This window comes from Coffea arabica, chromosome 10c, assembly GCF_036785885.1.
Source record: "Coffea arabica cultivar ET-39 chromosome 10c, Coffea Arabica ET-39 HiFi, whole genome shotgun sequence".
NCBI classification, from domain to species: domain Eukaryota; kingdom Viridiplantae; phylum Streptophyta; class Magnoliopsida; order Gentianales; family Rubiaceae; genus Coffea; species Coffea arabica.
Window position 1 is genome coordinate 44,277,743 of NC_092329.1, and position 144,179 is coordinate 44,421,921.

The 144,179-nt window shown below is 37.8% G+C and overlaps 1 protein-coding gene across 1 annotated transcript; it reads right to left on the reverse strand.

The window, feature by feature from the left end:
- Window positions 1–108,511: 108,511 nt before the first annotated feature.
- Window positions 108,512–109,210, reverse strand: LOC140015943 (uncharacterized). The gene has a single exon (XM_072068776.1). The coding sequence runs from the start codon at window positions 109,208–109,210 to the stop codon at window positions 108,512–108,514; it is 699 nt and encodes a 232-aa protein (XP_071924877.1).
- Window positions 109,211–144,179: the final 34,969 nt, after the last annotated feature.

The window sequence follows — 144,179 nt, forward strand, 5'->3', positions numbered from 1 at the left end:
CTACAATTCGTACAAACCAAAAATAAAAAAAGTATAAACACAAAACCCTAATTTCCCTTACTCTGTACTTGGGACATCGACAAAACCTTCTTCCTGGGTTCATGGCAGTCCATGACGTCATCATCAATGTTTGTTTTCCACAATTACAAAATTGCCTCACCATCTCTCTTTGTTTGTTGAATGTTGCATTGGGTTCTTCTTTTCTTCTTCCTGCCTTGTGGATAGCAGAATGACAACTTGGGTCTCTATTTGCAGCATACCAAATTGAAGTGCCCTTTTATGATTTGGATCGGGTCTATGTTATCCATGTGAAGTGGGTTGCATGGAGGGAAACTTTCCCTCCATAGTTCACCACCTTTTTTTAATCCGTATATGTGGTTTTTCAATGAATTTTCATTGTTGCCCTTGGTCAAAGGCTGGTGTTTGCCACGCTCTTCGACCACCAACGGCATTCAGGATTCTATCAATAATTTTCCTTAATTGGGATGTATTTATAAGTTCAGGGATTTTAGTGTCCCATTTTGAAGTTTAGGGACTGAAGTGGGTTATCGTCCAAAGTTTGAGGGGATAAAGTGAAATTAACCCTTTAAACCTAGAGTTCTGACTTATGGAAAGCTTGTAAGTGAATTTAACTAGTCAAATAGTTTGGCTACACCAACTCAATTATGGTGGAAACTGGTGGAGATTTCTGAAGCACCAACAGATTTCGTTGATAGTTTGTTCACTATATATGGGGCTGGCAGTTCATATCTCCGACATGGTTATACTATTCACATGTAATTCACTCTCCCAACCTGATATGCTTTGTTAATTGGTTCAATTGGGCTCCAATAATTAGTATATCTTGGTGTGGCACATAAAAGTGGAACTATAGAATTCTGTCAAATTACTTATTTTAGGTATATGATATTATGTGCAATTTGCTCTCCAATAGTTTCTTTGGTATTCTTGTATTATAGGTATATTGCTAACAAATCTATGGAGAATTGTGCATTCTGCAGTGCTGACGGTGGCTTCTTGATTGTTCCTCAGAAAGGAAGGAAGTGACAATTTAATTCTCTCTCATGCATATTTCAATGTTCAATAGGTGTGCTATCTTTTAAGAAATTGCTTATATAATTGTTGGTGATTTATGATCATTTCATTTGCAATACATAAGTGCTAGTTTGACATGAATGCCAGTTGAAAGGTATCGCAGAATGCATCCTCTGCCATTAACTTAGTTATAGACCTGTCTGTTAACTAGAATAACAAGTAAGGGTAATTGTATTTCTCTACCAATTATCTGATAGATGATGATGTTTCTACATTTTGTATCAGTGAAGTTCTTCTTTTATCAGGGGAACATTTGTTCTTGGCTTATAATATTCTGGTTAGATATAATTGCTGATTGATGGATGGGTTAATTCCACTTTGTCCCCCTAAACTTTGGACGATTATCCACTTCAGTCCCTAAACTTCAAAATAGGACACTTAAGTCCCTAAACTTATAAATACCTCCCACTTAAGTCCCTAAACTTATAAAATGGGACACTTAAATCCCTAAACCCTTATAAAATGTGATACTTCGACCACCAACGACATTCAGGATTTGTTAACAATTTTCCTTAAGTGGAAGATATTTATATGTTTAGGAACTTAAGTGTCCCATTTTGAAGTTTAGGGACTGAAGTGAGTAATCGTCCAAAGTTTGGGGAGACAAAGTGGTATTAACCCTTGATGGATTGATTCTTAATATTTTTTTCATTCATACTGCAGGTTTTTATAAAAATAAAATTTTCACACATGCTAAAGATTGGGATAACTTCCTAAAAAGCAATGTATAGCTAAAAAAAGGTTGTATTCCTTGATAAAAAGTTACAAGAAAATCAGTTGAATTAAGCTTGCAAATTTCTCTTGCAATCTACGGATGGTTCTTCTGCAATAAGCATGAGGCCTCACAATAAATGTAGTGTTTTGCAAACAAGAGCCATGGGCCTCTCTTGATGCATGAAAATTTTGTTGCATATCTATTTCCTGATAAATATGCATAGATGCTAGTAGTTTCATTACCTAGGTAATTACCCAACACACTCTTGCTTAACCGTTTTGTGTGCAGTAATCAGCTAGGAAGGTGGTCCAAATGGACAGATCGTAATGGTTTCAGCAATTTTATCAAGTAGCATAGTTGAATCATGAAACCTCAATCATCCCTATTAATTCTGCCTCTTATATGCCCTTTAATGGGATTATAATCATTTTCACTTTCATATTTCCAGCTGATAAGCTTTTTTGTTGTAGATGCTATTCATTCATTTATATTGTACATGTTGTTTATGTAGAGTTATGGATCACAACTGAATGTGGTAGATTGCAAGTAGTTCCTGGTGAGATAGTTATTATACCTCAAGGGTTTCACTTTATTGTTGACTTGCCAGATGGGTCTTCACATGGTTATGTTGCCGAGATTTTTGGAACTCATTTTCAGCTTCTTGATCTTGGGCCAATAGGTGAGGCAAAAATTTTGAAAGTGATTATTTCCTGTGCAATCATTTGGTATTTGATTGATTACAGTCAATTGTTATTATGTGTAGGTGCCTATGGTCTTGTTGTTCCAAGGGATTTTCTTGCTCTAGTGGCCTGATATTGATATAGAATCTTCTATTCTTAATACATCATGAGTTCTAGTTGGAAGAATGTTTCCAAAGCACTATAAGTTTGATGTTTAGCAAGTTGTTGCAATTGTTTAGTGAGTCAAGCTTTCATAATAGATATCTAGCCACAAAATCGATGTTAAGCTATTGACTGTACTTATCCAGTTTTGATAGTGAATGTTGAAAGTGTTTCTTTGGTAACTTTGATGTCCTCTTTTGCTTTTTTTAATTAATAACTAGTCATTGCAATTTCTTTTACAAATGGTTTCCATATGCAAAACAAATTACTGAACTTAAGGATCCATCCCTTTTGAATTTTACTAATAATTGGCATACTTTTTTTTTTGCATAAATTACTATTTTTATTACTTCATATATTTTGCCTTTTGCTCCATACAAAATTGGGCAGGGCATTTCACATTTTCATCACGCGAAGTGAGTTTATGCCTCTTAGTAAGAGATTCAATCCCATGTGACCACTTTACCAATCAAACAATGATACTAACCAATCTATTAATGCCACATGGCAACATAATTAAATAGCCCAAGACTTGGTTTATATTTCTGTATTGCCTCTTTTAAACCAAGTTACACTAATTTTGACATGCCCAACATTTTCTTCAATTTGACAAAAATCTCAGTCTTCAATGCCTTGATAAAAATGTCAGCAACTTGCTCTTTAGTTTTGCAATAATTAACTTTAATCTCTCTCTCGAACCAACTTACATATGAAGTGGTATTTGATGTCAATATGTTTGCTACATCCATGGAGTATTGGGTTCTTGAACAACTTAATTGTTGACTTACTATCACAATAAATCTTCATAGGATCAACCTGCTTATGTTGTAGAACACCAAACATGCAACGTAACCACAAAGGTTGAGTAGCACTATTAGCCGCTACAATATACTTCGCCTCCGCTGTAGACAATGCAATCACCTGCTGTTTCTTCGAACTCCAAGAAAAAAAATCCTGAGCCAATGAAAAATGAGTAACCTGATGTAGTCTTACTCTCAATTGTATCACCTGCCCAATCACTATTTGTGTAGCCAAACAATTCAACAGGATCATTTCTTGAATTAAAAATGCCATCACTGTGAGTACCTTCAATATACCTCAAAATCTGCTTAGCCATCTATAAATTGGACTGGCATGGATTTTTCATGAACCTACTAATCAAGCCAACAGCAAAATTGATATCTAGCCTCGTAGATGTCAAATATCTCAAACTCTTTACCAAACTTTTAAAGTAGGTGGAATTCATATATCCACCAGCACCCTCCTTAGTCAATCTCAATTTTTCTTCAACTGGCGTCATAATCGATTTCGATGTATCCATTTTGAACTTCTTTAAAATATTACCTGCATATTTCTTTTGAGATATAAAAATTTCACTATCAGACTAAAAGACTTCAATTTCCTAGAAATATGACATGAGTTTCTTATCTGTCATCTCAAATTGCTTAATCATAACCTCCCTGAACTCTGCAATCATCTTTGGATTATGTTTTGTAAAAATTAAATCATTCAGAAGATTTAATATATAAAGTGTGCTTATACGGATACCTCTTAAAATCACGAGTCAGAAAATAGGAATCAATTTTGATATGCCACGTTTTAGTGCCTGTTTCATTCCATATAAGGCTCTCTTCAATTTATATACCTTATTATCCTGACATCTTCTGACAAATCTTGCAAGCTATTCCATATATATTTCTTTATTAAGAACTGCATTTAAGAAAGTTGACTGGACATTCATTTGATAAATTTTTAGTTATTTTGGATAGCTAGAGAAATTATCATATGAACTATATTAAGCCTGACAACGGATGCAAACACTTCAAAATAGTCAATTTTGAATTTCTGTTTGTATCCCTTCACTACTAATCTTACTTTCTATCTATCAACTTCTCCATTGGATTTAAATTTTGTCTTGTAAACCCACTTCACTCGAATAACTTTTTTACCAATTGGAAGAAAAGTAAGTTTTCAGGTGTTGTTCTTTTCTATTGCATGAATTTCTTCCTCCATTACTTTCACCCAACAATCATCATTAGTTGCCTCCTTATCCACTACTGAGTCACAATTTGAAAACAAAGCAAAATTAGCATTATCTTCTTCAAAAAAACATCATCAGGTGCAATAACATAATTTTGCAAACAAACTGGCATCTGTTACTGACACAGCGGACGTCCATTTAATTCAGTCTGTGGACCCTAAATAACTGGTGATGGCCAAACATCATCATTAGCTTCATCTTACTGATAATTTAGAGCCACCTCTACTATCTTAAGATTTTTAGTAGACTAGTTCCAAACACTTCTTCATTAAAAGTCACATCTCTACTCATTATAACTTTTTTTGTCACAAGATTATACAACCTGTAAGCTCGAAAAACTTCACAATAACTGATAAATACACACTCTCCCCTTTATCATCAAGTTTTTTTCTTTATTGATCGGAAGCATAGGAATAGATAATGCACCCAAAAACTCTGAGATGCCTAACAAATCGCCTTCTACCACTCCAAATTTCTTCAGGAGCTTTTTCAGGAACACTTCTAGTAGGACGCTTGTTCAACAAATAAATTGCACAGGAAATAGCCTCAGTTCAAAATGATTTTGACATATTTTTCAATTTCAACATACACTTTACCATATTCATAACTATCTTATTCTTTCTCACTGTCACTGGATTTTGTTATGGAATATACCTGGTAGTGAACTGATATTGTATCCCATTTTTTTATAAAAAAAAATTATCACAAACCAAATATTCCTGACCCCTATCTATTTTCAAAATTTTAATCGGACAGACACTTTGTCTCTCAACAAAAGTCTTAAATTTATGAAAGTGTCACAGACATCGAATTTTTGTTTCAAAAAAATACGCCCAAACTTTTCTACTAAAGTCATCAATAAAGGTAATAAAATATCTGCAACTACCATTAGAAAGAATCTCTACAGTGCATAAGTTTGAATGAATAATTATCAATGCTCATCTGGTCCTCCATGATTTGCCAGTTTGAAAAGCATCCCCGTGTTGTTTTCTTAAAACGTATATATCACAGAGTCTAGTAGAATTTCTAATACTAGATAACCCGTCAACTATTCTTTTACTGATAAAAAACTTCAAATTGTCAAAATTCAAATGGCCAAATCATATATGTCACAATCAATTATTGTTATTTATCACTGTATTCAAAAAAAAAAAATTGGTAGTATTCAAATTCAGTGAAAATAAACGATTTGAAATCATTGATACACTAGCAATCATTCCAATATTTTTTTTCAAAAATGATATAAGTACCATTTCTAATATGAATATCATATTTTTTTCTCAGACAACTGGTCCATACTTAACAAATTATGATGCAACCCAAGAATATAGAAAACACTAGAAATAAAATCAGTAGACCCATTTTTTAGGCTTTTTTTTGGCAAATCTCGTATACGAGGGAGGGATGCTAGCCCCAATTTATTGCATAGTCATAACATTACAAATGAATCCTCATACATACAACTCTAATGAGTTCTTGTGCGAAGACTAGGGTACCCTAGTCTATCAAGTCTAACATCACCATGCACCATCCCAGGAAGCATTGCAAAAGTATAAAAAATATAGGTCTCTTGTCGCTCAACCCCTATATTGGCAAGTCTATCCGCTGGCTTATTGGCCTCTCTGTAGTTATGTGATATAACTCGAACAAGATGCTTTAGCTTCAGCAATTCCTCCAACTCCTCTTGTAGCTCCGATGGACATGCATAAATTCCCTGAATCATATTAGCTAAAACCTGCGAGTCAGTTTCCACGTGCAAGTCGTGATAGCCCCGTCGCACACACTGCCGCACACTAAAGAGCGTAGCCTTAAACTCCGTATGTAAACTTGTCAAAGTGCCAAGAGAATAGGAATACCCAAAGATGACGTGACCTTGTCCATCCTGTACCAAACCGCCCCTTCCAGTTGGACCTAGGTTACCTCTAGAGCACCCATCCGTATTTAATTTATAACCCGCCATAGGAGCCAACCATTTAATTAGAAATACTGAAATCCTTCATGGTTGACCAACTAGGAAAGAGTGAAACTCCATCCAAGAGGAGAAATAAAACTTCAATTTTGGGTAACGCATGCAAAATATTTCACACAACTGCTGAAAAACCTAACCTATGACCTCCTGATATCCCAATCTCTTTGTCTCAAAAATCATGAAATTTGTTGCCTTCCACAACTCCAAACAAATGAATAAGGGGAGGATTTGATACACAAATGTCAAATATACGTTTCTTGCTGGATGTAACCACCACATCACTATCATGTGCTGCAGAGTCCCAACTGGAGAAAATTCACCTGTTTGTACCACGAACGGCCTCCAAACCCACCTCGCAATCTCACCGATACTAAAAACATGGTCCAAATCCTCTTCTTGAGGGGCATCATTACAGCAAACACACTTGGAAGGACCCTGTACCCTGAACCTTCTTAACTGCTGCATGACAGGGATTCTAAAACACAACAATCTTAGTATGAAGAAAGATACTTGAAGTGGAATATCCCGATTCCAGATACATGAAAAGACCCTGGAAGTAGGGGACACCCTATCCGAGTCATGTAGGGACGGGGGCAATGTGTTTAGAACCTGCTGAACTACTGCCGGATCCAAGAAATGCTAAAGTTCTCGAATGTTTCAGCCCCCTTCCAAAACAAAATCCACCACCTGATGTTCATGCAATACCTCCACCTGACGACATAATGCACCACTGCCCAACCAGTTATCATGCCAAAAATCCATCGATCCTTGTCGAACAATCCGGCCAATATTCTCATCCCCTAAACTTTGCACTGATTGTAACCTGTGCCACGTATAAGATTGGCCACGACCTTCGTTCGCAATACAAGGATGCATACCCCCCACAGCATTTTGCAGACATAAACTCTGCTCAAAGAGACCTTTTTTGCCTGAAGTTCCACCATAGTTTGATAGAAAATACGTGAAAGACATCTCTTAAACTCCGTAAACCTAGTTCCCTTTCATTGTAGGGCTGGCACAGATCTTCCCTTTTGATCCAATGAAATTTGGCTTCAAACTCAGATGACCCCTATAAGAACTGTGCAAAGATTTTCTCCAAATCCTTAAGGATTTCTTGTGAAGGGGACGCCATAGCCAAACATGAATCGGCATTGAAGTTAAAACACTTTTCAAAAGAACTATCCTATCTCCAGCTGATAATACCCATTGCTTCTAGGATAACACCCTACTAACCATGGAGCTACATATATCTGCAAAGTACTCCTTCTTCCTTCACCCAATATATAGTGGGCATCCAAGGTACCGGATTGGGAAAGCCTTTCTTTAAAATCCAGTTGCTTGGCATATCTTCACCTGATGTTGAGAGGATAATGTAGGATGAACCAAAAAACAGCTCTTTTGATGGTTCACCTTTTGTCTCGAAACCACACAGTACTCGTTCAATACACCCATGATTAATTGCACAGATGATTTAGATCCACTAGTAAAAATCACAACGTCATCAACATAAGACAAGTGAATAATCACCGGATATCCCACTGGTACTTTAAACGGATTAAACCTTCTCTGCAGCGCTAACTCATTCAAAAATCTAGATAAAACTTCTACCCCAATCATAAATAGCGTCGGGGAAGTAGGATCACCCTTGTCGCGCCCCACTTTTTGATAAATAAAAATAATGGTTTAAAAATGATGTTTTTAATTCAATTGTGATTGGAAAATGATTTTTGTGAGTTGAAAAGACATGGGTCTCAATGGAACTTGGAAAGCGACGATTTGACCCAAAAAATAGTTTTAAAAAGGGTTTGAAAAGAAAAGTTTGGAGTCGCCACTTGGTAATGATTTAAGGTGTACCAAGTCACCTAAAAATGAGATTTAAAGCCAAGTAGTAATAAACCCTTTTTAAAACGACTCCTAGTCCACGTAAACCAAAGAAAAAGGTTCGGGAGTCACGTTTGACAAAGGGGAAGGCAAGGATAGAATCCAAGGCACCCCTTTGACCTAGCCAAGGCTAGTTGCGCGACTTAACCTTACCTTTCCTAATTTTCTACCCAATGTATGTATCGCACGTTGGATATGACTATATGAATGCAAGACGGAAAGGAAAATGCAATCCTAAATTCTACGATGTCTCTTGTGAGGCTTTTGGTCCCAAACCACATGAATTGTGGCGGCCAACAAAGGAAAACCTCATAGAGGTCGATTAATGCAAATGAGAGTTCAAATTCAAGTGTACAAGTGTGAAAGTGTATGAAAGATGCAAGAAATGTAAGTGCAAGTGTGCGAATGTATAAAAAGGTGCATGTGTGAAATTGTATAAAATTCAAATGTTTTTTGTGTGCAAGTGTGTAAAAATAGAATAATAGATATATAAGGTAAGGTGGAATTCCATTTGTGAGGTGAAATTGAGCACGTGATGAGAAAAATGTAGTGAGAAAGTATGGTTTAAGAAATGTGAAAAAATGTGGTTAAAATAGTATGTAGGTGATAAAAATGAAAGTATGACCCTAGAGGAATGCAACAAGTCGGGTACGGGGGTTGACTCCTAACTTTTCGACTTCGATTTTCCCTTTAATTAGAAGGCGAAACTAGCGTGCTAAGGCTATCAAGTAGCCACACTCGCTCGTTTCCCTTATCGGAAGGGGATTTTCACGCAAATGAACCCTAACTAGCATGAGATGCAAGTCCTAAAGTGAAGGGGAAGGGGTTTGAGGATCATGCCAAATGATAAACTAAGGAAAAATGCGTGATATGTGGTGATCATGCACTTCATGAAAAAGGAAAAAAACCTATTGGGTCTAGCATTGGACTAGCCCCTCCTATGAATTCCGACTAGCGTTGGACTAGTGGAAACGATAAAAGAAGCCACAACTAGCGTTGGACTAGTGTGGTGACGTACATTCATTCATTCCATTCATCCACACTATAAAAAGCGAGTAGACATGCGAATCACTTATAAACACGTAGCACATAACACTTAGCATGCTTGACTAGATGCAAAATCCTAATAAAGCATTTAACATATAACACATAGGCATGCAACCATTACATTTGCTAACTAAAACAAAAGGGAAAGGGAAAATGGACCAAATTACTTGCTACGCCCTATCTATTACAAGCCAAGAGGTGTACACATACCCCATTAATAAAAATCAAAAGTAAATGAAATAACTGAAAGGAAATAAGGAGAGGCCAGGAAAGCAAGTAGACATGCAAATTTCAATTAGCACATTAGTCCACATAGGAGAGAAACAAAAGGGGTAAAAGAGATTATACCTCCCCGTTGGTGATACTAACGAAATGAATAAACTCAACTTGGCTAGAACCATCCAAGAAAAGACTAACTTAGGCTAAAATCACCAAAAACAAAAGATTAATGCACCAATTTATAGTAAACCAAATAGCACAAGTTATTCAAAACAAAAGTCAAGGAACCACTAATTGATATGAAATTGAACCATTGGAGCCTTTCGAATAATCAAACAAATCCATATTCATTAAATGGGAATCCCAATTGAAATGGAAAAGAAATTTGAAGGATCAATTCGATTACCATTTTCCATTGTTTGGGCCATAGTAAAATGAGAAGGGACTTGGGGGGTCAAAGTGCAAAATTTCAGAATTTATTTCATGCGTGCAAGCTTACGCAGAAAGGCAAATTCTGCAGCTGAGACTTTCTACAAACAACATGAATGTGCGCTGCACTTTCATTTATTCACAACCAGATTTTGAGTACAACATTTCTTATCCGCTTACTCTTGCCAACAAAAGATCAACAACAAATTGAATAGTCGCAACTTTGGTTGTAGGCTATTGAGGAACAGAAAACAGCAAGGACCCACGAATGAATGCAGCAGCTTTTTACTTTTTTTTACTTCAACTTAGATCTGCTTTCATGCCAATACTCAACAAATTCTACTACTCTAACATTCAAACCAAAATGCCAAGCTTCAAACCCAATGTCCTTCACATCACAAGCATAAATATCTAGCCCCTATAAGATCTAACCACTACAGCCAGGCATAAGATGCAGCAAGAGGAAACGCATCAGCCAATGGAAATGCAAACCAGATTTTGGACATGACCCTCATTTTATTGAACGAGCACCAACTTCCAGCCATCTCATCAGGCAAACAAATTCACCATAAACTCAGATCTTAATTACCAGCCGTCAACTAAATCAAACATCAGATTTTGTTACAAAGTTCAAACCAGGAAACTGAATTGACCGACCAATGAGAGAAAAACATAGTAAGGTTTCTCGGCAATTTTATCTTCCAAACCTCAAGGCCAAAACTTCCCACCCATTTTATTATCTAACATGCATATCCAGATGCCCAAACTCCAAGTAGACAATCAAAGCTTAGCATTTACTTAGTTTAAAATCGAAGCCCAAACACAAACAACCAGCAACGACAGAAACAACAAGTCATCAAAGCAGAGTCGTCTGTAAGCGTTGAACAGAAACTCATGGTTGGTACACAATCAAACGACAAGCAAACTCCGATTTAATACAGACACAAGCTTCAACAATCCAACAAGAAGAAAAATTCTGTTCGCATGGGCTGTGACTCCTACGCTCGAACAAAGAGCGAGCAGAAAACCAAACACCAAAAGCTTCCAAATCTGGAAGGAATCCTACAACTTCTTTTCGGCAATTTTAAAGTTGAACATCAACTATATGAAGCTAAGAATGACAACAACCCAAGGTCTGAACATAATGATGCAAAGCCAGTATCGGGATTGTCCATTTATGCAAAGGGAAGGGAATATCGCTTAACCGAAGGATGAACAGGTTGGGAGAAAGAAAAACCAAGTTTCCAGATTTATTACCTTTGTTGCCTTTAGAATGGAGCCGTACGAATCCAAAATTTGGGAGCTCAGCTTTTTGCCCAGCACTGGAAAAAACTGCAACCTTGGAGACCAGATTTTTCTGCCGTTCCCCTCTTCCTTGTCCGCAATTTTCTAGCCTCTCTCCCAATCTCCCCTAACTCTCAACCTCTCTGGTTTACTTTCTCAGCTGTCAACTCTTTCCCCCTTTCCTTTTAGCTCTCTGCTTACCCCCCCCAAGCTTCTCCTTTCGGTCGCCTCCTCTCAAACTCATCCGTCAACTTTCGTTCATCAACCCTCAGGACTGTTCTGGATTGTCAGCCGTCATCCTTCATCCACTGCCGTCCCTCACTTTTTCTTTCTTTTCCTCTCGGACTTCAGCCACCACCCAACCTTTCTCTCGTTTTTTCGTCCCTGCCCAGAACTCCCAGCAATCCTCTATTCTTTTCGTGTCTTTCTTTTTGCTCTTGATTTCTTTCTAGCAGATCCGACCCTCTCTCCTCAACCCCCTCAGTTTTTGCTTTTTTTTTCTGCTTAGCACAGCCGCCGACTAACTCCCATTTCTCCCTTGCGTTTTTTTTCTTTCTTTCTCCCTAGCTCTGCCCTTTTTCTCTCTTGCTCTCCATTCTACCCAGCCTTCTGATTTTTTATACGCCGCCCCTCCTCTAAAACCTCTCCTTTCTCTTTTGCCGTTTCACTCTTTTTCTCTCCCTTGCTCCCCGAAAAACTCCCCTGCGGCTGTGGTTTCTCCTTCTTATATATCAGAGCCCCCCAACCCTAAGAAACTCTGGTCCTTTTCCTGTATTTGCAGCTTCAGGAGCCGCTCCATTGTCCCTTTGCAAACTGCGCATATCCGCAGCTTTCATGCTGCGGCAACCTTTTTTTTTTTTTTTTTTTTTTTCAAAATAACAGAAATTGATAATAATAAAAATGAATAATAACAATAATAGAAATAACAATAAAATGCAATCAAAACACAAATGCTTGTAACCTGAAATATTAATATTTTTGGAATTTTTCTTTTCTTTAAAAAATAATTAAAATGTATCAAAAAGTAAATAAAACCTATTATACTAAAAAGCTCTTTTTTTTTTTTTAATTTTCAAACTTTTCATTTTTTCCTTTTTCAAAAATAGGCCAATATGCATTAAACCATTTTTCCCTTTTCTTTTCCCCCCTTTTTCATTTTTCACTTTTCCTCTTTTTTTCTTTTTTCTCTAAAAATTCTACGCTAAACTTACAAAATAAAAACTACAAAACAACTAAAAACTAAAAAGGGAATAAAACTAAAATAAAATAAAACCTAAAAAGGGCTAGACAACAAGTAATGAACTAAAACGCAAATCATCTAAACACAAAGCATTAATTCAAAATTTGGTGTCTACAACCCTGTCTCAAACCGTGCGTAGACTTGAAAAAATCTTGGGGGAGTCCATTGATTATCATCAAAAATCATACATTAGATATCAATCTCCAAATCATGTCAATCCAAATCTCATTAAACCCAAACCTACGCAGGACCTACAAAAGGAAACACCAGGAAACCCTATCATACGCTTTCATCATATCCAACTTGATCATCACGTTGCCCCCATGATTCCGCTTACGGATACCAGATAGCATCTCCTGTGCTAGTAGGAAATTATTAGAGATCTGTCTTCCCTTAACAAACTCGCTTTGTTGTGTAGAGATTATCCAAGGAAGGATCATAGCTAATCTATCTGATAAGATTTTTGATATCATCTTATTTATAAAATTGCATAAACTTATTGGTCGGTACTAGGTAAAATCCTACGGGCATTGGACCTTTGGAATAAGAACAATGGAAGTGGCAGAAATGCCTCTTGGTAGCTTAGCCCCACTAAAAAAACTAACTATCGCTGTATGAACATCTTTAGCAATCACATCCCATGCAAACGTGAGGCATCTCAAATGGTGTATCTTGCAATAAATCCAACCATAAACTTTCACATTCCTGGATTGTACACTTAGCATGGATAAAAGAGAAGCACATAGTCGTCGGGAAGAGAAGTGACTGCATATGCACTGTTAAATGTTGAACCGCACCAAACACTTGACATCTTAAAGGAGACTGATAAAAAATCCAAACCAACCCCCATTGATTCACCACACACCAATCCATCCCCAATCTTAGTTTAAAGCTATTGATTTTCCCAAATCAGCCTTTGGTTCACAAATTGCCACTAATTAAATAGAGTATAGTTTAATTAGTTTTCAAAACCTCTTTAAATTTGGTGCCGTAGAGACACCCCTTATATTCTAAAACAGCATCTTAATCATTTAGCAAAATAGAGAAAGAATTATTCAAAATCGTAGACCTGGACCGTAAAGTTCGGTCCGAAGGAAATTTAGCTCGAATGCTGCGTTGTTTAGACTAAGCAACCTCTTGAAAACCTTCTTCATCTGTGTCAAGTTTCCCCATCAATGACACCTTAAGAATCAAATCAAGATGCAGCATTTCAATCACCGTAACTGCACTCTTATCACATCGCAATGCTAAATCTCCATGGGGAGAGAGATTACCCACCCTCTCCTAAATCACACATAACTCATCAGGTAATGTTTCAGCACCTCTCTTATCTGAAGCTGTATCAACCTCTGCAGCAGCAGACGTGCACACCTTTCCACTAGCAGCAATAGCAGATGCTTCCACACCTGCGAACTTGCCCGTCTGCAATGTACCTGTAGGTAGAGACTGTCTCCCCTCCACCAGAGTAGATACAAAATTCTGAGTGAGCAACTCTGGAGCCTCCACCAACCTAAATAACAGCCTGATCATGCTGCACTTGCTGCGCTACTTCGGGAACCAGCACTGGAGTCTCCATCACGTTTTTGCCACCCACACTCAATTCGAATACACCCAAATGGTACCTTTGCTACCCATCAATAAAGGGGGGACCCTGTGTCAAAAGAATAAGCATGTCTGCAACTTGTCTACCTTCTACCGCTCCAATATCATGCACCAAACTAGGAGTTTCTGGCAACTTCTGCAACTCTATAGCCTCATTGAATATCCTCGATGTCCCAACCTTCTCGCCCTTCCTACTCTCCTTCGGCCTGAAGTTCCTACGCTTAACTTGAGCAACCTGGTGTTGCCCTTCCCCCTGAGGTATCCATAGTTCTGGATGTAAAACATGACAGTCAGATTCGTCATGCCCCTGTTTAAAGCAATGCACTCAGTATTTAGGCAGATTTTCTGCTATGAAGTTTTGCCAAAACCCGTCATGCTTTCTATTCCCAATCCAAACTCGTGAGAGTCTCGGCTTAAGTAAAACGATTTCGACACAAACCCTAGCCACACTTGGACGCACAGTAGTCAACATTGCCGAATCAACCAATAACGGTGCACCCAAAATCGATGCTAATTGGAAAAGCACTTCCTTATGAAAATAGTATAAAGGCAGCTTAGGCAATTGAAACTATACTGGCACCACAGACGACTCTCTGTCAACATGGAAAGCTGGGGACCATTTAAAAACTCTCATCGGAAGACCAAAGACATACCAAATGTTCCGTGACCAAATTCGATGAAAGTCTACCTCATTGCTCAGGTTTATAAGAACATGTCTCGAATCTAGGAAACCTGTCTAAGCTACCCCCTTTAAGTCCAATGAAAGGAAAAATTTCCTCAAGTCCTCCATCTTTGGCCTACCCCTAGAGAATTTACCAACCAAAGCAAACCTGTAGGGAGTCGACAAGGCGTCGAAGACATCCTACGAGAAGATGAAAGCCGGCTCCCTCTTATGAGTTGAAGCTGCAGCCTTAATGGACAATGCAGGCTATGAAGACTAAGAAGAGAAAAGTGCAGAGAAAGACTTCCGTTGAAAGATTGGGGAGGAGGGGCTTTGCCCCCCAGCAGGTGGCTGGAGGGCAGCCATTAGCGACCTATAGCTTGAATACCAGAAATTTTAGTTAACCCTAACTCAGAAGAGAGAAAATGAATGTTACTTAGCTGATTGACCCTTCTTTGCTATATCAATTGGACATTATCTAAACTCCATTGTGAGGTTTCTATGAAAAGTCAACCCATTTTTTAGACTAATAGAAATTTTTTCTTGCCAAACACTGGTAAACCAGTGTTATTCTCAAATTTAATTTCACCACAGATAGATTAATCAAATTTAACAAATAATTCTTTCTTACTAGACATATAGTTACTACAATCCGTATCCAAATATTAATTATTTTTATCAACCACAACAATAGTACTATAAGTTAATAATAAATTCTTAAAATTTTTATTATTATCCTGCACCTGATTGTCAGCGACATTAGTTTGAAAATTCCTATTTATATTTTCTCCAAATCTACATTCAAATTGTCTATGGCCTAATTTTTCACAATCATAATATTGAATTCACTGTCCAAAATTATTTTAAAAATTATTCTAATTAAAATTATTTTCTCTGCCAAAATTATCACATTTGCCTCTATTAGGATTACCTCTCAAATTAAAATTATTACCTTTACCGCATCACAGATTTGAATTATCTCTTCTACCTCTATTATTATTGTCACGACCATCTCTGTTATTATAACCACCTCTATTTCTTTAACTGGATTCACCTTGCTCCCTTGACATTATTATTGCCTCTCAAATTTAACTGTGTCTGCAGTGCCTTCTCTATTGTATCTTTCTTTGGGGTATCCTTTAACTTCCCATTAATTCTTTATTCATGCAGAATTAAAGACCTATACAAATCTTCAATACTCAAATCCTTCAAATCTTTTGTTTCCTGAATCACCACTACTACATGATCAATTTCATGAGTAGAGTATTGAGAACTTTTTCAATAAATGTTTTGTCGGGAAGATCATACTGATTGACTCTCATCTCATTTTTAATATCTGACAAATGAAAACAATATGATTCACTAGATTCAAATTTTTCCTTCGTCACAAGTTCAAATTTTCTCTTCAACATCATCAAATTTTTTTACTAGACCTTGTCGATCCCTTTGTATGTTTTCTCCAATATATCCCAAACATCTTTTACCATATCAGCCGTAACAATTTTTTCAAAAGTTGACATGTCAATTGCCTGATAAATTCGTGATAAAGTCAAGCTATCTTTCGCCTTATCATCCTTTCTAGCATCTTGAGTAAGTGCAGATTGAATATATTGATATAATTTACATGCCTTGAGTTGGGTTATCATTTGTTTCTACCAAAAATTGAAATTAGCCTTTATTTTAAATTTTTGGATAGAACAAACAATATTAGGGTTAGGGTTTGCCATATTTCAATCTACCATAACTCTGTGTACCACTTTGATGGACCCAAACAAATAAATACATATAAATCCACAGGAACAGTCAAGGAAAATGATATAGAGTCAAAGAAATTTCTTCAACTGTTGATCAAACGAGACTACTGCCTATTTGTTTATATACAGACGAAAAAAATAGCGTGGAGACTCTCACTCTTTTATATCCCAAAATATTCGAGACTAGTACTTACTCCTATTACTACTACTACTACTAGTCATAAGGGATTCAATCCCTTGTGACCACTCTACCAACGAAACAATAATACTAATCAATCTACTAATGCCACATGGCAACATGAATAAATAGTCCAAAATTTGGTTTATATTTCTACAGACGAGCACACTTGATCTCGATGAACACATTGATATAAAACAAAAACATTAATACGCATAGGGGGCAATAAAAACTACTTTACTGAACTTACTTAGCATACTTTAATCAGCAATAATATGTTTGAAAATATTAAAAAAAAAACACAAAAACCAAGTTTAAGACTACAAAATCTAGATGAAAGAACGTATAAAAAAGCCAATTACTGACCAAAAAAAGAAAAAACTGTCGCTATAAACCCAAGAAGAAACCAACTGCAATATTATATTTGAAAAAACCACAAAAATATACATTCTTAAAACCCCAAATTCAAGTGCCTTTTAATTTTAATTCTAATGGGCCACTTGGGTTCATCTATTTTTCAGAAGTTTCGCTTTCAAAACTCTAGGATCTTTAATTGTTCCATTTATTTTAAGTATTCTTTGTTATTCCATGTGATCTCATGTTTGACAAAGCTCTTGCTCATTTCCATTAAAGACCATATCGTTTATTTCATGATTTGTGACTCACAATTTGTTGTTACCTTCGTGTTTATGTGGTAATATTTTCTATCGATAATCTTCTATCTTCTCTATATATATTGGATTCATCACCACTTTTAACATCTTACAGTTCCTCGACTTTCTGCAAGTCAAAGCTAGAAAACTTAAGACAGGTCACCTCGATCAAATGATAACTCTAATGCTTGTTGGAATACCTAATGTAGGCAAGCTGCCCTTGCTAATGTATCGCATCAAATTGGAAGGATAAGCACTAATAGTCTTTTTGGTATAGTAATCGTAGCTTCAATGAATATTTCGTTTATCTCTTTCCTTTTTTAAAAAATTTTCTATAGATAATATTCATTTTTTTGTTACTTCTAACTGGATGCTATGTTGTTGATTTAAGAGAAAAGGAAGTTAAAACATGCCATTGTGAGTCCATAACCAAAAGAGACAAAATATATAAGCAACCTAAAGGTGCAAAAATATCTCTTTAATATGAGCTTCATTTCAACTTAGGAAGCTAGCAAAGTTGCACAGCTTTATGCATTGTTAGTCATCGTACTTGCATGCACAAGTTGAAATCAGAGTTTTCAAAATTTATAAGTGCTGGTGATATTTCATACAAAAACTTCATTGCATTGTCAGTTAAGCTGAGTAAGCTTAGGATATGTGTGGCATAATAACCTTTTTTTGGAGATCTTGATTGATCTATTGATACGATTCTTGTAAGGATCGAAGACAACCAAGTGGAAGAGATAAATAATGTAAAGATCACAAACGTAACAATAAGTAAATAAAAAGGAAAGAATTGCAAACCAATTAATTACCCAACTCCTTCTGAGCTTGTAGATTAAATCAAACAAACTTTTTCAAGTTGATAAATTACAATCACTCTTGTGTACAAAGGAAGGTTCACCTCCTCCTTGCCCCGAACTCCACTCGGTCAAGTTAGCAAGTTTTACTATCCCTCAGAACAACCCTCACAGAGCTACACTCATGAAGTATTCACTCACAAATGAAAAGCTTACAATGAACCTCACACCACTAAGACTACAAATCTTCTTTGGAGAGTATTTTCTCACTAAAATCACTCTAGATCTTTTGTATCTTCAGTGTGCAAAAGTTATTTGAAGATTCTGACCATACCCTATTTATAAGAGACCAACAAAGTGCATCATTAATGCTTCCAACGGATAGAAAGTAGCTGAACAGTCAACTAGCCGTTGGAGTATCGGACGTCCGGTACTCCTGTTTTTTGCTTCCAACAGCAGGTAGTGAATTTGATAAAATTTCTTCAATTCTCTCGGACGTCCGGTGCAAGCTCTTTGTACGTCCGATAGCAAATAAAGAGGTTTAAGAAATCATCTTGTTTCTATCGGACGTCCGGTGGAGACATATTCATCGTCCGATGGTTTCGTCGACTTTGAAGGATCCTATCGGACGTCCGACGCTTGCGTCCGATTGAGGTCAGTGAACCAGGGGAAATATCATATTTTCTTCAGACGTCCAGTGGTGGAGTTCTTCATGCGTCCGAAGTTGCGCAATGATTATTGGACGTCCGATCCAAGCGTCCGACAGCTTTCAACAGCCTTTGTCCCTTTCAATCGCACTTGATCTTTGAATCTGATTTGCTTCAAAATTGAAAATATTTCTTGAAGAGATATTAGTATTATCCATTGTTTTGTAAACATCAAAAGTTAGGGACCAAGGTCAACAATTCTCAATATGCTAAAGCGAATCAAGAACGTGAACCACAAGCCCAGAACCTAAATTAGGATCAGCATTTGGGGATGGATGTCTATGATTGATCTTGGACTGCTTAAGAAAGTCCAAAACGATAGAACAACATGACAATCAAGGTGAATACTTGATTGATAAGTTGACGAATCATTTTAGACCAACTCTAAGATTTTCAATGGAGGCTTTCTCAAGCAAAAAGAAGCTCTCTCTCTCACTAGAAAGAATATTGAAAATTTCTCAAGTATTATTCTACGTATGCAAAGTTTAAAAACTAAGTTCATTATAGTCTTTACAAGACTCACTACTTCTAACCATACTAGAACTCACTTAACCTGTGAAGACGTGAAAATTCGTTTATATTTTCTTATAATTCTTTTTTATTTTGAATAAGTTAATTTATAATTTCCTTAATACTGATTTACTTGCCTTAATAGTTGTAACAAATAATAGAGTCGAGAGTTTTACTTTTACTTCATAGTTTGGTACATGCTAGGTTTTATGGTGCATTGTGGTAGTGTGATCAATTGGAGAGATGTGTGCACTAAGTTTGGTGGATAAGAGCGGGTGTTAAGTAAGAGGAAGTATGTGATTAAAAGTGCTAAAAATAAATTAATGAATCATAACTTAAAAAAATACAAGGGAGACAAAGAAATAGGTTTGAACCGACTCGCGCCGCTTGTTACCGGTCAAAGACACCACTTGATCAAGATCTTCTTTCCCTAATCTTCTTATTTTTCTTTTATTTTCCTTCCCAATTTTTCTTTAGCATGCTGGCCAAAATCTTTGACAAAAAAGAGAGGAAAAGAAGAAAAAAAAAAGGAAATATGGTTGAGTGCCAAGTGTTGGCAATCAAGGTCATTTTTGACCAAAACCTTTCTTCTATCTTTATCTTTCTTATCACCAAAATTTCCTCCATTTCTCTTCCTTGTTGGTTGAACCTAGAGAGGAAAAAAAAAGAGAAGAGAGCTTCAAAACTTATCTTGATCTTGCCTTGATCTAGTGAGGAATCAACAAGAACCATTAATCTAAACCGAAAAAGTTGTAACAAGGAGACAAGAACGCTTGTAGTAGAGTGATTTGGAAAGGAAAGCTTTGGTTTCATTTTTCTTCTAGGGATATGAAAGCATTAAGTTGAGAAACTCTCTTTCTCTTTCTTATCTTGCATTTTATTGGATATATGCCTTGAATATGGAGGTTTTGAGAACGATTTCATGGATTTGTGAAGATTGGTAAAATTTTCAGTTTTGATTTATATTTTCCAGCCATGAGATGATGATATCTAGCTTTTCTATGGACTTGAGAGTTTTAATATGAAGATTTCTAGTTTTAGTATGAATTTTTAACTTCAAAATAGGAATTTTCAGCTTAGTTTATAAAATTTCAGCCTAGAGTTTAATTTTCCAGCTTGAGTATATGATGAATATATGCTATGTATATGCCTAAATTAGTTAGTTTGGTGGCCTATTATAAGAACTTATTTTACCGTATAACTTGTGGAGTTGATTTGGACTGTTTTGCCATGAAGCTTAGCTTGGAAAATTGGAGAAAAATTGAAGAAAAAACAGGGGAGGTGCTGCCCGTTTCTTTTCTTGTAGTATAAACGAGTGAAAATAAGAGTAGAAGGATGAGTTGTGGTTGATTCGGACTTAGTTTGCTTATGGATACTTGCTTCTACTTTGTTTATGAGTTATAAGTTGAAATTTTGCCAAAAGCTATATATTTTGTAACGAGAAAGTAATGACCATTTTAGAAATGAGTTCTAGTTGCATAAGTCAACTTTTAAACTTAAAGGTTTTAATTGTTTTCTTTCTAAAAACAAAGATGAGCGTGCATATATCTTGCATATGGTTTGCTAAGCCGTATAAGGTTCATTTACATGATCTTCCTTTGATATTAACAAGCGAGGGTTGTATATTTTGAAATCCTATTTGATTGCATTTCGCTATACGACATTTGATCGCAGATCTTAAATTTAGCTAGGGAGCTAGGCCTGAACCTGATTTTGATAAACAATAATCATTGGTGAGTGTTTCACCTGCATGACTTGGTCTATGTGGCTTGTTACTAGATATCTTAACTTGCTATTAGAAAGGCGAGTGTATACTTTATCGTACTTGACCTAACTTGTTTGAATTCATGTCAACTTGTTTATTTGTGAACCGATATATTTGTGCATGACTTGAAAGCCGGTTGGGGTTGTTATCTCACCGTCTATACTTGCTTTAGGATCCCATCCCTATCGACTAGTTGGTCAAATCGGGTTAGTAAGGGCTTGGTCGGATGACTAATGAATCATGGGACTTGTAACTTGTTATTGGCCTTGGAATACTTGAGTGTTACCCTACTTGTACTTGGTTGGCGTGTGGGCCCGGGTAAGGGGGATGATCAATAGCAAAGATGGCGTGAAGTGGTGATCTATTAGACTTGATAGTGCAATCTATGGTTGACGGAGTGTTAACGGTTAAAAGTTAAGCCGTCAATGCGAGGCAAATGTATCCTTTTATTTGAATGTGCCACTTGTTCTTGATTACCTGTTATTGATTTACTTGGTGACCACTTTCTTACTTGCTTTGAGATTGATTCTTTGTTTGCATGAATTGTTTTGGAACCTCACTAAACTATGGCTCATCCCATTAGTTTTGTTTTCCTTACAGGGGGTGCGAGCATGGGCGAATAACTGTGATCAGATAAATTTTATCCAGATCTTTTGGCCTTGTAATTGTAATAGTACTAGTGCTCATCTAGAGTTTGGATTTCAACTAGAGATTAAATCTTTTGCTGTATTTTGAGTATGTATGGATGTTTGAGATGACCGAGTGTGTATATATTTTAAGTTTGGAAACTGCTGCTACTCTTACTCTTGAAGTTAAAATTCATCTTTTAAATTATGTGAAAGAGTCCTGGCGAGAGTTAGGCAAGCTGTCCGCTAAATCCGGGGGTAAGCCCTTGGGGAGGTGAGATTGTCACTGGTGGTATCAGAGTCTAGATTTGAATTGGGTTGGGCGGATTAAGTGTTTTAAAGTAGTGATGAGTTACGTATGAATGTTTAACTATGAAACCCTAGGGCGCTACGTGGCTAACCTTGTTTTATCAGTCTAAGTTGCTTATTCTCTTGATGCTACTTGTACTCTAGGCAATGGAAGGAGACAGTGGGAATGGAAGTTCGGAACGATCTCGTCGAGTTTTTAGCTATCAGGAACGTCCAGGAGGGCCTGTATTTTGGTAGGTTTCGGGGTGTAGGGTCAGACATTGTGATTGTTGGCGGACCTACTCATATCTCGATAGAGTGGTCCTTGCCATAGGGAACGAGAGGAGAATGTTGGCTATTGCCAATCGTGGGGCCCAGACAGAGATCGAACGCCTGAGAGCAGTGCTAAGGATACAAGGGGATAGAATTCGAGAGCTTGAAACTTCTATTCTTGAGGAATAGGAGCAAACTAATGCTTTTCGAGAGCAAATACAGGAGGTTAATGGTTGTCTCGTTTAGATAGTGAGAGAAGTAAGGGACCGAATGAAAAACATCCTCGTAGAGGAAATGGTACAAGTGAACTTAGTCGAGGAAGGTCAAGGGAACGTGGTCCCTAATGAATTTGACCTTGAACCTGAGGGTGGTTAAGCTGAACCTGAAGGGGAGGTGGAATCGGTTGGGTCGGTGATGAACTAAGCGAGAGATTTAGGTTTTATGGGTTGTGCAAGGTAGCTAGGATGTGGTATAGGGTAGTTGGGATGACACGTCACTTTTTTTGTTTTGCTTTTGATATCGACATGTTAAGGTTGATGTATATAGCATTTGCTTTTGTTTTGTGTCCTTTGGTTTTGATATATGTACTTAATTTTATTAGGTTGATATGTAAAGTATTTTATGACTTGGTATTTGAGTTGTTATTTTATGCATATAAATAGAGTGTTTTATTTTAAGTGTGTTCCATTATTCACACTTTATGACTTGGAAATGCTTTTATTAAACTCTATAGCTATTTTATTTTGTTTATGCATATATAGTCTATTTTCAAAAAGAGGTATGGAAGGTAGATGAAATTAAGGACGCGGAGCTAGTCGAGGATGTGAGGTTGGACAAGTACAGGAACCAGGAAAAGAAGGAAGCACGGTGGCCGAACAACAACGTGAACCAAAGGTCGAAGTAGGACATTGGATAACAACGACAATCCAACAAATGACTAATATTTTAGCACGGTTGGTGGAGTAGCAGGGTCAACCCCTTGTTAACCAGTATAGGACCCTGAAATAGGAGAAGATAGGGCCCTAGAGCGCTTTTAAAAATTCTCTCCACCCAAGTTTCTTGGAGGGTTAGACCCAGAAATAGTTGAGAGATGGTTGGAGACAATAATAAATATTTTTGCTGCCTTGAATTACATAGAGGAAAGGCAGGTGAACTTTGCCGTATTCCAATTTAAAGAACCAGTCCGGGTTTGGTGGAATGTGATTAGGCCTAAGTGGGAGAGAGAGCGGACAACATAGATTTGGTTGAATTTTATATGAGAGTTTAACGAGAAATACCTTCCACCCATAGTTCAGGAGAAAAGGGAGGAAGATTTTATTAGGCTACATTAGCGAGTCTTAAATATGTCTGAGTATGAGACTCAATTCACTAAATTATCCAAATTTGCTTCGGAATTGGTAGCTAGGGAGCAAAGAAAAGTACGGCGATTTATACAAGGGTTAAATGTGAAAATTCAATAAACCTTAGTAGCAACATAAATTAATATATTCATGGAAGTTCTTGAGAAAACCTAGAGGATTGAGATTGCGATGGTACAGGTGAAGACTTTTCATGCAAGAAAGAGAGGTGCGCCTAGTAGAGGTCAATGGCAAGGACAAGATGAGCGTAGCATGCCACCCCCTAAAGTGGGACGAGGAGCTGGTGGTGTGAGAATTTCAGAGACACTTAGGGGAGTTACTCTGAAAGGAGCTTCAGGTGGGAGAGGACGACAAGTAGGTGTCTCACAAGGAGGCCAAGCATCGGTTTCATGTATAACCTGTGGTTACTGTGGGAAGCCAAACCACTCTGAGGCCGAGTGCTGGTGAAAGACACAGAAATGTCTACGTTGTGGGAGTACTGATCATTAAATTATTAATTGTCCACTTATGGATAGAGGCGATGCTTCACGGTCGGACAGGTCAAACCCTACCCAAACAAATGTAGGAGGAAATACGCCGAGGATGCCAGTCAGAGTGTATGCCTTGGACCAACAGCAAGTGCTTAACCCATCTGAAGTGGTAGAATGTATGATTCCTGTCTTTCATCACCTGGCTAAGATTTTAATAGATTTTGATGCCATTCATTCTTTTGTAAATTCTAATTTTACGTGTACCATTGATGTGAAAATTGAGAGACTACCGTATAATTTAGAAGTGAGAATACTTACAGGTGATCAATATTTGCTTGCTAATGAGGTGTATAGAAATTGTAAGATTTGGGTTAGTAAGCGAAAATTGATAGTAGACCTTATAAGTTTGGCCATTAAGGGGTTTGACATTATTATAGGATGGATTGGTTAGCTCGTTTGTGACACCCCCACTTCTCCTTAGGGCGAACCCAAGGGTATCCGCGGAATGCCTGCCTACCTCTCGCCAGGACTCGATACAAGTCTAATTCAAAGTTAAGGATAAACAACCAAATAATAAAGGTCGGAGTAGAGAAAAGTCGCTTCCTTACTAAAACATTCAAATCTTACATCATAAGTTACCAAAAGTACATTAACTTTCCCCAAAAATACAACCACTAGAAGTCGACTAATCAATTACATCCAAAAATTCTAATCAAAAGTAATCAGGTCGGCTTCTCCAAAATCTTTCCAATCTGAGCTCCTGTTAAGGAAAACAAACTAATGGGGTGAGCGAACGCTCAGTGAGGCCAAGAAAAACATATAATCACATAGTTCAAGTAACAATAACATTTGTACAAGAATTAAAGTTAGAAAATTAAAGTAATTCACAATTAATAATAAAACACAATTAATAAGAATACATGAGCTCTTAGGAGCTAGATTCCATTTGCTTTTCCGAGGCTCGCTCCAATATCTCCACGTGATGACATTCCATCAACCGGGTAGGTAATAAGTCCGTAGAACTCCACTTACTTTACAATCCTGATCACCGATACACCCCCTGTTCCGGGCCCGCACTTCAATTAGAAAAGATGATACTACTCGAGTATGCCAAACGAGATCTCTCAAATAGATCAAACTTACGATTTTCTCATGGCTCACCAAACTTTTCGACTAAACCCATGCCGGTTCGAGTCGCAAGATCTGCCAATGAGTTTGGGCGTCCCCCATGATTATGTGTATAAGTAGATGAGATTCACTCTAATCGATATTGGCTTGAACACAATTATAATTTACAATTGCAACAATTCATTGGATTCACTTAGCAATTCATTTCACACAATTCAATTATAATTCATTTAAAAGAGAACGAGTGTGATAAAGTACACACTCAACTCGACAATTCTAAATCACTTAATGAACAAGAAGCAATTCAAGTAATTGGCAACGATTCATGCATTTGACACTCACCAATTCAAAACAAATGAGTAAGCATAAATAAGGTCTTTAGTTGTCCGTTCCGAGATTCTCTTCAAGATCCTCTTGAGCGCCTGAAGAAATAACGACCAACCATCACTCACTTACATTCACAACCCCTTATCATTCAAGGAAGAAAGTGAAAAGTTCTTAAAACCTCATTTCCTAAGAAATCAAGAATTTTTAGCTTTACGTGATAAATTTGAAAAAATCAGATCTTGAGTTTGGTAAGTCCAAAAATGGAAACATTTATACCGTCGGAAACTAGAACCAAAGTAATAAAAGTTTCCAGAAGACACCCTTCCAAGATTCCAAACAGAAAGCATTCATTTTTTAGTTCAAAATTGCTGATTCATGAAAACAAAACAGAACCAGTCTTGGTTTTCAACGAAGTTTGGAAATTCGGAAAAATTCACAGGAAGTGAATTAGTCTCTAAAATTTATAACACAATAAGGGTCCCAAATAAAGTTTCAAACACAACAAGATGAACCGAATTCGGAGTTTTGAGCAACAAGATATAACAATTTGAAGTTGGTTGATTTTCGCGACCTGATCAGTGGATTTCCAGTTTTGAAGAGCTATTTTTGGGGCATTATTTGGGTATCGATGTAATAGCCCCACCTTCCCCTAAGGCGAACCAAAGGGGTTAGCGGACTGCCTGCCCAGCTCTCGCCAGGACTAACGGATCAGTTTACGTCGATCTAATACGTTCCGGAACTTACCGATGCGCGCAACCAAGTCAAAATCACAAAATAAAAATAAAAAAAAACGAAGAAAAATCGAAACCGATGATGAACAGTACCGGCCACGTCAGAATCCAGATATTAGGCCGAGAGTAGTCAAAATTTTTCTTTTGCCGTTTGAAATACGAGTTGATCCGAAATTCAACCAAATATCAACCAAACATACATACATTGAAATGTAACATTTTCAAGCCAAAGCGGCATATCAAACCATTCATTACGAATATACATGTTCGGTTTGCCAATCATAAGAAAGTGAACCCAATACACATTAGGGTTTCATTCGAAGAGCTATTCAAAAGATACATTTACATGAGCTCAACTTGCTAGTACAACCTTTCCAAAAGTGATCATTTTCCTGTAAGGAAAACAAATGGAACGGAATGAGCTTAAGCCCAGTGAGTTACTACCACATAAGCAACAAAGATCACATAAGCATAATCTTTCATTTCAAGTACACAATTAAGAAGTAAAACAAGTCGGTAAAAGGATACGGACGGCTCTCAAGAGCCCATTTCCACGCTTACATTCTTGATCCAATCTCATTGACTCTCCGTCAATGTTTATGAGTACCAACCGTAGACCTCACTTCACTCCATTCCTTCCACCAAACATACCCCAACCGGGCCCGCACTCCAATCAGTCATTTTGGTAATACTCGAGTATACCGGAACCAAGAGTCTCATTACTACAAGATTCCCCAGTACAGTCCCCGTGGCACGTCAATATTCACGACCAAGCTCTCGCCGGCTCGATCCAATTGACTACCTACGGGGTTGAGCTCAATAATACAGTAAGGCCGTTGGACATTCGTCCAAATGACACCAAATCAGTTTTCCATGAATGGAATTCAATATCTCATATAGCAAGTGCAGTATTTCAGTAAAACGGTAAACAGTCATGAATGGAATCACAAGGGGGTGAGGGCGGTCAAGTACACCCTCACCTCAATCATTTTCAATAGCCATATTAGCCGTCAAGGCATCAAATTCACATATACCAAAGCCACATTGTAACATTTAAGTGAGTAGTATACTCACCAATCAATTAAGTGCTATTTCATGCACTTCCGTCAGGGGAATGTCGTGAACCACCGTCACGCCCTAGAACACGTAAGCAAGTACAATGAAACTCGATAACGAGTCATAAAGCAATACCAATCACAACCCCAATAGGGTTTTGCAAACATATACAAGCATTATAGCAAACCAGAAAATCAGGAAATGTAACTCATTTGACCCAATAACAAAAACAGTTTTGGCCTCCTAATGCGGTAATGGCACAAAATGCGCTACGCTTATTGGATAAGGGTGTAAGACCCACCATCTCGAAGCTAAGAACCAGGGCTACAACAATGTAGAAGGCCACTCAGTCCAAATCTTAGCACAACTAGGTCAAAAATGCAGAATACCAAACCAGAACCGTAATTGCAGGTTCACAAATCACACAATGCTGTAATTGGTCTAACTCAGTCTATACAGGTCCAAATACCGAAATTCCAAAGGCATATGATAGCTAGGACATCAAGCTACATTTCATCAGAAGACACCAACAACAAAATCCAAACCAATCCCTGCCAAAACAGTCAATTACAAGTGCAGATTTCACATTCTGATCAACCCAGAACAGTAACAGTAAAATCGATATATCTCACTCTACACTACTCCAAATGACTTGAAATTTTACAGGCACCTCAAACTCATCAATACCTACAACTTTCATGTTTTGAGAAAATGCCAATTCGGCCTCTAACCCTATGATCCAAAACCGGACAGAAAAAGGGGTTATGAAACCCTAACTTTTCTCATTTCAATCCAAACCCAAAATTGGTTGCAATTATCACTAATTCACACCTACTAGAGTCATTACCCCTCATTATCAACCATCATAGATGACCACAACATCACATTCATATTAAACCAGAAAATTCCTCAAAAAAATAAAAACTTCACCAAATCACTTCAAACCAAGAAATAAATCACCAATATCATCACTTTAGCCACTACTAAGCATAACTTAAGCTTCATTAAGTGTAAGAGGAAGTTCCATAATCACTCACCTTGAACACAAGAGAGGGAGAGTTGTAGGACACCTTAGCTTCCACAAAAACTTCACCAAACTAACCACTAACACCAAATGGAAAGATTGTATGGAGTAGAAACACAATCAAGCAAATATTTTGGGTGATTTGCACTAATTGGTAGCTAAAACTTGAAGAGTTTTCCTTCCTTCTTGAGCTTAGGAGAGCCGGCCACCAAGGAGAAAGAAAATGGTGAATTTTGGTGATTTTTGGAGATATTTATTCAATGTGGTCAAAAGTCAAAAAGCATGAATAGTGTTCACCAAGTCCAACCAATGGCTATGTGACACTTGTCATTTCCATATGCGTTCCTATCTCTTCTTTTCCTCTCACATCAATCATTTCACATACTCTACTTATCTCTTAACACCCGATAAATTTCACACAGTATCCGGAATTTAACCTAATTGGCCGAATTTTTCCGAACTTTTCGCACTAGTGGGTCCCACGTCCATTATATATTCTTAATTTTCCAAAAACTCTCCAATACTAGAAAAATCATCTAAAAACTATAATTACTCATAAAAATTCCTCAGGAAAATTTCCTAAGCCAGGAAATGCAGAAAACATGCTATTAAAGGAAATAAAACCCTCGGAAAAGATTAGGGTTTTTTTTTTACGGGTTCTCACAATCGAAGTAGTATTGAAATTATGCCAAATTTGATACAATTAAACTTCCATATATGGAATACCTCTCTAACAAAATTTAGGCAAAAACTCACACGAGAAGGCAGTTAACGAAATGGCCAAAATTTGTGAAATTTCTCAAAGCTAATTTGCCAACCCTATCTCTCTTTCTTTTTCAAAAGTTTTGTCCAACGAAGTCAGCCCCAATTGGCTCCATTTTTGAAACCAAGGTTCCGGAACATTTAATGAGCAATTGATGGATAATTAACACTAAAAGTTTCGAAATAAAATGTGTGAGGACCCGAATTTTCTTATTTTTATTTTATTTTATTTTTCTGGTTTATTTAATTATTTACTCACCCATTTTCTCTGAATAATTTATTTCAATCATTTTAAACTTATTTACATGGAATAATGTCTCAATTATATTTTTAACACGTTTCGTTAGTAAAATTAATTTTTCTAGAGCTCGTTTAACGAGAAATAAGGAGTACATGTTTTTCGAGACTATGTTCGATCCGAGAGTACATTAGTCTTAAAATAGGTATTTTTATGTTTAAATACTCAAGTATTAGTTAGTTATACTATCGTTATAAGAATTTCTTGGAAGTTTCACTGTAACGCGTGCAAATCGAAAGTTCGCGTATATCCAACCGAAGCGGTTAATTGGAGATTTAAGAAATTATTCTAGACTATTAAGAGTGAATAATTATAATGTTTAAAAAAGTGTATTGGAGGTTTAGTGCACAAGTGAAGTGAACCCGAGAGGAATCGGGCACGAAACGCGCGCGAATGCGCACTATTCCTAGTTGACTTTTGGAGCACTTTTGGGCCACACACTTAAGCTTCCTCAAGAAGCTTTCTCATCAGCACACAACACTCTCTCTCTTGCTCTTGCTGACCGAACAACAAGGAGGAAGAATAAGACCAAATTCCTTCATCATCTTGCTTCATTTCTTCATCAAATCACTCCAAAATTTACACTCAACTTGCAAACCACTTGGTGATCAACCTAAGCTAGGAAAGGAGCTTCATCTCACGATTTTTCTTGAGCTTAAAGTGACAAAAAATTTCTGCTCTATCCATCTAAGGAGGTAAATGATGATCAACCTCTTGAATCTCGGTTTATATAAGTTGTATTGCACTTGTGAGCTCATAGATTCATATGGGTAGATTTATATTGTTGGAAATCTTGTGAGTGGACTCTATGAAATCCCACAATGGCTTGATGAACTGATTTGATGAGATTTGATGTTATTTATGTTGGATTAGTGCTTAATCTAGTGAAAATAAGTTGTGTTGTGAAAGAAAACTCAAAGGAAGTGAGATGAGCAAAAGTGATGGTTCTGCCCCTGTTTTGCTGTGACCATTAGTGCACTTTTTTTGTGGTTCAATTGACTTGATTTTGATGTAAATATGTTGTTTGTGTTGTGTGGAAAGTTTTCACCAAAAATCATCCAAATTGGTTGCCTAAAGTTGAGATTTCGAAAATGTAGCAAAACTGGAAACGTAACCAGAGCCTCTCTGGCAGTGATCTTGTTTCAGCCATAACTCTTTGCTCCGACGTCAAAATTGAGTACCATTTCTGGCATTAGAAATTAGACACGTCCTGTTTTCCAACGGTATAAAATGCATGCCCTGATTCCACTTGAGTGAGCCGTACCAACAGTGTAAAATTTCCTGTTCTGTTTCTCGTCTGTACTGGAAGCCCTGTTTTGAGCTGCGACTTGATGCTCAAATATGAGCTAGTTGTGGACAGAATTTTAAAATGATTCCTTCTGAGAAATTGTAACCTTATGAATGTAGTTTCCAACACCACAAACTAAACTCAATTCCGAGTTGAATTGAGTGAATTGCAGCCGGATTTCAGAGCTGTCTTCGTGAAAGAAAACCCTAATTCTGGACTGATTTAATCTTGATTTGGGACTTGTTATTCAAAATCCTTGGTGTTAATCACCTATAAAACACATATTGGATGCTTATTAGACCTTGTTTTCATAAATGAACCATGTTTGAGAAGATTTCATTGGCCAAATGTTTGAAAAAGGAAAACTGAAATACAAGGCAGATTTGCCTTGGAAATTCTTGGAACTTTAGTGGGTTTGTTAACTAACTTTCCGAACGAATTTTTATATGAAATTTAACAGAGGAATATCCCTTATATGGTAGAGTAATACTACCAAATTTGGTGCCATTCTGAGTCTATTTCAATGCCCAACTGAAGTCCCAAAGTTCATGTTTCAAATCTAGAAATTCTTGATCAATGAGGAATTTTTAGCCAACTTTGAGCTGCTATATCTTGGCGCTTAAAACTTCGATTCTTGTTTTGTTTGTTTTGTTTTAAACTTTGATTATAACTCTAATTTAGTTTCAAATTTGAGAGACTAGTTCACATTTTGTGAATTTTGTCAAATTTTTTAAGTTTGCCGAAAACCAACTCCAAAGCTGTCTTGGGAGTTCAAATTAGAAACTTGAATCCAAAATTTGAATGCCTTTAATTTGGAATCATGGAAAAGTACCTTCTAGGAACTTTTAGTACTTTGGAAGTAGTTTCCAAAGGTACCAAGTTTTTCAATTTTGGACTTACAAAAAATGAAATACGATTTTTTAAAGATTGCTTGTCAAAAATGAAATTTTCGAACTTAAAGGAAATTGAGTTTTGTGACGCCCCCACTTCTCCCTAAGGCGAACCAAAGGATATCCACAGGACGCCTGCCCAACTCTCGCCAGGACTCACTACAATCCATAGTTCAAAAGCTCGAAATATTTCAAATAACTTCAACATATAATTAAAGTACTCCAAAATATTGTATGCTTACAATTTGTTAGCTTTCAAGTTTAATACAATTCAAAAAAATATATACTACAACCATCCGTTATAATACAACTTAAGGTCTTCAAAAGAGAACAATCTAGTACTATTCACAAGCACCCTTGGTCTCGAACCCTATTAAGGAAAACAAAAACGTGGAATGAGTTACACAGCCCAGTGAGGTTCTAAGACACTCTAATAGTTCTAATAAATTAAGTAATTTGAGCATACCCAATGCATGATTTAAGGTTGCACATTGGCACATTAACATGAGACAATTATCATTGTACGAGTAATTTGAGCATATCACAGGTATGGCTCAAGGTCGCACGTTGGCACATTTGCATGAAACTGTTATCATTATGTAAAATAAACACATATTGAAGGATATAGTGTTCTAGTGGAACCATTTCGGTCAACTACACCTTATAACTTCAGAATTTCTCGGTTTGTCTGGCCATCACCTTATCCCTCCAGTGGTAGTACTCGAGTATACCGAAACGGTATTCCAGGGTTCCAACCTACCCTACCGAGCCCAGTTCTGGCTCGAATAGTTCAATAACCAAGGGTAGGGCCCAGTTCAGTTTAGAGCTTACAACATGCACAAGTAATCAAGTAAATTGGTAAACGGTAAATATTTATCAACTTTGTAGGTCGAGTGAGATGAACTACACACTCACCGTAAAACTGTGAAAAAGTTCATGTGAACACGTAATTTATGGTAATCATATAATCAAGTAGTCAAGTAATCAAGTAAGCAGGTAATCAAGTAAATTGATAAATAGTGAACGGTAAACGGTAAATGGTAGATGGTAAATAATCTCGGTTAACGGTAAGATTTATTATTTTAGTAGGTCGAGTGATATAAAATACACACTTGCCTTAAACAGTGAAAAAGTTCATAGGAGTAATTATCGGTAACACTTAACAGTTAAACACATAATGACAATGGAGTAAACATGTCGTAAAACTATTCAAGTAACGTACTCCTATATGGAACAATCACCAATTTGAAACAAGTGAGTAAGTGCTCAAACAAGTGTTTAGGCGTCCACTTCGAGTTCCTCTTGAAGGTCCCCTTGAGCGCCTGAGTAAATAACAATCAACTATTACACATTATCGCTTAAAATCCCTACTTATTGAGAAAGATTGCACCCGTGTACAATTTAAGAAAATATCACAAAAATGAGTCTCAATTACTCGTATATCGAAATTCAAAGGTAGGGTTTAAAATTCAAGTAAAAATCTGATTTTTATTTTTAAAGTCATTGTATGGAAAGAAGTAGGTTTGAAATCATGCAAATGAATTTCCAGATGAACGATCGAAGTCAGATGTGAAGATGCCACGTTACAATCCGGCCAGATTCGAGGCAGTGAAGAAACCCAATTTTTTTTCAAATCTCACCATCAATCTGGCCAACTAGCAGGCCAAGAACTGGTCGGATATACGGCCGGATTTTATGAAATTATTCCCGCGCGGATTCTTTTCAAAATGGCCAAAATTTATCAAGTTTAGGGTATTTTTTGGAAAATCATAACTCACTCTCTGAAAGTACAAAATTGGAAAATTTGATACCGTTGGAAAATACTTCCAAAGTGCTAAAAGTTTCAAGAAAACACTTTTTCATGATTCCAATTGGAAGACATTCAAATTTTGGGTCCAAAATGTTGTCTTGGAATACCACGACAAATTTGGGTTGATTTTCGGCAAAATTTGGAAATTCAGTAAAATTCATACAATGTGAACTAGCATCTAAAATTTGGAACTTAATTAGAGTTATAATCAAAGTTTAAAACACAACAAGCGGAACAAGATTCAGAATTTTGAGCACCGAGATATAGCGGTTCAAAGTTGCTGAAAAGTGAAACTGTTAGGCTAAATTCCAGGTGTAAATCACGAAATTAGGACTTTGGTTGGGCATCGAAATGGAGTCGGAATCGCACCAAATTTGGTAGTATTACACTATCATATAAGGGCTATTTCATAAAAAATCTATTCTGGAAGTGGGTTAACAAAATCACTAAAGTTCCAATTTTCCAAGGCAAAGCTGCCTTGTACTTCCATTTCCCATTTTTTAAAACATTTAGCCAACGAATCTTTTCAAATATGGTCCATTTATGAATACAAATGTCTAAGAAATATCCAAGATATATTTGGTAGGTGATTAACACCAAGAATTTCAAGATCACTAGTTCCAATTCCAAAAGAGTCATTCAACTAGCCAAAAAGAGGGTTTTTCATCACTGAGTCAGTTTCGAAATTCAGCCACAACTCACTCAATTCAACTTGGAATTGAGCGTGATCAATGGAGTTGAAAACTACATTCATAAGGCTACAATTTCTCATAAGGAATTGTTTTAAAATTCTGTCCACAACTACCTCATAATTGAACATTAAGTCGCAGCTCAAAACAGGACTCCAGTACAGACGAGAAACAGAACAGGCAACTTTACAAGGTTGGTACGGCTCACTCAGGTGGAATCAAGGCATGCATTTTATACCATTGAAAAACTGGAATTGGACCACAAAAAATTGCACCAAAGTGCACGGCAATGGTAGGGACAAAAACGGTAAAATTTTCCTTTTCACTTCCTTTGAGCTATCTTTCACAACACCACTTATTTTCACTAGATTAAGCACTAATCCAACATAAATAGCATCAAATCTCATCAAATCAGTTCATCAAGCCATTGTGGGATTTCATAGAGCCCACTCATAAGATTTCCAACCATATAAAGCTATCCATATGAATCTATGAGTTCACAAGTGTAATACAACTTCCATAAACTAAGATTCAAGACGTTGATCGTTGATTACCTTCTTAGATGACTAAAACAGAAAATTTCGGTCCTTTGAAACTCAAGAAAATCGTGCAAATGAAGCCTCTTTCCTAGCTTGAGTTGATCTCCAAGTGGTTTGCAAGATGTGTGTAAATTTTGAGGTGATTTGAGTGAAATTTGAGTGGTGAAATGAAGAGGAAATTTTTGGTTCTTCTTCTCCTTGGATGGCCGGCCAACAAGAGCTAAGAGAGAGTTTGGGTTTGCTGAAAAATGAAACTTCCTTGATAAGTTTAATTGTGTGGCTCAAAATACTCTAAAAGTCAACTCTCCCTCCGTGTGCGCACGCGCATGCGTGCGTTTCGTGCTCGATTTCTCTCGAGTTTGTTTCACTTGTGCACTAAACCTCTAATGCACTTCCATTCATACTATTATCATTCATTCTTAATAGCTCCAAAATAAAGGTCTTAAGTCCCTCAATTACTCATGCGCATGAAAACGCGTACTTCCGATTTGTACGCGATAAAGTAGAAATTCCAATAAATTCTTATAACGATAGTATCACTAGCTAATACTTGAACACTTAAACATAAAAATACCTATTTCAAGACTAATGTACAAGTCTCCAATTTTTCAATTTTATTGTATTCTCGAATCGATTATTGTCTCCAAACGCGCATCCACTATGCACTCTAAATGAGTTTTCAGAAATAAATTTTTAAATCAAGGCACTTTTAAAATACTTGTAGGTCAAAGTTCCATGTAATTGATTATAAAGAGGTTGGAATAAAATATTTAGAGAAAATGGGTAAGTAAATAATTAATTAAGCAAGTAAAATAAAATAAAATAAGAAAAATTCGCGTCCTCACAAGTTTTTAGAACTCACCTTTTTCCTTCAAGATTGCTTGACCGTTTTACACTTGATTTCAAGATGAAAATTAGATTTTTCTTGTATTATTAAAACCCCACTTCGAGTCTCGATTTGTGAGAAATTAAGACTCATTTAGGATATCTTCTTAGATTGTACATGAGTGCAATCTTTCTTGGTAATTAGGGGTTTTAAGCGATAATGTGTAATAGTTCGTTATTATTTGCTCAGGCGCTCAAGGGGACCTTCAAGAGGAACTCGAAACCAACGCCTAAACACTTGTTTGAGCACTTGCTCACTTGTTTTGAATAGGTGAGTGTTCCATATAGGAGTACGTGATTTGAATAGTTTTATGACATGTTTACTCCATGGTCATTATGTGTTTAACAGTTAAGTGCTACCGATAATTGCTTCTATGAACTTTTCCACCATTTTAAGGTGAGTGTGTACTTTATCGCACTTGACTTATTAAAATAATAAATGTCTTCAAATTAACCGTGAACTATTACTGTTTACTGTTTACCGTTTACCGTTAACCGTGACTACTTACCGTTTACCGATTTACTTGATTACTTGATTATCGTAAATTACATGTTCATATGAAATTACCGCATATTGCTTATGTGTTTACGTGTAAAGTGTTAATGATAATTGCTCATATGAAATCGGCTACCGTTTTAAGGCGAGTGTGTACTTTATCTCACTCAACCTACTAAAATTATAAATTTTTACCGTACACAAATTTACTTGATTACTTGTGCATGTTGTAAGATCTAAGTTGTACTGGACCCTGCCCTTGGTTACTAACCTACTCAAGCCAGAATTGGGCTCAGTCGGGTAGGTTGGAACCCTGGAACACCGTTTCGGTATACTCGAGTACTACCACTGGAGGGATAAGGTGATGGCCAGACGAACCGAGGGGACAAGGAGTTATAAGGTGAAGTTGACCGAAATGGTTCCACTGGAACACCGTATCCTTCAGTATATGTTTATTTCTGTATCATGAAAACTGTCTTATTGTAAATGTGCCAATGTGAAACCTTGAACCATGCTTATGTTATGCTCAAATTACTCGTACAATGATAATTATCTCATGTTAAGGTGCCAAGTATGCAACCTTGAACCATACATGTGGTATGCTCAAATTACTTGATTTATTAGAACTGTTAGAGTGTCTTGGAACCTCACTGGGCTGTGTAGCTCATTCCATGTTTTTGTTTTCCTTAACAGCGTTTGAGACTAAGAGTGCTCGTGAATGGTACTAGATTATTTTCTTTTGAAAACCTTAAGTCGTATTGTAGTGGATGGTTGTAGTACATATTTTCTTGGATTGTATTAAGCTTAAAAGCTAACCAATTGTAAGCATGCAATATTTTGGAGTATTTTAATTATATATTGAAGTTATTTGAAGTATTTCAAGATTTTGAATTGTAGATTGTAGTGAGTCCTGGTGAGAGTTGGGCAGGCGTTCCGCGGATATCGTTTGGTTCGCCTTAGGGAGAAGTGGGGCGTCACAATTGGTATCAGACTTTAGCTTTCAGATCTTTGTAGTGTATCCTAGGGTTATAAATTTAGGATGCCGGGCTGTGGGACTAGTTTGAAAGTTAAGTGACCGCTTGTAGGGATAAAAATCAGAGCTGCTTCACGTGGTCTCTGCGCGAGGTGAGATTGGGCCAAGTAGTGTTATGGTTCTTACTATGTGGATGAGTAAAGACTTAAGTGCTTTTCTAGAGTGAAGTTATGAATCATGAATGTGATAGGTATAAATCCTTTATCTTGATATTTGGAAAAAATTAGATATGTATGTTGGGTAGGAATCTCAAATATGGTGATTTACTCTTGGGACTGGCCGGTTCGAGTTGTGAATTACTTTATTTTGGATTCTTGTACCCGAGTACTTAAGAGTTGAGGGTAATGCTAAGGATTTGAGATCTCCATTTGTGGGGAATGAGAACTAATCGATATTTCACGTGAATAGTTACAGGAAACCAATAATCGTTTGGTTAAGATGACACAATAATTAAGAGCGGGAGGTGGAGAAGATCGTAGTTCAGAAGATCCTAGTGTTGGGAGTGAAGTTGAACGTGTTAGGGACTAGGAGTCATCTAGTTCCAATTAATTTAGTGAAACACTACTTGTGATCTGTAGTGGGACGATGGGAGTAGAACTTAAGAGTTCGTATCTTGGAGATGAATGTACTTTTGTGAACCACCTATTTACTTTTGTTTACTGATTTTGACTTGGTATGAACTTTACTTGACTACAACTTGTGTTATGATTTAATGAACTCCAGTTTGTGTTTTCTTGTATGGTGATAATGTTATTTGTGCAAGTGATTTCATTTTTCTTTAAAGTTGTTGCTAGTATGTGTGTGTTGTTCAATTATGGCTTTGTATGAGGTTCTGTATGTGCATCTAGATTAGTTGTGAATATGAAAACTAGAGGACAACAAAAGAAACGTCAACCTAAACAATCCCGAACTCAACGAGTAGATAATGGGTCTGATATTGATCAAAATGCTGAGCCAGGAGCTGGGGGAGGAGATGACCAAATGGGATTAGTTCTAACTCGCATGACGGATGTATTAGAGCTCTTAGTAGCTCAACAGGGTCAGGGGGTTGAACAAGAAAATCAACGTTGAAACCGAAAGATAGGGGAGGATCGAGTTTTAGAGCAATTTCAGAAATTCTTCCCACCCAAATTTTTTGGAGGACCTGACCCAGAAGTAGCTAAGAATTGGTTAGAGAATATAAGAAATATATTCGATGTCTTGGACTACACAGAAGAAAGACAAGTCACTTTTGCTGTATTTTAACTTGAAGGAGCAGCCCGAACTTGGTAGAATGTTATAAGAAACAAGTAGGAAAGAGATCAAACTCCAAGGATTTGGATAAACTTTGTACGAGAGTTTAATGAGAAATTTCTTCCTCCACTAGTCCAAGAAAAGAGAGAAGATGATTTTATAAAGCTGCGTCAAGAAACTTTGAGTGTGGCTGAATACGAAACACGATTCACAAAATTATCTACATATATTCCAGAATTGGTGGCTATGGAACGGAAGAGAATAAGGCGATTTATCCAAGGATTAAATTTAGAAATCCAAGATGCCCTTGCCACAGCACAGATTGAAACATTTAGTGACGCTTTCGAGAAAGTGCAAAGGGTGGAAAGCATAAAATCTCAACCGACAGCCTTTCAAGCAAGGAAAAGAGATGCATCCGATGGTAGACTAAGAGAAATTGGACCACCACCCAAAATTAGAAAAGGAGTGGATGGAATAAGACTTTCACTTCCTTCACCACTCATGATAAAGGAACCAGAAGGGACTACGTCACGAAGAGCTCTAGTAGGACAGATACAATAAAAAAAAAACCTCGCAAGCAAGTCAAATCACAACGCCTCGTCCGACCTGTGGATATTGTGGAAGGATGAATCATACCGAAGAATACTATTGACTAAAGGGGAGAAAGTGTATGGGATGTGGGAGCACCAACCATAAAGTTCACGACTGTCCAAAGCGGTATCCACGAGAAACAACTACTTCACAAGCAAATAGAACTATCCATCGACGAGTCAATGGAGGAGGAAACCGACCAGTGGCATCTGTAAGAACATATGAAATAATCACGCAACAAGGCTCAGGGTTATCTGAGATTACGGAATGTATGAATTTCAAGGAAGAAATTCTTTTTAAGGAGGGAAAGTTGTGAGAACCCGAATTTTCTTATTTTTATTTTATTTTATTTTTTGGTTTATTTAATTATTTACTCACCTATTTTTTCTGAATAATTTATTTCAATCATTTTAAACTTTTTTACATGGAATAATATCTCAATTATATTTTTAACACATCTCGTTAGTAAAATTAATTTTTCTAGAGCTCGTTTAGCGAGAAATAAGGAGTACACATTTTTCGAGGTTATGTTCGATCCGAGAGTATATTAATCTTAAAATAGATATTTTTATGCTTAAGTATTCAAGTATTAGTTAGTTATGCTATCGTTATAAGAATTTCTTAGAAGTTTCACCGTAACGCGTGCAAATCGAAAGTTCATGTATATTGAATCGGAGCGGTTAATTGGAGATTTAAGAAATTATTCTAAACTATTAAGAGTGAATAATTATAATGTTTAAGAAAGTGTATTGGAAGTTTAGTGCACAAGTGAAGCGAATCCGAGAGAAATCGGGCACGAAACGTGTGCGAACGCGCACTATTCCTAGTTAACTTTTGGAACACTTTTGGGCCACACACTTAAGCTTCCTCAAGAAGCTTTCTCATCAGCACACAACACTCTCTCTCTTGCTCTTGCTGGCCAAACAACAAGGAGGAAGAACAAGTCCAAATTCCTTCATCATCTTGCTTCATTTCTTCATCAAATCATTCCAAAATTTACACTCAACTTGCAAACCACTTGGTGATCAACCTAAACTAGGAAAGGAGTTTCATCTCACGATTTTTCTTGAGCTTAAAGTGACAAAAAATTTCTGCTCTAGCCATCTAAGGAGGTAAATGATGATCAACCTCTTGAATCTCGGTTTATATAAGTTGTATTGCACTTGTGAGCTCATAGATTCATATGGGTAGATTTATATTGTTGGAAATCTTGTGAGTGGGTTTTATGAAATCCCACAATGGCTTGATGAACTAATTTGATGAGATTTGATGTTATTTATATTGGATTAGTGCTTAATTTAGTGAAAATAAGTTGTGTTGTGAAAGAAAACTCAAAGGAAGTGAGATGAGCAAAAGTGATGATTCTGTCCCTATTTTGCCGTGATCATTAGTGTACTTTTTTGTGGTTCAATTGACTTGATTTTGATGTAAATATGTTAGGTGGGTTGTGTGGAAAGTTTCCACCAAAAATCATCCAAATTGGTTGGCCTAAAGTTGAGATTTCGAAAATGAAACAAAACTAGAAACGTAACCAAAGCCTCTCTGGCAGTGGTCTTGTTTCGGCCATAATTCTTTGCTCGACGTCAAAATCGAGTGCCGTTTGTGGTATTAGAAACTAGCCACTTCCAGCTTTCGAATGGTATAAAATGCATGCCCTGATTCCACCTGAGGGAGCCATACCAACCATGTAAAGTTTCCTGTTCTGTTTCTCGATTGTACTGGAAGCCCTGTTTTGATACGCCACTTGATGCTCAAATATGAGCTAGTTGTGGATAGAATTTTAAAATGATTCCTTCTGAGAAATTATAACTGTATGAATATAGTTTCCAACACCACCAACTATGCTCAATTCTGAGTTGAATTGTGTGAGTTGTGGCTGGATTCAGAGCTATTTTCGTGAAAGAAAACCCTAATTATGGACTGATTTATAACTAATCTTGATTTGGGATTTGTTATTCGAAATCCTTGGTGTTAATCACCTATCAAACACATTTTGGATGTTTATTAGACCTTTTCTTCATAAATTAACCATGTTTGAGAAGATTTCATTGGCCAAATGTTTGAAAAAGGAAAACTGAAGTACAAGGCAGATTTGCCTTGGAAATTCTTGGAATTTTAGTGGCTTTGTTAACTGATTTTCCGAATTAATTTTTATATGAAATTTAACAGAGGAATAGCTTTTATATGGTAGAGTAATACTACCAAATTTGGTGCCATTCTGAGTCTATTTCAATGCTCAACTGAAGTCCCAAAGTTCATGTTTCAAATCTAGAAATTCTTGATCAATAAGGAATTTTTAGCAAACTTTGAGCTGCTATATCTTGGCGCTCAAAACTTCGATTGTTGTTTCATTTATTTTGTTTTAAACTTTAATTGTAACTCTAATTTAGTTTCAAATTTGAGAGGCTAGGTCACATTTCCTGAATTTTGCCGAATTTTCGAAGTTTGCCGAAAATCAACTCCAAAGCTGTCTTGGGAGTTCAAATTAGAAATTTGAAACTGAAATTTGAATGCCTTCAATTTGGAATCATGGAAAAGTACCTTCTAGGAACTTTTAGTACTTTGGAAGTAGTTTTCAATGGTACCAAGTTTTCAATTTTGGACTTATAGAAAATGAGATATGATTTTTCAAAAATTGTTTGTCAAAACTAAAATTTCCGAACTTAAAGGAAAATGAGTTTTTAGAACTCACATTTTTCCTTCAAGATTGCTTGACCGTTTTACACTTGATTTCAAAATGAAAATCAGATTTTCCTTGTATTATTAAAACCCCACTTCGAGCCTCGATTTACGAGAAATTAAGGCTCATTCTATGATATCTTCTTAAATTGTACATGAGTGCAATCTTCCTTGGTAATTAAGGGTTTTAAGCGATAATGTGTAATAGTTCGTTATTATTTGCTCAGGCGCTCAAGGGGACCTTCAAGAGAAACTCGAAACCGACACCTAAACACTTGTTTGAGCACTTACTCACTTGTTTTGAATAGGTGAGTGTTCCATATAACAATACGTGATTTGAATAGTTTTATGATATGTTTACTCCATGGTCATTATGTGTTTAACTGTTAAGTGCTACCGATAATTGCTTCTATGAATTTTTTCACCATTTTAAGGTAAGCGTGTACTTTATCACACTCGACTTACTAAAATGATAAATGTCTTCAAATTAACCGTGAACTATTACCGTTTACTGTTTACCGTTTACCGTTAACCGTGACTACTTACCGTTTACCGATTTACTTGATTACCTGTTTACTTGATTACTTGATTATCGTAAGTTACATGTTCATATGAAATTACCGCATATTGCTTATGTGTTTAAGTATTAAGTGTTAATGATAATTGCTCATATGAAATCAGCCGCCGTTTTAAGGCGAGTGTGTACTTTATCTCATTCAACCTACTAAAATGATAAATTTTTACCGTACACCAATTTACTTGATTACTCGTGCATGTTGTAAGTCCTAAATTGAACTGTGCTCGGTCGAATAGGTTGGAACCCTGAGACATCGTTTCGGTATACTCGAGTATTACCACTGGAGGGATAAGGTGATGGCCAGACAAACCGAGGGGACAAGGAGTTATAAGGTGAAGTTGACCGAAATGGTTCCACTGGAACACCGTATCCTTCAGTATATATTTATTTCTGTATCATGAAAACTGTCTTATTGTAAATGCGCCAATGTGATACCTTGAACGATACTTATGTTATGCTCAAATTACTTGTACAATGATAATTATCTCATGTTAAGGTGCCAAGTATGCAACCTTGAACCATACATGTGGTATGCTCAAATTACTTGATTTATTAGAACTGCTAAAGTGTCTTGGAACCTCACTGGACTGTGTAACTCATTCCACGTTTTTGTTTTCCTTAACAGGATTCGAGACCAAGAGTGCTCCTGAATGGTACTAGATTGTTTTCTTTTGAAGACCTTAAGTCATATTGTAGTGGATGGTTGTAGTACATATTCTCTTGGATTGTATTAAACTTGAAAGCTAACCAATTGTAAGCATGCAATATTTTGGAGTACTTTAATTATATATTGAAGTTATTTGAAGTATTTTGAGCTTTTGAATTGTGGATTATAGTGAGTCCTGATGAGAGTTGGGCAGGCGTTCCGCGGATACCCTTTGGTTTGCCTTAGGGAGAAGTGGGGCGTAACAAAATGCCCCAAAACAGAATTGACCATTCGGTCAGCAGGGAAGGGAAAGTTTTCCAACTTCTAGCTTTGTTGCAGTTTCGAAATCAAACCATATCTAACTCTACACAACTCCAAATTGAGAATGGTTTATGGCGTTAGAAACTAGGTTTAAAATGCTACATTTCATAAGAAGACATAATTTTCAAAATGTTTTCACAAGTGGAACAAAATCGAGCCACAAGATGCAGCTTCCCAGTTTCTCTCAGATAGACAGACCAAACAGGTCAGTCCTTTTGGCCGATTCGTTATAGTTTACTCAAAACAAACTAGCAGGGGATTCTTTTACCATTTGAAAGCTCTGAATGTCTAGTTTTGAATGACATAAATGGCACTCAATTTCAACTTTTGTACAAAGAGTTATGTTCAAGCAAAGAACCCCTGTCCAGTTACCTTTCTAGCGTATTTCCAGATTTCAAACTTTACCAAAACTCAAGTTTTATGCAACCATTCGACATGATTTTCAAAAGACACATTCTATGTACATATTAGAACATATATCCATCAATTTAACAGCCAACCAAGCATCAAAATTTCGAATTAAAAGCAGAACCACATGAACAGAATTTCGGCCAGCTTTCTGTTCACAAGTTTTCCAACTTTTTTCCACTTTCTAACCATAATCATCTCATCCATCACCTAAACAACAATAATCAAGTAATATAGCCTCAATGCAGCTACCTAAAGGCCTCCTCAAGACATCTAGCTTATGATTTAAAACGAGATAATTGTTTCCTCAAGTCCGCTAGCCTAAACGCGATTAGGGTTTCAAACCCATGAAAACTAAGCTCTATTCTTTGGATAAATTGAGAGATTAAAGAAGAGATGGAGGGGTACCTTTTCAAGCTATGAACCCTAGTTGTAAGTAAGTGTTTGTGACGCCCCCACTTCTCTCTAAGGCGAACGAAAGGGTATCAGCGGAAAGTCTGCCCAACTCTCGTCAGGATTCAGTACAATTCCAGTTCAAACTTAAAGGATAACGACTAATAACCAAAATCAAAATAAAAACAAGAAGTCATTTCCATACATGAATATTCAATTTACATCACAAGTTTTAAAGTACATTCACTTCCCCAAAATATACAACTTCCAAAAGATGTCTAGTCCAATACATTTAAAACCCTAATCAAAAGTGCCTCAAGTCGGCTTCTCTATAACTTTCTCCATCACAGCCCCTGCCAAGGAAAACAAATCTAATGGGATGAGCTAACGCTCAGTGAGGCCAAGAAAACATGCAAAACACATAGTTCATATAGCAATAGCATTTTAGCAACAAATAAAACTGTAACATTCAAACAATTCACAGTTTCAATTAAACACATCCAATTAGGATATAGGAGCTCTCAAGAGTTAGGTTCCACTTGCTTCACCAAGGCTCGATCGAATACCTTCCTGCGATGACACTCCGTCAATCTGGTCGGCATTTAAGTCTGTAGAACTCCACTTAACGTCAATTCCGTCCACTATATACCGCACCGGACTCGAACTTCTATAAAAGGCACTACTACGCAAGTAGGCTAAGTAAGATCTCTTAATAGATCAAACTTACAGTTATCTCATGGTTCACCAAACTCCTCGACCAATCCCTTGTTGGCTCGAGTCGCAAGGTCGGCCAATTGAGATTTGGGCGTCCCCACAGTTCAGTTATAAGTCGCGGAGATTCACTCCAATGACATGCAGACAGCTCCGTTATAAGTCGAGGAGATTCACCCCAACGACATGCAGACAACTCAGTTATAGGTCGAGGAGATTCACTCCAATGATATCCAGTCATACAAATACAGTTCAGCTATGAATAGTTCAGTTGTACAATCAGTTAAAAGAGAACGAGTGCGATAAAGTACGCACTCGACTCAACAGTTGTAAACCATTCAGTTCATAAGAAGCAATTCACATAATTTCAACAAATCATACACTTGACACTCAACCAATCAAAATAAGAAGTAAGTGCTTAAACAACTTTTAGGTGTCTGCTTCGAGATCCTCTTAAAGGTCCCCTTGAGCGCCTGAGCAAATAATAATTGACTATCACACACTATTACTTATAAATCCCTTGTTAACAAGGAAGATTATACACTTGTACAATACTAAGAAAATATCATGAAAGAGAGCCTTAATTACTCGTAAATCGAGACTTAAAAGTGGGGTTTAATAACACAAGAAAAATTGATTTCCGTCATGAAATCATGTTTAAAATGGTCAATCTATATCAAAGGATAGGGAAGAGTTTCCAAAACTCATTTCCCTTCGAGTCGGAAAAATTTCAGTTTTGCACATCAAAATTAGAAAAATCAGAACATGCACTCAGTGGTCAAAATTGGAAAACTTTATGCCGTTGGAATCTTGGTTCAAAGTACTAAAAATTTCTAGAAGACACCTTTTGGTTTATTTGTGAAACCAAGGTTCAAGAAACATTTCATAAGCAGTTCATAGTTGGTTGACATCAAAATTTTCAAAGCAAAGCATCTAACAAACAACCAAATTAGTTGGCCAGCAAAAAGTAGAGTTTTCCAGCTCTGCTGTAGTTTACAAATTGTACCATATCTCACTCAATACAACTTGGAATTGAGAATGGTCGGTGGCGCTAAAAATTAGATTCAAAAGTTTACATTTCATCAGAACAAATCATTTTGAAAATCAATTTTTAAGCGAGAGAAAATAGAGCCACAAAATGCAGCTTCTACCTTTCTCTCGGATACGCTAACAGAACAGGGCAGCAACTTTGCCGACTCACTACGGCTCACTCATTTCGAACCAAAAAGTGAATTTTATACTGTTGGAAAGTTACAATTGTCTAGTTTCAAATTCCACAAATGGCACTCGATTTCAACATCTGTACAAAAAGATATATTCGATCAAAGGGACACTGTTCAAGCTGTCCGAAAACAGATTCCAGATTTGATTAAATTTTGAAATTTCATGTTTTTCTCAACCAATTCAAATGATTTTTGGTAGAAACTTTCTAAACACCATATACAACATATATAAATCAGTTTCGCAGCAAAATAATGCACAAAAATTTCAGAATAAAGGCATGGCAAAACAGGACAGATTCGGCCCAACATTCCTACGCAATTTCCTTCGATCTTTCCTTCAATTCTCTATCCATAATCATCTAAAAAAACCCTTAAACAACTCAAACCAAACATTATATCATCATATCAGTCCATACAACCAAGGTGGAAATTCATTGAGCTCACTTCAACCAATCCAATCCAAGCAATAACTGCAATAATGAAGCTACAAGATTCAAAGCTAAGATTAAAACCCATTAAAGCCAAGAATGAAAGATTGGATGGTGTTGGATGGTTACCTCCTAGGTTTGAGAGAAACCAGAAATTTTTTTTGGCACCAAAAGCTCCAAGAAAACCATGAAGATGAAGTTTTTCTTCTAGCTTAAGTGAATTCCCAAGTGGTTTGTGAGTTGGATGCAAAGTTTGAGATGAAATGGAGGAAGATTGGTGCAAGAATGGTGGAAAGCTTCTTCCTTCTTCCCTTTGGCCGGCTAAGATGAGAGAGAAAAGAGAGGTTTTGTGTGCTAAAACTTGGGGAGAAAGAATGGAATAGTAGCTTTAGATTGTGTGCAAAAAGTCAACTCTCACTAGTGGTCGTGCGCGGGGTTTGTAACACCGATTTCTCTCGAATTTGTTACACTTGTGCACGAAACCTCTAATGTAGTTCCTTTAACCTTATAAATATTCACTCTTGGTAGTTTAGAATAAATTTATTAAATCTCTATTTAACCGTTCCGGCTCGATATACGCAAAATTTCAATTCACGCACGATAAGGCGAACTTTAAAAGGAATTCATGTAACGATGATATAATTAGCTATCTTTAGGGTAATTAATTATAAAAATGACTATTTTAGAAATAAAATATGAGTCCTCACAAATATTAATTCCTCAAGTCTTCAATTTGTCATGCGGTACGACTTTCGAGAAACTATCGATGTGCACGCAATAAAAGCTTTATTTAACTTAATCACATCTAATCTCTCAAATAACTCTTCTTAGTCCACTATTGATCATCCTTAATTCTCCAAAATCATTGCACTCTCAGGTCGACTATCATCTCGAAGATGTGTATTTGTTATTCCTTAATAAACGCGTCTTCAAAAAATTTAAATTTGTTAATGAGACGTTTTTAAAGTATAAATAAGACATGGTTCCATAAAAATGAATTTAAAATGGTTAAAATAAATTATTCGGAGAAAACGGGTAACTAAATAATTAAACAAACCAATAATATAAGATAAAATGAGAAAATTTTCGGGTCCTCACATCCTTCCCTCCTTAAAAGGAATTTCATCCTCGATATTCACATCCAAGATTACATCATACCCCTTAATAACTAGACTTATCGAATCGATCAACAACTTACTCTCTCTCCAATCCATATCCCATAATTTCTATCCACCCAATTAGCAATCAAACTTTGATCCCCAATAAGCGCCTTAACTTCCAATTCATAGAATAACTTAATCAACCTCATGTCTACCTTATTCATGAATTTAGGATTTTCAAAAGAATGCGTCATATCATAGTTACTTAGAATCTTAGCTAAGCAAATTCCCCCAATGTCAATTACTTTCTCCAAAATCCAAGATACATGATTCCAACATGTCCTCAAGGTTCTGAATTGCCTACTCTGACTGTCTATTAGTCTATGGGTGGTAAATGATTGTACAATCATAGTCCTCCGAAACCCCACCCATCCTCGTGACCTCAAGTTCAACTCTTTTTGGGGAAAAAAAGTACTTAAGACTCTTGTGATCCATGAAATCCTCAAAAGTCACTCCATACAAATAAGATCTTCATTTTTCAATCTAAAATCTTTACCGACTCTTTGTCATAGGTCAAATTCTCATGGAGTCCTATTTCATTCATTCAAACTCACACTTATTGAACTTAACAAAAGTTGGTGCTCGCTCAGGATTTGTAAAATTATTCTCAAGTGTCTTTTATGATTTCCTCGAATCTTAAGGTATACCGATATGTCATCAATGAATGCCACCACAAATTGATTCAAATACGGTTTAAAATCTCGATGCATTAAATTCATAATTGCTGCTAGTGCATTAGTCAACCCAAAGGGCGTACCTGTGAATTCGAAGTGTCATGTCTTAAATTAAAAGTGATCTTAAGTACATTAGTGTCTAGGATTCTCAACTTGTAAACTTCTATTTTAAATCCAACTTGAATAATACCACGGCCCTTGCAGTTGATCAAATTTTCATCTATGTAAGGAAAAAGGGTATTTGTTCTTAATAGTCACATTGTTCAAGTCTCGAAAATCTATGTATACTCTCAAACTTCCATTCCAAATATTATATCATGTCCCATAATTGTTAGACTCATTAAATCTATCAAATATTTCCTTTCACGAACCCAAATCTCACAATTTTAATATATCAAATTGGCAATCAAACATTGGATCCCAACTTCAACCCTAAATTCTCAATTTTTGGTCCCGATCCCTAGTCACCTCTAAAACCTCAGGGTTGTCTATATTCTCAAGTATGATCTCGATCACGTCTACTACCATTCATGTCTTATTATAAATCTAAAAGTGTGGGGCAAGGTTTAAATATACATGTAAGTCATAAAATTAATTAAAAGCGAAGTAAATTTTCATATGCCACAAAGATCATAATAGTTACATCCAGTTGGAAGAGGTTTATCAAATTATTTCAAAAGGAGAGGGAAATGACAAGGTCATAACAAAATGTGCCGAGTTACCAAGATACAAAACAACAAAAGGATTTCCCTAGATACAAAAGATTACCACCTCCAAAAGTGTCAATCTAAACTAGGGTAAAACTACAACCCCTATTTCTCGAGCGGAGTCAAATTCCTATCCACTCGTATTACTTCCATTATTTGGATTTCTCTTACAGTCATTGTGTGACAGCCCACCTTACCCTAAGGCGAACCAAAGGGTTCAGCGGACCGCCTGCCCAACTCTCGCCGGGATTCAGTCATACCTCAATCAAAATCGGAATAAAACCACAAGAATTTGTGTAACAAAATCCAAAACTTAAAACGAAACTTATTTACATTTCTATCTCAAAAGGAAGTTTAACCATTGACTATACAAAGGTTCTCAATTCCTCATACATCCAGCCGATGCCAAGCGCTAGGGCGAGAACCATTACAAAAGAAATGAAAGAACTAGACCAAGCTAATCTGTACCGAGCTCTCGTCCTTGCCCGACTTCCCCTGTTAAGGAAAACAAAACTAAAGGGATGAGCTAAAAGCTCAGTGAGGTTCCGAACACATAACCAAACAATCAATCCAATACGTTAAACATAGAGTATCAATAATTCAAGAAACATTTACAATAGAAAGCGATAATAACACATTCATTAAAAGGATACGGGCTCACAGGGAGCCATGTTTTCGTTCGTTCATTCGTTCTCCTGACATTTCCCCTTATTCCTCCAATCGTTTGAAAATGCATTTTTTTGTAAATAAAACTCTCGTTAATTCGTTCGTTTCATTTCATTCACCCCCTCCTGGACGTTGGTCAGACTCCACCAACCTACAAGATAATACTCGAGTATACTAATGTTCACACCCAGGGTCACCATATCGCCCGACCGAGTCCGCTTCTGCCTTGAGTCGATCGGTAACGAAGGGCAGGGCCCAGTTCAGCCAAACGGCTTACATTCATGCGCAACTAGCATTTAATCATTTAATCATTGAAAATTTCACATTTATTTAGGTCGAGTGCGATAACGTACACACTCGCCTAGAAAACTCGTTTTAATAATCATTGAAAGCACTTAACACATTATCAATCAATAATAACAAGCCAATAAGTCAAAGAAATATAACAAATAAGGAACACTCACCTATATACGCAAAACAACGTGCAAAATATCCTTCCGGATATTATCTTTAGTTACCAAGAAAACCTAAGATTAAACAAGAAAGAATATTACAGCTCATCTAACACAAACAATTAGGTGAAATCAAAGAACTCGACAATTGATAAGTAGAACATATAAAAGACTTTAAAATGAAACGAGAACATTTGGACCCGTGAACAAAAATAACTAGGGTTTCATAGTCGAAATGTAAAATCCAACTTAAAAGGTTTATAAAATTTTCCAATGGAAACACTTGAACCAAAGACAAGGCGGAATCCAACTAGATAGGCTAAGAAATATTGTTTTCGGGATCATTTATATGGTTCAAAATCATCTCATATTCAAGTAGATATTATAGATTAAATGTCTTAATGAAATTCATGTAAAAGGGAGGACAAAATACCCAACAAAACCCTAAACCACTCCTTTTTATTTGGTAAGCGTAAGTAAACATTTGGAGTTTCCAATTGAAGAAGGATCATGTTTTAAGATGGAAAACGGTCATAGTATTTGCCAAACGAAAATATACAAATTCAAATAGAAAATTAGCCCTCGAGCAAAAATTTGGGCAGCACGCCCTTTGTATTTACCTATTTTTCCAGCCATTTATGGCTTCATTGTTTTCCTCAATCAATCCCAAAGTTACACACAATATCATCTCATTTCAATAGCCATTCCATAGGCTCAAAGTCATATAAGTACAAAAATCAAGCTAACAACATGTGCGGAAATGAAATTTAACAAAAGACAGATTTGACGGGTTTTGCGTAACGGACAGATCTGAAGTTACGCTTATCGGATTGGGATGTAATTTATACCGTTTCGAAGCTAAAACAGAGGGCTACAATTGTGATGAAGACCACTTAGTCCAAATTCTAGTGTAACGTAATCAAATTCCCAATTCCCAGAACCAAGTTCCAACTAATCGGCTAATTAACCGTACTACATTTAAATGGCCATATCGCAGGCTGCCAAAGTCCGTTTAAGGCGTTCTTGGAGGCGTTGAAAAGCTAAGACAAAACCTACAACCTTCATGAAGACCCCTCAGTCCAGTTCTCACCCTATCTAGGTCAAATTTACCAAAACAACTCCAGATTTTCTAGTTCAAAATTCACTACAGAAATCAACTAGCAGTCTTGCTTTATTCATGAATATCTCAGCACACACAACTCCAATTTAGGTAATTCCAAAGCCATTTGAAATCTAAGATACAAGGCTATAATTCTTAGGAAGATATCATCAACCAATTCGGTAATATTCCTGGTCAAACTAACCACTTACAGAGGCTGATTTTCATTTTCGGACAGAAACAGGGTAGCAGGGGTATTTTGGTCTTTTCACAGGTTACGTTACTCCGATTGGGTTGAAATTTTGCAGGAAACTATAAAACATCATTCTCTACAACTTTTATGTTTTGTACTAAGGCTAGGTCGGCCTCTAACAAGGTGAAATGAAACTGAACAGAAGCAGGGCAGGTTATCATCCAAGCTGGAATTCATGCATTCAAGTGCTAATCTTCTAGAAAACAACATCTAAACCAACTAAAAACCACTAATAAATAAGTAATTGAAGTAAAGAAGAAGTTCTTGGCAAAATACCTTATCTCCCTATGAAAGATGGTAGTTTAGGCTTTGTCCTTAAAAAATAACTCCACAAACACCTTGGAAACTACTTGGAAAGTAAGTTTTATGGAGTAGTTTGCAAATTAATCAGTTGAAACTCAAGATTTGGGCAAGAAATTGAAGTGGAAGATGAAGAACTCTCTTGGTTTCTCTCTCACTAATTTCAGCCAAAGGAGACAAGAAAATGAATGAATTTTGGTCAAAAAATCTGATTTTAGTAAAGTTACGAACCTTGGTCAAAAGTCCAACTTCTAATAGCATAGTGACATTTGGCTCCTTTTAGGGTTTTAAGCTTATCTCTTTGTCTCTCTAATACTAATCCATATAGGTAACTTCTAATTATCTCTTAGCACCTTATAAAATAATATCACTTAATACAAAACTCCAACAAGTTGCCAAAATATATCGCATTTACTGCACTAGCGGGTCCCACGTCCAAAATACACTTCAAACTCAACGTACACTAACTCATACTAGGAAGATGATTTTAAAACTGTACTTACTTGTAAAAATGCATAGAAAATTTAATATTTTTAAGGAAAGTATAAAATATAGTCAAAGAAATAAAATAATGCTGAGAAAATGTGAAAATATTTGGATCCTCACACTCTCTCCCCCTTAAGAAATTTTGTCCTCGAAATTTTTACCTTCAGATGGCTCAGGAGTTTGTTGGTTGTCTAAAACATATACCTTTGCCGGTACTTTTGTTCAGTTACCTCTTTCATTCACTTGTTTTGATTTAGTGCCCTCCAGTTGCTGGGTACTACTTTCACGTGACTGTTTTCTCGGACAGTTGCTAACCTGGTGGTCACCACTCCCGTAAATCATACATTTCCGCCCTTTCCTCCAACAATCACTCTCAGTGTGATTGGCCTTTCCATAGTAGCCACAAGTCAAGGAAGAAGCCACTTGTTGGCTTTTTTGAAAAATCTCCCCATTGCCTACTTGACTTCCTTTTGTAGATCGTTCATCTAATGCCCCTATTGTCCACGGTGGGTGGGACAAAAAGTTCACTTTTTGCACTTTGGAAGGGACTATCGATTCACTTGGTTTCTCAGTCACAATACCAAGTGTACCCCTTTTTCGGTTTTGGGAGGCTTGTGTCTGTACTTTTGAATTCTCGATTCGTTGGGATTTCTCAAGGGCATCCGTTAACGTATTCACTTGAACCGCCGCTAGTGCTTCTTGAATTTCTAGGTTCAATCCCTGTATAAATCGTCTTACCCTTCTCGGTTCTGTGCCCACTAATTCGGAAGCAAACTTGGATAGTTTGGTGAATTTTGTTTCATATTTGGCCACACTTTGGGTTCCCTAGCGTAGTCCAATAAACTCATGCTCCCTCCTTTCTTCGACTAAAGGTGGGAGATACTTTTCATTAAATTCCCTTAGGAAGTTAGCCCATATCCATACAGTTTGTTCTCTTTCCCACTTTGCCTTAATCACATTCCACTATACTCGGGCCGGTCCTTCAAATTGAAATACCGCAAAGTTCACTTGCCTTTGTTCGGTATAGTTCAAAGCTGCAAAGATATTGATCATGGCCTCCAACCACTGTTCGGCTACATCCGGATCAGACCCTCCAAGGAATTTCGGAGGAGCAAACTTCTGAAACCTCTCAAGAGCCCGATCCTCTCCTATTTCAGGGTTCGGGGGTTGATTGACAGGTATTTGACCTTGTTGGTCCACCAACCTTGCTAAAATATTTGTCATTTGTTGAATTGTCGTCGCCATTTAGTCCCCGGCTTCAATCCTCGGTCCTTGCTCTTGTGCAGCTGTTGTTTCCCTTTCCTCTCTTGGCTCTTGAGGTCGTTTATTCCCACGGCCATGTCCACGTCCACGACTACGTCTCCCGTCCATATATATGTTTTCCCTCTCTCTTTTCTTTTCTTTTCCCCCCAAAAAGGTAATTTAGTGAATAAACACAGTAAATTGACTAAAGTAACAAATTCCAGCATACCAAATACACAAATAAACATATACGCACATAACACACCATATATTAAGAAGACAGATGATTAAATACACAAAGGCATATCAAATTAGACAGATAATCATATGCACAAATACACCAACTAACGTCATGTAATAATAATATAAGAACAAATCAAAAGAAAAGGCGATATCATCCTAGTTTCAGTTGAATAACCCCGTTCGATCTCTCACGTAACTTACTATCCAAACTAGATATCCATTAACCTCTTGTGCTCATTCTAGCCAGACAAAACCTGTTCATGTTCTCAAAATGCAATTGTCAAGTACTTAACGCCATCTCAACTTTGGAGTACTCGGGCACAAGAATCCGAAATAAGACAATTCACATCTTGAGCTGGCCAGTCCCAAGAGTAAACTATCTACAATCAAAATTCCTACCCGACGTACCTATCTACGATCCTTAGATACTACAGGAAAGATTTAAGGCCTATAACATTCGCGATTCATAGCTTATGCTCGAACGAGTACTTAATCCTTTATACCTATTCACCACTCAATCCAGGCTCACTCCGCGCAAAAACCACGCGAAACAGGCTCTGATACCAACTGTGACAGCCCCACCTTACCCTAAGGCGAACCAAAGGGTTCAGCGGACCGCCTGCCCAACTCTCGCCGGGACTCAGTCATACCTCAATCAAAATCGGAATAAAACCACAAGAATTTGTGTAACAAAATCCAAAACTTAAAACGAAACTTATTTGCATTTCTATCTCAAAAGGGAGTTCAACCATTGAATATACAAAGGTTCTCAATTCCTCATACATCCAACCGATGCCAAGCTCTAGGACGAGAACCATTACAAAAGAAATGAAAGAACTAGACCAAGCTAGTCTGTACCGAGCTCTCGTCCTTGCCCGCCTTCCTCTGTTAAGGAAAACAAAACTAAAGGGATGAGCTAAAAGCTTAGTGAGGTTCCGAACACATAACCAAACAATCAATCCAATACGTTAAACATAAAGTATCAATAATTCAAGAAACATTTACAATGGAAAGCGATAATAACACATTCATTAAAAGGATACGGGCTCACAGGGAGCTATGCTTTTGTTCGTTCATTCGTTCTCCTGACATTTCCCCTTATTCCTCCAATCGTTTGAAAATGCATTTTTTTGTAAATAAAATCCTCGTTAATTCGTTCGTTTCATTTCATTCACCCCCTCCTGGACGTTGGCTAGACTCCACCAACCTACAAGGTAATACTCGAGTATACCAACGTTCACACCCAGGGTCACCATATCGCCCGACCGAATCCGTTTCTGGCTCGAGTCGATCGGTAACGAAGGGCAGGACCTAGTTCAGCCAAACGGCTTACATTCATGGGCAACTAGTATTTAATCATTTAATCATTAAAAATTTCACATTTATTTAGGTCGAGTGCGATAAAGTACACACTCGCGTAGAAAACTCGTTTTAACAATCATTGAAAGCACTAAACACATTATCAATCAATAATAACAAGCTAATAAGTCAAGGAAATAAAACAAACAAGGAACACTCACTATATACGGAAAACAACGTGCAAAATATCCTTCCGGATATTATCTTTTGTCGTCAAGAAAACCTAAGATTAAACAAGAAAGAATATTACAGCTCATCTAACACAAACAATTAGGTGAAATCAAAGAACTCGACAATTGATGAGTAGAACGTATAAAATACTTTAAAGTAAAACGAAGACATTTGGACCCGTGAACAAAAATAACTAGGGTTTCATAGTCGAAACGTAAAATCCAACTCAAAAGGGTCATAAAATTTTTCAATGGAAACACTTGAACTAAAGACAAGTCGGAATCCAACTAGATAGGCTAAGAAATATTATTTTTGGGATCGTTTATATGGTTCAAAATCATCTCATATTCGAGTAGATATTATAGACTAAATGTCTTAATGAAATTCATGTAAAAGGGAGGACAAAATACCCAACAAAACTCTAAACCACTCCTTTTTATTTGGTAAGCGTAAGTAAACATTTGGAGTTTCCAATTGAAGAAGGATCATGTTTTAAAATGAAAAACGGTCATAGTATTTGCCAAACGAAAATATACAAATTCAAATAGAAACTTAGCCCTCGAGCGAAAATTTGGGCAGCACGCCCTTTGTATTTACCTATTTTTCCAGTCATTTATGGCTTCATTGTTTTCCTCAATCAATCCCAAAGTCACACACAATATCATCTCATTTCAATAGCCATTCCATAGGCTCAAAGTCATATAAGTACAAAAATCAAGCTAACAACATGTGCGGAAATGAAATTTAACAAAAGACAGATTTGACGGGTTTTACATAACGGACACATTTGAAGCTATGCTTATCGGATTGGGATGTAATTTATGCTGTTTCGAAGCTAAGACAGAGGGCTACTTTTGTGATGAAGACCACTTTGTCCAAATTCCAGTGTAAACTAGTCAAATTCCCAATTCCCAGAACCAAGTTCCAACTAATCGGCTAATTAACCGTACTATATATAAATGGCCATATCGCAGGCTACCAAAGTCCGTTTAAGGCGTTCTTAGAGGCGTTGAAAAGCTAAGACAAATACCTACAACGTTTATGAAGAAAACTCAGTCCAGTTCTCACCCTAACTAGGTCAAATTTACCAAAACAACTCCAAATTTTCCAATTCGAAATTCATTGCAGAAATCAACTAGCAGTCCTACTTTATTCATTCATATCTCAGTACACACAACTCCAATTCAGGTAATTCCAAAGCCATTTGAAAGCTACGATACAAGGCTATAATTCTTAAGAAGACATCATCAATCAATTCGATAATATTCCTGGTCAAACTAACCACTTATAGAGGCTAATTTTCATTTTCGGACAAAAACAAGGTAGCGTGGTTATTTCAGTCTTTTCATAAGCTAAGTTGCTCCGATTGAGCTAATATTTTGAATGCAACTATAAAACATCATTCTCTACAACTTTTATGTTTTGTGCTAAAGCTAGTTCGGCTTCTAACAAGGTGAAATGAAACCGGACAGAAGCAGGGCAGGTTATCATCCAAGCTGGAATTCATGCATTCAAGTGCTAATCTTCTAGAAAACAACATCTAAACCAACTAAAAACCACTAATAAATAATTAATTGAAGTAAAGAAGAGGTTCTTGGCAAAATACCTTATCACCCTATGAAAGATGGTAGCTTAGGCTTTGTCCTCCAAAAATAACTCCACAGACACCTTGGAAACTATTTGGAAAGTAAGTTTTATGGAGTAGTTTGCAAATTAATCGGTTGAAACTCAAGATTTGGGCAAGAAATTGAAGTGGAAGATGAAGAGCTCTCTTGGTTTCTCTCTCACTAATTTCAGCCAAAGGAGACAAGAAAATGAATGAATTTTGGTCAAAAAATCTGATTATAGTAAAGTTACCAACCTTGGTCAAAAGTCCAATTTCTAATAGCATAGTGACACTTGGCTCCTTTTAGGGTTTTAAGCTTATCTCTTTGTCTCTCTAATACTAATCCATATAGGTAACTTCTAATTATCTCTTAGCACCTTGTAAAATAATATCACTTAATACAAAACTCCAACAAGTTGCCAAAATATATCGCATTTACTGCACTAGCGGGTCCCACGTCCAAAATACACTTCAAACTCAACATACACTAACTCATACTAGGAAGATGATTTTAAAACTGTACTTACTTGTAAAAATGCATAGAAAATTTAATATTTTCAAGGAAAGTATAAAATATAGTCAAAGAAATAAAATAATGCTGAGAAAATGTGAAAATTTTTGGGTCCTCACACATTGGTACAACACTCCTTCTGGCATTTGATTGCTTTGAAGTAGACCTAGCAGATTGCTGAGTATTTTCTCATTTTTGGGGGTACTAGGGCAACTTGAAATCTGATGTTTGGCACTAACACAATACAAGCACTTTCTTGATTTCTTCCAACATTCATTCTCCATGTGGTTGGGTTTACCACAATATCTACAAGTCACACGAGAAGTCACGGCGTGACCAGCTTGAGAATTCCCTTCGTATTTCTTCTCTTGTTCCACTTTCTTGCGTAGCAACTCAATTTTCTCTGTATATTCTTGTTTCCACCGTCCTTCCCAATAGTCAGCCAATTTCCTTTGAAATTTTATCTTATTTCGAAGAATGTCCATTTCCTTACACATCTCTTCCTATTTTGTCATCTCACCGGTTGGTTTAAGTCCAATACTAACCTATCAGGCAAATCAAGGGTCAAAATGAGTAACTATTCACAATGAAAATTCTGGCTATATTACTCTTTCATTCTTTTTCTTATAGGTTATCCCGGGATATAAATCTTAACTATTCTCGGTTTAATATGGACGAAATCTTGAATCCACAAGATTACTATCGTTACTTATAAACATAACAAAATACGGAGATATTATTTCCTAATATAAAAGTTCTATACCCTAGTTCATTCTCCATTACTTACGTAGAAAGTTGCTCAGGAAGAAACCCTAACTCTGGCTCTCACTAGTGCCTTATTTTATTCCCTCAAACCGATTTCTACTATTTCGAGGTTAGACTCTCCGTGAAACTTAGATGGGCGAATTTCAAGAATCGCTCTATCCTCACAACTCTCTTGGTTCCTAGGTTGGTTGATTGGTTTAGAACTTTAGTGCTTAGCTAATCGTGCTAGGACATCAATCATATGGTCAATAGCAGTAGCTACGTGATTGTTTTCCTTCATTTCAAGGGTTTTGGTTTGGCCCAATTGCCGTTCCCTAAACATCCCCTTGAGTTTGGAGTTACTTAATCCCTCGCTCTTGGTCCCTTTCCACTTTTTTGGCCGCTCATAAATATAACATTTATAAATGCATGACGTAATGAGTGCACATAAACGAAGTTTGAAAAGTGACACTATGATCATGCAAAACAAAAATAACAGGGAAGACACCGAAATAATCGCAAATGTGTACAGTCCAATCATAGAGTTGAAGTCATAAAGCAATAAAGTCAAGTATCTCTTAAGTAACGTTCAATTGCTTCAAAAGTTAGATAGTATAATTAAACAAATACAATGGCTTTTGAACAAGCACCACCCCGACTATCCTTAGCAAAAACTATTAAAATAGTTTAAATCACTAGTTTAGTGATTGGTGGAGCCAGAAGTCTCTGCTACTTCCGTAGGATCATTTTCATTTCCAGCACTAGGAGTTTTCTTCTTTATTTTCCCTCATTAAGTACCTTGTCATCACTACTTGTTCGACCAAGATAACACACTTGGTCATCATTCCCTCAGTCCTTGATTATCCTCTCGAACTACCTTAGTTTGCTCGGACAATCGCCTCCAGTCATCGACCACCGTTAACACTCAGTTATTTGGGTACGAGTAAGTTCTCTGGCAATCACATGGAGTCCTAGTTCAGCGAGTTGGATTATATCTGTAATGAGCTCTCTTAGGCCCTTCTCGACAATGGACCATCGGAAGGCGCCCTCGAAAAGTCATAATATCACCATTACCTTCCATAACTTACACTTAAAGTAAAAGCTCAGATAGGTCTAGATATACTAAATAAACTAGATTTGATCCTTTCATACTATCACACATGTCCCTCACAAGATCAAGACTTCTAATTATCCATTAATTCAAACCTAGGCTCAAATTTCATCCTTATAAGCGGTCACTTAACTTTCAAATCAGTCCCATAGTCTGGCATCCTAAACTTCAAACCTAGCATACACTACAAAGATCTGAAGCCTAAACTCTGATACCAACTGTGACGCCCCCACTTCTCCTTAAGGCGAACCAAAAAGTATCGGTGGAACGCCTGTCCAGCTCTCACCAGGACTCAGTAGAATTCTAGTTCAAACTTAAAGGATAACGACTAATAACCAAAATCGAAATAAAAACAAGAAGTCATTTCCATACATGAATATTCAATCTTACATCACAAGTTTTAAAGTACATTCACTTTCTCAAAATATACAACTTCCAAAAGATGTCTAGTCCAATACATTTAAAACCCTAATCAAAAGTGCCTTAAGTCGGCTTCTCTATAACTTTCTCCATCTTGGCCCCTGCTAAGGAAAACAAATCTAATGAGAGGAGCTAACGCTCAGTGGGGCAAAGAAAACATGCAAAACACATAGTTCATATAGCAATAACATTTAAGCAACAAATAAAGCTGTAACATTCAAACAATTCATAGTTTCAATTAAACACATCCAATGAGGATATAAGAGCTCTCAGGAGTTAGGTTCCACTTGCTTCACCAAGGCTCGATCGAATACCTTTCTGCGATGACACTCCGTCAACCGGGTCGGCATTTAAGTCCGTAGAACTTCACTTAACATCAATTCCCTCCACCATGCACCGCACTTGACCCGAACTTCTATAAAAGGCACTACTACGAGAGTAGGCCAAGTAAGATCTTTCAATAGATCAAGTTTACAGTTATCTCATGGTTTACCAAGATCCTCGACCAAGCCCTTGCTGGCTCGAGTCGCAAGGTCAGCCAATTGAGATTTGGACGTTCCCACAGTTCAGTTATAAGTCGAGGAGATTCACTCCAACGACATGCAGACAGCTCAATTATAAGTCGAGAAGATTCACTCCAACGACATGCAGACAGCTCAATTATAAATCGAGGAGATTCACTCCAACGACATCCAGTCATACAAATACAGTTTAGTTATAAATAGTTCAGTTGTACAATCAGTTAAAAGAGAACGAGTGCGATAAAATACGCACTCGACTCAATAGTTGTAAACCATTCAGTTCATAAGAAGCAATTAACATAATTTCAACAAATCATGCATTTGACACTCACCAATCAAAATAGGGAGTAAGTGCTTAAACAACTTTTAGGCATCGGCTTCGAGATCCTCTTGAAGGTCCCCTTGAGCACCTGAGCAAATAATAATTGACTATCACACACTATGACTTATAAACCCCTTGTTAGCAAAGAAGATTATACACTTGTACAATACTATGAAAGAGAGACTTAATTACTCGTAAATCGAAATCCAAAAGTGGGATTTAATAACACAAGGTAAACTGATTTCTGTCATGAAATCATGTTTAAAACGGTCAATTAATATCAAATGATAGGGAAGAGTTTCCAAAACTCATTTCTCTTTGAGTCGGAAAAATTTCAGTTTTGTGCATCAAACTTAGAAAAACCAGAACTTGCACTAAGTAGGTTCAAAATTGGAAAACTTTATACCGTTCGAATCTTGGTTCAAAGTATTAAAAATTTCTAGAAGACACCTTTCCAAGATTCTAAGTGGAAGACATCCAAATTTCAGCTCAAATTTGCTGATTTGAGCATACAAGATAGTTTCGGTCATGTTTTTTGGTAAATTTGGCAAAATTCACAAAAAGTGAACTAGCCTCTGAAATTTGTAACACAATGAGAATTTCAATCAAGGTTTCAAACACAACAATCGGAACTAAATTTAGAGTTTTGGGTGCCAAAATATAGCAGATCAAAGTTGGCTAAAATCGAAGACAGTTCAGTAAATTTTCCAGGTTTGAAGAACAACTTTGGCACATCATTTGTATATCGAAATGGTCTTAAAATGACACCAAATTTGGTACAATTAAACTCCCTACGAGAGCTATTCCTCTATCAAATTTCATATAAAAACTAGTACGGGAAGATAGTTAACAAAACTACCAAAGTTCAAGAAATTTCCAAGACAAATCTGTTTTCTTGTTTTCTTTTCCCTTTTCAAACATTTTGCACCATGAAATCAGTCCCATTTTGGTTTATTTGTGAAACCAAGGTTCAAGAAACATTTCATAAGCAGTTCATAGTTGGTTGACATCAAAATTTTCAAAGCAAACCATTTAACAAACAACCAAATTAGTTGGCCAGCAAAAAGTAGAGTTTTCCAGCTCTGTTGTAGTTTACAAATTGTACCATATCTCACTCAATACAACTTGGAATTGAGAATGGTCGGTGGCGCTAAAAATTGAATTCAATAGTTTACATTTCATCAGAACAAATCATTTTGAAAATCAATTTTTAACCGAGAGTGGACAGGCTAACAGAACAGGGCAGCAACTTTGCCGACTCACTACGGCTCACTCATTTCGAACCAGAAAGTGAATTTTATATCGTTGGAAAGTTACAATTGTTTTGTTTCAAATTCCACAAATGGCACTCGATTTCAACATCTATACAAAAGATATATTCGATCAAAGGGACACTGTTCAAGCTGTCCGAACATAGTTTCCAGATTTGATTAAATTTTGAAATTTCATATTTTTCTCAACCAATTCAAATGATTTTTGGTAGAAACTTTCTAAACACCATATACAATATATATACATCAGTTTCGCAGCAAAACAACCCACAAAAATTTCGAAATAAAGGCACGGCAAAACAGGACAGATTCGGCCCAACATTCCTATGCAATTTCTTTCGATCTTTCCTTCAATTCTCTATCTATAATCATCTAAAACAACCCTTAAACAACTCAAACCAAGCATTATATCATCATATCAGCCCATTCAACCAAGGTGGAAATTCATTGAGCCCACTTCAACCAATCTAATCCAAGTAATAACAACAATAATGAAGCTACAAACTTCAAAGTTAAGATTAAAACCCATTAAAGCCAAGAATGAAAGATTGGATGGTGTTGGATGGTTACCTCCTAGGTTTGAGAGAAACCAGAAATTTTTTTTGGCACCAAAAGCTCCAAGAAAACTACGAAGATGATGTGACACCCCCACTTCTCCCAAGGGCGAACCCAAGGGTATCCGCAGGACTCCTGCCGAACTCTCGCCAGGACTCGAGACAATTCCAATTCAAAATTAAAGTCTAATACTAATAATGAAAATCGGAATAGAAGTACGAAATCATTTCCATATGTAAATATTCAATCTTACATCACAATTTCAAACTTACAATTACTTTTTTCAAAATATACAACTTCCAAAAGTTGTCTAAACAAATACATTCAAAATTCTAATTAAATGAGCTACCAAGTAGACTTCTCCATAATTCCTCCCATTCGCTCCTGTTAAGGAAAACAAATCTAACGGGGTGAGCGAATGCTCGTGAGGGTAAGAAAACATGCAAAACACGTAATTTAATAACAATAGCACTTACACAATAATGAAAGGTATAACATCCAAATAATTCATAATTTATAATAAACACACTTGAGTAGGAGGCAGGAGCTCTCAAAAGCTAATTTTCAATTATTTTGCCCAAATTCAAATCAATACCTTCTTGTAATGACACCCCGTCACCTGGGTACATAATTAAATCGTAGCACTTCGCGTATTCCATTTATGTTTCTGAGACGACTCGAGAGGTACCTTCCACCTGAATCGGTGTGGTACTTACTATCGTTCAGACGTCGATGAGACATCGCTCCAATTGACTTAGAGGGCTTTAGGGTTCTGAGACGATTCGAGAGGTACCTCCCATCCGAATCGGTGTGGTACTTGTTATCATTCAGAGGTCTAGGGTCCTGAGACGACTCGAGAGGTACCTCCCACCCGAATCGGTGTGGTACTCACAATCATTCAGTTAATAGGTCTGAGATGATTCGAGAGGTACCTCCCACCCGGATCGGTGTGGTACTTGCTATCGTTCAGAGGTCGATGAGACATCGCTCCAATCAACTTATGCAGCCATAGCATATTTTCCATGTCAAGTCATGTCAGGTCAAGCAAGTCAGGTCAGGTCAAGCAAGTCAGGTCAGATCAAGCAAGTCAAGTCAGGTCAAGCAAGTCAAGTCAGGTCAAGACAAGTCAGGTCAAGCAAGTCACGTCAGGTCAAGCAAGTCAGATCAGGTGTGACGCCCCCACTTCTCCCTAACGCGAACCAAAGGGTATCCACGGGACGCCTGCCCAGCTTTCGCCAAGACTCAATACAATCCACAATCCAAAAGTTCGGAATATTTCAAATAACTTCAATACATAATTAAAGTACTCCAAAATATCTCACACTTATAATCAGTCAGCTCTCAAACTCAATACAATCCAAAAGAATATTTACTACAGCCATCTGCTGTAATACAACTTAAGGTATTCCAAAACAAAACAATCTAGCCCTATTCACGAGCGTTCTTGATCTCGAACCCTGTTAAGAAAAACAAAGACGTGGAATGAGTTACACAACCCAGTGAGATTTCAAGACACTCTAGCAGTTCTAATAAATCACATAAGTTGAGCATATCATAGGTATGGTTCAAGGTTACACATTAGCATATTAACACGAGACAATAATCATTATACGAGTAATTTGAGCATATCACAGATATGGCACATTTGCATGAAACGGTTATCATTTTGCAAAATAAACACACATTGAAGGATACGGTGTTCCAGTGGAACCATTTCGGTCATCTGCACTTTATGACTTCCGGTCCCCACGATACTGTCTGGTCATCGCCTTATCCTTCTAGTGGTAATACTCGAGTATATCGAAACGGTGGCCCAGGGTTCCAACCTACCTGACCGAGCCCAGTCCTGGCTCGAGTAGGTCAGTAACCAAGGGTAGGGCCCAAGTTCAACTTAGAACTTACAGCATGCACAAGTAATCAAATAACTTGGCGAACGGTAAAAATTTATTCTTTTGGTAGGTCAAGTGAGATAAAGTACACACTCGCCTTAAAATGGTGGACAATTTCATATGAGCAATTATTAGCAATAATTAACACATAAACACGTAAGCAATATTTGATAATTTCATGTGAACATGTAATTTATGGTAATCAAATAATCAGGTACCAGGTAATCAAGTAGATAGGAAAACGATAAATAATTACGGTAAACGGTTAACGGTTGATGGTTTACGATAGTAATCACAGTTAATTGGTAGACATTAGTTATTTTAATAGGCCGCCATTGGCCGTTTCTCACTTTTACTACTTAAGAGTCGAGGAGGTTCACTCCAACCGATTAATTAATCATTTAAACACTTCACGTAAATATATAATTCAAGTATTTCATGTCGAGTAATTGAAGTATATGCACTTCAAGTATTTCATGTCGAGTAATTCAAGTAGTCACGTAAACATGCTCTTCAAGCATTTCATATCGAGTAATTCAAGTAGTCATGTAAATATGCTCTTCAAGCATTTCATGTCGAATAATTCAAGTATACCCTACTTAAATATGCATGAGTGTGGTAAATACTTAACATGTAGCACTTAACACTTGACGATCATGGAATAAGCATGTCATAGACTTATTCAAATTAGGTACTCCTATATGGAACACTCACCTATTGCAACGAGAGAGTAAGTGTGTAAACAAGTCTTTAGGTGTTCCCTTCGAGATCCTCTTGAATGTCTTCTTGAGCACCTGAGCAAACAATAGTTGTCTATCACACACTATTGCTTAAACTCCCTTACTTACCGAAAAGGTTGTACTAGTGTTCACTCTAAGGAGAATTCATGAATTGGGTCTTAATTATTCATAATCGAGGCTCGGAAGTGATGTTAAAAAACGGAAGAAAAAGGTTGAGTTTCACCCTTAAAATCGTTGGATGGAAGCTAGTAGGTACGAAATCATGTAAATAAATTTTCAAATGAACGATCGAAGTTAGACGTGGAATTGCCACGTCACAATCCGACCAAGATCTGGCCGGATATCCGGCTGGATTTCTGGCTGAATTCAAGGCAGAGAGTGACCGAATTTTTTTCAATTCTCACCATCAATCCGGCCAACTATCCGGCCAAGAACTGGCCGGATACGCGGCCGTATTCTGTGAAAATGTTTCCCGTGCAAATATTTTCAAAAAAAAACTAAGAATTATCGGATTTAGGAGCATTTTTGGAAAAATCATAACTCATTCTCTAAAAATCCAAAATTGGAAAATTTGGTACCATCGGAAACTACTTCCAAAGTATTAAAAGTTCTTAGAAAACACTTTTCCTTGATTCTAAATGGAATACATTCAAAATTTAGCTCAAAGTGGATGTTCTAGAATATCAAGGCAGATTTGGGTTGTTTTTCGGCAAAGTTTGGAAATTCGGCAAAATTCACTCAATGTGAAATAGCCTCTCAAATTTGAAAATCAATTAGAGTTGCAATCAAAGTTTAAAACAAAACAAGCAGAACAAGAATCGGAGTTTTGAGCACCAAGATATAGTAGCCAAAAGTTGTTGAAAATTTGAGACAATTAGGCAATTTCCAGGTTTAAAGTACCAACTTTGGGATTTTGTTCGAGTATCAAAATAGACTCAGAATGGCACCAAAATTAGCAGTATTACACTACCATATAAGGGCTATTTCTCTGTAAAATTTCATAGAAAAATACGAATGGAAAGTTGGTTAACAAAACCGCTAAAATTCCAAGAAGTTCCAAGGCAAATCTGGCTTGGACTTCCGTTTTTCCGTTTTCAAGCATTTGGCCAAGAAAATTTCCTCAAACATGGTTCATTGGTATAGACAAGGTCTAATAAACATCCAAGATGTGTTTGATAGGTGATTGTCACCGAGAGTTTTGAAACAACAAGTCCCAATAAAGATTAAAGCTTTGAACTAGCCAAAAGAGGGTTTGAATTCATCGAGTCAGTTTGGAATTTCGGCCGCAACTCACTCAATTCAACTCGGAATTGAGCATGGTTAGTGGCATTGAAAACTAGATTCATACGGCTACAATTTCTGAGAAGAAATAATTTTCAAAATCTGTCCACAACTAGCTCATATTTGAGCATCAATTTGCTGCTCAAAACAGAGCTTCCAGTGAACTAGCGAAACAGGGCAGTCAAGTTCAAATGGTTGGTATGGTTCACTCGGGTGGAATCAGAACATGCATTTTATACCGTTGGAAAGCTGGGAATGTCTAGTTTCTAGTGCCACAAACGGTACTTGATTTTGACATCGGAGCAAAAGGTTACAGCCGAAACAAAAACACTGCCTGGGTAATCCAGGAACAATTTCCAGTTTTGAAGAGCTTTCGAAAATTCAACCTTTGGCCAACCAAATCACGTAATTTTTGGTGGAAACTTTCTACACAACCTATACAACATATATACATCATAAAAAAGTCAATTGAACCACTGAAAAGCGCTCAAAAGCACACGAAAATGACAGGGGGCAGTTTCAGAATATTTTTGCTCATCACCTCTTTTGAGTTTCCTTTCACCAATACAACTTATTTCCACTAATTTAAGCACTAAACCAACATTAATAACATCAAAACTCATGAAATCAGTCCTCAAGTCATTGTGGGAGTTCATAGAGCCCACATACCAAAATCCAACATAAATAAAGCTACCCACATGAATATATGAAATTATAAGTGCAATATAACTTCCATGAACTAAGATTCAAGAGCTTGATCGTCATATACCTTCTTAGATGATAAAGGTCAGATTTTTCTGGCCACAAGAAAGCTCCAAGAAACCATGAAAATGTAGCTCTTCTCCTTGCCTAAGTGAATCTCCAAGTAGTTTTGAGCTTGTAGTAGAAATTTCAAGTGATTTGGTGCAAGTTTGAAAGGTGAAATGAAGAAGGAACTTTGGTCTCTTTCTCTTGGTGTTGCACGGCTGGTTTGAGAAGGAAAAGAAGAGATGGTGGCTGATGATAAGCTTCCGTGAGAAGCTTTAAAATTTGTGGCCAAGAATTGTTCCAAAAGTCAACCCTCAATAGCACGCGAACGCGCGCGTTTCGTGCTTGTTTCCTCTCGGGTTTGTTTCACTTGTGTACTAAACCTCTAATGCACTTGTATTCATACTATTATTATTCACTCTTAATGGTCTAAAAATAATGGTCCTAAGCCCCTCAATTAAATCGCGCGTGTGAAAACACATATCTCTAATTTGTGCCCGATAAAGTGAAATTTCCAAGAAATTCTTATAACGATAGTATCACTAACTAATACTTGAATATTTAAAAATAAAAAATACCTATTTTTAAGACAAATGCATAAGTCTCTTAAAAATAAAAAATACCTATTTTTCGAGCTTATTGTATCCTCAAATCGGCTATAGTCTTCGAACGCGTATTCGCTACTCTCACTTAACGAGCTTTCAAAAATTAATTTTCGTAACAAGTCATTTTAAAAATACATGTAAGTCATAGTTCCATGTAATTGGGTCTAAAAAGGTTAAAAAATAATATTCGGGGCCAACAGACAATTAAATATTTAAATAAACTTGTAACAAGAGTTTAAAATAAATAAATTTTGCGAGTTCTCACGACTTTTCTTAATTTACTATTGATCATTCTTACTTTTCCAAAATTAATATACCCTTAATTCAAATATAGTCTCAAAAACGTGTACTTATTGTTCCGAACTAAACGAGTTTTAAAAAAGTAACTTTTCTAACAAAACGCTTTAAAAACATAAGAGAGGCGTTTTTCCATATAAATGAATTTTAAATAGTCGAATTAAATAATTAATTAAACCAGTAAAATAAAATAAAATAAAAAAATTTTCGGGTCCTCACATCAGGTCAAGCAAGTCACGTCAGGTCAAGCAAGTCAAGTCAGGTCAAGCATGAGTCATTTATTTCAAATGAGAACGAGTGCAATAAAATACACACTCGGTTCGGCAAGTTTACGTATCATGTATAACACTTGTAAAACTAATATCTCAATCACATAAGCATTTAACACATACTTGACACTCACCAAATAAACAAAAAAGAAATGTCACTTGACGTTCATGCATCCACCGTGAAATTCTCTTGAAGGTCCTCGTGCGAGCCTGAGCAATTAATAGTGAACTATCATTTATATACCCCAATTATCATGAATGATTGTACGCTTGTATAATCCAAGAAAATCTCATAAAGCGAGCCTAAGTTACTCGCGAATCAAGGGTCAAAAGTGGAATTTTAAAATACAAGAGAAATCTGGTTTTCATCTTTGAAATCAAGTGTAAAACGTTCAAAGAATATCGAGGGAAAAAGGAGAATTCGAAAAACTCCATTTCCTTAAGTTTCGAAAATTTCAGCTTTGATACAAGATCTTTGAAAAATCGTATCTCACTTATTACAAGTCCAAAATTGGAAAAACTTGAGACCGTTGGAAACTTCTTCCAAAGTACTAAAAGTTCCTAGAAGACACTTTTCCATGATTCCAAATGTATGACATTCGAAATGTGGCTCAAAGTGGCTGTTTTGGACCATTAAGACAGTTTTGGGTTGATTGTCGACAAAGTTTGGAAATTCGGAAAAATTCACACAATGCAAACTATCCTCTGAAATTTGGAACTCAATTAGAGCTACAATCAAAGTTTTCAACACAACAAGTGGAACAAGAATTGGAGTTTTGAGCACCAAGATATGGTGGCTCAAAGTTACTGTTTTAGGCTATCAAGGCAGTTTCAAGGTTGGTTTTTCGCCAACTTTGGAAATTCAGCAAATTTCACAGAATTTGAAGTAGCTTCTCAGATTTGAAACTCAATTAGAGTCGCAATCAAAGTTTAAAACAAAACAAGTGAAACAAGAATCGGAGTTTTGAGTATCGAGAGACATCAGTCCAAAGTTGGTCACATTTCGCAAACTGTTCAGTCATTTTCCAGATTTAAAGACTATCTTGGAACTATCATTTGGCCATCGATTTGGCATTAGAAATACACCAAAATTGGTACACTAAATTCGCCATGTGTGAGCAACATTTCTACCGTGTTTCATGCAAAAATTCCCACGGGAAGGCAGTCATTAAAACAACCAAAGTTCAAGAAATATTTCAAGGCTAATTTGCCTTCTCACTTTTCTTTTGCTTGCAAAAATTTTGTGTAATGAAATCAGTTCTAAATCACTCCATTTTTGAAACCAAGAGTCCATAAACATCCACTAAGCAATTTAAAGGTAATGAACACCACATGTTTTTTGAAATATAACTCCCCAAATCAGATTTGATCATTCGGCCAAGAGAAAGGGAAAAGTTTTCCAGATTTAAAAAGCAAAATTTGGAACATCTGTTGGGCATCGAGAAGGACTTGTAATGACACCAAACTTGGCGGTATTGTACTACCATATGAGGGCTATTCCACTGTAAAATTTCATAGAAAAATACGCATGGAAGGTCGGTTAACGAAACCACTAAACTTCCAAGGAGTTCCAACGCAAATCTGCCTTGGACTTCCGTATTTTTTTTTCCATTTTCAAGCATTTGCCCAAGGAAAATTCCTCAAACATGGTTCCCTGGTGTAGACAAGGTCTAATAAACATTCCAAGATAGGTTTGGTAGGTGATTAACACCAAGAATCTCAAATTAACAAGTCTCAATCGAGTTTAGTAACAATTCTGCCCAAAAGGAGGGTTTTCCTTCAAAAGTCAGTTTCGAAATACGGCCACAAATCATTCAATTCAACTCAGAATTAGACGTTGTTGGTGTAGTTGGAAAACACATTCATAAATCTACAGTTTCTAAGAAGAAACCATTTTCAAAATCTGTCCACAACTAGTCTACATTTGAGCCTCAAGTTGTAGTTCATGTTCTGCCTTCCAGGGAACTAATGTAACAGGGCAGCCAAGTTCAAATGGTTGGTACGGATTACTCATGTGGAATCAGGACATGTATTTTATACCGTTGGAAAGCTGGGAATGTCTAGTTTCTAGTGCCATAAACGGCACTCAATTTTGACATCGGAGTAAAAAGTTATGGTTGAAAGAAAAGGACTGCCTGGGCAATCTGGGAAAATTTTCCAGTTTTCCTAAACCTTTGAAATCACTACAATTGACCAACCAAATCATGTTATTTTTCAATGAAACTTTCTACACCATTCATATAACATGTATACATCACAAAAAAGCCATTAGAACCTCAAAATGTCACACCAAAGTGCACGAACATGGCAGGGGTAAAATGGTCACTTTTGCTCATTGCACCATCCTTGAGTTTCTATCAACAACCCAACATTATTCCACTAATATAAGCACTAAACCAACATTAATTTGATCATCATTTACCAAATCAGTCCATCCAATCAAAGTGGGAGTTCATAAAGCCCACATAATAATTTTTTCAACATAAACAATCTACCCACATGATTAAATGAACTTATAAGTGTAATAGAACTTCCATAAACCAAGATTTGAAGGTTTGATCATTGCTTACTTGTTTAGATGAACCAAGCAGAAATTTCAGTCCAAAGATGCTCAAGAAAAAGCATAGTAAGCATCCCTCTTTCTTAGCTTGATGTGGTCTCCAAGTGATTATCTAAGTACGGTTGAAATTTGAGGTGAAATGGTGAAGGTTTCGGTGAAGAAATGAAGGAGGAATTTGAAGAGCTTTGATGTTGTTTTTTTCTTCCTTTGGCCGGCTGTTCTTGGAGTGATGAGAGAGGGATTTTGGTCTGAAATAAGGCTTCCAAAGGAAGCTTTAATGTGTGGCTACAATTTGTTCAAAAGTCAACTCTCCCTCGTGCGCGTGCGCGCGTGTTTTGTGCTCGATTCTTCTTGCGTTTGTTTCACTAGTGCACTAAACCTCTAATGCATTTGTATTCATATTAATATTATTCACTCTTAATCGTCCTAAAATAAGGGTCTAAAGATCCTCAATTGATAGCGCGCGTAAAGACGCGTACTTTCGATTTGTGCGTGATAAAGTGAAATTTTCAAGAAATTCTTATAACGATAGTATAACTATCTAACACTTGAACACTTAAATATAAAAATACCTATTTTAAGACTAATGTACAAGTCTCCAATTTTTCCAAACTTATTGTATCCTCGAATTGATTATTGATTCCAATCGCATATTCACTATTTTCACTTAACGAGCTTTTAAAAATTAAATTTTGAAACAAGTCATTTTAAAAATATAAGCAAGTCATGGTTCAATGCAATTGGGTCTAAAATGGTTGAAATAAATTATTGGAAAAAACGGGTGGATAAATAATTAATTAAGCCATTAAAATAAGATTAAAATAAGTAAAAATTCGGGTCCTCACAGATGAAGTTTTTCTTCTAACTTAAGTGAATTCCCAAGTGGTTTGTGAGTTGGATGCAAAGTTTGAGATGAAATAGTGGAAGATTGCTGCAAGAATGGTGGAGAGTTTCTTCCTTCTTCCCTTGCTGCTTTGGCCGGCTAAGATGAGAGAGAAAAGAGAGGTTTTGTGTGCTAAAACTTGGGGAGAAAGAATGGAATAGTAGCTTTAGATTGTCTGCAAAAAGTCAACTCTCATTAGTGGTCGCGCGCGGGATTCGTAACACCGATTTCTCTCGGGTTTTTTACACTTGTGCACTAAATCTCTAATGTAGTTCCTTTAACCTTATAAATATTCACTCTTGGTAGTTTAGAATAAATTTATTAAAACTCCATTTAACCGTTCCAACTCGATATACGCGAAATTTCAATTCGCGCGCGATAAGGCGAACTTTAAAAGGAATTCATGTAACGATGATATAATTAACTATCTCTAGGGTAATTAATTATAAAAATGACCATTTTAGAAATAAAACATGAGTCCTCACAAATATTAATTCCTCAAGTCTCCAATTTGTCGCGCGGTACAACTTTCGAGAAACTATCGATGTGCGCGCAATAAGAGCTTTATTTAATTTAATCACATCTAATCTCTCAATTAACTCTTCTTAGTCCACTATTGATCATCCTTAATTCTCCAAAATCATTGCACTCTCAGGTCGACTATCATCTCGAATGTGTATTTATTATTCCTTAATAAACGAGTCTTCGAAAAATTTAAATTTGTTAATGAGACATTTTAAAAGTATAAATAAGATATGGTTCCATAAAAATGAATTTAAAATGGTTAAAATAAATTATCCGGAGAAAACGAGTAACTAAATAATTAAATAAGCCAGTAATATAAGGTAAAATGAGAAAATTTTCGGGTCCTCACAGTGTTTCTTCCAATTTTCACCAAGAAAACTCCACAATCCTTCACCTTTCTCCTTGCTAGGGTGAAACTCCAAGTGGTGTGCAATTTGGTGGAGGATTTGTGAGTGAAATGGAAGCTAGAAGAATGGAGTTTCTTCCCCCTTTTCCCTTACTTGAGTTCAGCCAAATGGAGGAGAGAGAGATGAGGGAGTTGAGTGTGAAGCTTGTGAGGGAAGATTAGAGGGAAAAATAGCTTTTAAGTTTTGCCAAAAAGTCAACTTTTAATAGTGACTCGATAGGGTTTCGTACTACTACTTTCTCTCTCGTTTGATTCACTCATACACTAATCCTCCAAGGTAATTCCTCTAATACTGTAATTACTCACTCTTACGAGTCTAGTATAAAACCCTCAATCTCCACTTAGTCTTACCAGCACGACTTTCGAGAAACTTTCGACGCGCGCGTGATAAAATGAAATTAAGGAAAGTTCATGCAATACTAGTATAATTAAACAACACTAGAGCAAATAATTATAAAAATGACTAAATTCAGAAATAAAACATGAGTCCTCACATCCTCTACTCCTTAAAAGAATTTCATCCACGAAATTCATACCTTGATTCGAAAATAGGTCAGGATATTTCTTTCGAATCTCCTCGTCTACTTCCCAAGTTGCTTCCTCTATTCCGTGATTCTTTCATATAACTTTGACCAAAGGAATTCGCTTATTCTTTAGTTCCTTCACCTTACGATCCAGAAGTTTCACTGGTTTCTTCTCATAGGTCACTGCCTCGTCGATATCAATATTTTCTAGTTGCAGTACATGGGAGGGATTTGGATGATACTTCTTGAGCATGGGCACATGGAAAACATTTTGAATTCGAGACAAACTTGATGGCAGTTCCAATTTATAGGCCACATTTCCCACACGTTGAAGAATCTTATAAGTTCCTACAAATCTAGTTGCAACTTCTTTCCTTTTCCTGCCATCAAACTTGCTTTTAGCAGCGTGATCTTAAGGAAAACTTGATCTCCAACCGAAAACTCCAAATCTTTCTTTCGATTATCTGCATAGCTTTTTTGATGACTCTGGGCTGTCTGAATCCTTTGACGTATTAACTTCACCTTTTCATACGCCTCTTCAATCCATGGTACTGCAATTAGGTCTAAAATCTTTCTTTTACCTATTTCATGCCAACATATCGGAGATCTACACTTCCGGCCATAAAGTGCTTTGTACGGAGCTATTTGAATAGATGAATGGAAGCTATTATTATATGCAAACTCCACCAATATCAAATACTTACTCCAACTCTCTCCAAAATCTAAAATACAGGTTCTCAACATATCCTCAAGGGTCTGAATTGTCCTTTCTGACTGTCCGTCAGTCTGGGGGTGGTATGTAGTGCTAAAACTCAATTTAGTCCCTAGCATTTCTTGCATTTTCTACCAGAACCGAGAAACAAACCGAGGGTCTCGGTCAGATATAATACTTACAGGTATCCCATGTAGTCTTATAATCTCATCCAAATATAACTTAGCTAACTTATCCAGTAAGTACTTCATACTAATCGGCAGAAAATGAGCCGATTTGGTCAATCTATTTACTATCACCCAAACGGCGTCGTGACCTCTTTGTGTCCTTGGTAATCCAAATACAAAATTCATGGCGATATTTTTCCATTTCCACTCAGATATCTCTAAAAGTCGCAGTAAATCGGATGGTTTTTGATGCTCGGTTTTAACCTGCTGGCTAATCAAATAAGTCTGGACAAACTGAGCAATTTCCTTCTTTATGTTCTCCCACCAGTACAGGCTATTCAAGTTTTGGTATATTTTATTCCCTCCAGGGTGTACCGTATACTTAGATCGGTGCGTTTCTTCTAAGATTTTCCTTTTTGCTCTTCATTCTTTGGTACCACTCTATGATTTCGAAACCTTAGTACACAATTTATTCTAAGATTAAAATCGGACTTTTTCCCCTTATTAACTTTTTCTAACCATTTTTTTACCTCAAAATCCTTCTCTTGTGCCTCCTTGATACGATCCAACAGAGTAGATTTCACGACAATGTTCCCAAGAATCACTTTTCTCGGTTCGAGGCGAGAGTTCCAAATACTAACCTCTTCTAACAAGTGCAATTCTTTAATCATCAATCCTGCTACTTGCACTTGACGACTTAAAACATCGGCCACTACATTAGCTTTCTCTGGGTGATAATTTATTGTGCAATCATAATCCTCTAAAAATTTCACTCATCTACGTTGTCTCAAATTTAACTCTTTTTGGAAAAACAAGTATTTAAGACTCTTGTGGTCCGTAAAAACCTCAAACGTCATCCCATATAAGTAAAGTCTCCACTTTTTCAATGCAAACACTATAGCCACTAGCTCCAAATCATGAGTTGGATAATTTCTCTCGTGAGATTTTAACTTCTTAGAGGCATATGCAATCATCTTATCACTCTGTATCAATACACACCCAAACCTTCTTTTGAAGCATCTGTATAAATCACAAAACTATCTTTTTTATTAGGTAAATTTAATACAGGTGCCCTTGTCAAACGTTTCTTTATCTCTTGAAACTTTTCTTCATACTTAGAACCCCATATAAACTTCCTACTTTTCTTAGTCAACTCAGTCATAGGTCCTGCAATCCTAAAAAAATCTTTGATAAACCTCTGGTAATACCCTGTTAATCCTAAAAAAATTTCAAATTTCAGTAGGATTTTTCAGTTGTTTCCACTTAGAAACTGCTTCAACTTTAGTCGAATCCACCTTAATTCCGTCCTTGGAGATTATGCGTGTGAGAACCTCGAAAATATGCCTACAGATATATATACGTATAAAAATAAAGGTGTACTTACGTATTGCCTTTGCATCTTGGACTTGTAAGAAATTCTACTCCTAACCTTATTCGTTCTTAAACAAGCAAGGGAAAAAATATATATATATATATATAAATACATAATATAAAATATATGTATTGCACCTGCATTTTTAAACTGTTAATGAACTTCATATTTCTCTTTATTTGATTTTAAATAAGTACGTAAAAGTAGTTTTATGCTACAAACAGCTTAATTGTGCAAAATATTAAAATTATTTGATCCTTGCTATTATAAACTAATACTTTTTGGCGTAAATTATTTTAATGCCTTGAGGATAATTCTTTGAGTTCCGATAACCAAGTCTAAGCGTTAATAATATTAAGTGTTAGCGGAAATCCTTTACAATTACATTCAGAACATTAAAATCTCGATAATTGAACCTTTGCAAGAATAAAATACTAGTAGGCTAACAAATTTCATTTGAAGTAAAAATGTTGGAATTAGCTTATGAATGAGAACCCTGAAATATATATATATATATATATATACATAAACCAGTGCATATTTCATTTGCATTTCTTTTATTCCTTAATAATTTCTAGCATTACTTTCACTTGTTTCCAAATAAGTTCGTAAAAACACTTTTCATGTGACAAATAATATAATTTTCCTAAGTTATGAATTTTCTTGATTTTGCTAGACTAAATTAATACATCTGGAGTTAGAATAATTTATCGCCTTAAAATAAAATGCTAAAATACTTAGTTTTCTTTATGTTGAAAATTAATGCTACTTGAGTAGATTAATTATATAAAATTTCTTGAATTCCAATAATTAATTCTAATTAGTGAATAACGTTAAATACTAATAAGAATTTTCACTTTAAGACAAAGCCAATAAATTTTAGATAAACATGATACAAGTATACCAAACATACTTAAGGCATGAAAATTACGATAATTAAAGTCTTGCAAGATTAGTGTATAATTCGACGTTTAAATCATGTTTGGGGTAAACTTTGAATTTAATTAGAACTAAGGACCCAAGGAGATAATTGGTGAAAATGTGAAAGGACTAAACTACCCTTGAACTATTCCAAAAATCACCATGCAATTCCAAAACCAAATTGCCGGACAACCTATTATGATCAACCTCCCTATTCGGCCAATCACAAAAGGAACCAACACCTCCATTTCAGCCGCATACCATTTCCATTTCCTCTCTGCACCAACTCACCCAGTCCGCAACCAAACAAACCCTCTGACAGCATTTTAAATCACCGCAACCATCGACCAATTACATTTTCACCAATTCTATGCGCAACCATCTTGTACACTCAAACTCTTCTCCAAAACCGCAAACCATTTCCTCTTCCTTCTTAATACCGAGATACCGTCACTCTTCACCATTCCATTTCCTCTGCACAACTTCCCCGCAGCCACAACACTTCCTCTCCACAACCACATCCATCTCTTCCTCTGCCTTAGACCGAGAGTAAATGAGAGAGACAACCTTGTGAGCTGCCATCTTGTAATCATCGACCAAGAAGAGCTGTCCGCAAGCTGCAATTTCTTTCTTTCTGTTCTGTCCGTAAACTGAGGGAAGAGACCAGGAGACCATCACACCTTTTCCTCTCCTAGCTGTGGCCATTTCCAACTCCAACCAACCGAAATCAACCCCACCACAACATCACTCCAGCCGCAACTCAGGAACCAGGACCAACCGACCTGCGCTTGAAGCCGAGAGGAAGGAAAGAAAGATTCTAGATTTTCGTGTGTGAGATTAACTTGTATCTGAGGTAATTTCTGGGCTATATTAAGTTAACTTAAGCCATATCAGAGCTGCATGTGTAGCTTGTGAAGTCGGTTGATGAAACCAGGACACCAGAAAAATTCTGTTTTGATGAAATGTTGCTGCCGAGAAACTGAGGTGATGATGCAGCTCCATTTTTGTTTTTCCGTGGCAATCTGAACACCTAAGTGTCATTAGCTGAGTGAAAACTTGAAGATTAAGACCATGCATGCTGATTTGTGCATTCGGATGATGTTGTTAAAGCATAAAAAAATTCTGTTTTGAAAAGAAAATGGTTGGCCAGGAATCGATTAAGAAATGCATGATGTAATCTGCTATGTTGTGGTAATCAGAACCTGAAATTATGATTAGCTAACTTAAACTTGGATGATTAATATAATTAAGGCCTTGCATGTTAACTCTGTGCAGCCGGATGATGAATCAAGAAACATAAGAAATTCTGTTTTTATGAATTGTTGCAGCCGAGAGCTTGTCCTGAATTTTATAGCTTCATTTGATTCAATTTTGTTGTTTTGAGTTTGTAACCATGATTAACTAGTTAATAACATGATAATTGAGCTTTGCATGTAGCTAATTAATGGGTTTAAATCAGAAAAATAAAATGAATTAGAAATCTGCTACACGTATGTTCGACCGAGGCCAAGCTAAACAGAATTTCTGGATTTGTTTTAGATAAGTATAATTGTTGTTTGAATCTGGTTTTGATAGGGAAATCTTTACTAGCTAGCTACGTGTTTGCATGTCCTAATGGAGTACTTAAAACTCTGTTTTAACCGAGGAAAAACTGGATTAAGAACCTCTAACTGCTGGAAAATTTCGTAAGCTGCCGCGAGTCTTGAACCTGGAATTTTGAGGTTCAGGATTGTTGTTTGAACTTAACTACGAACTGGAAATGTTAAATTGAATAGATAAGTTGATGCATGACAAATTTGAGAATCTAAAACCATGTTTTAGCCAAGGAAAAGTTGGATTTATAAAACCCTAAGTGCTGGAAAGGTATTGATAGCCGAGGGGTATGAACCAGAATTTTCAGTTTGTCTTTGAAAATTTTAATTGGTTTCTGGAAATTTATTTTATTTTTCCCTTGGAATATGATGGTTTAGAACTACATAGGAGATGTAAATTTTAAGTTGTGTAAGTTGTTTAGCGATGAAATATTTGATATATTGAAAGATTGAACCAAAAATGTTGGTATATAAATGCTAGAATTTCTTTTGTGATAGCCGAAGGTTGAGTTGGAATCTCAGCTTGGTTTTGAAATTTTTCTTTGAAACATAATGGTTTAAAATGCCTGGAATATGTTGTTTTGGAGTTCTATAAGAAATGTATGGATGGTTTGAATAAAAACCTTATTGTGTTAAAAGAGGAAAAGGAGTTTTTCACAAGTGAACAATGAGTTTCCAGATTTTCGGATTTCACTGACCAGTCTCAGTAAAATGCTTATATCCTGGTGTAGGAAAATCCGATTAAGGTGCCGTCAGTGGCATTTGAAACTAGAGTCATGGACCTTTGTTCTGTAGAAATTTCATATTTTTCCTCCATGTGTACTGCTGTCCGTGACTCCTCAAAGTAGACTGTCCTGCTTGAAGGTCCTGTTTCTTCATGAAACTGAATTTTGACTTGGATTGAACGTTTAGCTTATTTGTGGTTTGAATTCTTGATTGAATTATGGTTGGAAATGATTGATGTGGTCAAGGGCTAATGATTGATGAAGCCCTTGGCCATTTGAATGATTTTATAGGTATTACAGGGTGATGAAATTTAATTGCTAGAATTTCTTGGAAGCCTTACCTTCATTTTTATTTAGTTAAGATGAGCTTGCCAAAACCAAGTGCTAATGATTGACGAAGCCTTGGTCATTCATTTTATTATTTATCAGAAATGCATCTGTTGAAATCTAGGGCTAATGATTGAAGAAACCCTAGTGATTTGCTATGTGATTTTGCCATATCGACAAATTTGATCCATAATATGATTTCGAAATGGAATCGAAGCTGTGGAAGTCGTTTCGACCTTGCGAACTCGAATAATTTTGATCAAGCTAACCAAAGATATTTTTCAGCTTGTATTAGATTATAAAACTCAGTATCTAGTATTTTGCCTAAATTTTCCAACCCGACAATTTTCCTTTAGCTCAAACTAGCCTTGATAGTTATAGAAAATAAATTCTCTAACTTTTGAAAACCCTAAGTCTTATTTTAATTCCTTTTATTTTTTTTAAGTTTTGCCCTTGGACAGTTGTCAGTAGGAAAAGTTCCGAAATAAGAATTTTAATAACTTTAATTAAAAATGTAGAAACTTGCTCAGCAAGAAACTTTATTTTAGGTAAAATAGTTTTTGGTGATAATTTTTGCAAGAACCATAGCTTTAAAGAAATTTTCAAGGTATCTTTCTGGCTTTGATGTTAAGAGGTTTGTCGACTTATTTCAAGAAAATAATACTAGTTACCCTTTTATAAGGAAAAGTATCTCAAGGAAAACTATAAGAAACATTTCTTCTTCTCTTGTCAAGTTTCAACCTCAGTAGATTCTTGAATTTACTATGGGAAAGCAAACTAGTAGTATATTAGATAAACCTCGATGTGTATAAGCTTAAAAACTGAATAGAAACTTATAGTTTCAAAATTTGGTATTCTAGGATATTGCGAGGATGCGGAATTCGATTCCCAATTTGACATCTGAACTTCACTCTTGGTGAGTGTCCCTGCTTGTTCTATGCTTACTTGGTTAACGTGCTTTCTTGACTCGATATGTGATAATTTGCAAAACTAGTTTTTGATCCATCGAAGTGAGTAGTGTGTACTTTATCGCACTAGCCGTTCGAGTGGTGACTTGCGTGAATCATTTTTCTCATGAATCCTTGAATCTCAATGTAGTTGCATCGTTGGATGAATCCCTCGACTTCTGAATCCAACTACGGAAATGTCGCTGGGTGAATCCCTCAACCAATTTCCTGAGGGTATACTAAGGTATACTGCTCCCAATTATCTAAGGGTATACGCAAGTATACTGCTTCCAAGTATCTAAGGGTATACGCAAGTATACTGTTTCCAATTATCTACGGGTATATCTCGAGTATATTGCGTCCTTAGTCGGTGAGCGGGCCCGGGACAGGGGTATGAACGGTGATGGGTTAGGATTAAAATGAGTGGATCTACATGGACTATAAGTAGTGAGAGTTGACGGAGGGTCAACTACGATGAATGGTGACCAAGCGAGGACAATGGCTCCTGAGAGCCCCTGTATCCTACCTTGTGCTGTTATACGCTTTCCTAACTGTTCAATTTGGTTAAGTTATTACTCGCTGTTTGATTTATGTGACTGCATGTTTTGGGGCACCACTGAGTTTTAGCTCACCCCATGTTATTTGTTTTCCTTAACAAGTTCTGGAAATTGAAAGCTTTGAAACTTACTCATGTTTTCCTTTTTGGAATATTTTTGAATACTATGACTTATTTTGTGGGCTGTAATGCGTTAATTGGGATAATGTACTTTTAGTTTGGATTGCCACTTGAAGCTGGAAAATGTGTAAACCCTAATTCGAGTGTTTGGCTTGTAAGTTTGTATTAGTGATATATGTAATTATCTATCCGGATTGGTATGACTTTATACCTTGGTACGTAGCACGTGGGACGTTTAAGAGTCTCGAATGGCTATTTTAAATCACTGTTATCTCTGAAGTTAATGTGGTTTTAGTGATGGTCTGCTTCGGAAAAATTGTTTTGTAATAGATCAGGTTTTTCTTCTAAAGGATTTGGGTTAGAATGCTTGTGTGAGTCCTGGCGAGAGCTGGGCAGACGGCCTGCCAACCCTTTGGTTCGCCTTTGGGGGAAGTGGGGTCGCCACAATGCGACCTAAGAAGGTTACTACCGTCAACTAGAATTCACATTTATTAAATTTAGCATATAACTGATGTTCTCTCAAGATTTGCAAAACAATTCTCAAATATTTCTCATGATCCTCCAGAGTTTTAGAATACACCAGTATATCGTCAATAAATACCACCACAAACTGGTCTAGATAAGGTTTAAAGATTCGATGCATTAAATCCATAAAGGCTACAGGAGCATTAGTCAATCCAAATGGCATTATTGCAAACTCAAAGTGTCTGTACGTCGAGTTAAAGGCAATTTTAGGTATATTTTTTTTCAAAATTCTCAACTGATAATAGTCCTGCGTAAGATTCAATTTTGAGAATACTACCGCCCCTTGTAATTGATCAAATAATTCATCAATGTGGGGTAAAGGGTACTTATTCTTGATGGTAATATCATTCAAGGTTCGGTAGTCTATACACAATCTTAAAGTCCCATCTTTCTTCTTAACAAACAACACTGGAGCTCTCCATGATGAATCACTTTTTTTTATAAAGTCTCGCTCTAGAAGATCGTGTAATTGCAATTTCATCTCTTTCAATTTAGTTGGAGCCATTCCATAAGGCGTCTTAGAAATAGGTGCTACTCTTGGAGTCACATCAATTTTAAAGGCTATCTCTCTTTCAGGTGGCAAAGATTCTAGTTTCTCGGAAAAAAATCTGGATACTCCTTAACCACTAGCATGTCTTCTAATCTCACCTTATCACCAGGAGTATTTATAAGAAAATCCAAATATTTTTGAACTCCTTTACTCAACATTTTTCTACCTCGAATTTCTGAAATAAGAGCAGATGAGACTAATTTATCCCTATATTCAATTTTAGGGTTGCCTCTCCCGAAATACACAGTTCCACCGCTTTCATCTTACAATTCAACTAAGCATGGTAACGGGTTAACCAGTCCATTCTTAGGATGACATCATATCCCTTAATAGCTAAGGTCATAAAATCGGCCAACAATTTTCGCTCTCCAACCCATATTTCACAATCTCTATACATCAATTTAGCAATTAAACTTGACCCCCAGTAGGCGTTCTAACCTCCAAGTTGTAAGGTAACTTAATTGGCTTCATATCTATCCCACTCATAAAGTTAGGATTCACAAAAGAGTGTGTCGCACCATAATCAATTAAAACCTTAACTAAACGGTGAAAAATAGGGATCGTAACTTCAACCACCTCAGCGGAGTCGGGAATCTGTTGATAGTCCAATGCGTAAACCCTAACAGGCATTTTAAGTCGACTTTCTCCAACACTAGACTGCTTAGAGGATGACTTCTCTGGTCGTTGAGTACTACCTCCTACCTTTGGCACACTTGGGCAACTTGAGAGCTAGTGCTCCGCACTGCCACAATACAAGCACTTTTTCGACTTTCTCCAACAATCATTCTCCGCATGATTGGACTTGTCACAATAGCCACAACTAACTTGAAGAGTCACGGCCTGACCACCAGAAGGTGTTCCTCTCATTTGACCTTGCCCATGACGGCCTCCTCTTGCTAAAGCCCTTCTTGGTGCTCCAGCAGTTCTTACTCCTCCCGTTTCTCTCCCATCTTGGGAGGTGAGACACTCTTATTTGTTTGTCCAGATGAGTAACTAGAAGTGCTCCTTTTCTCAGTATGGAAGTTCCTAACTTGTAATCTTGTGCTTTCGACTCTCTGTGCTTTCTCTAAGGTTTCAGTGAACGCAAAGATTTGGCCTGCCGCCAACTCCTCTTGAATCTCCACATTAACTCCTTGCACAAAGCGTCTTATCCTTTTTCACTAATTAGTCACCAATTCCGAAACGTACTTAGAAAACTTAGTAAATTTTCCTTCATATTCAGTCACGCTAGAAGTTCCCTGTCTCAACTTTATGAATTCGTCCTCCCTTTTCTCTTGAATCAAGGGCGGGAGAAACTTCTCATTAAATTCTCTTACAAAATTTTTTCAGGTCCAAGGGGTTTGTGTCCTTTTCTATTTTTCCCTTATTATGTCCCTCTAAATACGTGCTACACCCTCAAATTGGAAGGTAGAGAAGTTCACTCGTCTCTCCTTAGTATAGTATAGGGCAGCAACTTCTCATTAAATTCTCTTACAAAATTTTTTCAGGTCCAAGGGGTTTGTGTCCTTTTCTATTTTTCCCTTATTATGTCCCTCTAAATACGTGCTACACCCTCAAATTGGAAGGTAGAGAAGTTCACTCGTCTCTCCTTAGTATAGTATAGGGCAGCAAATATATTGGTCATTCTCTCTAACCAGTTTTTACTAACTCGGGATTAGGTCCCCAAATAAACTTAGGCGTGGCAAATTTCAAAAACCTCTCCAAAGCTCTATCCTGAACCCCAGGTTGGTTAACAGGTCTTGGACCTTGTCGCTCGGCTAACCGCTCTAAAATATTTGTCATTCGGTTAATGGCACTAACCACTTGATTATTACCCTCGTTCACTTGCCCTTGGCTCGGTCCAGTTGTCGACCCTTAATCATCCCCTTGAGTTTGGGGTTGTCTAACCCCACGCTCTCGGCCCCTACCACTCTTTTGACCGTCCATGGTCCTAATTATACCTAGATGCAAGGAGAAAAATAATTATGCGAGAGAATACTTAAAATAAAAGTCGACATGAAAAACATTGGAAATAACAATAACTAGCATATATTAACATTTCAAGAGTCGTACAATTAGCAAGTCATGGGGCATTTACAAAAATATAGCACACATGTGCCACAAAAGTGCAATTAGTCATGCAGTATGAGTCATGAGCTTTACAAGCATCATCCCAGCTAATCCCAGTTACAAAAGTCAAACGATTCATCAATCCTAATCTAGTTCGCATCCGAACCTCTAGCCGGACCTCCTCCTCTGGATCCTACTGGAAAGGCTCCTCCTCAGGAGCGCCCTCACGAGCCGGGCTATCAACGGCTTCCATCACCTTCTCTATCAACATGGTTGTGTCAGCTAGAATTCTTGCAGCCCGATCCCGGACCTCCTTGACTACGCTAACAAGTCGAGCCCTAGTCCTCTGCAGCTTGTCATGAGTGATCTAAGTTCCAGTCCGCTCACCTATCACTATCCCCTCGAGCTCCACAATCCTAGCACCTTGGGTATCCACCATGGCATTGAGCTCCTCAATCTCCTGCAGTAATGTCCTATTAGTAGCCACCAACTACGGGCGTTTGTCATCAATGGACAGTAAAAGGTCATTAGGATAAGCATGTGTCTCCCTACAGGGACAATGGGGAAACCTAGAGGAAGGTGAGAATCGAATGCGAGCTCCTACACCAAGTGCTCGATAGTAGATAGACCTAAGAGGCTCCACGTGGCCATTAGCATGTCCATTACCATTAGCAGCATGACCTCCATTACCGTTCTCCATTCCTACAAAACTACCACAGACTCTAGGTTAGAAACTTAAAGTCATTAATTTACTCAACATCAACTTAAAACAAAACTGCGCTATCTAATTCCTATTCTCAAGAGTAAATGCCCTACAACATCTTCCAAAAAGATCTCTAAACCTAGGCTCTGATACCAACTGTGACACCCCCACTTCTCCCTAGGACGAACCCAAGGGTATCCGCGGAATGCTTGCCTAGCTCTCGCCAGAACTTAATACAAGTCTAATTCAAACTTAAGGATAAACAACCAAATAGTAAAGGTCGGAGTAGAGAAAAGTTGCTTCCTTACTAAAATTTTCAAATCTTACATCATAAGTTACCAAAAGTACATTTATTTTTTCCAAAAATATAACCACTAGAAGTTGACTAATCAATTACATCCAAAAATTTTAATCAAAAGTAATCAGGTCGGCTTCTCCAAAATCTTTCCAATCCGAACTCCTGTTAAGGAAAACAAACTAATAGGGTGAGCAAACGCTCAGTGAGGCCAAGAAAAAGATGCAAACACATAGTTCAAGTAACAATAATATTTGTACAAGAATTAAAGTTAGAAAGTTTAAGTAATTCACAATTAATAATAAAACACGATTAATAAGGATACAGGAGCTCTTAGGAACTAGATTTCACTTGCTTTTCCGAGACTCGATCCAATACCTCCACGTGATGACACTCCATCAACCGGTAGGTATTAAGTCCGTAGAACTCCATTTACTTCACAATCCCGATGACCGATACACCCCATGTTCCGGGCCCACACTTCAATTAGAAAAGACGATACTACTCGAGTATGCCAAGCGAGATCTCTCAAATAGATCAAACTTGCGATTTTCTCATGGCTCACCAAGTTTCTCAACCAAATCCATGCCGACTCGAGTCGCAAGGTTAGCTGATGAGTTTAGGCGTCCCCCACGATTATGAGTATAAGTCGATGAGATTCACTCCAATCGACATTGATTCGAATACAATTATAATTTACAATTGCAACAATTCACTGAATTCACTTAACAATTCACTTCACACAATTCAATTATAATTCACTTAAAAGAGAACGAGTGTGATAAAGTGCACACTTTACTTGACAATTCTAAATCACTTAATCAACAATAAGCAATTCAAGTAATTGGCAATGATTCATGCATTTGACACTCACCAATTCAAAACAAATGAGTAAGTGCAAATAAGGTCTTTAGTTGTCAGCTCCAAGATTTTCTTCAAGATTCTCTTGAGCGCTTGAAGAAATAACGAACAACTATCACTCATATACATTCACAACCCCTTGTCATTCAAGGAAGAAAGTGAAAAGTTCTTAAAACCTCATTTCCTAAGAAATCAAGAATTTTCAGCTTTACGCGATAAAATTGAAAAAATCAGATCTTGAGTTTGGTAGGTCCAAAAATGGAAAACTTTATACTGTTGGAAACTAAATCTAAAGCACTAAAAGTTCCCATAAGAACCCTTCCAAGATTCAAAACAAAAAGCATTCATTTTTCTGTTCAAAGTTGCTGATTCATGAAAACAAGACAGAACCAGTCTTGGTTTTTAGCGATGTTTGGAAATTCGGAAAAATTCACACGAAGTGAATCGGTCTCTGAAATTTACAACACGATAAGGGTCCTAAATAAAGTTTCAAACACAACAAACGTAACTAAATTCAAAGTTTTGAACAACAAGATATAACAGTTTGAAGTCGATTGATTTTCGCGACCTGATCAGTGGATTTCCAATTTTGAAGAGCAATCTTTGGGGCATTATTTGGGTATCGAAATGGTATGAAATTATACCAACTTTGGTACAATTAAACTTCCATATATGAAATACCTCTCTAACAAAATTTCGGCAAAAACTCACACGAAAAGGCAGTTAATGAAATGACCAAGTTTGTGAAATTTCTCAAAGCTAATCTGCCAACCCTATCTCTCTTTCTTTTTCAAAAGTTTTGTCCAACAAAATCAGCCCCAATTCTCTCCATTTTTGAAACCAAGGTTCCAGAACATTTAATGAGCAATTGATGGGTAATTGACACTAAAATTTTTGAAATAAAATGCCCCAAAACAAAATTGACCATTCGGTCAGTAGGGAAGGGAAAATTTTCCAGTTTCCAGCTTTGTTGCAGTTTCAAAATCAAACCATATCTTGCTCTACACAACTCCAAATTGAGAATGGTTTACAAAGTTAGAAACTAGGTGCAAAATGCTACATTTCATCAGAAGATATCGTTTTCAAAATCTTTTTACAAGTGAAACAACATCGAGCCACAAGATGCAGCTTCCCAGTTTCTCTCGGATAGACAAACCAAGGTCAGTCCTCTTTGCTAATTCCCTATAGTTTACTCAAAATGAACTAGCAGGGGATTCTTATACCGTTTAAAAGCTCTGAATGTCTAGTTTTGAATGGCGCAAATGGCACTCAATTTTGACTTTTGTACAATGAGTTATGTTCAAGCAAAGAATCCCTGTCTAGTTACCCTGCTAGCAAATTTCCAGATTTCAAACTTTACCAAAACTCAAGTGTTATGCAACCATTCGACATGATTTTCGAAAGACACTTTCTACATACATATTACAACATATATCCATCAATTTAACAGCCAACCAAGCATCAAAATTCTGAATTAAAAGTAGAACAACATGAATAGAATTTCGGCTAGCTTTCTTTTCATAAGTTTTCTAACTTTCTCTCCACTTTCTAACCATAATCATCTCATCCATCACCTAAACAACAATAATCAAGTAATATAGCCTCAAGTCAGCTATCTAAAGGCCTTCTCAAGACATCTAGCTTAGGATTTAAAAGGAGATAAATATTTCCTCAAGTCCGTTAGTCTAAACGCGATTAGGGTTTCAAACCCATGAAAACTAAGCTCTATTCTTTGGATAAATTGAGAGATTAAAGAAGAGATGGAGGGGTACCTCTTAAACTATGAATCGTAGTTGTAAGTGAGTGTTTCTTCCAATTTTTCACCAAGAAAACTCCACAATCCTTCACCTTTCTCCTTGCTATAGTGAAACTCCAAGTGGTGTGTGATTTGGTGGAGGATTTGTGAGTAAAATGGAAGCTAGAAGAGTGGAGTTTCTTCCCCCTTTTCCCTTGCTTGAGTTCGACCGAATGGAGGAGAGAGAGATGAGGGAGTTGAGTGTGAAGCTTGTGAGGGAAGATTGGAGGGAAAAGTAGCTCTTAAGTTTTGCCAAAAAGTCAACTTTCAATAGTGACTCGATAGGGTTTCGTACTACCACTTTCTCTCTCGTTTGATTCACTTATACACTAATCCTCCAAGGTAATTCCTCTAACACTATAATTACTCACTCTTACGAGTCTAGTATAAAACCCTCAATCTCTACTTAGTCGTACCAGCACGACTTTCGAGAAACTTTCGACGAGCGCGCGATAAAACGAAATTTAAGGAAAATTCATGCAATACTAGTATAATTAAATAACACTGGGCAAATAATTATAAAAATGACTAAATTAAAAAATAAAACATGAATTCTCACATCGTTGTCATGCTCGGTTGGATTGTAGAACGAAAGTAGTTGAGTTTTGCATACCAAGTGAAGTAACTTTAAAACTAGATGTAAAGGGTACTCTAGTTTCATCTGCCCTTATGTTGGAAATTTGGGTTAGAAAATTGTTGAGTAAGAGGGCACAGGGGTATTTAACCTTTCTAGTCAACACCCCAGGAGATAAAGTTAAATTAGAGGATATGCCGGTAATAAATGAATATCTAGATATTTTTTCTGAAGAATTAGTGTCATTGCCTCCCGAGAGAAAGATAAAATTTAAGATTGATCTGATACGTGGAATCACACCTATCTCAAAAACTCCTTATCGGATAGTGCTCGCTGAGTTTAAGGAATTGAAACTGCAATTGCAGGATTTGTTGGAGTGAGGATTTATATAGGAAAGTGAGTCACCTTGGGATGCTCCAGTACTTTTTGTTATGAAGAAGGACAGGATTTTGTGGTTGTGTATTGACTATCGGGGTTTAAATGCGGTGACCGTTAAGAACAAATATCTTTTGCCTCACATTGATGAGTTATTTGACTAATTACAAGGGGTTGTGGTATTCTCTAGAGTGTACCTCCCTCGCAATGGTAAGCAAATGAAGGGAAAGTAGCTTCAAAACAATAAAAGGGTCAAGGTACCACTTTAATTGAGAAAAATTAAAAGAAATGCGCAAATACGAAGCTCACTTGATCATAAAGCCCCTAAAGTCATGACTTAAGTGTAATTGAAACAAAGCATAGTAGTCAATTGAAGCAAACAAGCAATGAAGTTGTAAAATTAAAACTACCAAGGACCAAATTGAGGAGATTATTCAATTAATTGGGTCTTAGCAGCATTAGTTAGAAGCCAAGGTGTGACGACCCCACTTCTCCCAAGGGCGAACCCAAGGGTATCGGCGGGCCGCCTGCCTAACTCGCGCCAGGACTCAAAACTTAAAGCAATAAAACTAGATAAATCGAAAGAGCACTATATACAATATATACAATCCCAAAAGTTATATTTACATCTTCAAAAGTCTCGAGTCAAACCACTCTAATATACTATAACCACAACCAGCAGAAGATAGACCCTAAGAAGAGTCCTTATACAAACCACCAAAACAAAAACAAACATCCTAACTGTTCAACTATTACAAGCCAATCTAACTATACTAGTATACGAGCCAAAAGTCCCCGCGTCGGCCCCTGCTAAGGAAAACAAAAGGAAAGGGGTAAGCTATATGCTTAGTAAGTAAATAGGGGCGAAAGCATAATTTCACGTAGCAACCATCACACAATAAGAGTAAAGCAAAAGCAGAAAAGTAACATCACATAATAAGGATACAGGTGGCTCCAAAGCCAATTCATATGCCACGCGTGATCTCCTGCCGACACTCCGTCGACCACACTCAATGGTCCGTAGAACTTCACTTGTACACCCACCGACACCTTATCACTCTCACTGGCCAGTCACCTCACAAACTTGCCCGGGCGAACGAAATCACAAACTTGAGCTTGAGTCACAAGCTCGGGTCACAAACTTGGTCACCTTCTCGGTGAACCGGATTCACAAAATTGGTTCATAACATGAACCTACAAACTTGGTGACCTCAGACAAAGTTGGACTGACTTCGACCAAGCCCTAACTGGCTCGAATAGTCCATACAGGTCTTAGATCGGGCCCACGAACTCACAAACTTTGCAAACTTCACAAACTTTACTCGAAAGTCGCCCCGAGCCACAAGCTCAAGGGTTTTGGTTCCAAAAGGTTCATATACATATGCCAAGTACAATTATACATTCAAATTAGGGTTTAGGTCGAGTGCGATAAAGTACACCCTCGCCTAAGTACCCTTTTCACATATCTCAAACACATAGCAAAGAAAACACACCAAACTGGCCTGAATACTTACTCAGAAACTGAAATAGCAAAAGTACGAAGTCGGATCGAAATGAACAGCTAGTAGTGGGCCCCACCAGTTCCGCCCAGCCCACCACCGTCTGAAATAGAAGATTGTGTCACATAATATCGCAAACGGCTACTATCGTGCCTAAAACAAGCAAAATGGCAAAACGACACGCGCGCACGTAAATATGACGAACGGAAACAGAAACGGCCGTTAGCGGAAACGGCAGACTCGACACTCATTTCTAGTTTACTCATAAGTTGAGCTATGAGTATCGGATTAAGGCGTATGAGATGCCATATCAAAGCTTAAAGGATGAAAAACAACTGTTATGTAGACATCCAGAACTGAAACAGGAGGTTTCAGTCCCAAATGAACCAAACACAATTACTTACGAAATCTGGCCAATGCACAAATGGTCAGTTTTGGGTGCAAACTGTTTTCTATGCTACACATGGTCAAAAGAGCTGAAAATTGGCAGTTAGATGGTTCATTCCAAATGAAACAACTTTCATGAAGGTCGGCAATCCAAATTCGGAACGGAAATTGGTCATCGGACCAAAACAGATCTGACCAGAAAATGGTCATTTTCACGGGCAGGCCTTGTTTGCTCGGCTATATCTCAGGTTTTATAAATCCGATTCATGAAATTCCAAGGGCGTTAGAAAGCTCTGATATAGGGCTACAAGTTTGGTGTTTTGGTCGCAAGCCCAAACAGCTTGTAACCCAGACAAATGTGAAGCCAAAGTTCCAGTCATAAACTTTCAAAAAAAAAAAAGTAACCGAATTGGACGGTCAAAACAGGTCTGAGTATTTCGTTTATAGCTCAGGATATACTAATCCGTTTAACCTGAAAATTTACAGGAATATCCAGGACTTAAGGGGCTACAATGTTGAAGAAGGAAACTTTGTCCAATTTTGAATGTAACAAGGTCAAAATGCAAGACACTATACCAGAATTGCAAAATAGGATCACAAACCGTATTTGACCTCAATATGCGGTAATGGCACGAAATTCCCTACGGTTATCGGATGGGGGTGTAAGACCCACCGTTTCGAAGCTAAGAAATAGGGCTACAACAATGTAGAAGGTCACTCAGTCCAAATCCTAGCACAACTAGGTCAAATATGCAAAATACGAAACCAGAATTACCAAAACAGGTTTGCAAATGACATAATGCTGTAATGAGTCCAACTCAGTCTATACAAGTCCAAATGCATTGATTCCAAAGGAATATGGTAGCTAAAACATTCCTCTATATTTCACCAGAAGACACCAACATCCAAATCCAAAGTAATTCCAGTCAAAATAGCCAAATACAAACGCAGTTCTGCATCCTGATCAACCCAGAACAGCCACAGTATAATCGACATGTCTCACTCTACACTAATCCAAATGACCTGAAATTTTTCAGGCACCTCAAACACATCAATACCTACAACTTTCATGTTTTAAGCAAAATCCAATTCGGCCTCTAACCCTATGATCCAAAACCAGATAGAATAAGGGGTGATAAAACCCTAACTTTCCACAATTCAATCCAAACCCAAAATTGGTTGCAATTATCACTAATTCACACCTACTAGAGTCTTTCCCCCTCATTATCAACCATCATAGATGACCACAACATCACATTCATATTGAACCAGAAAATTCCTCAAAAATAATAAAAGTTCATCACTTCAACCATAAATCAAGAAATAATCCATAAACTTGCATCTCATACTACCACTAAGCATGATTTAAGCACCAAATAAAGGAGGAGGGTGGTTCTTCACAACTTACCTTCAACACAAGAGAGAGAGAGCTATAAGTCTTCTTGGCTTCCCAAATAATTCCACACAACACCTCACAAGCACTAAACTAAGAGGTTTTATGGAAGGAATTCAAGATTAAATGGTTAGTTTGTGAGATTGGACAAGATTGGAGCAAGAAACTTGGAAGCTTTTCTTTCTTTTTTGGAGGAAGTAGTTCGGCCAAGCTTAGAGGAAAAATGGAGAATTTTTGGTGATTTTTATGATTTATTTAGTCAATGGTAAGACAAGGAATAGTGGTCTTAGAGTTCTTCCAACCATTTGGTGACACTTGTCCCTCATTATGACTTGCCTACCTTTTTTTTTCTCTCTCCTCCACCTATCCACTTAATACCTATAAATATCTCTTCACACCCGATAAATTTCACACAGTATCCGGAATTTAACCTAATTGGCCGAATTTTTCCGAACTTTCCGCACTAGTGGGTCCCACGTCCGATATACGTTCTTATTTTCTCAAAAGCTAACCGATACTAGAAAAATCATCTAAAAACTATATTTACTCATAAAAATTAATCTGGAAAATTTTCTAATAAAGAAAATATCAAAAGACGGGTGAACAATCAAACTCCACTTAAGCTTTCTACTAAAATGAACTAGGGTTTTCAATCCTAATCGAGGTTAGGGTTTTCTCCTTAGCCTTAAAACCCTAATTCCACCCCACCGATCAACGAATAACCCTCATATCAGCTTACGAACGGACTGGGGCCTCACAATCTCCCCCACTTAGGACAATTTCGTCCTCGAAATTAATTCGTTGGTCAAAGCGTACCTTCAAAACCTGCCGAAGGGTCAATCGCCTCCGGTTGACCCATTGCATACACTCTTGCTGGCCCTTTAGGTCGATTGTCCCCTGCATTTGACGGCTTAGTTGTGGTCCCTTCAGTCGGTGGCTTAAATCCTTCCTTTTTCATCTTAGGACACCGGGCAATCAGGTGTTCGGTGCTACCCCATTTGAAGCATTTGTGTGAGGACTCGCAAATTCCTTACATATTTCTCAAAAATTCCCTTTTATTTGAAAATTATTTGGAAATTATTATTTCATGTTATCCATAGTTCAATCACCCTAGAAAAGTGCCAATGACCATAGGAAATTAGGGTTCTCCTATTCGTTTTCAATTCAAGGTGAAATCGGATTTTTCGTGTAACCGTAGTATAATTATCCGGTACCGAGTAAGGATCGAATTTGGTGCTTAAGAGTGACTTTTAAGTGAGAAATAATATGTGATTAGAAGCAATGATAAAAAGTTAGTGAATAGGAAGCAAAAACCCTAATACGTGCGATTTAAGAGAAAACGCGTCACACCGACGTGTACCGTGCACTACCGTTTGAACCGACCACTTGACCGCCACTTACTTGTCACACAAGTTTATTACTAATGGAGTAAAATATCTCCTCTCTCATGATGACAGCTTGGCCGAAATTTGTGGCTAAAATGCAAGGAAGGAGAGAGAAAATTGTGTGGTGGAAATCAAGCCAAGTGTTGGCTAAACTTGTGGATAGAATTTGTTCTAATTTTCTTGTCTTCTTATAAGACCAAGTGAGCTTCATTCTTCCCCAATTTTTCTGCTGCATAGCCGAGCAAGGAGAGAGGAAAGGGAGAGCAAGAGAAAACCAAAATTTCTTCTTGATTTGCACCATCCAAGTGCAAGAAACAAATTCTAAACCGATTAAAGTGTGAATTGTGATCTTGGGAAGCTAGGGAAGCTAAAATTTTCAAGAGGAAGTGAAGTGGTACTCTTGCAAGCCTTGTTTCTTTTGAGGTATGTGCTGCTTATACTTGCTATATGGATGATCTATGTTGTATCTAAGCTTAGATAAGTGGTTATAGTGATGATGGGAGCAAGAAATCAAGAAAGGTTCCATTAGAAATCAAAATTCCAGATTTCTGGAAAATTTTCCCCCTTTTCTGCCCGATTTTATTTCTCCATGTTAGAGGCCGAATTTGGCTTGGCACAAAAAATGAAAGTTGTATAGAATGGTATTTTATATATGCCTATAAAATTTCAGCTCAATCGGAGCAACGTAGCTTGTGAAAATACGAAAATACCCTCGCTGATCTAGGTTACTTTCCAGAATTCCGCGTGGACAGTTTAGTCTCTTTGGTTGTGTTTGTTTACTATAATCCGTTCATATTTAGCCAATTGTCAAAACATGAAAGTTTTAGTACCCTGTATTAGCTTTTCAACGCCGCCAAGAACGTCTTAAACGGACCTCGGTAGACTGGGATATGGTCATTTGAATGCAGTGCGGTTAATTGACCAACTAGTTGGATTTTGGATCTGTAAAGTGGGCATTTGACTAGATTGCACTGTAAATCTGACTAAGTCATCTTCATGAGAATTGTATACATTTGTCTTAGCTTTCATATGGCTTTGGAATTATTGGATTTGGAGTTATGTGTGCGGAGATTAGAGTGGATGAATCAAGACTACCACAGTAAACCTCGAACTAGAAAATCTGGGATCATTTTGATAAATTTGACCTAGATACAGGGCAAACTGGACTGAGTGGCCTTCTTCAACATTGTAGTCCTGTGTCTTAGCTTCGAAACGGCTTAATTTTCATCCCAATCCGATAAGTGTAACTCCGGTTGTGACCGTTATGCATGAACCCGTCAAAGCTGTCTTTTGTCAAATTGCATTTCCGCACTTGTTATTCCTTTGATTTTGTTCTTATATTGTCTTGAGCCTATGAAATGGCTATTATGATGAGTTTGTGCTGTACATGACTTTGGGATTGGCTGAGAAAAATCATGAAGCCATAAATGGCTGGAAATTAGGTAAACACAAAGGGCATGCTGCCCAAATTTTCGCCCGAAAGCTAAGTTCTATTTGAACTTGTATAATACTATGACCGTTTTTCCATCTTAAAAACATGATCCTTCTTCAATTGGAAACTCCAAATGTTTACTTACTCTTACCAAATAAAGAGGAGTGGTTTAGGATTTTCTTGAGTATTTTGTCCACGGGTCCAAATGTCCTCGTTCCACTTTAAAGTCTCTTTTTATACGTTCTACTCATCATTCGTCGAGTTTCTTTGATTGCACCTAATTGTTTGTGATAAATGAGTGGTAATATTCTTTTCATTTAATTTTAGGTTTTCTCAGTGACTAAAGATAATATCCGGAAGGATATTTTGCACGTTGTTGTGCGTAAATAGGTGAGTGTTCTATATACCCGTGTTTTCTGTGACTACCTGATTACTTGACTATCTGTTTACTCGATTTCCAATTTATGTGATTACGTGATATCCGTGAATTACATGCTCCCATGAAATCAATTTGAATTGCTTACGTGCTAAGTGTCCACTTGATTACTTAATTATCATGAATCACATGCTATATGAAGTTGTCCATCATTGTTAGGCGAGTGTGTACTTTACCTCATTCGACCTATTCAATTGATGAATTTTACCATTTACCGTTTACCGATTTACTTGGTTAGTTGTGCATGTTGTAAGCTCTAAGCTGAACTTGGGCCCCGCCTCGGTTACCGACCTACTCGAGCCAGGACTGGGCTCGGTCGGGTAGGTTGGAACCCTGGACAACCGTCGGTATACTCGAGTATTACCACTGGAGGGATAAGGTGATGGCCAGTCAACCGTGGGGATCCGGAAGTTATAAGGTGCAGAGGACCGACAAAGTTCCACCGGAACACCGTATCCTTCAGTATATGGTTACCGTGTATCATGATAATTGTTCCATGCTAAAATGCCAACATGAAATCATGTGTTATACCTGTGATATGCTCTATACCTGTAATAAGTCCCAACCACTCATGAACTATACATAAAGTTTTCTGGATTAATTGTTATTACATGACTAATGTTCCTTGTTTAATTACTTGTTTATGTATATAGAACCTCACTGGGCTTTTTAGCTCATACCACGTCAATTGTTTTCCTTAGCAGGGGAAGGCGAGCAAGGACGAGAGTTCTGTATAGTCTAGTTGATCTAGTTCTTTGGCCTTGTAATGGTTCTCGCCCTAGTGCTTGGCACGGGCTGGTTGTATGAGGAATGAGAACCCTTGTATATTCGATGGTTGTACTTGAATGGTAAAAACTTTGAAGACTTCTGGTGTGTAGAAGTTTCTTATCTTTTACTTGAGCATCTATTGTCTATGGATGTATATACATGATTCGAGTTCCATAGTGAGTGAGTCCTGGCGAGAGCTGGGCAGGCGACCCGCTGAACCCTTTGGTACGCCCTAGGGGGAGGTGGGGCCGTCACAATTTGCGTACCGAACTATTCTTCCAGCAATTGTCATCGGTGTGATTGCCCCCACAGAAACCACAGGTTGACTTGGCGGCTGTACTTGCCCCTCCACGCTGGACACTCCTCGGCCCCTCTTGCACTACCTGACCCCGCACAAAGTTATTCGGGGTCCCTGCAGGTCGTGGACCATCCGTACCTTTATTTATCTTGGCAGGTGGCTCGTTTCGCGAGCTTTGTCCGACCATGGAATCATTTGAGCTAGGTTGCCTCCTTTTCCGATCGTGGAAGGCCTTAACCTGTCCTCTGGCAGTCTCAATTCACTGTGCTTTTTCTAGCGCTTGGCTAAACGTGTTCAACTGAGCAGCTGCTAGCGATTCCTGGATTTCCACATTTAAACCTTGAACGAATCGACGGATTTGTTTCTGCTCCATTAACACCAGCTCTGGGGCAAAGCGAGAAAGTTTAGTGAACTGGGTTTCGTACTCTGCCACACTAGAGGCACCTTGACGCAGGCGGATAAAATCATCTTCCCGTTTCTCTTGCACGATGGGCGGCAAATACTTCTCATTAAATTCTCGGGTAAAATTGATCCAGGTCCAGGGGGTTTGTTCGCGCTCCCACTTAGTTTTAATCACGTTCCACCAGGCTCGAGCGGCTCCTTCGAACTGGAACACAGCAAAAGATATCTGCCGCTCTTCCGAATACCTAAGTGCAGCAAATATATCGAGCATACGGTCCATCCAGGTTTCTGCTAAATCAGGATTAGGTCCTCCTATGAACTTAGGAGGTGCAAACTTTTGGAACCGTTCTAAGGCACGGTCCTCGCCCTCATGATTATGTCTCGAATTATGTCCAGGGTTTCCAACAGCATTCCCATGGCCCTGAGCCTGTTGGTCAATCATACGCTCCATCAAGTCAGCCATTCGCTGGATGGCTGTAGCTACTTGGTCTGGCTCTTGTTCATGTTCCATTTCAGGGCCTCGTCCTTGCCCTCTACCTCTACCTCGAGTACCGGAGGCCATTTAAATGCCAAAAGTCTATGGATCCAAGCATAACGTGTACTTAGTATTCAAACTAGAAACAAAACAAAAACACAAAACAGATACACGAAAGGCACGCAAAGGATAGGTGCAAAAGATAATACTCGAATATATACATTTATTTACAAAGTCACACCAAAAGATATACAAATTACCCGACCTCCAGTCGGGTCAAAACCCAATGTACACATGAGCTTCGGCTCCAAAATCTAATCAGTCAACCAGATAACAAAAGAAAGTAGTCATGCTAGTTCTAACAAAAGTCATACACCAGCGAACAAAAGCACAAAAGCCACCCTAATCGCCTCCCCTAGGGCCCAGGTTCCCAACGGAACCTAACGTATCCACCTCGTCTATCCCCTCTGGACCGGTGGCTCGAGGCGGTGCCTCTGCGGCTAGATCTAGTAGGAGCTCACAGTCAACCGACATTTCAACTTCAAAGATATCATTCAACTTAAAATGGTCAAATATGCCTAGTGCCTATCGCGTATATCCCACTTGCCCAAGTCCTCTAACCTAGGCGCTCTGATACCAATAGTGACGACCCCACTTCTCCCAAGGGCGAACCCAAGGGTATCGGCGGGCCGCCTGTCTAGCTCGCGCCAGGACTCAAAACTTAAAGCAATAAAACTAGATAAATCGAAAGAGCACTATATACAATATATACAATCCCAAAAGTTATATTTACATCTTCAAAAGTCTCGAGTCAAACCACTCTAATATACTATAACCACAACCAACAGAAGATAGACCCTAAGAAGAGTCCTTATACAAACCACCAAAACAAAAACAAACATTCTAACTGTTCAACTATTACAAGCCAATCTAACTATACTAGTATACGAGCCAAAAGTCCCCGCGTCGGCCCCTGCTAAGGAAAACAAAAGGAAAGGGGTAAGCTATATGCTTAGTAAGTAAACAGGGGCGAAAGCATAATTTCACGTAGCAACCATCACACAATAAGAGTAAAGCAAAAGCAGAAAAGTAACATCACATAATAAGGATACAGGTGGCTCCAAAGCCAATTCATATGCCACGCGTGATCTCCTGCCGACACTCCGTCGACCACACTCAATGGTCCGTAGAACTTCACTTGTACACCGACCGACACCTTATCACCCTCACTGGCCAGTCACCTCACAAACTTGCCCGGACGAACGAAATCACAAACTTGAGCTTGAGTCACAAGCTCGGGTCACAAACTTGGTCACCTTCTCGGTGAACCGGATTCACAAAATTGGTTCATAACATGAACCTACAAACTTGGTGACCTCAGACAAAGTTGGACTGACTTCGACCAAGCCCTAACTGGCTCGAATAGTCCATACAGGTCTTAGATCGGGCCCACGAACTCACAAACTTTGCAAACTTCACAAACTTTACTCGAAAGTCACCCCGAGCCACAAGCTCAAGGGTTTTGGTTCCAAAAGGTTCATATACATATGCCAAGTACAATTATACATTCAAATTAGGGTTTAGGTCGAGTGCGATAAAGTACACCCTCGCCTAAGTACCCTTTTCACATATCTCAAACACATAGCAAAGAAAACACACCAAACTGGCCTGAATACTTACTCAGAAACTGAAATAGCAAAAGTACGAAGTCGGATCGAAATGAACAGCTAGTAGTGGGCCCCACCAGTTCCGCCCAACTCACCACCGTCTGAAATAGAAGATTGTGTCACATAATATCGTAAACGGCTACTATCGTGCCTAAAACAAGCAAAATGGCAAAACGACACGCGCGCATGTAAATATGACGAACGGAAACAGAAACGGCCGTTAGCGGAAACGGCAAACTCGACACTCATTTCTAGTTTACTCATAAGTTGAGCTATGAGTATCGGATTAAGGCGTATGAGATGCCATATCAAAGCTTAAAGGATGAACAACAACTGTTATGTAGACATCCAGAACTGAAACAGGAGGTTTCAGTCCCAAATGAACCAAACACAATTACTTACGAAATCTGGCCAATGCACAAATGGTCAGTTTTGGGTGCAAACTGTTTTCTATGCTACACATGGTCAAAAGAGCTGAAAATTGGTAGTTAGATGGTTCATTCCAAATGAAACAACTTTCATGAAGGTCGGCAATCCAAATTCGGAACGGAAATTGGTCATCAGGACCAAAACAGATCTGACCAGAAAATGGTCATTTTCACGGGCAGGCCTTGTTTGCTCGGCTATATCTCAGGTTTTATAAATCCGATTCATGAAATTCCAAGGGCGTTAGAAAGCTTTGATATAGGGCTATAAGTTTGGTGTTTTGGTCGCAAGCCCAAACAGCTTGTAACCCAGACAAATGTGAAGCCAAAGTTCCAGTCATAAACTTTCAACAAAAAAAAAGTAACCGAATTGGACGGTCAAAACAGGTCTGAGTATTTCGTTTATAGCTCAGGATATACTAATCCGTTTAACCTAAAAATTTACAAGAATATCCAGGACTTAAGGGGCTACAATGTTGAAGAAGGAAACTTTGTCCAATTTTGAATGTAACAAGGTCAAAATGCAAGACACTATACCAGAATTGCAAAATAGGATCACAAACCGTATTTGACCTCAATATGCGGTAATGGCACGAAATTCCCTACGGTTATCGGATGGGGGTGTAAGACCCACCGTTTCGAAGCTAAGAAACAGGGCTACAACAATGTAGAAGGTCACTCAGTCCAAATCCTAGAACAACTAGGTCAAATATGCAAAATACGGAACCAGAATTACCAAAACAGGTTTGCAAATCACATAATGCTGTAATGAGTCCAACTCAGTCTATACAAGTCCAAATGCATTGATTCCAAAGGAATATGGTAGCTAAAACATTCCTCTATATTTCACCAGAAGACACCAACATCCAAATCCAAAGTAATTCCAGTCAAAATAGCCAAATACAAACGCAGTTCTGCATCCTGATCAACCCAGAACAGCCACAGTAAAATCGACATGTCTCACTCTACACTAATCCAAATGACCTGAAATTTTTCAGGCACCTCAAACACATCAATACCTACAACTTTCATGTTTTAAGCAAAATCCAATTCGGCCTCTAACCCTATGATCCAAAACCAGACAGAATAAGGGGTGATAAAACCCTAACTTTCCACAATTCAATCCAAACCCAAAATTGGTTGCAATTATCACTAATTCACACCTACTAGAGTCTTTCCCCCTCATTATCAACCATCATAGATGACCACAACATCACATTCATATTGAACCAGAAAATTCCTCAAAAATAATAAAAGTTCATCACTTCAACCATAAATCAAGAAATAATCCATAAACTTGCATCTCATACTACCACTAAGCATGATTTAAGCACCAAATAAAGGAGGAGGGTGGTTCTTCACAACTTACCTTCAACACAAGAGAGAGAGAGCTATAAGTCTTCTTGGCTTCCCAAATAATTCCACACAACACCTCACAAGCACTAAACTAAGAGGTTTTATGGAAGGAATTCAAGATTAAATGGTTAGTTTGTGAGATTGGACAAGATTGGAGCAAGAAACTTGGAAGCTTTTCTTTCTTTTTTGGAGGAAGTAGTTCGGCCAAGCTTAGAGGAAAAATGGAGAATTTTTGGTGATTTTTATGATTTATTTAGTCAATGGTAAGACAAGGAATAGTGGTCTTAGAGTTCTTCCAACCATTTGGTGACACTTGTCCCTCATTATGACTTGCCTACCTTTTTTTCTCTCTCTCCTCCACCTATCCACTTAATACCTATAAATATCTCTTCACACCCGATAAATTTCACACAGTATCCGGAATTTAACCTAATTGGCCGAATTTTTTCGAACTTTCCGCACTAGTGGGTCCCACGTCCGATATACGTTCTTATTTTCTCAAAAACTAACCGATACTAGAAAAATCATCTAAAAACTATATTTACTCATAAAAATTAATCTGGAAAATTTTCTAATAAAGAAAATATCAAAAGACGGGTGAACAATCAAACTCCACTTAAGCTTTCTACTAAAATGAACTAGGGTTTTCAATCCTAATCGAGGTTAGGGTTTTCTCCTTAGCCTTAAAACCCTAATTCCATCCAACCGATCAACGAATAACCCTCATATCAGCTTACGAACGGACTGGGGCCTCACACAAGGGGTCAAAGTGAAGTTTTAGAAATTATTTGGCATGCAAAATCCATGCAATCAGGTAGAAGGCTTTCTGCAAATGAGACAAACAAAACTGCCGCCTTCTTCATTTCACTTGCCAACACCAGATTCAGATTCGATCACACACCATAACCAAAGTTTTCTTGATCTAGCATCCCAAAACATTAAACTAGACAACAAGACATAAATTTGACATCCAAACAAGCAAAGACATAGGAGGAAATCATGCAAACATTGGAAATACTTCACGCAAGATGGTTTGGCAGCAAGCTCGCAGCAAAGCCTTTATGGTGTTTGATGTAGCTTCTTTCCATCTGACTACAACTAATGACTTAAACAACCAACACTTGGACTATGGTAGCAGAAACTCCAAACATTTTCCATCTTTTAACCACAAGAATCCTTATGTTTAAGCACAAAATAAATTAGATGAAAGGATCATGCGGGTATCTCAGAACAGTTTTTCTCCGACAACAATGCTTCTGCAAATTTTGATACAGAAGAATCATACAAAGCTTCAAGCAAAACAGTGAACCTATCATCTCAAACCCCTTTAGCACTAAACACTTCAAATGAAACATGAGTTATTTGCCGTAAATACAAATCTCAGCAGATCATAACTTGCGGCCAAACAAAGACAACCAAGCAGAAACTGAAGTAGATAAAGTGTCAAAGCCGCAAACCTGAAACAGCGAACTAGGAGCTCATGCAGAGTAACATAGAAAATGGGTAGGTTTAGTTTAAGTATTTCCATAAGATGCAACAAAACAACACAACCAAGTGCCATGAATACCTGCCGAAATCTTAAACTCTAGCCCTTAAAGACATCTGACCCAAACCAGAAAATGAATACCCAATGCATGGTTAAAATTCAGGTCCCTCCCAGTTTCAAAATGCATTCACAAGAAAGCAATCTTCTTTCACTGATCTGTTGTTTTCCGTTTACAATTTTTGCAGGTGAACAGACAGCATGCGATGATCTTAAACTGGAAAACAATCCCACATATTCATCCAGCTTCCTAAAACTATCACCAAGAAGCAACGCTGAATGTACAACGAGGGAAACAACTGAGCAGAGGAGGAATTCCTTAGACCCCAGATTCGTTCATCAGTTTCACAGCTAATGACCTTTCCAAACACAGCTCTAATATTAGATGCTATTCATGGCATTCCAATCAAAGTAGAGAACAAAACAAGCCTTTCAAACGAGCCACAGCTTCAGCAAACAAAAGGAAAAAGGAGATTAATATGCCCAAGCTGCTGCAACAAGTCGAAAGATTCAATCTTGTTGCAGCAGAAAACTCGATCTAAGGATTCTAGCAGGCGGCCTACGAACCAGAACAAGAGGTCACACTCACACGGGAAACATCACATTCAGCCATCAGGACACTGAACAAACTCATGATTCTCATAGACCCGTCATTTATCAATAGGGCAAAAGAAAGGCTTACAGTACCGTTTCTGATGAAGCTTTCGGCAACAATGGTGGCGGCGGGTTCCTTTTCCGTGGTTGCCACCAGTTCCAACTCTCTTTTTGGTGGCTTCTCCTTCTCTAAACCTAGCTGTCCGCAACTCCCTCTTCTCCTAGCTCTCTCGGTTGCACCTTTCCAGCCGTCACTAGATCTTTTCCTTTCCCTTTTTCAGATTTCCAGCCGTCCATCCATGCTCTGCTGCTGTCCTCTTCACTCTCCGATTTTTCTCGCCCTAGCCGTCCCTCTTTTCCAATTTCCTCACTCAACTAGCCGTCCCAAACCTCTTTGTTTCTCAGCCGCTATTCTTTTCCTAGTTTTTGGTTCCTCTTCCTTTTTCCTCCATTTTTCTATTCTGCCCAGAAAAAACTGCCTCTCTCGGCGTCTTCCTTTTTCCCTTCGTGCCACCCCAACAGGTTCCTCTCTGGTTTTTCTTTTCTTAGCCGTCACCGAACCCCCAGCTCTCTCTCTTGCTCTAGATTTTTCCGCCGTCACTCTGCTTCCCCCCTTGTCTAGCTGCGGCTGCTCCTTTTATAGGAATCCCTAAGCCCCTAAACCCTCACCTCAAAGGTGAGGATGAAGAGTTAGTTTTTCCCAAAAACATGAGCCCTCCGATTTCTTCATGCTTCTGTAATGCTGCATGCGCAGCTTTTTTCCTTTTTTTTTGTTTTTGTTTTTATAACAATGAACTAAATAAATAAAGAAAAATAACAATTTAAAATAAATTCAGATAAAATGAACAAAACTATGAATAAAAGATAACAACAAAATGCTAATAATTTTTCTTCTTTTCTTTCTTTCTTTTTTATTTAAAAAAATTCTATGCTAAGATGACTTAAAACAAAAAATAAAAGACTAAAAGCAAATAAAAACTAACTTGACAAATAAAATAATAGTAAATAAAAATACACTAAAAATTTGGTGTCTACAGTTTGCCCCTCTTTGTCTGAGTTTTGGAAAAACTTGAGACAAAGAAATAGACACCAAATACTTACCTGTGTTATTCGACCACAAAATGATTCCAACGAACAAGAATTTAAAACGGGACTGACCCGAACAGGAATTTAAAACGGAACTGACCCGAACAGGAATTTAAAAATGGGACTGACTCGAACAGGAAATTTAAAACGGGACTGACCCGAACAGAAAATTAAAACGGGACTGACCCGAACAAGGAATTTAAAACGGGACTGACCCATGTTTAGCGGCAGTGCAAATGAAATGCGTTGACCATCGATTAGTGGGATTAAACCCGAGCCTGTCGAGAAAATCGGAAATAGAAAGGCACGTTAGTGGGACGAACTCAATGCTAATGGAGATAAACTAAAACAACACACACGTTAGTGAGATAGATCCGATGCTAACGGGGGTAGAATGAAAACGCACGCGTTAGTGAGATAGACTCGATGCTAACGGGGTTTAATAAAAACGCACACATCAGTGAGATAGACTCGATGTTAACGGTGGTGAAATGAAAACGCACACGTTAGTGAGATAGACTCTATGCTAACGGTGGTGAAATGAAAATGCACACGTTAGTGAGATAGACTCGATGCTAACGGTGGTAGAATAAAAACGCACACGTTAGTGAGATAGACTCGATGCTAATGGTGGTGGAATGAAAACGTACACGTTAGTGAGATAGACTCGATGCTAACGGTGGGGGAATAAAAACGTACACGTTAGTGAGATTGACTCGATGCTAACGATGGGGGAATAAAACACAGACGTTAGTGAGATAGACTCGATGCTAACGGTGGGGAAATAAAAACACACACGTTAGTGAGATTGACTCGATGCTAACGGTAGGGAAATAAAAACACACACGTTAGTGAGATAGATTCGATGATACGAACTCGACCCAGCAAGAACCTGTCTTGAAGAACCGAATCGATTAGGCAGCGGAAGGATCTATCTTGATCAGGTTATGGAACAATAACTATCTTGCTAGACCTAAAGAGAACCTGTCTCTAAAAACCTAGTGGATTGGTTATTGGCTTGAAAGAACAAGATGATGTGATCATCTTGCCTTGAACACCACAAGTATCCAAGCTAAATACTTGATACTGTTCAAGAAGAAACTCAAGTTCCATCAAGGAACTCCATAAAAGGAGACAACTGTCTTTTTATGAATTCCTCTTCAATATCATCTCTTGAATAGTTAAATAAAGATGGCTATTTATAGCCTTGCAAGACTCAAAACCCTAATCTAAATTGGAAACAATACAAGTTTCTTTATTTGACTTGACACAACTTCCTAAATAAATTTGGAAGCAATTAACTACTTTCCTAAAACTCTAATTCAATTAGAATAGGAAACTAACTGACTCAATTGGCTTAACTATGGTGTTGACCTTAGCCTTTATTTCCCTTAATAACTCAAGACTAACTAACAAGTATTGCTGGAAACTTACTTAAATAAATAACAAGAAATAAGCATGACAAATCTTCAATGATTCTTGAACCCGATTGCACCATCAACCATCAATTGAATTTCCTTGAATTTCAAGGAAATCCAAATCTTCATGTTCTCATTACTCGATGCTAACGGTGGGGGAATGAAGATGCACATGTTAGTGAGATTAACTCGATGCTAACGGTGGGGGAATAAAACACAGACGTTAGTGAGATAGACTCGATGCTAACGGTGGAAAAATAAAACACAGACGTTAGTGAGATAGACTCAATGCTAACGGTGGTGGAATGAAGACGCACACGTTAGTGAGATAGACTCGATGCTAATCGGTGGTTAAAGTCAGCGAATTAAAAGTTGTTGTCAAGAAAGGAAGTAGAAGGGTGCGCGGCGGACGTTGAGACTCGCCAACAAGAAAATAAAATCTGATATTGAAAAATGATTTTTATTTTTCGTTTTTTCATTTTCGTTTAGGAGAAACTTTTTAAGAAATAATTTTGCCCCAGTCTCCACCACTTTATTGTGCAACCGATCATTTGCATTATGGCAGGGTTGCTCCTCCTTAAAACTTTGATTCACCTCTTCTTTGGTCCGAACCCCTCAGTCATATAAAAATTCTTGGGCGACATTCCTCAGTTCAAAAAAAGTTACCCCAGTTTCGTCCTTTGAAACGCGTATGAACCTGCAAAAGAAAGAACAAATAATGCCACCACCATTCGATCAATTCCTCCTTCAAGAAATGTGTAAACATGAGTACTTTGATGTTTTCCCCTTGATATTTCGAAAACTCAACTTTGCTCTGTGATCTGATCAAATTCCATTGACTTTCAATGCTAATAAGGCCCTTGGTATCCAGGGATTTTCAATAAATCAGGGGGATTGCCATCTGATGATCCTAAAGAGATAAATAAGACCATGAAACTGATGAAAGAATATTCTATTTACACAACAAATGATGAAAATTTCTGTAACATGAAAACAATCATTTATTTTTTATTGAAAGAAAATTAATTTTAAAGAAATGAATCTATAAATTCGACAATTTAATCTTGAAAAATCAAAGTATTCCGACTTCAAACAAAATGCCACGCTTGACCCTTTAGATATCATCCGCCCTGAGTTCAATGTCGGCAACAGAAAAATCACAATGCGAGGAGGAATCCCAAATGAACCGAATCACTAGCTTTCTAATTCCAACCTCACTTTTTCTCATGAAACTCTACCTTAGCGCCCTTTTAGGTTTTCACTAAGGCTATTCCCACTTTTTTTTTTGTTTTTGTTTTTGTTTTTGTTTTTTTTTTCATTCTTCATTCTTTTTGCTTTTCTTTTCTTTATTTTCTTTTCTTCTTCTCTTTTCCCTTTTCTTTTTAAAGGTGCCCTTTTCGGATTTTCACCTGATGAACAAATCTTGCCAATAGCTTTTATCAACTCAAAAATGTGTTTTAAGAAATAATGGCATCAGTGCGACAATCCCTTCCCTTACGAACTGAGTGAAGGCGTATTGACATTATTTGCCATGTGACTTAGAAAATTTTCCTAAAAGAGGTGATGCCAAGAATGGAAGCCAGGACTTTTTGGCTTTTGTAATGGGGTCTGGTGAGGTGTTAGAAAAGGTTAAGGTTTGAAGGCAGACTTCAAAAAGTGGTTTAAATGATCTGAGATCGTATTTTTATGCTAACCCTATTTTAGGGTTAAATCAAAATTTGCCCCAGTTTATTCTCAACTGAGGTTCTCTTTTCTTTCATTTTTTTCCTTTTTTTTCATTCATCTTTCAAAATTTTGAAAATTTGCCCCAGTTTATTTTTTAATTGAGGCTTTCTTTTGTTCATTTCCTTTTCTTTCGACTTTCCTTCAAAAAAATTGAATTTACCCCAGTGTGGGGTTTTCTCTCTTTTCTTTTCTTTCAAAACTAAATTTGCCCCAGTGTGGGGTTTGCGATTCTCAGAGGTTGCCAAACGAAATGATCTATTCTGAAGGTTCAAAAGGGATGACTAAGGATAAAATGCCTCAATGGGAAAGGAAGAAGGCCTGACTTTCATTCCATTCTTTGCATTAACCCTTGAAAGGAAACTTTCATTTATCAGATGAAGAATTTCTTACACACATATCCGAATTGATCGGTTGAGGAAAAATTTGTCCACTCCACTTCTGCGAGAACTAGTACTCTGCCATGCAACACCTTCTTGATAATAAAAGAACCTTGCCCATTCGCAGTGGACTCTTCTTTTGGCGTTATCTCATACCGATAAAAGCTACCTCAATGCTTTATTTCTTTGGGCCATTCTCTTTTGATAGCACTGACAATGACGAATGGCATTCAGATGCTTCTTATCAAGTGACAACTGAAATCGTGATCCCACTCCAGCTTGAGTTTCTCTTTATGTGTTCCTTTGAAACATTATCTGATGTCTCTTCGCTATTCCCCTCATTTTGAAATCCAAATTCACATTCATCAAGTTTCGGAACAGTGATATCCAAAGGATCAGAGGATTTTATTCTTGGCCATCTGAAAAGAATGGGTAAGTAATATAGTATATATAAAATTGTATATTTTAAATTTCAAAGGAAGGACAAAACGTCATAATACACTATTTAACAAAAAACACGCTATTTAACATAAGATTTGTACTGAAAAGACATTTGAGTTAAAACTATTTACAAAACGAAAATGCAAAAGATGAACAATGCAGATGATTTCTCCCATAATTCATAATCAAAGGCAATCCCCTAGATTTACCAAAATTCCCTTCGGGAGGGAATGCGATTTGCAATCCAGTTTTAGATGGCTATGTCAAGCACAAAAGGCTTCTGGACTATTTTGATTACTTCATTCTCCCCCACAATGTATTTGGCAGGCTGCTCAAACTCCTCTTCAGTGATGATGGCCGCTATAGTATCCTTGTGCGCAGGAAAAGGGTTTTCGCTGACACTTGGTCCTTGTTCATTTTTCCTTCTCAAAATTATGTCTCCGGCCTCAATCATGTCTTGGATTTTATGTTTAAATACCCAACAATTGGCAGTAGAATGTCCAGGAGGTCCAGAATGATAAGCACACGCGGCTTGAGGGTCGTACCCAGAAGAGAGACCTCGACGAGAGTAGTTTGGATGAGGTATGTCATCGATTTCACCGGCGGCCTTGAGCTGTTCGTATAGTTGGTCAATGGGTCGGCCTAAGTTGGTAAAAGTTCGAGATCGACCAGGTTTTTGTATTTTATTGGTTTGAGGAGGGTTGTAAGTCTGTTGGTTTGATAGAGTAGGTTTGGGATTATAAGGTAGACAAGGTTGAATTTGAGGATTGTTGTGAGACATTGGGAAGGGTATTGTAGGTAGGCTTGCACAGTTCGGCCGAGGTCGAGGGTGATTGGTAGTAGTATGATAAACAGGGCGTGGGTTTGGGTAGCGAGATGAATATGTATGGTAACGTTGGGATTTGGGTCTTGAAAACGGTCCTTGGCCCCACACAAAAGTAGTTTCCTCCTCTTTCTTCTGGAGTTGAGGCTCCTTTTTGTTGTTACTCTGACCTTGCAAGGCGTCCAACTGTGATTTTAAAGCTGATACATTGACAATTTTCCCTGCTTTGACGTATTCGTCATATTACTCCAACTTATTGATAATTGCTGCAAATGAACACCCGGTCATGCGAAAAATTTCCTCAAAGTAGGGCGGGTCATGAGTTTTGATGAACGTACGAACAATCTCATCTTCAATCATAGGAGGCTCCACCTTGGCGACCAATTTCCTCCATCTTTTTGCATATGTCTTGTGGTCCTCGGATGGTTTCCTCTTGGTTCCCTCCAATGTGGTCCTCGTGGGAGTCAGCTCGCAATTGTATTCGTACTGCCTCATAAAAGCAGTTGACAAATCCATCCAAGATCTCATATCTTCAGGCTTCAAATTGGAATACCAATCCAATGCGTCGCCTTCTAGACTCTCGGGAAATAAGCGCATAGGTAGATTCTCATCATCTATCTGCTTCCCTAGCTTGTTTGCAAACATCCGAAGGTGTGTTTTGGGATTGCCAGTTCCATCGTACTTGCTAAATTTGGGTGCTTTGAAACCCACTGGCAATTGCATATTTGGAAACAGGCACAGCTCGTTGTAGTCCAAACCTCTTTGCTTGTTCAAACCTTGGTTTCTCCTTATGAACTCTTCAAACCGATCCAATCTCTTTAGCAAGTTTTTATCCACTGGCGCGGATGATTCCCCAACTTCAGCGTTTCCTTGGGCAGCGGTATCTAAGGTGAATGGCTCAGCGGTCGAGTAATAATGGGGTCCCTGAGGTTCGAATGGCATGCTCATAGCAATTGGCGGATACCTTTGGAGAATTTGGGCATGAGGGGGGTTAATTTGGACGTTAGGTGCATAAGCAGGTGGTGGGCCATGAGTGGGATAGGTAAAGGCTTCTTCAGGTGGATTATGACATGTGAAGTAACAGGAGCTTGAGTATAGGGTAAGAGTATTGGTTGAGGTTCAGATTGGCCAGGGGGTAAAGGCTCATGGTGTTGCTCGCTGCTAGCACCACCAGTGACCAATTGGTCAATCACGCGCCGTTGGGCCACTATTTCAACGCTTAGCTCATTAAATCGATTGAGAACTTCGTTCAGTTGAGCTCCCAGATTCTCCAAATCAGTTGATGATGTTGTTACGGGCCTATCAGATGGTTCTGGATGGGTACTCATGTTTACACTTTCTCTTGAAATTCGGCTATGTGATCAGGTAATAATGGGGCTTTTTTGTGTAGCAATATTTGTGATTACTACCTGGGAGTGTAAGAAAACCCTTATTGGATGCCCTTCTTGATTGACTGTTGTCAAAAAGAAAGAAAAAAAGGAAAAGAAAAAGATAGGAGTTAGTAAAAATTAAAGTAATTCGAATGCATGTCCTATTGGGGAACCCTTCTTGTGCCAAGGGTAGGCCTAGCATGAGAATACAATCCTCTGAGGTAGGCACTATACCATACCTGAGGGGTCCGATCAACTTATTGACATTGGATTAGAAAGTAATTTGGAAATTTTGGACCAATTGAACAGCGGGAGATCTCCAACAAAAGAGGACAAATCCGAATGAATGATTGGTTTTGGTTGACACAAGAATTTATACAAATTAAATTTTGTATACATGTAAAGCATATTTTTTGTGAACAATTTCATTTTCCAATAAAATTTTAATGCTAAAAAAATGTCTAAAAATAAATGTATACAAAAACCCTAATTCATCTAAACAAAAAAAATGCAATGGGTGATTTTCTTAAAAACAACTAGGTTTCTCAATTTGAAATTTGACATTAAAACCCTAATTAGTCAAATGGATCGAATGAAATTGATAAACTTTGCTAGATTGCTCTAAAAATAGATACACTTGATCGAATAGATTGAATGAACTTGAAGATTTATTCGAAAATGACTTGATCACCCTAAAAAGGGTAAACTGGTTAATGAATTGAATGAAATTGATGATTTATTCAAAAATCGACCAGATCACCCAAAAAGGGTAAATTGGTCAAATGAATTGAATGAAATTGACGATTTATTCAAAAATCGACCAGATCACCCAAAAGGGTAAATTGGTCAAATGAATTCCAAATCGACTAGGAAGTCTTAAAAATGAACAAGTTGATAAAATGGACTGGATGAAATTGATGAATGAAATGGTCCAATGGATTGAATGGAATTAACAGCTTATTTAAAAAGCAATCTATCAACTGGTAGTTTCAAAAATTTATTACGATGCATTGGTCTATGAGCCTTCTAAAATCAGATTTTGGCCTCAATTCATTTATCATCTCAATAGTAAGGAATTTATTTGTGAATTTCTTCGAATTAATATTCTTTACGCAAGGGATTTTTTACCAATGTTGACAAAATGGCCAAAAGTGATTATTAGACGCTCATATTCCAATGTGCAAAAAATGCTTTGCCATTTTCGAAAAGATCGGATCCTACTTTACCTTGTGCACTACCCCTTTGGATGGTACAAAATATAAACGTGCAAGTTTCCTTGGATTAAGTATCCGAGACATAAAGTGGTTTTATTCTTAACACGGGATCCCCTAAATGGCATTCCCTTTCTAGGGTGGATGCATGATGTCATTTATTAAAGCGATGTAAATATGTGACAAATATGGCCTAAAGGACATAAATAATGCATCGGGGGGAAAAAGGTCTAAAAATGAAATGTACTTATTGAAAATTAAGTGTAATAACTGAAATTTGAACATGTTAGTTATCTAGTGGGTAAGTCACTAAAAGAGAGCCAAAGAGGCCTCTTATTGCTAAGGCACATGAATGCAAGCCAAGAAAACAATGAAATGGTTAGTGCAATTGATAGTACACATAACATATTGGGAGCAATTAATAAAAACATGTAAAAGGGATAGAACCCCTTCCCTCGTGCCTAATGTGCTTAAAAAAGGTGAAGTTGACTCTAACCTAGGAAAACTCTAACATGGATGCATGAGGCTGGGCTCACTAATGCAACTAGACTCTATAAGGTTTAAAAAGGTCCCCAAGCCTTCAGACCTAATGGAATGGGTCATCAATCCCAAGACCCTCGGTCGGTGGCTCGAGCGATCCCCTAGGTACTGCTATGGGCGCAGAGCACACCATCCACATACCTAGAGAAACCATTCCTAGTCCTACAAGGCGGTGTGGGAAAGAGCCCACGAAAATAAAATAAAATGGGATAACAGTAAATAAACGTGCACGTATGAAATGTTCCCTATTTTGAGGGAAAGGGTTGAGACCCAACGCGAGGCTCTAAAGGTGACACACCCCCCCCCCCAAATGCAATGCAAAGCGCGAGATAAAACAAGTAAAACATACATCCAAACAATCAATCATACATACGTGAGTGAGGGAGTAGTTTGATATGCGCGCGAGGCAAAAGGTCCTAAAATACAAAATGCAATCCTAATATCCAAATGCTACGCATAACAATGGTAGAAAACGGAAAAGAATGGCTAAATCAAATGCTTGAACCCACTTAGGAGGTCCCCAGTGGAGTCGCCAAGTTGTCGCGCCCCACTTTTTGAAGGTGGTGAAAGTAGTGTGTGGGATATGTATGTGAACGTGTGTCAAAGTGAAAATAAAAAGGCCGTGGGATTGTGAAATGCGACGGTTTGGTCAGACAATATAGTTCAAAAAGGGTTTTTGAATGGAAAATGGAGTCGCCACTTGGTATAGACTTAGGGTGTACCAAGTCACCCAAAAAAAAAAGTGGTTTTCTGGAAAGAAAAGTAAACAAAACCCTTTTTAAAGAATTTTTAGATCTACGTAACCAAAGAAAGGGATCGGGGGTCACATTTGATAAGGGAGAAGGAAAAGGCAAAGCCTAAGGCACTCCCTTATCCTAGCCAAAGCTAGTTGCGTGACTTAGCCCTTCTTTTTCTAATTTTTTCTACCCAAAGTATGTGTTGCATGTTAGATATGACTAATGGATATGAAAACAAATGTAATCCTAAATCTAAAAATATTTCTTATGAGGCCTTTTGGTCCCAACCACATGAATTGTGATAGCCAGTAAGGAAAGCCCTCATAGAAGTCATGAATAATGCAAATGAAGACTCAAGTATGAGTGTAAGTGTGCAAATGTAAGAACAGTGCAAGTAAAATAAAACAAATGTAAGTGCAAGTGTGCAAATGTAAGAAAAGTGCATGTGTGCCAATAGAGAAAATAATGGTGTTTGTGTGCAAGTGGATGAAAATAAGGTATAATGGTAGTAAATATATAAATGCAATTGGGTGCAATTTGTGGGGTAGAAAAATAAACAAGTGATAGAAAAAGAAATAAAATGTGCAAACATGGCATGTGGAGTGAGAAAAATATAAGTAATGAGAAAATGTGAATAAAAAAGGTGAGGAAGTGATATGATAAAAATGAGAGTGTATGAACCTAGAGGAATGCATCAAGTCGGGTATGGGAATGACTCCTAACTTCATGATTTTAATTTTCCCTTTGATTAGAAGGAAGAACTAGCGTGCTGAGGCTATTTTGTAGCCACACTCGCTCGTTTCCCTTACCGAAAGGGGAGTCTCAAGCAAATGTACCCTATAACTAGCATGAGGATGCAAAAAGCTAAAATGAAAGGGAAAGGGTTGGAGGGGCATGCCAAATGCTAAAAAACTAAGAAAAATGCATGAAATGTAGTGAAACATGCAAGTATGTACCAACGAGAGGGGACGGCCTATTGGGTCTAGCATTGGACTAGCTCTTTTCTAAAATTCTCTCACAAGCATTGGACTTGCGAGAGCTCGAGGGGAAAAACCATGGCCAGCGTTGGACTAGCCACGGTGACGCATTCATCCATCATATATATATAAGTAATGTGCATAATTAAAGCAAGTAGACATGTGAGCACGTAATTCACATAACACATAAGCATGCATATCTAGATGCCAAAACCTAGGAAAGCGATTAAACACATAGCACATAGACATGCAAAACACATAAGGCAATTAAGGCCCTAACTATTACATTTTTAGGGGGAAGGCCTACTACAATCTAAAAGGGGGAATAAGAAGGAATAAAACAATTAAATCCCTAACTATTACAATTTTGGCATTCGAGTGCCTCCCAAATGATAAAATTGAACTAAAATTGAAGCAAAAACTACGCAACTAAAGAAATAAATAAAGTGAAAATGAAATAAACACTTAAAGTCATGCAATTGCACATATAAGACACATATACGCACGTAGGGTCAAATAAAGTCAAAAATAAAGGATAGAGTGTACCTCCCTCGCAATGGTAAGCAAATGAAGGGAAAGTAGCTTCAAAACAATAAAAGGGTCAAGGTACCACTTTAATTGAGAAAAATTAAAAGAAATGCGCAAATACGAAGCTCACTTGATCATAAAGCCCCTAAAGTCATGACTTAAGTGCAATTGAAACAAAGCATAGTAGTCAATTGAAGCAAACAAGCAATGAAGTTGTAAAATTAAAACTACCAAGGACCAAATTGAGGAGATTATTCAATTGATTGGGTCTTAGCAGCATTAGTTAGAAGCCAAGGGGTCAAAGTGAAGTTTCAGAAATTATTTGGCATGCAAAATCCATGCAATCAGGTAGAAGGCTTTCTGCAAATGAGACAAACAAAACTGCCGCCTTCTTCATTTCACTTGCCAACACCAGATTCAGATTCGATCACACACCATAACCAAAGTTTTCTTGATCTAGCATCCCAAAACCTTAAACTAGACAACAAGACATAAATTTGACATCCAAACAAGCAAAGACATAGGAGGAAATCATGCAAACATTGGAAATACTTCACGCAAGATGGTTTGGCAGCAAGCTCGCCGCAAAGCCTTTATGGTGTTTGATGTAGCTTCTTTCCATCCGACTACAACTAATGACTTAAACAACCAACACTTGGACTATGGTAGCAGAAACTCCAAACATTTTCCATCTTTTAACCACAAGAATCCTTATGTTTAAGCACAAAATAAATTAGATGAAAGGATCATGCGGGTATCTCAGAACAGTTTTTCTCCGACAACAATGCTTCTGCAAATTTTGATACAGAAGAATCATACAAAGCTTCAAGCAAAACAGTGAACCTATCATCTCAAACCCCTTTAGCACTGAACACTTCAAATGAAACAAGAGTTATTTGCCATAAATACAAATCTCAGCAGATCATAACTTGCGGCCAAACAAAGATAACCAAGCAGAAACTGAAGTAGATAAAGTCTCAAAGCCGCAAACCTGAAACAACAAACTAGGAGCTCATGCAGAGTAACATAGAAAATGGGTAGGTTTAGTTTAAGTATTTCCATAAGATGCAACAAAACAACACAACCAAGTGCCATGAATACCTGCCGAAATCTTAAACTCTAGCCCTTAAAGACATCTGACCCAAACCAGAAAATGAATACCCAATGCATGGTTAAAATTCAGGTCCCTCCCAGTTTCAAAATGCATTCACAAGAAAGCAATCTTCTTTCACTGATCTGTTGTTTTCCGTTTACAATTTTTGCAGGTGAACAGACAGCATGCGATGATCTTAAACTGGAAAACAATCCCACATATTCATCCAGCTTCCTAAAACTATCACCAAGAAGCAACGCTGAATGTACAACGAGGGAAACAACTGAGCAGAGGAGGAATTCCTTAGACCCCAGATTCGTTCATCAGTTTCACAGCTAATGACCTTTCCAAACACAGCTCTAATATTAGATGCTATTCATGGCATTCCAATCAAAGTAGAGAACAAAACAAGCCTTTCAAATGAGCCACAGCTTCAGCAAACAAAAGGAAAAAGGAGATTAATATGCCCAAGCTGCTGCAACAAGTCGAAAGATTCAATCTTGTTGCAGCAGAAAACTCGGTCTAAGGATTCTAGTAGGCGGCCTACGAACCAGAACAAGAGGTCACACTCACACGGCAAACATCACATTCAGCCATCAAGACACTGAACAAACTCATGATTCTCATAGACCCGTCATTTATCAATAGAAACTATTGGTAAGAAAGGGCAAAAGAAAGGCTTACAGTACCGTTTCTGATGAAGCTTTCGGCAACAATGGTGGCGGCGGGTTCCTTTTCCGTGGTTGCCACCAGTTCCAACTCTCTTTTTGGTGGCTTCTCCTTCTCTAAACCTAGCTGTCCGCAACTCCCTCTCCTCCTAGCTCTCTCGGTTGCACCTTTCCAGCCGTCACTAGATCTTTTCCTTTCCCTTTTTCAGATTTCCAGCCGTCCCTCCATGCTCTGCTCATGTCCTCTTCACTCTCCGATTTTTCTCGCCCTAGCCGTCCCTCTTTTCCAGTTTCCTCACTCAACTGGCCGTCCCAAACCTCTTTGTTTCTCAGCCGCTATTCTTTTCCTAGTTTCTGGTTCCTCTTTCTTTTTCCTCCGTTTTTCTATTCTGCCCAGAAAAAACTGCCTCTCTCGGCCTCGTCCTTTTTCCCTTCGCGCCACCCCAACAGGTTCCTCTCTGGTTTTTCTTTTCTTAGCCGTCACCGAACCCCCAACTCTCTCTCTTGCTCTAGATTTTTCCGCCGTCACTCTGCTTCCCCCCCTTGTCTAGCTGCGGCTGCTCCTTTTATAGGAATTCCTAAGCCCCCTAAACCCTCACCTCAAAGGTGAGGATGAAGAGTTAGTTTTTCCCAAAAACATAAGCCCTCCGATTTCTTCATGCTTCTGTAATGCTGCATGCGCAGCTTTTTTCCTTTTTTTTTGTTTTTATAACAATGAACTAAATAAATAAAGAAAAATAACAATTTAAAATAAATTCAGATAAAATGAACAAAACTATGAATAAAAGATAACAACAAAATGCTAATAATTTTTCTTCTTTTCTTTCTTTCTTTTTTTTTCAAAAAATTCTATGCTAAGATGACTTAAAACAAAAAATAAAAGACTAAAAGCAAATAAAAACTAACATGACAAATAAAATAATAGTAAATAAAAATACACTAAAAATTTGATGTCTACAGGAACTTCTCCAATTTCCAACTTGAAAGTTAGCATTGGGGCGAGTGTTATCCCTTCTCTTGAGGTGCCTTTCCACCTTCACCGCCTTGTCCAGCAACTTATGCATATCTAAATAGTGTTGGAGCTTAACTATCTTAGAAATTCCAGGCCTTAAGCCATTTAAAAATCTGGAAATTTTCGCTTCTAAATCTTCTTGAACGTCGGCCCTCATTATCACCATTTCTATCTCCTTGTAATAATCTTCTATGGACATGCTACCTTGAGTATGAGTTTGTAATCTATGATGCAAGTCCCGATGCTAATAGTTAGGTACAAATCTCATTCACATCAATCCTTGCAACTTCTCCAAAGTCTCCACAGTCTGCTCACAATTCTTTCTACGACTAAGGCGTAGTTGATCCTACCATACCGATGCATAGTCAGTGAACTCTACAGCTGCAAGTTTTACTTTCTGCTCATCTTTGTAGCTATAACATTGAAATATCATCTCGATCTTCCTCTCCTATTCCAAATAAGTCTCGGGGTTTGACCTTCCTTGGAAAGAAGGAATTTTCAGCTTAATGCCCTTAATAGAATAATCACTTTGACGGTTGTTACACCGCTCTGTTTGTGGATGCCTCTCGCACTCCTCCTCATTATTAGAGCTTGTGGATTTCTCCACATGTATCTTCCTCTGGCCAGATTTCGACTGTTTCAGAGTGGATCACAATTTGTAGAGCTTTGTATAAATTGGCTTTAATGTTTGGCTCAATATCTTGCTACACTTGTCCTCCAAGATCTCCGTAAGAAGTTTAACGTCAAGAGAATTGGAAGCCCCTTCAACACTGCTGTTGGATTTACTTCCAGCTCCATTAGTCATTGTTACTAAACCTGCAAAAGGGTTAGTAATAATTGAAGAAAAGTTCCTCACGCACTCCCTGAGTGTTTACCCTCTTTGCTCCTGTTTGCACTCAATCACCCCAATGACCTCACACTTAAGCTCTAATGGATGTTACTTGCTGGCCTTGAATAACCTAGAGCTATCCTTAAGGTGAATAATAATTATCAAGTAGTAATCACAAGAGTATGCACGGTCAGAATTTTTTTAAGAGCAAAACAAGAATTAGACGTGGACAAGGGTGTTGCAAATTTGTAGAATTTAGACCTCACAAATGCTAGAAAAAATGACACACAACAAAGTTGGAAATTTGCAGATTTTACTTGAGTAAAATGAACTCTATTGAGACCGAGAAACCTTAAGGCGATGTAGTCTAAAATTCGGATAGATTTGGTGTAGATTTGGACCAGAAATTGACACACCAGACATGAAACTATTGGACAAGAGTGACGCACAAAATCTGGAAACTATTGGACTTGAACAAGGAAACTAGAATTAGGAAACTATGGCTCTTTGTAGTTCAAAACTATTTTAGACTTGTTTTTGGACCACCAAACTCAATCAAAACTGGAAACTAAAAACTCAAAACGGATTATTTATGACTGCACAAACCAAATTTACTTGGCTAGAATAAGAAACGAATTGGCAGAAATTTTTGGAACCTAGAAAAGATTCTACCCGAGAGTGATGGCCAGGACTTTGGGCGCTAATTCAAATGATTCTTGGCTTTAAATGTAGGAAGTGAGATGCTGTTTAGGTGTGTTTCCTAGGTGTGTCTCGTGTTTTGTAGTTGGACAAGTAAGCCAATTTGAACAAGGAGTCTAACATCTAGAATTTGGCAACAAAGTCCAACTTACTTTCAGTTGTCAATTCCAATTTGGCTTCTTGCTTCTAAACTAAATGCTAATGCTCCAATTGTGTTTCTTCTTTTTTTGATCAGATTCTTTTTTTTTTCTTTCCACTTCAATTTGGATCACTATCTTCAAGAAACAAGATCAAACAAGAACAACCGAAAGCAAGGTTCAAGAAACGAATTCAGGTTTTCAATAACTTCAAGATTTTGGAACTGTGGTTCAAGATTTCCAAGAAACTCTATTATGCAACCCAAGAACTTCAAGATTTTCAAGAAAAGGTTCAAGAAAGTTCAAGAAAGTTCAAGAAAGTTCAAGAAATTCCAAAGTTTTGTCCAGAGGTTCAATAACTTCAAACAAGGATTATGAAGAAACCAGCCACGAATCCCAATCAAAACATATGATCAGCCATGGATTCTTCAAGACAAGAGGTATGACTAGAAAATATTTTATTTATCTATTTTTTTTACTCTGGACAACACAAGACTTCAAGGCACATGACAACAAGACGCAAAACAAGACAAAACATGATTTGAACATAGAAACATAACACGGACAGCAAAGGAACACATTAATAGCCAAGGAGACAACGTGGACAACAAGAAACAATGCAAACCCTAGCGACTCAACACACAGGATAACTTCGGACAGATTTTGACAAATAAACAAGACAAGATTCACGAAGGAAAACAGCAAGACAAGTCACGAATTGGACTGCAAAAATTCAGATAGCAAGGTGAAACGAGCAAAACCCTAGAAACTAAACAAAAACAAAAAGGGATATAACGATGATACATTCACCCTAGTACCAACTGATACGATTTTTGATATGCCAAAATGAATCAAGAATGTGAACCACAATCCCTAGACCTAGATTAGGATCCACATTTGGAGATGGATGTTTATGATCGATCTTGGACCGCTCAAGAAAGACCAAAACGGTAGAACAATGCCACACAATCAAGGTGAATACTTGATTGATAAGTTGGCGAATCACCTTAGGCCAACTCCAAGATGTTTAATGATGGCTTTTTGAAGCCAAAAGACACTCTCCCTCACTAGAAAGAATTCTAGAAATTTCTCAAATATTATTCTACGTATGCAAAGCGTAAAAACTAAGGCCTTTATAGCCTTTACAAGACTCACTGCTCCTAACCATACTAGAACTCACTTAACCAAACCCTTAACTACTTATAATTGACACAAACTCAGCTAGACTAACTCAACCCACAGCTTACTATGATCAACATGACCGAAACCTTTATTCTTCTAAAAGTAACGACTCAACTATCATGGAGCCAACATTAAACCAAGCGGCTAACACTACTTGAACCAACCTAAGCAATTTGGCTGGAACATTGAAAAAAACTAACAACTAATAAGCAAAGGAAATTGTCACAGACTTGATAATCTTCAAAGCCAACTAAATTCCGCATCACCTATTCTCCCTTAAGCCAACTATCATCTATCTGAGCAAATTAATCGTGTTAGACCTCCAAAACTTAGGTTTGTCTAATCATTAGTTTGCTTACTTTATCACTTCTCATTTTTGAAGCATTTGCTAAAATTTCATTGCTAGCCATCATCTGTGTTTTAGAGTCCCGTTGCATGCTAATGATCATACGTCTCCAATACATCTTTGTTTCCATTTAATCCCCTTCCTATTTTCAGTTTTCATGCATTTTGCTTCTTGTTACTATTTGTGAGGTTTTTTGCATTAAGATTGGTAATCACTTGAATGTCTAAGTCTTGGATGCTCCTAGTATTTTTCTCCAAAGATTTTTTATGACAAACCATGCTCTAAACTAGCTTTAATAGATAGAAATGCCAACTATACAGTTTTATTCATTCTTGTTCAAAGAACTTTTGTTTAGCCTTGGTTTACATGTAAAAAACTCTTTTTAGCTATTGCAGGTACGTACCTTTAACTATTTAGTCGAGGCAATTGAGAATGAAAGTAAAATTTCCAGTAAATTATACTGACATGTGTTTCCCAATGCATAGGAGCTGTCAAGGACTGCATTGTTGGGGAAAATGATTCAGCTCATTACTTTCTTGATACGATTTTTAAAGAATGCTTGTCAAATCTGAAATTTCCGAACTTAAAGGAAATTGAGTCCTTAGCACTCTCTATTTTCCTTCGAGATTGCTTGACCATTTTACACTTGATTTCAAGATGAAAATCATATTTTTCCTTGTATTATTAAACCCTACATTTGAGTCTCGATTTACGAGTAATTAAGGTTCATTTTCATGATATTTTTCTAGATTGTACAAGTATGCAATCTTCCGTGATAATTGGGGTTTCTAAGTGGTAGTTCATTATTAATTGCTCAGGCACTCAAGGTAACCTTCAAGAGAATCCCACGGTGGACGCCTGAACCCTCAAGTGTGCTTAACTTCTTGAATTACTTGGTGAGTATTAAGTGTATGTGAACTTGATATGTGCTTAATTGTTATTAGTGATTGGAGATTTTGAAAATGCTGAGTCGAGTGTGTACTTTACCGTACTCGTTCTCATTTAAATGAATCATGATTGAATTGATTGAAATGAAATGAATAGAAAGAAATGTATTGATGAATTGAATAAATGAATGATTGAATTGTAATGAAGGATTGAATTGTATTGAATAATTGAATAAATGAATTGGTATGCTATGGTTGTATACGTCGTTGGAGTGAATCTCCTCGACTCATAAATATTAAGTGGGGGACGCCCAATTTTCACTGGCCAACCTTGGACTCGAGCCAGCATGGGTTTGGTCGGGCTCCTTGGTGAACCATGAGAAAATATAAGGTTGACCTATTGAGAGGTCTTGTTTGGCATACTCGAGCAGTATCGTCTCAAACAAATGAAAGGAGGGTCCGGTACAGGGGTATGTAACAGTGAACGGGGACATGATAAGTGAAGTTCTACGGACTATAGCCTACCCGATTAACGGAGTGTCAATTCGTGGAGGTTCTTGATCGTGCAAGTGGAAAATAACTCTAGAGAGCTCCTATATCCTTGAATTGTTTCTGTTTACTTTTCTAGCTCGAATCGTTATTTACTTGAATATTATTGTTTTACTCGTCAATTGGGATTGTTACTTGAACAACGTACTTACATGTGTATTTTCTTGGCCTCACGAGCGATTGCTCATCCCATAGATTTGTTTTCCTTAATAGGAATGGACATGGAGCGAAACTCGAAGAAACCCTTGGGATGTACTTTTTTATTTGGGTTTTAAATGGAAATGACTAGACTTTGTGGCTGTTGTATATTTTCGGAATTGATGTATCTTTTGGGAACCTAATGTAAGACTTGGATATTCGATTATGGAAGCGACTTTTCCTTATTTGGCTTGTACTAATCATTTTGTATCATTAAGCGTGAATCTTTGTCTTGAGTCCTGGCGAGAGTTAGGTAGGCGTCCCGCGGATACTCTTTGCTTCACCTTAAGAAGAAGTGGGGGCGTCATAGACACACCTAAGGATTTTCCAAGAGTTTGAAAGTTTGTTCAAAACCATCCGAAAGAGCTTATCATTGGTGATCCATCCAAAAAGATTAGAACTCGTTCCTCTGCTAAGCAATTGATAGATAATTTTGCCTTAGTCTCACATTTTGAACCTAAAAATGTTGTTGATGTCTTGAAAGATGAAAACTAGATTTTAGCTATGGAAGAGGAACTAAATCTATTTGAAAGGAACAAGGTTTCGACATTAGTTGAAAGGTTTCAAAATCATCCTATTATTGGGACAAAATGGATTTTTAGAAATAAAATGAATGATAAAGGCGAAGTTGTGAGAAATAAGGCTAGTCTTGTAGCTAAGGGGTATGCTCAAGAAGAAGGGATAGATTTTGATGAAACATTTGCTCCCGCAGCTAGACTAGAATCAATTAGAATGTTCTTGACTTTTGCATGTTACAAGGATTTTAAATTATTTCAAATTGATGTTAAAAGTACTTTCTTAAATGCTTTTATTGATCAAGAGATTTATGTTGACCAACCTTCTGGTTTTGAAAATGAGACATATCCAAATCATGTGTTTAAGTTCTCAAAGGCGTTGTATGGATTGAAACAAGGTCCAAGAGCATGGTATGAACGTTTAAGTGATTTTTTGATTGAAAATGATTTTAGAAGAGATATTGTGGATACCACTCTTTTCACTAAACAAAGTTCACATGACCTTTTAATTGTGCAAATATATGTGGATGATATTATTTTTGGTGCTACTAATGAGTGTTTGTGCAAGAATTTTTCTACTATTATGCAAAAAGAGTTTGAGATGAGTATGATGGGAGAATTGAATTTCTTTCTTGGGCTCCAAGTGGTTTAAACTTAAGAAGGTTCGTGTGAGGACTCATGTTTTTATTCTTAAAATAGTTATTTTTATAATTATTTACCCTAGTATTAGTTAATTATATTATCGTTACATGAATTTCTTTTAAATTTCGCTTTATCGCGAGCGAATCAGAAGTTTGCATATTTCGCGTCAAAACGACTAAGTGGAGATTTGAGAAATATATACTAGACTACTAAGAGTGAATAATTATAGTGTTAAAGAAATTACATTAGAGGATTAGTGCACTAGTGCAACAAACAAGAGAGAAAAGTGGTAGTACGAGACACTATTCTAACACTATTTACAGTTGACTTTTGCAAAGCTTTTGGCCACAATTTCTTCAATCTTCCAAGGGAAGATTCACACAACTCAAACCCTTCTCTCTCTCATACCTCTCTCGGCTGAACACTCCAAGGGAAAAGGAGGAAGAAAGCTCTTCTCATTTTGCTCCATTCTTGCTTCCATTCACTTGGAAATCCTCACCCAAATCACATACTACTTGGAGATTGGTTCTAACTTGGAGAAAGGCTTCATCTTGTGGACTTTGTTAGGAAGTTTTGTGGTGAAAATTTCTAGTTTCTTCAAGGGTTCAATAGGCAGCCCTTCATCTTCTTCAATCTTTCTAATTTCTTCAAGAATGAAGCTTAGTTTGCATGGGTTTAGAACCCTAAGCAAGGAATAGGCTAGCGGACTTGAGGTGTTTCATTTCTTGCTTTAATATTTAGGCTAGCAGCCTTGAGGTGGATTATAGGTAGTTGACTTGAGGTGTAATTAGTTGATTGATGTTGTTTATGTGTTGTATAAGATGATATTGGTTAGAAAGTGAAGGAAAAATTGAAGGAAAATTGTTCAAGAGAGCTGGCCAAATTTCTGGTTATGATGTTCTGTTTTAATTTTGAATTTTTGATACTAGTTTGGTTGTGAAATTGATAGTTTTATGTGGTATATTGTGTGTACAAAGTCTCTACCAAAAATCGTTTCATTTGGTTGTTCAAAACTAGGGTTTACGAAATTGAAAGAAATCTGGAAATGGTAATTAGGATGTCCGAACAGTAACTCTTTGTTTCAACGTAACTCTCTGTACAAAATTCAAAACTGAGTGCTATTTGTGGTATTCAAACCTAGACATCTGTAGATTTCTAACGATATAAAATTCACCTGCTAGTTCATTTTGAATCAACCGTAGTGATTCGACAAAGTTGACTGTCCTATTGTAATTGTCTGTCCGAGAGGAATGGAGAAGCAACATCTTGTGGCTCAATTTTCTCTCACTTGTGAACTGATTTTGGAAACATTTCCTTCTGATGAAATATAGAATTTTGAACCTAGTTTCCAATTCCATAAACCATTCTTAATTTGAACTTGTATTGAGTGAGATGTGGCCGGATTTTGAAAGTACAACAAAGCTGGAAACTGGCTTATTGCTAGCCAAGTGGCCAGAGTTGTTTTGGGATGTTTTGTTTCAAAAATTTTGATGTCAATTGCTTACTAAATGTTTATATGACCTTGGTTTCAAAAATGGATCGAATTGGGGTTGATTTCATTGTTCCAAACTTTTGGAAAGAAAGAAAGAGTGAGAGGGTAGATTTGCTTTGACAATTTCACAAATTTTAACCGTGTTGTTAACTGCCATTCCACATGAGTTTTTGCATGAAATTTGATAGAGAGGTAGTCCACATATGGAAGTTTAAGTGTACCAAATTTGGTGTTATTTCAATAACCTTTCTATATCCAAATGATGCTACAAAGATGGCTCTTCAAATCTGGAAATTTCTGATCTGTGTGCAAAATTCAGCAAACTTTGAACTGTCATATCTTGATACTCAAAACTCCGAATTTAGTTCTATTTATAGTATTTGAAACTCTTATTGTGTTTCAAATTTTAAGGATTGATTCACTTTTTGTGAATTATGCCAAATTTCCAAAGATTGCTGGAAAATCAAGACTGGTTCAAACCTGTCTTCTTGGAACTGAAACTTTGACCTGAAAAATGAATGTTTTTCATTTAGAATCTTGGAAAAGTGTCTTCTAGGAACTTTTAGTATTTCGAACCTAGTTTCCGACGGTATAGAGTTTTCCATTTTTGGACATGCCAAACTCAAGATTTGATTTTTCCAAGTTTGTCACTTAAAGCTAAAATTTTCCGATTTCTTATGAAATGAGTTTTTGAGGACTCGTCACCTTATCTTGATATCGATGGACTATTTTAAACTCGATTTCATGGAAGAAGCAAGTCTCTCTTGGGACTTTGACTCCTCACTTTTGAATCTCGATTTTCCAGAGATTTAGGTTCTCTTTTAAGGCATTGACCTAATCTAAACAAGTGTACATTCTTTCTTGGTTAATGCATGGTTGTGAGTGAAAGTTACTCGTTATTTGTTCAGGCACTCAAGAGGATTTTCAAGAGAATTTCAGAGCGGATGCCTAAAAGCTTACTAGCTAACTTACTCACTTTTTGACTTGGTGAGTGTCGAGTACATGAATAGTTGCAAATTATGTGAATTGCTCCTTCTAGATTGAATGATTGATAATGGTCGAGTCGAGTGTATACATTATTGCACTCGTTCTCTTTTAACTAATTGTATAACTGAACTGCTCATAATTGAATTGTATGTGATTGACTGAATGCCAGTTGGAGTAAATCCCATCGACTCATAACGATAATTGCGTGAGGACCAGAAAATTTTCTTATTTTTATCTTATTTTACTGGTTTATTTAAATATTTATTCATCAGTTTTCTTCGAATAATTTATTTCAACCATTTTAAATTCATTTACATGAAACAATGTCTCATTTGTATTTTTAAAACATCCCATTTGTGAGAGCCCGTAAAAACCCTAATAATTCTCCTAGGGTTTATCCCCTTTAATAGCATGTTTTCTGCATTTTCCGGCTTAGGAAAATTTTTCTGGTGAATTTTATGAGTAATTATAGTTTTTGGATGATTTTTCTAGTATTGGAGAGTTTTTGAAAAAATTAAGAATATATAATGGACGTGGGACCCACTAGTACGAAAAGTTCGGAAAAATTCGGCCAATTAGGTTAAGTTTTGGATACTGGTTGAAATTTATCGAGTGTTAAGAGATAAGTAGAGAATGAGATGTGATTGATGTGAGAGGGAACCAAAAGGATAGAGATGTTTTAAATGAGTGACAAGTGTCACTGTGTGAGAGGTTGAGACTTGGTGGCAACTATTCACCTTTTTGACTTTTACCCTTGGATTAAATATCTTAAAAATTACCACAAAAATCACTCTTTTCTTCTTCATTGTGGCCAGCCCTCTCTAGCAAAGGAAGGAAGAAAACTCTTCAAAATTTTGATATCCATCTAACTCAAATCCTCCAAAGCAATCACTTAAACTTGTTTCTACTCCATAAAACCTCATCATTAGGTGCTATTTAGTGGTTTGGTGAAGTGTTTGGAGAAGCTAAGGTGTCCAACAACTCTTCCTCTCTTGTTTACTAGGTGAGTGGTGATTGAACTTCCTCCTACACTTAATGAAGCTCAAGTTGTGCTTAGTGGTAGCTAAAGTGCTGAAATTTGTGGTTTATTTCTTGGTTTGAGATGAATTGATGAACTTTTCAATTTATTGGTGATTTTTCTGGTTTAATGTGATCATGATGTTGTGGCCTTGTATGATGATTGGCAATGGCCTATAATGACTCTAGTAGGTGCAAATGATGGGTAATTGCAATCAATTTTGAGTTTGAAAGGAAATGTGAAAAGTTAGGGTTTCATAATCCTCTTTTCTGTCCGGTTTTGTATCTTATGGCTAGAGGACGAATTGGCCTTTGCTTAAAACATAAAAGTTGTAGGTATTGATGTGTGTGAGGTGCCTGTAAAATTTCAGGTCAATCGGAGTTGTGTGGAGTGAGAAAAGTTGAAATTACTATTGCTGTTCTGGTTGCATCCGAGTGTAAGAACTGCGTCTGAAATTGGTTGTTTTGACTGGAATTGCTTTGGATTTGGTTGTTGAGGTCTTCTAATGAAATGTAGCTTGATGTCCTAGCTACCATATGCCTTTGGAATTTCTGAATTTGGACCTGTATAGACTGAGTTGTACTGATTACAGCAGAATGTATTTTGTGAACTTGTTAATGTGATTCTGGTTTAGAATATGGCACATTTGACCTGGTTGTGCTAGGAATTGGACTGAGTGACCTTCTACATTGTTGTAGCCCTGTTTCTTAGCTTCGAAACGGTGGATCTTGTACCCTCATCCGATAATCGTAGTGAAATCGGTGCCATTACCGTAAAATGAGGACAAAAACTGTTTTTTCAGGGACAAAGCTTATGCCATTTCTTGAATTTCTGGTTGCCTATGATGCTTGTATATGTTATAAAACTCTATTGGGGTTGTGATTGGCATTGCTTTAAGACTCGTTATCGAGTCTCATTGTATTTATTTGCGTGTTCTAAGGCGTGACGGTAGCTCACGACGTTCTTTTAACGACGGTGCATGAAACATCACCTACTTGAGTGGTGAGTATACTACTCATTTAAATGTTACAATGTGGCTTTGCTATATGTGAATTTGATGCCTTGAAGGCTTATTTGGCTATTGGAATTGATAAAGGTGAGGGTGTACTTGACCGCCCTCACCCCTTGTGATACCCTTAATGACTGTTTACCGTTTTACTGAAATGCTGCACGTGGTATATGAGATATTGAATTCCATTCATGGAAAACTGATTTGGTGTCGTTTGGAAGAGTATCCAACGGCCTTACTGTATTACTGAGCTCAATCCCGACAGTAGTCAATTGAATCGAGCCGGCGAGGGCTTGGTCGTGAAAGTTGACATGCCACTGGGACTGTACTGGGGAATCTTGTAGTAATGAGACTCTTGGTTCCGGTAAACTCGAGTATTACCAAAAGTTACTGATTGGAGTGCGGGCCCGGTTGGGGTATGTTGGGTGGAAGGAATGGAAGTAAAGTGAGGTCTACGGTTGGTATTCTTAAACATTGACGGAGGGTCAATGAGGTTGGATCAAGAATGTAAGCGTGGAAACGGGCTCTTGAGAGCCGTCCGTATCCTTTTACCGATTTGTTTTGCTTCTTATTTGTATATTTGAAATGAACGGTTATGCTTATGTGATCTTAGATGCTTATGTGGTAGTAACTCACTGGACTTAAGCTCATTCCGTTCCATTTGTTTTCCTAACAGGAAATGATCAATTTTGGAAAGATCAAACTTGTTGGTTGCCAAATTGAGCTCATGTACATGTATATTTTGAATAGCTCCTTGAATGGAACCCTAATGTGTATTGGGTTCACTTTCTTTTGATTGGCAAACCGAATATGTATATTCATGATGAATAGTTTTAGCATGGTCATTTGGTTGTGAATGGTGAATTTCCGTGTATATATAGGTTTGGTTGATGTTCGGTTGGATTTCGAATCGATACGCATTTTAAATGGAAAAGGAAAAAATTTTGGCGGGAATGAACAGTACCAAATCCGGCCATGAATCCGATCAGAAAATGGCCGGATAGCCGGCCGGATTGCGTGACGAATTTGAAAAAAAAAATTTGGTTACTCTCTGGCCAGTATCCGGCCGGAAATCCGGCTAGCTTCCGGCCGGATTCTGACGTGTCCGGCACTTTTCATCATCGGCGCAATTTTCGTTTTTCTTATTTTGTGATTTTTGACTTGTTTTCTCGCATGGGTATGTTCCGGAACGTATTAGATCGACGTAAACTGATCCGTTAGTCCTGGCGAGAGCTGGGCAGGCGGTCCGCTAACCCCTTTGGTTCGCCTTAAGAGAAGGTGGGGCTGTCACAGGTGGTATCAGAGCCTAGGTTTGAACTAGCCTGAGTGTAATAGAAGTGCTCGACTTGAGGGTTCCTTTGTTTATGCCCTTTAAGTGTATTCATGTTATTTCTTCCTTTGATATAGGATGGACAGAAGGGGTGACCCAAGTGATCGTCCGGCTGGAGAGCTTCCTCGTGGCGGGCTACCGCCGATTAAGTATCAGATCAGGCAAAAGGGGGCCGTAGTTCGTTGGAGCCCGGCCAACCGCCTCCGACAGTGTGAGTGCCGTAACACCTACGCCTATCCGAACGCTTTAGTATTGGCTGTGGCGAAGGAGCATGAGAAGCTTGCTGAGGATAATGCTAAGTTGGAGGCCGAGGTGACTCAGGTTAGGGCGACCAACGAGAAGCAGACTGCACGTATCAAAGAGCTAGAATACGACGTGCTTGAGGTCGAGGATAGGGTTGACGACCTCTGCGCTCAACTAAGAGAGGCACGAGAGCGCGAGATCAAGCGAGCTCGCAAAGTCAGGGGTCGCGCTGAGGCGATCCTTAATCTGTGTGATGACGGGCTTGAGGAGGATAGCGATGAAGCGTCGTGTGCGGGGGCCGAGGCCGGGGAGGAGTCTACCCCGTCGCCTGGGTCCCAGAGCCCGGCAACTGATTAGGCCTTGACTTCTAGGCTTCTTTTGGGATGGTTGGTGATTTTTGTATGTACATAGGGTTAGGAATAGAGCCTTAGCTAATCGTTTTGGATGTTGAATTAGCTACGTGTAAATTTCTTTTGAGAAGGCCATTTCCCGGGGGATCGTCTATGTTAGTACGTGTCTTGGCCGTACTTGACTTAACTGATTGTATATATGTGTGTGGCTTGATCTGGCTTGGCTTGTATATATATGTTTGTGATCATGTTTGGAATGTATAAATATGTGTTGTTGTGAAAGTTTTGAGTATTACTTACATGTCTTGTTACTACTTTGGTTTAGAACTCTTGCCTAGACCAAGTAAAACTTATGGAAGGTACACGGAGTGGTCGGGGACGTGGGCGCGGAACTAGACAGCCCACACCGATTAGGGGTACGGGGGAAACCTCCACAGGACCCAATCTTGAACAACAAGTAGACCCCAATGTGCAAATAGCTGCTGCTATGCAGCAAATGACAAACTTACTAGCACAAGTAGTGCAACATCAGGGCCAGAACCCAAACCCTAATCCCGGGAACCCTGGTAACCACATCGAGAGCAAAGATAGGGCTCTCGAACGCTTTCAAAAGTTTGCTCCACCGAAGTTTGTTGGGGGACCCGACCCGGACGTTGCCGAAAAGTGGCTTGAAAAGATGGTTGATATATTTGCAGCCCTACACTACCCTGACGAAAGGCAGGTGACTTTTGCCTTGTTTCAACTTGAGGGGGCGGCCCGTTCCTGGTGGAACGTAATCCGACAGAAATGGGAAAGGGAACAGACACCCAGGACTTGGGTGAACTTCATTAGAGAGTTTAATGCTAAGTTTTTCCCTCCTCTAGTCCAGGAAAGGAAGGAAGACGAGTTTATTAGGCTTCGCCAAGGGACTCAAACTGTGGCGGAATATGAGAGTCAGTTCACCCGCCTGTCCAAGTTTGCACCTGAATTAATCATGACTGAGCAAAGACGGATTAGGTACTTTATTCAGGGTTTGAATGTTGAGATTCAGAAAGACCTCGCTGTGGCTCAAATCAATGCGTTTAGCGAGGTTGTGGAAAAAGCCCAACGAGCGGAAAGTGCGCGGTTGCAAGTCCGGAACTTCCAGGCGAAGAAGCGTGGCTTTCCTGGGAGTAGTTCCGAACAGGGTGAGAAGAGTACTCCCCCTAAGTATGGACGAGAAATAGGAAGTGGTCGACAATCTGGCACTGGTAGAGGGACTCCATTCGGGGGTGGCCAAACTGGGCGAGGACAAAGGGGAAATGCTCAGAGTGGCTCGGCTTCAGCCTCTCGCGGTCCCTGCAGGCATTGCGGGAAGTCAAACCACAACGAGGATAACTGATAGAGGAAACAGGGCAAATGTCTGCGGTGTGAAAGCGCAGACCACCAATTGGCTACTTGCCCAGTTCTGAAACAAGATGGAAAGGGAAGCCAACCACCACCGAGAACCAATACTGGACCAGCGAAGGGAGATGGGTCCAAACCTAAAGTGCCAGCTAGGGTGTATTCCTTAGAGCCCCATCAGGTCCCAGAGTTTTCAGAGGTCGTAGAAGGTACGATCCCTATTTTTCACCGCTTTGCCAAAGTTTTAATTGATCCTGGTGCCACTCATTCGTTTGTTAACCCTGATTTCATGTGTGGCATCGATATAAAACCTGCTAGTTTACCATATGACCTAGAAGTTAGTACACCTACGGGAAATCAACGTTTGGTGACTAGTATGGTTTATAGGGATTGTGATGTATGGGTAGGTGAAAAGAGGTTTTTAGGAGACTTGATTAGCTTGTCCATTAAGGGGTATGATGTGATTCTGGGTATGGACTGGCTAGCCAAATATAACGCCCAACTGGATTGTAAAACGAAGGTAGTAGAGTTTCGCATTCCTGGCGAGACAACCTTAAGGTTGGATATAAGGGGTAGGTTAGCCTCATCTGCTCTAATTTCGGGCATTCGGGCTAGGAAACTGATAAGTAGAGGGGCGCAAGGATTTTTGACCTTTTTGATTAACACCCCTACGGATAAATTAAAAATGGAAGACGTGGCCGTAGTGAGGGAATTTCCGGATGTATTCCCTGATGAGTTAGTAGCCTTACCCCCGAAAAGGGAGATAGAATTCCGAATAGACCTGTTACCTGGAACCTCACCTATCTCAAAAACCCCTTACCGAATGGCGCCTGCAGAACTTAAGGAGCTTAAGTTGCAATTACAAGACCTTTTAGAACGGGGATTCATTCATGAGAGTGGGTCTCCTTAGGGAGCTTCTGTCCTGTTTGTGAAGAAAAAGGACGGAAGCTTGAGGATGTGTATTTACTACCGGGGCCTGAACAATGTCACGATTAAGAATAAATATCCTTTGCCCCACATCGATGAGTTGTTCGACCAGCTGCAAGGAGCAGTGGTCTTCTCAAAACTGGACCTCCGACAAGGATATTATCAGTTGTCAATTAGGAAGGAGGATATTCCGAAAACTGCTTTCAACTCAAGATACGGGCATTACGAGTTCGCCGTTATGCCCTTTGGACTGGCCAATGCTCCTGCCGCCTTTATGGACCTAATGCATAGGGTTTTTAAACCCTATCTAGACCGATTTGTCGTTGTGTTCATTGATGACATTTTGGTCTACTCTAAGACACGCGAGGAACATGAGGAACATTTGAGAGTGGTGTTGCAGACTTTAAGGGAACATAAGTTGTACGCCAAGTTTAGTAAGTGCGAGTTCTGGTTGGAGAAAGTGGCATTCCTAGGGCACGTAATCTCCCACGAAGGTATTTCGGTGGATCCGGCAAAGGTAGAGGCTGTGACAAATTGGAAGAGGCCAGAAAACCCCACGGAAATTCGCAGCTTTCTAGGGTTAGCGGGGTACTATCGAAGGTTCATTAAAGATTTCTCCAAATTAGCAGGACCTTTAACTGACCTGACGAAGAATCATGGTCAATTTATCTGGAACGCCCGATGCGAGACAAGTTTTCTGGAACTAAAGAAAAGATTAACCATGGCTCCAGTACTAGTCTTGCCAAATGGAGTGGACGGGTTTGCGGTGTATGCAGACGCATCGCGAGAAGGCCTGGGGTGCGTTTTGATGCAGAACCGTAATGTAATTTCTTTCGCCTCTAGGAAGTTGAAGCTTCACGATCAGAATTACCTGACCCACGATTTGGAGCTAGCCGCAGTGGTTTTTGCACTGAAAAAGTGGAGGCATTACCTATATGGGATGACCTTTGAAGTGTACTTGGATCACAAAAGTCTTAGATACCTTTTCTCCCAGAAGGAATTGAACATGAGGCAACGAAGGTGGATGGAATTTTTGGAAGATTACGACTGCACAATCAACTACCATCCGGGAAAGGCAAATGTGGTAGCTGATGCTTTGAGTCGTAAGGTGCAAGTAGCGGGATTGATGATCAAAGAGTGGGATTTATTAGAATCCGTATGCGAGTGGAAACCCTGTCTTGGGAGCCATAAGGTGGTATTTGGCAATGTTAGGGTAACTTCCACTCTACTGGAACGCATTAAAGAGGCGCAAAGCGAAGATTTGATGATACGGAAGTGGGGAGAGAAAGTGAAAAAGGGAGAAACAACGGACTTCAATATTAGTCCTGAGGGCATTTTGAAATATCGAAACCGAATAGTGGTACCAAAGGATGAGTCATTGAAAATGGAGATTTTAGAGGAAGCCCATCGGTCCAAATATACAATCCATCCGGGCAGCAGCAAGATGTATCAGGACCTGAAAGGAACCTATTGGTGGGACAATATGAAGAAGGAACTCGCTCTGTACGTGCAAAAATGTCTCGTTCGCCAACAGGTGAAAGTAGAGCATCAAAAACCATCGGGTCTGTTACAACCCTTGGAGATACCCGAATGGAAGTGGGAAAACATCACCATGGACTTCGTTTCAGGTTTACCGAGGACGCAAAGAGGACACGATGCCGTTTGGGTGATCATGGATCGATTAACCAAATCGGCCCATTTCTTGCCGGTGAACATGAAGTATTCAATGGACAAATGGCCCGACTGTATATGGACGAGATTGTAAGACTACACGGTGTGCCTGTGAGCATCGTCTCCGATCGGGATCCACGGTTCGTATCTCGGTTTTGGCAGAAGTTTCAAGAAACCCTGGGGACGAAACTCAATTTGAGCACGACTTATCACCCTCAGACGGATGGACAGTCGGAGCGGACGATTCAAACTCTCAAGGACATGCTACGAACTTGCATTCTGGATTTTGGAGGCAACTGGGGTCAACATATGACCTTGGTAGAGTTTGCGTACAACAATAGCTTCCATTCGTCGATTCAAATGGCTCCGTACGAATCTCTCTACGGACGCAAGTGTCGGTCGCCGATCTACTGGGATGAAGTTGGCGAAAAGAAGGCACTAGACCCGGCAACTATCCCATGGATGGAAGAGACTCAAGAGAAGGTCAAGTTGATACGGCAACGACTCCAAACAGCTCAAAGCCGACAAAAGAGCTACGCGGATAATCGAAGAAAAGACTTGGAATTTGAAGTTGGAGACCACGTATTCCTCAAGATCACACCCTTACGAAGTATCACAGCAGGCAAAGGAAAGAAACTTCAACCGCGATACGTTGGACCCTACAAGATCCTCCAGAGGGTTGGAGCGGTCGCGTATCGGTTAGAACTGCCGTCCAGTCTTTCTCGAATTCACGATGTATTCCACGTCTCCATGCTAAAGAAGTATCATCCTGACCCATCCCATGTCTCACAACCGGAGGAAATTGAAGTAGATGAATCGCTTGCCTATGAAGAGAAACCGGTCCAAGTGCTCGATCGAAAAGTCAAAGAGCTCCGCAACAAGCGGATTCCGCTAATGAAAATACTATGGAGAAACCATGGGGTAGAGGAAGGTACCTGGGAAGTGGAAGAGGAAATGCGAAAGAAATACCCACTCATTTTCGGGAGTTAAGGTGAGAAATTTCGAGGACGAAATTCTTTTAAGGGGGAGAGAGTGTGAGAGCCCGTAAAAACCCTAACAATTCTCCTAGGGTTTATCCCCTTTAATAGCATGTTTTCTGCATTTTCCGGCTTAGGAAAATTTTCCTGGTGAATTTTATGAGTAATTATAGTTTTTGGATGATTTTTCTAGTATTGGAGAGTTTTTGGAAAAATTAAGAATATATAATGGATGTGGGACCCACTAGTGCGAAAAGTTCGAAAAAATTCGGCCAATTAGGTTAAGTTTTGGATACTGATTGAAATTTATCGGGTGTTAAGAGATAAGTAGAGAATGAGATGTGATTGATGTGAGAGGGAACCAAAAGGATAGAGATGTTTTAAATGAGTGACAAGTGTCACTTTGTGAGAGGTTGAGACTTGGTGGCAACTATTCACCTTTTTGACTTTTACCCTTGGATTAAATATCTTAAAAATTACCACAAAAATCACTCTTTTCTTCTTCATTGTGGCCGGCCCTCTCTAGCAAAGGAAGGAAGAAAACTCTTCAAAATTTTGATATCCATCTAACTCAAATCCTCCAAAGCAATCACTTAAACTTGTTTCTACTCCATAAAACCTCTTCATTAGGTGCTATTTAGTGGTTTGGTGAAGTGTTTGGAGAAGCTAAGGTGTCCAACAACTCTTCCTCTCTTGTTTACTGGGTGAGTGGTGATTGAACTTCCTCCTACACTTAATGAAGCTCAAGTTGTGCTTAGTGGTAGCTAAAGTGCTGAAATTTGTGGTTTATTTCTTGATTTGAGATGAATTGATGAAGTTTTCAATTTATTGGTGATTTTTCTGGTTTATTGTGATCATGATGTTGTGGCCTTGTATGATGATTGGCAATGGCCTATAATGACTCTAGTAGGTGCAAATGATGGGTAATTGCAATCAATTTTGAGTTTGAAAGGAAATGTGAAAAGTTAGGGTTTCATAATCCTCTTTTCTGTCTGGTTTTGTATCTTATGGCTAGAGGCCGAATTGGCCTTTGCTTAAAACATGAAAGTTGTAGGTATTGATGTGTGTGAGGTGCCTGTAAAATTTCAGGTCAATTGGAGTTGTGTGAAATGAGAAACGTCGAAATTACTATTGCTGTTCTGGTTGCATCCGAGTGTAAGAACTGCGTCTGAAATTGGTTGTTTTGACTGGAATTGCTTTGGATTTGGTTGTTGAGGTCTTCTAATGAAATGTAGCTTGATGTCCTAGCTACCATATGCCTTTAGAATTTCTGAATTTGGACCTGTACTGATTACAGCAGAATGTATTTTGTGAACTTGTTAATGTGATTCTGGTTTAGTATATGGCACATTTGACCTAGTTGTGCTAGGAATTGGACTGAGTGACCTTCTACATTGTTGTAGCCCTGTTTCTTAGCTTCGAAACGGTGGATCTTGTACCCTCATCCGATAATCGTACTGAAATCGGTGCCATTACCGCAAAATGAGGACAAAAACTGTTTTTTCAGGGACAAAGCTTATGCCATTTCTTGAATTTCTGGTTGCCTATGATGCTTGTATATGTTATAAAACTCTATTCGGGTTGTGATTGGCATTGCTTTAAGACTCGTTATCGAGTCTCATTGTATTTGTTTGCGTGTTCTAGGGCGTGACGGTAGCTCACGACGTTCTTTTAACGACGGTGCATGAAACATCACTTACTTGAGTGGTGAGTATACTACTCACTTAAATGTTACAATGTGGCTTTGCTATATGTGAATTTGATGCCTTGAAGGCTTATTTGGCTATTGGAATTGATAAAGGTGAGGGTGTACTTGACCGCCCTCACCCCTTGTGATACGCTTCATGACTATTTACTGTTTTACTGAAATGCTGCACGTGGTATATGAGATATTGAATTCCATTCATGGAAAACTGATTTGGTGTCGTTTGGACGAGTATCCAACGGCCTTACTGTATTACTGAGCTCAACCCCGACGGTAGTCAATTGAATCGAGCAGGCGAGAGCTTGGTCGTGAAAGTTGACATGCCACGGGGACTGTACTGGGGAATCTTGTAGTAATGAGACTCTTGGTTCCGGTAAATTCGAGTATTACCAAAAGTTACTGATTGGAGTGCGGGCCCGGTTGGGGTATGTTGGGTGGAAGGAATGGAAGTAAAGTGAGGTCTACAGTTGGTATTCTTAAACATTGACGGAGGGTCAATGAGGTTGGATCAAGAATGTAAGCGTGGAAACGGGCTCTTGAGAGCCGTCCGTATCCTTTTACCGATGTGTTTTGCTTCTTATTTGTATATTTGAAATGAACGGTTATGCTTATGTGATCTTAGATGCTTATGTGGTAGTAACTCACTGGACTTAAGCTCATTCCGTTCCATTTGTTTTCCTAACAGGAAATGATCAATTTCGGAAAGATCAAACTTGTTGGTTGCCAAATTGAGCTCATGTACATGTATATTTTGAATAGCTCCTTGAATGGAACCCTAATGTGTATTGGGTTCACTTTCTTTTGATTGGCAAACCGAATATGTATATTCATGATGAATAGTTTTAGCATGGTCATTTGGTTGTGAATGGTGAATTTCCGTGTATATATAGGTTTGGTTGATGTTCGGTTGGATTTCGAATCGATACGCATTTTAAACGGAAAAGGAAAAAATTTTGGCGGGAATGAACAATACCAAATCCGGCCAGGAATCCGGTCAGAAAATGGCCGGATTGCGTGACGAATTTGAAAAAAAATTTTGGTTACTCTCTGGCCAGTATCCGGCCAGGAATCCGGCCGGATTCTGACGTGTCCGGCACTGTTCGTCATGATTTTGTGATTTTTGACTTGTTTTCGAGCGTGGGTATGTTCCGGAACGTATTAGATCGACCTAAACTGATCCGTTAGTCCTGGCGAGAGTTGGGTAGGCGGTCCGCTAACCCCTTTGGTTCGCCTTAGGAGAAGGTGGGGCTGTCACACCATTAGCAAATTTAATTTTTCGGAGACTCGTTTAATAAGAAATAGGGAATACACATTTTTAGATGCAAAATTCGATCCAAGAGTGCAATGATCTTGGAGATTTGAGCACTCATATTTTTATTTCTAAAATAATTATTTTTATGATTATTTACCCTAGTATTAGTTAAATATATTATCGTTACAAGAATTTCTTTTAAGTCTCGCTTTAACATGCGCGAATCGAAAGTTCGCGTATATCGAGCCGGAACGGTTAAATGGAGAATTAAGAAATTTATACTAGACTACTAAGAGTGAATAATTATAGTGTTAAAGGAATTACATTGGAGGTTTAATGCACCAGTGAAACAAACCTGAGAGGAATCGGATACGAAACGCGCGCGCCTGAGCACTATTCCTAGTTGACTTTTGTAGGATTTTAGCCGCAAAACCCTCAATCTTCCAAAGGAAGATTCACACAACAAACCTCTCTTTTCTCTCTCATCTTGGCCGGCCAAAAATAGCAAGGGAAAAAGGAAGAAAGCTCACCATTTTTACTCCAAATTCTTGCTACCATTTCACCTCAAATTTCTCATACAACTCACATATCACTTGGAGAGCAACTCTAGCTTGGTGAAAGGCTTCATCCTTGCGGTTTTCTTGGAGCTTTTGTGGTGATAAATTTCTAATTTTTCAAAAGTTCAAGAGGTATCCATTATATCCTCTAATCTTTCCATTTTTCTTCAAGATTGGAGCTTTATTTGCAAAGGGTTTGAACCCTACACATGGATTAGGCTAGTGGACTTGAGGAGTTTAATTTTGTAACAGCCCCACTTTCCCCTAAGGCGAACCAAAGGGGTTAGCGGACTGCCTGCCCAACTCTCGCCAGGACTACGGATTAGTTCACGTCGATCTAATACGTACCGGAACTTACCGATGCGCGCAACCAAGTCAAAATCACAAAATAAAAATTAAAAAAAAATGAAGAAAAATCGAAGCCGATGATGAACAGTACCGGCCACGTCAGAATCCAGATACTAGGCCGAGAGTAGCCAAAATTTTTCTTTTGCCGTTTGAAATACGAGTTGATCCGAAATTCAACCAAATATCAACCAAACATACATACATTGAAATGTAACATTTTCAAGCCAAAGCGGCATATCAAACCATTCATTACGAATATACATGTTCGGTTTGCCAATCAAAAGAAAGTGAACCCTATACACATTAGGGTTTCATTCGAAGAGCTATTCAAAAGATACATTTACATGAGCTCAACTTGCTAGTACAACCCTTCCAAAAGTGATCATTTTCCTGTAAGGAAAACAAATGGAACGGAATGAGCTTAAGCCCAGTGAGTTACTACCACATAAGCAACAAAGATCACATGAGCATAATCTTTCATTTCAAGTACACAATTAAGAAGTAAAACAAGTCGGTAAAAGGATACGGACGGCTCTCAAGAGCCCATTTCCATGCTTACATTCTTGATCCAATCTCATTGACTCTCCGTCAACGTTTATGAGTGCCAACCGTAGACCTCACTTCACTCCACTCCTTCCACCAAACATACCCCAACCGGGCCCGCACTCCAATCAGTCATTTTGGTAATACTCGAGTATACCGGAACCAAGAGTCTCATTACTACAAGATTCCCCAGTACAGCCCCCGTGGCACGTCAATATTCACGACCAAGTCCTCGCCGGCTCGATCCAATTGACTACCAACGGGGTTGAGCTCAGTAATACAGTAAGGCCGTTGGACATTCGTCCAAACGACACCACATCAGTTTTTCATGAATGGAATTCAATATCTCATATAGCAAGTGCAGTATTTCAGTAAAATGGTAAACAGTCATGAATGGAATCACAAGGGGGTGAGGGCGGTCAAGTACACCCTCACCTCAATCATTTTCAAAAGCCATATTAGCCGTCAAGGCATCAAATTCACATATACCAAAGTCACATTGTAACATTTAAGTGAGTAGTATACTCACCAATCAATTAAGTGCTATTTCATGCACTTCCGTCAGGAGAATGTCGTGAACCACCGTCACGCCCTAGAACACATAAGCAAGTACAATGAGACTCGATAACGAGTCATAAAGCAATGCCAATCACAACCCCAATAGGGTTTTACAAACATATACAAGCATTATAGCAAACCAGAAAATCAGGAAATGTAACTCATTTGACCCAACAACAAAAATAGTTTTGGCCTCCTAATGCGGTAATGGCACAAAATGCGCTACGCTTATCAGATGAGGGTGTAAAACCCACCATCTCGAAGCTAAAAGACAGGGCTACAACAATGTAGAAGGCCACTCAGTCCAAATCCTAGCACAACTAGGTAAAAAATGCAGAATACCAAACCAGAACCGTAATTGCAGGTTTACAAATCATACTATGCTGTAATTCGTACAACTCAGTCTATACAGGTCCAAATGCATTGATTCCAAAGGCATATGGTACCTAAGCCATCCAGCTACATTTCATCAGAAGACACCAACATCCAAATCCAAAGCAATTCCAGTTAAAATATCCAAATACAAGTGCGGTTCCGCCATCCTGATCAACCCAGAACAGCAACAGTAAAATTGACATATCTCACTCTACACTACTCCAAATGACCTGAAATTTTACAGACGCCTCAAACTCATCAATACCTACAACTTTCATGTTTTGACCAAAAGCCAATTCGGCCTCTAACCCTATGATCCAAAACCGGACAGAAAAGGGGGTTATGAAACCCTAACTTTTCTCATTTCAATCCAAACCCAAAATTGGTTGCAATTATCACTAATTCACACCTACTAGAGTCATTACCCCTCATTATCAACCATCATAGATGACCACAACATCACATTCATATTAAACCAGAAAATTCCTCAAAAAAATAAAAACTTCACCAAATCACTTCAAACCAAGAAATAAACCACAAATATCATCACTTTAGCCACTACTAAGCATAACTTAAGCTTCATTAAGTGTAAGAGGGAATTCACACACCACTCACCTAGTAACCAAGAGAGGTATAGATGTTGGACACCTTAACTCTTCCAAAAAGCTTCACTAAAGCACTCACTAGCACCAAGTGGAAGGATTTTATGAGTAGAAACACAATCAAGCAAATATTTTGGGTGATTTGCACTAATTGGTAGCTAAAACTTGAAGAGTTTTCCTTCCTTCTTGAGCTTAGGAGAGCCGGCCACCAAGGAGAAAGAAAATGGTGAATTTTGGTGATTTTTGGAGATATTTACTCAATGTGGTCAAAAGTCAAAAAGCATGAATAGTGTTCACCAAGTCCAACCAATGGCTATGTGACACTTGTCACTTCCATAAATGCATTCCTATCTCTTCTTTTCCTCTCACATCAATCACTTCACATCCTCTACTTATCTCTTAACACCCGATAAATTTTACACAGTATCCGAAACTTAACCTTATTGGCCGAATTTTTCCGAACTTTTCGCACTAGTGGGTCCCATGTCCATTATGTATTCTTAATTTTCCAAAAACTCTCCAAGGCTAGAAAAATCATCTAAAAACTATAATTACTCATAAAAATTCCTCAGGAAAATTTCCTAAGCCAGGAAATGCAGAAAACATGCTATTAAAGGAAATAAAACCCTCGGAAAAGATTAGGGTTTTTACGGGTTCTCACAAATTTCTTGTTTTAAATGTTAGGCTAGTGGTCTTGTAGTGACCTCTAGGTAGCGGGCTTGAGGTGTAATTGCTTGAATATGATTGTTATGTATGTAGATGAAAAGATTATGGTGAGAAATGAAGGAAAGGCCAAAGGAAAATTTTGCAGGAATGCTGGCCGAATCTGTCCTATTATTGCCTTGTTTATATTTCAAATTTTTGATGCTCAAATGACTGTGAAACGGATGTATATATGTTGTATATGGTATTTAGAAAGTTTCTACCAAAAATCATTTGAATTGGTTGAGCAAAATTTGAGATTTTGAAAATTGAAGAAACCTGGAAAATGTGTTCTGGCAATCTGAACAGTACCACTTTGATCGAACATAACTTTTTGTACAAAATTCGAAATCGAGTGACGTTTGTGGCATTTGAAACTAGACACTTGTAAATTTCAAACGGTATAAAATTCACCTTCTAGTTCAAAATGAGCGACCCATAGTGATTCTGTAAAAATTGCTGTCCTGTTCTGATGGTCTATCCGAGAGAAGGTAGGAGCTGCATTTTGTGACTCTATTTTCTCTCACTTATGAACTGATTTTGAAAATGACTTGTTATGATGAAATGTAGATTTTTTATTCTAGTTTCTAACACCACCAACCATTCTCAATTCCAAGTTGAATTGGGTGAAATATGGTTCAATTTCCAAACTGCGGCAAAGCTGGAAATCTGGAAAACCCTTTCATCTTGCTAGCCGACTGGTTAGGCTTGATTTGGGACGTTTTGTTTCAAAAATCTTGATATCCATTGCTTGTCAAATGCTTTTTAAGTGTTTCTAGAACCTTGGTTTCAAATATGGATAAAATTGGAGTTGATTTCATTGGGTAAAATATTTGAAAAAGGAAAAGAAAGCAAGAAGATAGATTTGCTCTAAGAATTTTCTAAACTTTGGTAGTTTTGTTAACTACTTTTCCGTATGAGTTTTTAGGTGAAATTTGATAGAGGAGTAGTCCTCATATGGAAGTTAAATTGAACCAATTTTGGTATTATTTCGATGACCTTTAGATATCCAAATAACGCTCCAAAATTTGCTTTTCAAATCTGAAAATTTATGAACAGTGTACAGATTTCACCCAACTTTGAGCTACTATATCTTTACGTTCAAAACTTCAAATTTAGTTCTATTTATCCTGTTTGAAACTCTGGTAGAAACTTTATGAATTTCAAAGGCTAGTTCACTTTCTGTGAATTTTGTTGAATTTTCAAACATTACCGAAAAACATGACTAAAACCCCCTAGCTTGCTCAGATCAGCCATTTTGAGCTAAAAATTGAATGCCTTCTGCTTGGAATCATGGGAAAATATCTTCTAGGAATTTTTAGTACTTTGAAAAAGATTTCAACGGTATAAAATTTTTCATTTTTGGAGATGCTGAACTCAAGACCTAATTTTTCAAAGATTGTCATGCAAAACTGAAATTTCCCGAATTCATAAGAAATGAGTTTTTAAGAACTTGTTAGTCTCACTCGATATTGATAAACCATTTTAAACTCGATTTCATGGATGAAACAAGTTTCTCTTGAGACTTTAACTCTCCACTTTTGAACCTCGATTTTCAAGAAATTTAGGTTCTCTTTTAAGACATTGACTTAGTCTAAACAAGTATACATTCTTTCTTGGTTAATGACCCCTTATTTTATACTTGAACCTTGGAACATTAGCTTCAATATTTTTCTATGAAATGAGTGGAGTTTTTGATATGTTTGACTCCATTAGTTTGGAAAAATATGAATACTCTTTATCTCCCAGAGTTTGGACATGAGATTTAAAGTTTTGGGAAACGAGAACCATTTACTCTTTTCTCTATTTTTGTGCCGAAAGTGAATATAGTACTTTATTTTGTAATTGAAATTTACTTACCACGACTTGAAAAAAATGACTTTTGAGTTCTCTTCGAACATTATTCCAATATTTTAGTTAGAAAAGTTTCTTTAACTTGACCTGACTTGAAGTAATGCATTCTTAGATATTTTCAAATGCTACCCTTGTGGATTAACTAGTAAGTGATATTTGCATTCGAGTTGAACGTGTTATCTCTTATGTGAGGGTAACGGGAATATTACTCGACCTTGGCTGAATACCTAGGTGATTTGTGATTGTGCATGTCTCAGGTGATCAAGTGGATCCCAAGGAGCTCGTTTGATTTTGCCTTGCTCTTGCTTTACACTCTTGATTTTGGTGAGTGTCAAGTGTATGACTTGTTGCCTAATACTTGAAATGCATCTAGTTGAATACGTGAATGTAACTTGTCGAGACAAGTGTGAACTTTATCGCACTCGCTCTCTTTACTTGACGTGTTACTTGATTTACTTGACTCGTTACTCGTTTTACTCAACTCGCTACTTGACTTGCTCATACTTGAAAATATACTTGTACTCGTTGTTGTGTTGTCGAGGGGAGTGAACCTTCTTGACTTATACTCGTACTCGGGGGACGCCCAAACTCATCGGTTAACTTTGCGAATCGAGCCATCATGGGCTTGGTCGAGGAGCTTAGTAAACCATGAGCAAACACGAAACTTGATCTATTGGAGAGATCTTGCTTGGCATACTCGCGTAGTATTGCCATGATATACTCGAGTAATATCAAACCATTGACAAGTGGGCCCGGTAAGGGGTTGTAAAGGAGATGGGATTTGAAGAAAGTGACGTATCTACGGATTTGATACTTATATGGTTGACAGAGTGCCAACATGGAATTTGATCAAGGCATTGACTCGACTACGTGGAATTTAGCTCGTGAGAGCTACAATATCCTTGAATTGTTTCTGCTTACTTTTCCTACTTGAAATGTGAACTACTCGAACTTTATAGCTTTACTTACTATGTAATTGTTGTTACTACTTGGACTACGTGTTTGCATGTGTGTTTCTTGGCCTCACGAGCATTCGCTCACCCCTTTAGATTTGTTTTTTTTAACAGGAGTTGGAATGGAAGGAATTATGGAGAAGTCTACTTGGTGGACGTTTGATTAGAATTTTGAATGTATTTGTCTAGACAATTTTTGGAAGTTGTATATATTGGGAATGAGATGTACTTTTGGTATCTTGTGATGTAAGACTTGAATGTTTATTAAGGAAGCGAACTTTCTTTATATCTTCGATTTTTAGTATCGATAGTTATCCTTAAATTTGAATTGAATTTGTATTGAATCCTGACGAGAGTTGGACAGGCGTCCCGCCGATACCTTTTGGTTCGCCTTAGGGAGAAGTGGGGGGTCACAAATTGGGGGATGCCCAATTCTCAATTGGCCGACCTTGCAACTCAAGCCAGCAAGGGCTTGGTCAAGAAGCTCAGTAAACCATGAGATGATTGTAAGATTGATCTATTAAGAGATCTCGCTTGGCCTACTCGAGTAGTAGTGCCTTTTATAGAAGAGCGGGCCTGGGACTGGGGGTTGTAACGGTGAACGGAAATTGTGAAGAAAGTGGAGTTCTACAGACTTAATACCGACCCGGTTGACGGAGTGTCATCGCGAGGAAGTATTTGATCGAATCTTGGCGAAACAAGTGGAATTTAGCTCCTGAGAGCTCCTGTATCCTCATTGAGTGTGTCTATTTTAAATTGTGAATTGTTTGAATGTTACAGTTTTATTTCTCGCTTAAGTGCTATTGTTATTTGAACTATGTGTTTTGCATGCTTTTCTTGGCCTCACTGAGCATTAGGTCATCCCATTAGATTTGTTTTCCTTAACAGGAGTCAAAACGGAAAGAGTTATGGAGAAGCCGATTTGATGCATTTTTTATTAGAATTTCGAATGTAATTGATTATATGACTTTTGAAA

Coding starts and splice junctions, on each gene's coding strand:
- LOC140015943 (XM_072068776.1), bottom strand. CDS start 109,210: ATGCCATTCGAACCTCAGGGACCCCATTATTACTCGACCGCTGAGCCA.